This window comes from Wasmannia auropunctata, unplaced genomic scaffold (genome assembly GCF_000956235.1).
Source record: "Wasmannia auropunctata unplaced genomic scaffold, wasmannia.A_1.0 LD336106.1, whole genome shotgun sequence".
NCBI classification, from domain to species: domain Eukaryota; kingdom Metazoa; phylum Arthropoda; class Insecta; order Hymenoptera; family Formicidae; genus Wasmannia; species Wasmannia auropunctata.
In genome coordinates, this window is record NW_012026784.1 from 1,458,553 (window position 1) to 1,602,731 (window position 144,179).

The 144,179-nt window shown below is 38.9% G+C and overlaps 4 protein-coding genes across 6 annotated transcripts in view; 1 reads left to right on the top strand and 3 right to left on the bottom strand.

The window, feature by feature from the left end:
* The first annotated feature begins 9,476 nt into the window (after window positions 1-9,476).
* On the top strand, window positions 9,477-108,827 carry LOC105451840 (protein timeless homolog). 2 transcript variants are annotated; one of them, XM_011692529.1, is made up of 28 exons: window positions 9,477-9,761; window positions 10,085-10,261; window positions 10,386-10,539; window positions 10,686-10,866; window positions 10,938-11,069; window positions 11,169-11,264; window positions 11,436-11,599; window positions 13,312-13,429; window positions 13,567-13,829; window positions 14,450-14,582; window positions 14,668-14,822; window positions 15,835-15,971; window positions 16,070-16,220; window positions 16,336-16,416; window positions 22,307-22,404; window positions 98,508-98,585; window positions 98,655-98,745; window positions 99,078-99,276; window positions 99,640-99,877; window positions 100,193-100,293; window positions 102,596-102,695; window positions 103,939-104,073; window positions 106,360-106,587; window positions 107,172-107,456; window positions 107,518-107,616; window positions 107,935-108,090; window positions 108,281-108,367; window positions 108,460-108,827. In XM_011692529.1, the coding sequence occupies exons 2-28, from the start codon at window positions 10,168-10,170 to the stop codon at window positions 108,687-108,689; spliced, it is 3,984 nt and encodes a 1,327-aa protein (XP_011690831.1). In that variant the 5' UTR covers window positions 9,477-9,761; window positions 10,085-10,167; the 3' UTR covers window positions 108,690-108,827. The 2 variants fall into 2 exon arrangements, with proteins under 2 accessions (XP_011690831.1, XP_011690841.1); XM_011692539.1 differs by lacking the exon at window positions 11,169-11,264.
* Window positions 43,736-48,659, bottom strand: LOC105451830. Its single transcript, XM_011692523.1, has one exon. It carries the CDS (start codon window positions 48,362-48,364, stop codon window positions 45,599-45,601), a length of 2,766 nt encoding a protein of 921 aa, XP_011690825.1. The 5' UTR covers window positions 48,365-48,659; the 3' UTR covers window positions 43,736-45,598.
* A 10,040-nt stretch (window positions 108,828-118,867) lies between the features above and the next one.
* LOC105451852 (cadherin-86C) lies at window positions 118,868-134,644 on the bottom strand. 2 transcript variants are annotated; one of them, XM_011692557.1, is made up of 18 exons: window positions 134,257-134,644; window positions 131,543-131,748; window positions 131,194-131,435; window positions 130,914-130,997; window positions 130,716-130,841; window positions 130,504-130,644; window positions 130,199-130,322; window positions 128,380-128,572; window positions 127,865-128,108; window positions 127,482-127,640; window positions 127,026-127,352; window positions 126,523-126,907; window positions 126,157-126,385; window positions 125,733-125,979; window positions 125,073-125,298; window positions 124,556-124,907; window positions 120,654-124,395; window positions 120,450-120,570 (listed from the first exon to the last, which is right to left on the bottom strand). In XM_011692557.1, the coding sequence occupies exons 2-18, from the start codon at window positions 131,745-131,747 to the stop codon at window positions 120,541-120,543; spliced, it is 7,056 nt and encodes a 2,351-aa protein (XP_011690859.1). In that variant the 5' UTR covers window position 131,748; window positions 134,257-134,644; the 3' UTR covers window positions 120,450-120,540. The 2 variants fall into 2 exon arrangements, with proteins under 2 accessions (XP_011690851.1, XP_011690859.1); XM_011692549.1 differs by having other exon boundaries at window positions 118,868-124,395.
* Window positions 134,645-136,296: 1,652 nt separating this feature from the next.
* Window positions 136,297-144,179, bottom strand: part of LOC105451895 (cadherin-23) — a 16,581-nt gene continuing 8,698 nt past the window's right edge. Inside the window, exons 7-26 of the mRNA XM_011692619.1 lie at window positions 143,920-144,179; window positions 143,628-143,766; window positions 143,242-143,497; window positions 142,807-143,081; window positions 142,396-142,721; window positions 141,914-142,225; window positions 141,579-141,852; window positions 141,119-141,419; window positions 140,699-140,894; window positions 140,375-140,532; window positions 140,070-140,251; window positions 139,667-139,890; window positions 139,392-139,580; window positions 139,002-139,295; window positions 138,695-138,934; window positions 138,360-138,545; window positions 138,118-138,254; window positions 137,607-137,998; window positions 137,061-137,325; window positions 136,297-136,827 (exon numbers count right to left, since the gene is read on the bottom strand). The exon at window positions 143,920-144,179 is cut by the window's right edge and continues 108 nt beyond it. Of these exons, the coding sequence (XP_011690921.1) occupies window positions 136,716-136,827; window positions 137,061-137,325; window positions 137,607-137,998; window positions 138,118-138,254; window positions 138,360-138,545; window positions 138,695-138,934; window positions 139,002-139,295; window positions 139,392-139,580; window positions 139,667-139,890; window positions 140,070-140,251; window positions 140,375-140,532; window positions 140,699-140,894; window positions 141,119-141,419; window positions 141,579-141,852; window positions 141,914-142,225; window positions 142,396-142,721; window positions 142,807-143,081; window positions 143,242-143,497; window positions 143,628-143,766; window positions 143,920-144,179 (4,718 nt within the window). The 3' untranslated portion in view covers window positions 136,297-136,715. The remainder of the gene's footprint in view (window positions 136,828-137,060; window positions 137,326-137,606; window positions 137,999-138,117; window positions 138,255-138,359; window positions 138,546-138,694; window positions 138,935-139,001; window positions 139,296-139,391; window positions 139,581-139,666; window positions 139,891-140,069; window positions 140,252-140,374; window positions 140,533-140,698; window positions 140,895-141,118; window positions 141,420-141,578; window positions 141,853-141,913; window positions 142,226-142,395; window positions 142,722-142,806; window positions 143,082-143,241; window positions 143,498-143,627; window positions 143,767-143,919) is intronic.

The following is a 144,179-nucleotide window of genomic DNA, read 5'->3' on the forward strand; positions in this document are numbered from 1 at the left end:
TACCTTTGATACAATCAACTATCGATCAGAGCAACGATATATTAAGTAAACAAATAGCCGATGGCATAGTTATCGGCACGTAATATATATAGGTATATAAGCAATACATGTAATATATTATACATGTTCTACAGAGTTAATAAATTTTTTTAAATACGACACTCTTTTAATTTACATTATTATCCATTAAAAACGATTCGGTAAACGTTTTGTAAAGGTTACTTTTATAAAAGAGATATTATGGTGTCACGCGACAGCTTTTGAAATTTATGCTACTTTTGTACTGTTATTTATGTTACGAATATAATCCTATGCGCATCGCATAAAATAAAAACTTTATCTAGAGGAAAGACAATTAACACAGCAACAACAATTAATTATTTTCCATTTTTCTTGACATGGACATTGCAAATGACTCCGACTAAGGAACTCACTGTCTCTCTCTCTCCTTCTCTCTTTCTTTCTCTCGTAAAAACAAAGTAGAATTATGAGAAGTATTTTTTGTGGCTTACAGTAGTTCTTACCATCAGTAACCTGTGCTTCAAAATTTCTAAAAGAAGTTTCTCTGCAATTAAGCTTTCGTATTACTTATACTGTAACTTACGAATGAATTCTTACTAGGAAGAATTCTATATTAATTGAAAAAGTAAGCCACTGAATTTTTCAATTCTCTCTTTTCAATAATCTATGCATATTATTAATATTAAATTTATGATAATCAATAAATTCTAAATTATTTGATAATTTTATAATTTCTACCGATATCTTATCTCACGCTTAATTTTATTTTTCCAAACATAGTATCCCGTGTAACCTGTGGCGTTCATTATATTTGTATAATAGCGGCTGTAGTAACTACAACATAAACTCCTAATTTTCTCCATCTAAAGTTGTTAAGTAGAACACGCAAGCAAGTACAATTATCAACTTTAATTAAGATTACGTTTAGAATAGATTTATAATCGCTTATGAGTGTTTTCACGGAGCAAAAAAGCGCGCACATGTGTACAAAAGTGTATAGCAATGAGAACAAGAAAGAGAATTAGTATTAGCGTGTCGAGACAATATTGTGAAAATGTGGAAAAATACGTTTCCTTAAACGAATCGCGGTTTATTTGCACGTAAATAGAATTGCCTCGGAATTGCAATGGCATGTAAACAAGTGCTTAACGAAGGCTTTTATTATTCGCGAGTGACGTAACGGCATAAAAGTTTCTTGCAAGATACAGCATTTCTTGCAGGAAGATACCTACAAAGTGGTACCAGTGATTGCGTAACACGTTATATAAAATAAAATTTAATTTCTATCGCTTATCAGATTGTTAACATACGCGATACGATCAAGCGTCTCGGTATTAAAAGGAAATCGTAACGTTGGCAACTTAATTTTGTCAATTTCCGCTTTCACTATGATTGCAATTTTTAGAATAAACGTTGTCAAAAATGTAGAAACGCGTTTGTCATGCTCTCAAGAAAAACTTTTTATTATATCACTCGTAAAGCTTTCCCGATAATATATGACGAGTGAAATAAAAAGTTCGTGTACCGCGAAGTTAGATATTCCACCTGGAAATTACTGAACTTTGACTCGTGATGGTTTTCTCCCTTCCTGCGATATTACGGTTTTGTATCATAATGAAATTGCTCCTAAAACATGGATTTCCGCTCCACTGTGACGTTTACCATGGTCGATACTATTGTAATACGGGTCTACTATGCCGAGCTCAACAGCCACTGTTATTGTAATACCTTGTATGCTACCGTCCTTCCCTGGTTCCCTCACCCACCTCTCTCCAGAGTATTAGACATCGCCTGGGTGGTCTTACACGTTCAAGTCTGATACCAGCGACATGCCGTGCGAAAGTAGATTATACTTACACACCCGAAGGAGCGTACAAGTTTCGCAAACTTTAACCGACCGCGATTATAAATCGTCGCGGCCCCTCCCTTCCGACTGGCTAGGCTTCACGGAAAAAGACCGGGATTTTATCGAGTTTCGGGATTTTAATTATTTATGCATCCCACGTAGACAATAAATTATCCTGCGAAGCATTGATTCCTCCTCTTGCTCACCTTTTGCTAGGGCGTAAAACCTTTTACGCAGCTAGCGTAATATCATGTAACCTGATAGTACAGAATTTACAACGCGAAAGTAGTCACGCCGTTTTTAAAAATTCAATAAACCGTGATCGTGAATTATCGTTCTTTACGGAATCGAAGCGTGCGAGGCTTGGGAAGAGTGAGTACGCCCTGCGAATTAGGTCTGCCTGAACGAAACCTTTAAAGGAATACAATTTATAATCACGGGACGTGACATCGGGTAATAGCTACGCTTCATTTAACGGTTATAAAGCGGTTCCGAGGATTCCTCTATCGCCTTCGATACAAGAACGCTCTTAGGAATTTTTCTTTTCAAACGATTTTCCCGACTAATCTGACGAATGAGATGGCACATGAAGCTGACATATAGACTATCAGTGACAAATTCCGTAAGTTTATCCGTGACAAGCTATAATTGAGATAAAAATTCGAAATTATTTATAAATCAAAATAGGACTTGAAATATCATATGCTCAAATTTTTATTCGAATTATTTAAATATATTTTAGCTATTTAAATATTTGCTCTAATTTGTAATTTTGTGAAGTAAAAGAAATTAAAAGAAGTCAGACTATGACTTGGCACGTTGAAGCCGATATTATTTTCCCGTTTCTCGTTCGCGATATCGTTATTGACGATGTCGAACAGGCTCGTCTCTTTTTCTCTCCCCGTTGAAAGAAATCCGATTCGTGGTGAAAGAGGTACACGTATAAAAGCACGATTGGTGTCGGTACCCCGTTGCAGATTCCGCGGTTCGCTGTTTAACGTTCACGTTCCAGGCAACGAGAGTTCACGCATCGTTGAACCGGATCAAAAGATACCTTTAATGCAATTACATAGCGTTTGCGCGCTATCGTAATATTTGCGAACCATCCTTTCCGCCATTCCGTTCCGGTTTCGGTTTTCGGCGAGGCACGAGAACGTCGTCGTCGCCGTCATCGTGAGAAAGAGATTGTGAAGGGGGGGGGGGGATACGCAACGTAAGAAACGACGGGCGAAGTCATTCGACGCGCGGCTCCGACATGCTGAGACCGACAAGAAACCCAACGGTCTCGCAAAGACAGAATTCGTGGGAATCCGAGCGTAGCTGTGTCGTCAATAGGGGAAACCACCCGTTGCTCTCTCGTGCTTTAGCGCTCTTGTGCCAAATTAGCTTTCAGACCGAGCAATTAACATCACGCCATGCACGACGTCTGACAGACGAGGAGCTGAGATTTATCGAGCGACAATCTATTTCGCGGATCTCTTTCTGACATGCGCGCGACGCAAACGGGATCGTTTCGCCGGTGTTGCTGAAATTATTTCTTCGCGTAAATCGTGATATTTCAACTAGTCCCGAAGCGAAACGATAATGTCTACATTATTGTGCTAACGACAGATTCGCTCGTCGTAATTATACTTCACGTATCATTAAAAAAAAAAATACAATTTCATTTCGATAGATAAACAATTTTTTGTTCAGTAAAATCTGTAAACAGGATATGAATTTAACAATGGCATAAATTTACTGGCACATAGATGTGGCGAAGATAATTGAGAATCGTGAAACTGAGCGCGAATGAATAAGCGAATGGCTAATTCGAAAGGGTAAGAACCCCCTTTGTCGTCATCCATGCGCGGTATTTGTTTATCGTGTTTTGCTTCCGTCTGGCTTGGATCTGTTTTCACCCTGATATGAGCAAGCATAGTCGAGGGTTGCAAAATCCTATGGGGTGTATTCGCCACCCTCAAAGCGCTTTCGATGACGAATCGCTCGAAGCATTAACAGAAGTTTTTACCTAGGGTGTGTAGCTGCTTTCTGTTAATTACGAGTTTGAAAATTTCCGAAATTGCACTGTAAATTGTTTATGAATACGTACGTTCTTGAATGGTATTTGCGCGATCCGGAGAGAAATCCGCTTATGTCATACTGTATATATATGTATAAGCGAAGACTCGTGTATTTACATTGTTTCAATAACGCGGATAGAAAATATTTATTACAATAATAAATTAAGGCATAATAATAAGATATGTAATTTCATTTTAAATATAACAACTTATCGGTTTTAATCAAGTGGACATTTTTTCGACGAATTTAAATAAATCCTGTTGCCGTAAAATGATAGCGTTTATAATCGCATATATAAAATCACCCGTTCCTGTTGTAACAAAGGCTCGTTGTGTCTTAATGATTTAAGTTTTAATAAACCGGAAAGCGCGTAGATGTGCGCGTAATATTCGCCTTTCTTTGCGACTGCTCGAGAGAAGCCTCGAGTTTCGAGCGCAGTCGCACGTTTGACGACGTTTGAATTCAAGTTTAATGTAGAATTCGCTAAGAGAGCGAGCGCCGGTCATTCAGGCGGCTGCGAGCCATTGAAAATCAGTCACCTCATTCAAGCGGGAACATCGTGACGAAACTCGAGGAAAATCAATAGAGCCGGGCACCGACAAAATACAACGCCGACCGCGCGATGCAGTCCGCGGCGCGGCGGTGTCTCGCGCGGACGGGATATAGATGAGAACATAAATAAAAATGGCTTTCGATTCACGCGTACACCTCTGCGCTATAGTAATTCGGCGATTGCCGTAATTTTTTAATAAGCGCGCTGCTCGAAAAAGAGTAGGAGATTTTGCCGCCCGCGCGATTCTGCATGAAAATTAATACGTATACGGCTTTTTGCGGCCGGCCATCTCACGCCGACAATTTACGAGCCGAATCGCGCGTATCACGAACCTCACGAAGGACAAAACTATTTTGTCTCTCGTGTTTTTCTCTAGCGATGAACTAATAATACAAACGAAACTAGAAAAAATAGACTCCGGGGAAGAAAAAAAAAGAGAATAAATTTTTATATTGTAGTATATCCAAACTAACAAGATGGAATAAAAATAAATAAGAAGAGTTTAAAATTGGACACAGTTAAAATCTAAATGTAATATGGAACATCCTGTGCATACCGCAAATTAGAGATCCCGTACATTACCGCAAATTATACAGCAACTACCCTTGTCACATACCTTGCCAAAGAGCAACGTCGCACAAAGGTATTGCATGCATGCATTGGCATCGTATATCGCCTCTAACAAGCGGACATAATTATTGATGGATGATTCTTCCTGCTTCGCGTACGGAGTAGAAAAATCGAATAATCAAGAATTTAATTTCTGTCGCTTAATCCGGTTGTCCGCGACAATTTGATCCGCACACCCGGTTGCTTTTCCGGATAAGCCGATTTCCCGATAAATCCTTTTTAATTAAAAGTCTCATTAATAATTGGAAACGTTAATTGAAAGTCCTATTAGCATGATATAAGTGTCGAGTAGCACCAAAAATCGATTCGCGAGCAAATAAACTTTTCCGCCATTCGATCTCCAAATTATTCACTGCAATGAACGTAATGGACACGTATATGTATCTATTTTTCATCACAAATTTGTGGCACTCTATAAACATTTAAATAAAGACTGCTATTTATTTTTATATGTTAAATTGCTATGGTTAAAAACTGCATTTACAACAATTTAACATATTATTTAAAATGTAAAACGTGTTTTAATGTAAATATGTTTAATGTAATCTCTCTTTCTCTCTCTCTCTCTCTCTCTCTTTCTCCCTCTTTCGCTCTGTGTAAAGTGATAAAAACATAAGAGTAAGGTAATATTTCTGTTAAAATTTAAGGAGAAATAATTCGTACCTTGCATAAGAAGGCTGACGATGTAAATGCGCTTTCGCTGGAATTTCCGCGGAATATGACCTATTGTATCAGGGTTTTAAAGACGACCGGCGCAACAAACTCTTGAGTTTGCCTTCTATGAAATCGCAAGGGGTATTCGAGATCGTAATTTATAGCGCGGAACGCAATCGCTTTATTTCGACTTGACTAAATTTGCCGCTTCCAACTCGCCTCGTCCGCCAGTTATGTTTACGCGCGGCGGAACTTACAAAACTTAACTGAATTAACTAGTTAACAAGTAGATTATGCACACGACATTTAGCTGCCAACTTCGTGAGCCCGACAGACTTACAGTTTTCCGTATCAAAGTACGAAGTAACCCGTGGAATTCGCCAGTAAATTAGAAGCAAAACTACGTCCCGTTATGCTCGTCTAAAGAGCATAGGGATGTCTGATTAATTTTGCATTAACCTCTGCCGTTAGTACAGTCTAATTGAATTCATGGCGGAACAAGCTACATCCCCGTGTATGTCATGTAAGCATGCACGCCGAGGTATTCTTCCATCTCGGAGAAGATTGCGCGTATATTTCAATTTCACATCTCGTTTCGCTTTGGAAAGACTGAAAAATTGTACCTACTACACTTCCATCCCTCGTCATTCAGAGGAGACTAGTTTTTGTTTGAAAAACAATGTATCTTTTGTTTGAATTAAAATATTATTTATTAAATAAAAAAATATCGTGGAAATGTATGAAATATTTGTAACTATTGAACGAGAAATATTTTCGTCTCGCGGCTACCAATACGTATGCACTCCGCACACGATACGCGATTGCAGAAAATATAATTTATTTTACGATTTCATTTAATTATTACCATAGTCCGTACCGTGTTTTATAATATAGGCAGTAGTATAAATCACCAACAATTTCACAATTGCCAACACGCGACGAATTATTGGTACGCACGGCGGTGTGCCCGTGAAAAAGCCATCCCTTTATAATATTTTGGCGTTACATATTTTTCATGAAAAATCGACAATAATTTTCTGGAAATATTCGTAAAAGGAAAATTCTTGATCCCGGTGCGCTTTAGGTAAACAATTGTTATAATAGAGAAAGAGAAATTTTAATTAAATTTAGTCTCAAATTGATTATATTTCTCCATTGTTAACATACATTTTCTATTCGATTTTTTCGAGCATAATGGCTGAATAATGGCAGCAATATCGACAAAATATTATTTAAATTTTTAACGCGAGAAAAAAAAAGTGTATCAAATCTTTTCAGGAAAATCGATACGAATTACTTTGAGATCTCTTCAATGTATTGAGCGTTATTTCAACGCGTAATGTATTTAGATCGTACAATCGAAATAAACTATAATCCGACATCTGTTGTTTCCTCTAATGAGAAATCATTCGCTAGTACAGATAAAATAGCAATTGTATTTACAATCGAAACAATGCTCTGGACAAACAATAAATGGCTCGATTTTGTGTCTCATCCACAAACCACCGCGCCATCGCCGTTATTGCTCATTAGCGTGACGCATAAAAGCGGTTTGTCCGCTGGCGGCGTGCACGTAATTTCCACGATAAATATATCCGACTTGAAATTTTTGAATTAACCGTACGTTAATATAATTGCATCAAAAAATCGAACGGGTTTGCGACCAAACATCCCCCTTGTTTATCCGGCGAACCGCAAAACATGTTAGTTATTCCCGATTGTACTCTCCAACTTCAAAGGAACCTAATTACCTTTCCCGTAAAATCACGACACATTATATTTATTCTCTCGCTGTTTCAACATGTTTTGCTAATTTTTAGATTTTTTCAACTCACAAAAGAGATCGAAAGAGAGTGAGAAAGAAAATATATAAACAAATTATAATAACGAGCCTCAATATTATTTAATTCTCGGTTTAATTAATTATGATGTAATAACCGCAGGATATTACAAATCTAAATAAGGTGCACGTAATTGCAGTAGCGTTCGAGCGAAGTGATTGCGCGTCGATGTTTTTTTTTTCTTTTATGTCTGCGGTACGCAGACTGTGAAACTTCGATCAAAATTCAGTAAAATTCACATTGCGACGTGGAACATTTTACATTATAACTCGTACGGTTCTCGTGTCAGCTCTCGTATTAGGTATTACACGTGAATTAGGTATTGCTCTCGGCCGTGAAGTGGAGTAGTCTGTCGACGCGCGCAGAGAGTGGAAAAAAAAAGGAGTAAAAATATCAAATCGCGCAGAGCGTGTCGGGCTAGAGCGCGTGTACGCGAATCGATTCGAAAAGAGCAGCCCGGACTGCGCTCGGGCAATTTTCCGGGCGTCCCGAGCGCAAAAACCGCCGCGTGCGCGTCACAAAGCGTAAAATGTATAGAAGCGTGCTGTCATAGAACGCTGACACGACGCTGACGAAATAAGCGGACAGGTGCGGACGACTGGCCGATAACCCGATGACCCGGATACCTTCGATGATATCGATTAGCCGTCGAATGTCGGTGCAGTCCGCGACCATCAAACGCATCGGCACCTCGTCGTGTCACCCTCTTACCCTCCCGCCCCCTCCTCTATCCTCTCTAACCTGTCATTTTCTGACCGTCGTCCATCCCTCGATCTCTGAATTACTCGATCTCTTGTATCTCTTGTACTTACCCGACCTCGCCTGTCGACGCCCTCCACGCTCGACTGACCCTCGTCCTTCCGTCCCTCGCCGCGGTGTCCCTTCTCTTGTTCCCGTCGCGCGCGGCGAAATTGGATTTATGGCTTTATTTTCCTCCTTTGCGGACGTCTATCAGCAGATTGCTCACCAAAAGCGCTGCTTCGTATTACGACGACATAATGGACGTCCCAGGCTGTGGCGACCCTCCGCGTTGTGCAGAGAGCGGGGCGTAATCGAAAAACCTTAAACACAAACGTGATAACAGACGCGGTTCGCTTTTTCTCTTTTTACACGCGAGAGAGGAGGCGGCTGCATACGTTGCTCTCGTCGAAACGACGTCTTTTCGAAATTTGAACGCTACGTTACGTTTCGTGAGTTCTCACGTAATCGCAATTTAAATCAAAAAGCTCCGGTTAAAAAAACCCCGTGGGTTAAGGGACGCGGTCCTCGCTTTCCAGCCGCGCGCGCGTTCGCGAAACGCAATTTCGCAAAATCTTCATCGCGGTCACGAAAGAGCCCGAGATCGATTGATATATATCTCGACGCATTTCGGAATCGTTTCGACAAGAGATATTGCACGTCAAAACGCGCCGCGATTGAACAGGATAGAATTGTTTGGCGCGCCGCTCTGAAATATAATTGCGCAAAGTGATTGTGGCCGGCGCGCCATTTTGCGACATTGAGCAAAGTAATTGCTACGCACACTTTGCGTGCTTCGTGCGTTTTTACTTCTTCCGCTTCCCTCGCGCCAATCGTAAGTTATACCTGTGTCTTGCTTCGAGCACGAGAAGCAGCGAGGTAGGGCGTACCGACAACGAAAGAAATACGTAATAATTTACCTAGCGCTCCAATGCGTGCCGCACCGCCGCCGTTCGTCTGCGCGCCATCGCCGCCGTCGGCCGTACACATGCGCAATGAGCGCCACCACCGGCGTCGCCGTTCGGCGCCTGCGAGCCAGCCGGTCGGTCTGAAGTCCGCTGCGAGAGCCTGCGAGGCGTGAAGAGCCGAACGTGGCCGATCACGTGACTACGTGAGCCCGAACCCCGAACGAAGACTCGGCTGCTTGATTCGCGCGCTTTCCTCACCTGTTGCGTTCAGCGGTATATGCGCGTATTGTTTCGGTTTTCTCGTAGAAGCGCGAAAGTCAGTGATAGTTTAACACCTTGCGCGGCTGGCCTTGTACTTCGAGTGAGTGTACGTGCGCGTGTGTGTCTCATTTCGAAAAGTGCAGGACGCTTACTTTGCGTTAGCGCGCGCCTCACCTCGCCGCCGCTCGCGACATAACCTAAAATTCGACGCGCGGCGTCGTCGCCGGTGTTGAACATTCCGCGAGGTAAGTACAACAGGGTTATTCGTCGTCGTTAAGCTCGTCAGCGAATGTTCGGAATAGAAATTGTATCGTTAATTAATATTGAGAAAAGGAAATTTACGCTGTTGTCAGTGTTTTTTGTCAAGTAATATTCGTAAAGCAGTCATATGTTTAAAAACGGAGGAGGCGACTGTTTTTATTTTAGTTTTCAATTGAGGCAGCTTTCGAGAACGTAAATTTAAATAAACTTCTTATATTTCCGAATATTTACTGGACGTTATATAATTTTAAACGGTAGGCTAACGAAATTAGAAAGAGGAAATTAATGTGCAATGTTTGTTTTACAGTTACTGCAATCGTAGGAATCATTGATAGGCTGAGACATAAATATTACACATTGAAAATTTTGCAGTGAAAAATTGCTCAAGCCATGGCAGATTATCTTTCTGCTGAACTCACTGCCACTTGTGCTGTAATTGGATATTTCGATGGCACTACCTACCACTTAGACAAGAATTGCTTAGGTAAAGATCTTCGCCTTGATTTTATTCCATTTAATTATTAAATACAATTATTTAATTACAAATTGTGCGTTTAAGTGAGAATAACGTTTTAACGTTTAATAGTACATTATCAATTTCTTAATAGATGTCATAAAGGATCTTATCAGATATCTTAAAAGGGACAATGATACACATACCATTAGACGCTTTCTTGGACAAACGAGATTACTTCAGACGGATCTTGTAAAGATTCTTATACATCATGTTAAGAATATTGAGCTTTGGGATGTCTTGCTACGGTACGTGTTATTGTACAAGCAGAGTCGAATATATTGAATATGTGGTACATTACGGTCTCGTACTTGATATAAGGATGTAACATATACATATTATTCGATCTACATTGCTGCGATCTACATATTATTTTTACATTTCTCTTAAACAGGTTACTTATTAATTTGACAAGCTCCGCGTTTGTAATTTACAATGAGCAGATACCAACTGAGAAAACGATGTATAGCTTGTATCAACAAATCATTTCATATTTACAAGAGTATAAGGCAGCGTTATCTGATGAGAATGTGTGGTTAGCAATAGCTGGTCGTTTGGGAGATTTACTCAGTATTGTAAGTGAGAAAATTCTCTGTCTCTGTGATAGATAGCTTATATCATTTGTAAGATAATTTTTATTTTATAGACTACTATAGAAAGAGGAGAAGAAGATGAGTTAACAATTGAGAGAATTCTTGTTTTCATTAGAAATGTACTGCAAGTGCCACCTAATGACAATGATAAAAGAGCTGATAACGATGCCACTGTTCACGACGAGGTGAATAACTATGTTAACATTAGGACAAATTTTTTATTTTTTAAACGTATCATATCGAATATTGTTTGGAGTGAGTGACATACAGAATTTTTTTAATAGGTATTATTTGCATTTCATGCATCGGGCATGGTGGATATTTTATTGTTTATTGTCAGTAACAATCAGGAACAACACTATCACATGCAAGTTTTAGAGGTATATACTGCTCACTAGTTATATTTATTTTAATATTTTATATTTATTTACTATACTTTTTATATTTTTATATTTAAAATAATTCTTTGAAAATAATACCATAATATGGTTAAAAACTTATTTTTATCCGTTAACTTGTTACTCGTAAATAACAGTATTACACTCGACTAGATTATATCTTTAATGTTACGTGAGCAAAATGCGAGCCTGTTGGCTGCATCTGGGTTGCAACGTAGCACCGCTGAAAGGGAAAATGACGAGGCTAGTCTCGTAGCCTTGCGACAGAAAGAGCTACGCGAGAAAACGGACAAAGTAAAAAAATACGCTGGCTCAAGGTGAGTTTATACGTTTACATTATGTAGCAATAAAAAAAATTTATTAATTTATCAACAAGGTAATGCGAGTAAAAAATTAGATGTTCCAAAATTCGCGCATACAAAATGTACATTGCGATTCTTTGTGCCAGACATCGTACATAGTTATTATAACAATTCGTGTACGCGTATTTACTTTATGCCAGCTGATAAATTAAAAAGAACCGAGTGAGGGGAAAATAAATGTAAATTAAATTTTGTAACAAATTTTAAACAATTTGATATAAAATACTGTACTTGCAAATAATGCAGTTTAAAGTTAGCATTATGCGAAACGCGTGTTTGCTTGAAAATTCGCTTGCTCGAAAAGATTCGCTCGAGATCAATGATATCTGAATTAAAATCGCTCTGCAGATACGGGCTTAATTTGTCGATTTCTCTAATATGACGAAACGTGTCTTCGCAGCAATATATCTGCGAGGTTAATTCAGTTCTATTCATACGTCGTATTATCCGTACGTTTTTGCCGTGATACACGGGAGAATGCATTTAATGCGGGTAGCTACCGCGTAATTACCACTTTAATGAGCGGTCACAGCTAAAAGCCCGTGATCGTAAAAATGGGATGACTAAAAGGCGCCGATTGCTACTTGACGGATGCCTTTGGGAGTTACCGCGGTGTGTTCGCGATGCGATATGCGTATAATGAATATGACCTAGTTTTTAAGGTAGGACCACCCGAAGCATGAATAGAAGCTTTTATCCACTTGTTGGAGAGAAGCGAGCCGTATTCTTGTAACGAGCGCGTTCCAGATGCCCGTGGACGCGCGCATCCACGTCTTTGCGAAAGGCTTTTTACGAGTTGAAAGGGACTGGATGTGCGGTGAAAAGATCCCTCCGCCTTCCGCGTGTTCTCGATCGATCGATGGAAAGATAATTTGATCGGAAAACGATAAAGCAGCCGCCTAGCTGTGTCACGAACACAGATCTCTTTTTGATAGCAACAGTAAACATAGGAACAAAATTGGATAGCTGCGCGCCCGCGTACGTGGTGCTCGCCGCATCATTTTTATTATTTTATTTATTTCCATTTATTGTTTTCACATTACTCTCGTTCGAGGAATTATAGGAATTTTATTATTCGAGATCGTTCCCTTTAAAAATCATAATATTTTTATGTAGTTAAATGCAAATTTAAAATTATTGTACGTTCGAGTTTTATTTGTACCCGTACGTTTTGATTAAACTTTTCGAGAATTTGACTAATTGTTTAAAAATATTTCGTGGAGGATGATGAAAGTGAGTCTCTCTCGCTTCTCTGAAAGAAAGTAGGAGAAAGTGGTTAGGGGGAGGGAGGGATGCGCATCTTCGTCATTTAGAAAACTATCTGTCGTTGACAGCTGCCTTTCTATTCCATTGATTGAATCTTCGCTCATGGGCTCGCGGCTGAAATTGAATTCGAATGATCAGTTCTCTTTTTAGTAGCGAGGGAATCACGTTATGCTCGCTTCTCAATTCGTACGTAGAAACGCAAGGGAAGGGAGACGAGAAAACTAAACAGGAAATCCAATCTTTGCTCGAAACGTACATGCGCATATCGTTCCCTCGATATCGTGTTTTGTATTGTTATAGACACGTTACGTTTGCACCCTTGAAAAATTCAAGAGTACACATTTTCCGCTACGCGAATAAATTCAATCTTTGACGTTATGTTTTTTCATTCGATTAATTAGGCACTCGCGATTCGGCGGTACTTACGTCGTGGAAAATATGAAAGCTATCGGAGAAAATCAAATGATATGCCACCAACCGTATCAAAAGATCGAAGCACTGGAATTCGGTCACAATAAGGTAAATTTTGCAAATCGATCATTAATTCGTATCTTTTTTACTGTTTTCAAAAATGTCGAGGTAGCTCCGATTGTGCGTTACATTCGAATTATACGAACGAAACATGAAATAGAAGACACGTGTTTTTTTTGTAACAGAAAAGAGTGAAGCGACGCAAAGATAAAATGAGTCTGCAAGACCCCAAGGAGGAGCGCACGTCTGCCATCAGCGTGCGGCTCTTTCTAAAAGAATTTTGCGTAGAGTTTCTCAGCGGGGCGTACAACCCCGTGATGAGATTCACCAAATCTTGCTTTATCAGTGACACCCACGGCCACGCGGTGGAAACGGCCGTCTATCTGTGGGCCCTGCGTTTCTTCATGGAGTTCAATCGACATTACAAGTTCCAAGTGAAATATGTAAGGTAAATCTTCGCGCTTCAACTTTCTCATAGCTGTAGTCTACATTGTCGCATACCTCGGCTAAAGAGGCAGAAAGCGAGACAGTTTACGAACTCGTTTTACGCATCGTCGCTTTCTTTCGGATCCTGTCTGGAAAGAAAATTCCTCAGCGTCCGCGCGTACAGGAACCATCTAGCTTTACGTCATGGAATAATTTTTACGATGGCCGCGAAAGCGGAAATTATTAAATGGCAACAGGATGTCTGTATTAATATTATTTTTCCGAAATAATGAACAAGTATTTTTTTTTGCATCCGAAGGCTTTTTAAAATTTACTTCAGATAATAAAGGCTAGGTAACTGATCCTGTACATTTACACGGTTCTCGTTTACACAATGTATATTATGTAGTTTGAATTTTATTTACGATTCGTTAGCCGAGCTACGCGCCAATGTATACGATCCTCCATTTCTGTCGGATCAAATTTTATTGACACATTGTTTCAATGATACGGATTTTTTTTTTCACACTCGTGAACATATAAAATAAATTCTGTTTCTGTTGTTTACATCCTTTGTACGAATTTGAAATTTAAATATGATTAATAATTACAAGTGAAAACGTATTATTTTATTTTATTCAGCGAAACTATATCCACAGAAGTGTTTTATTTAGTCCAAAGACAAATGGAACAATACTACGAGATGATAATAGTCGATAAAAAAAAGACATCGCTTTGGTCTCGTAGATTGCATTTGGGATTAAAGGCGTATCAGGTAGGAAATTGCACGATTATCAGAATTGCATGTGAGTGTTTAGAAAATGTGAGAAAAGCCAACGAAAATATGTCTCGCGTTTTAGGAGCTTCTTAACACTCTTATGGTAATGGATAAGAGTACGGATAATGGTGTCAGAGAATCCAGCAAGATAATTAAAAGCAATATCTTTTACGTCCCGGAATATCGGGAAACGATACTCTCTCAGCTTTTGTGCTTCGATGAGGTTAAAATGTCACGGTGAGTGAGTAGAATTTCATCATTATTATTATCACCGTACGGAATAAATTGTGTAACTTGATCATCTTGATAATTTACGTATAAAAAATTGGCGGTTTTGAAAGTTTTGGAAAAGAATGGACTAATAAGAATTACGAAGGGAAATTATTAAAAGAAAATAGAAATGAATCTCACACGCGTAGTTACGTCTTATTGTTTCCATAATCACTAATCGTGCCCCTTTCAATTCGGCAGAATAAGTTGCTATTATTCGCAAATCCCTCGCGAATCTCTTGCAAATTTTAGCAGACTATATTAACGTAATGCAGGTATCGCGAAAAGTTATGCGACGCGTCGTCCTATGCCGAACAATTCACGTCTGTACTGGTAAATCCGCGTTGTGGAGAGAGGAGAGAAAGAGAGAGAGAGAGAGGGGGGGGGGAGGAAGGAGAGCGAAAGAGAGAGAGAGAGAGAACTCTTTACCGAAAGTTTTATCTACCGCAGACAGATTGATTCACTTTCGGATCAATCGGTTCGACCAGCCAGGAAGCCACTCCGGCTCCCGTCGATGCCTTTCCTTTTCGACTATTTCTCTTCTTCGGCGGCTGGTCTCGGTAGCTCGCACCCGCCCGGTTTCTTCCTCCCTTCTGCGATTCCTCGGCGGAATAAACAACTTTTATCGACCTTCCGGCCGGCGAAATGGGAAAAGGCGGTGGGCGTTCAACTTGCTACGAGTTTGACGGGTTTTGCGCGGATTTCCACGACGGAAATGTAAGGGCGGCGCGACGCGACGTACCGCAATGCCACGTTGCTGCTACTTTGACGTTACGGGGACGCTGACGAAAACAGGACGACGGTTCCGTCAAACTTTGGCTTTGACGGCGGTAGCGCGCGTTGCCGGAACTAAATTGACAAATTAATGCGCGAGTAGCGGGATTGAATTAATTTCTTGTCACAGTGAAGGAAGGAAGGCGGTTTAAGTTCCACTATCCGCTTAAAACAATGTAATTACATAAATACGCTCGTCTTTCAGGCAGTACTTAGTGGATCTTATAACGACTGTTCATATATTTCTAAAAATGCTTGAGCACTTCTGCCAAAAGGGCCAACGCAGTCTCGTAATTCAAAAAGTAAAGCCAAAGAGAAGAAAGGCTGAAAAAAGGAAAAAAAGTAAGAGCTTGTTTTTGTATTGATTGTTAAAGAGTTTTAAGTAATATGAAATTAAATTTTTTTATTGCGAAAATCGTTCGATTTTTTTTAATTATTAGAGTCTACTCAGGAAAATGCAATTACGGCTCCTACTTTGGAAGAACGTTGGGATACTGTCGGTCCTGAATTATCAGCTGTTATGCGCGATGCCGTTATACCTGTAGTGGTGCCGTTCGATGCAACCTTAGATACACCTATCGACGATCAAAAGTACGTGTAGCATTGTGACGGTTAAAATAATGTTTACTTTATTACTGATGTTTGTGGAAATGATTGAAAATACGCATCTATGTTTTACAATTTTTTTTTTCGTCCTGATTTGTAGAGCGGATGCCATGAAGAGAATCCAGAAATTAATGCGACAGAGGAACTTGGAGCAGGCAGTTGGTCTTCTACGTGCAGCAAGGTAAGGAATTGTTTATTTTGAGAAGCGATTTCCTGAAAGTAACTCGTTGCCACTCGTTCGTATTGGAATAAACAATGTTGTTTATTGTTGTTTATTTTGAGAATCAGTTTTGCATCTAAACCACATTGTCATGCAATGCGACGAGTGAGTGGTTTTAACTTCTTTGTTTAGGTACTTTGTTTAACTGAAATATACGAGAGGTTATTGATTGTAATAAAAACTTACGTATAATTTTTCGCTTGTAATGTCGTAACATTACTTACATGACTTATTCCACTGATTTTTGCGAATCGATCGGAGCAAAAAATCGGGATTAAGGCATTAGTTAGCTAATAAATAATGAGTTTTCAAATCGCATTTGATTGTGCTGAAGCGGCTGCACTGGGCATCAATCTTAAGTTAGCGCAAACAATTTTTACACTCGGCGGAAAAGTGTCGTGCTGATAATTTTCGACACTGCTAGCAAAAGTAAAAATTGTTTTAATAAATCAAACCAAATCCGAACTATCGCCAGAATCGAAATTTGTCAATAGGACATCTTTCCGTCGAATATCGTGCTGTCATGAATATTCAGAAGTTTCAGAATTGTGTAAAAATGAATAATTGTTGTCTTGAAACGCTGTATAATTATGAAATTAATTTAGAATTAACAGGAATACTTGACAGATGTAATATTTGATGGGATGTAGTACATTAGAGGGAGATGCCCATGTGCCGTGCTGGAACATTAAGTTAGCATGTTATTTTTTAATTCTTTTTTTTTTATATTGAAAATGTGGAACATTTTTTAATGATTATTAGGAACAGTAAAATTATGAAAAATGTTATTGAAACTATTATTTTTTAAAAATTAACAAAATGTGCTAATTTTACAGACACATTTCTGATTATATAAAAAAAAGTTATAATTTGATTCATCTTCTATTCTATTCATGCATTATTTATTTATTTATATATAATATTGTGATATACTTATTAGATAAAATTTATGACTTTATTATTCGCATTATTTAAAAAATTAATCTCTTAAAATAAATTCTAAAAAAAAAACGGTTCTTTTGCGAGTGAACGGTTGATGAAAAACTTATTATACTCTCTCACGATTTTGTTAGGCTTGATCGTAATTTCTATAATATATTAATTACGCTTATTGAGCTTTGAGATTTTTTCGGCTTTGTGCATCGACCAGTCACACGGCCAATTAACTGGCGAAAAGCCAAGCGTTTGCACTGCCGCAGATATTTACATTACATTAAATCTGAAAGGGATCTACCGCGCTCTTGTAACGCGTTGGTATACACCGGTTCACCGGGGTGAACCGGTATCCAACTAACTCTTTGAAGTGTTCCAGCTCTAAATGTGCCTATGAGTCATGTCCCTCCGTCAACTTGTTTCTGCGTTCCACCTCGCCAACCCTTCTCTCGCTCTAAGGCTTAATCGCCGCCTCGATGCTTTTCCGCGAGATTCGATATACCCCACGCTGATAAACTCTGTCGACGTGTAAATAGATTCTTTACGCGGCTTGTCTCAAAGCATTTTCGTCTTTACGCTAACCGCGTACAGAGATCACGAGCGTCTTGAGTCATTTTTCTCGTTCAGCAAATATCATCGAGAGAGAGAGAGAGAGAGAGAGAGAGAGAGAGAATGTCACCTGAATTTCATAATGTGAAACTGCCTTGTCGGTGACATTTAAAAATAACACTGTAACGCTAAGACGACTAGTTTCAACTGGGGATACCGGATACGAGACGTTGTACCATTAATCTTTAACTTTATTAGTTCTATCAGATTGGAGTGCCGTGATATAACCGTCGGGATAAAAGTCGGTTTTATCGTCGCCGCCTTCCTCTATCATAAAGCTATGAAATTATAGTCCCTTCCGCGATTTTTCTTTACGCGGTATCATCGCCGCGAACTACTTCGGGAGATTGTACGTAATATTCCGCCGTCCATTTTATGGGGAGGTAATGTTTACTATGGCCGGTACACAATGGGAGTCTGCAGGACCATACCGACCTTGTGCACACAAGGGGATAAAAGTAGCAGACTGTTGACTACGCCGTATATAGAGTACGCCTAGGCGCAGACAATATTGTTAATAAGGCATTTACGGTAATACGTAGGTACGTAAGACAAACAATGTAATACCCCCTATTCTCCTCGCGTACACGTCTTCGTTTCTCGGTTACGGGTAGTGCTTCTGGTAATCGTGTTTCGTTTGCCTAGCAAATACTCCGTCGTCTGGCTACCGGTTTTAGCCCTCTAATTTTCCATTTGCACCGTCTGCGACCCTCGTACCGGTACAGTGATTTTAACTTAAGAATTGCGTAAGATGATTACGGGAATAAAAAAGAATCTGCGCCCCGATTCATCATTTTCTTCTCTTCATCTCTAAATAATCTGCAGTGCAGTAATGATTTCATTGTTTGCAAAGCGCCAGTTGAAATTTCCTTTCGCTTCTCTATGTATTTTGGAACATTGTGATTAATATATAGAAGCAAAATCTAGTTTGTTCAAGTACATTGGAAGTACCTATTTCTAGGTACAACTTTATCTTCTTGGTATATAATTAGGAGAATAATAGAAAAAAAAATGAGAATATCTTGTACAGAGAAATAAAAAGAAATAAAAAGAAATTGCTACAAGTGTGACAGTGTAAATATATTTAAGAGCTTTTCTGTGACAATTTAATATCCAAGTCTAAAGGCTGATTCATCACTTTGAGTCTTTGCCAAGCATGAAAATGGACGTGTCGAAATTATCTATTTCATGTCTGGCAAAGCGGTATCGGCTTGTATGTCGGAACGCTGAGTCGGGGGACGACGACGACGACGACGATGACTACGACGACGACGACGACGACGACGGGCACGGCGCGTCTGAGAGATTCCATTGTCGCGGAACTTCAAATCGAGGGATAATGGGGATTGTATGCTGCTGAATTTCTATTCAGGCAGCCAGAGCAGCTAGCAGTAGCGCCGTACGAGCCACTTCTTCCGCTTCGGGGACAGCACCCTTCCTCTTCTTTTGCGTCCTCTTCCTTTGCGAATGCTTATTGGATTCATCTCCAGCGGAGAGAATTTCGGAAAGCTTTCGAAAGTGGACCGGGAACTCTCCCGATCCGCGAACTTAAAACACGCGAATCGTGATTAGCGTCCGAAACGACAAGACTGGATTTTTTATCCAAAATGGCAGTAATAAAAATATCAAAATTAAGAATGAATGAATCTTTTTATAAGCTTATTTTTATTAAGTTTTAATGATGCACGTCGATAAAAAAATTATTTTTCCAATTTCAAGTATTACTTTGCCAAAAGGATAGAAACTTTAATTATTACACGCACAGGCTTTTAATTTAATTTAATAATATATATTTAGTAGAACTACAGTGAAAAAGATCGTGGTTACATTTGACATTTCATAACGATTCTGGTTTTAGATTTTACCTTTTTAATGTTGTACATGCGCTAGCTGTGATTCATCTAACGTATATTGTATGGATTACGTGTCTGCTCGCGTGTAAACGTGGATGGACTCGTGTCCGGACTTGATTTCAACCCGAGTCGCATATTGTAGAGCGTATGGATGTGTGTCGCGTGTATACGCATAAAACGAAACACGTTCTGTGTGCATACGTATCCGCGTTAGAACCCGTTGTCCATACGCTTCGCTTTTATATATAGTACAATTGTAACTAAGTGCGATTTCATGTCAAGTGACCAAATTCAATTCTCTGGATTTTAATGCGACTCCGGCGCTATTAGGGCGGACTAAAGTAGGAACGATTTTCATTATCAATCGCGCGGTGCTGTGACAATGGAAGAAGAAAAGATTTTTATCGCCATTGTTATTTTTACAGCTAAAAGCTGTGATTACATTGCAGAAGTATTGATAAAGAAGTCCATCGTCGTAATATTATAATTTTTATTTTACTCTTTATACTTACTTCGCGATTTCTTGTTTTTCTTCTGTTTCAATATTATGTAAATTTATGCTCAATTGTCTATAAAATCAGAATTTGTCACGGTTGTAATCTTTTCTAATTGTAGACTTTCGTAGACTTTTGTTTACAGATTATAAAAATTATTCTCGCAAAGTATAATTTCAAAATAAGTAGCAAAATTTCAAAATTTAATTAAACGTGATTTAATGTATTATAAAATTGGAATTGAGTAATGATTGTGATAATCTGCCGCAAGAATTTTAATAATAATTTTTTTGTTTGTCATATACATATAATAAAATGTTTTGACAAATCTAAATTTTATAGATATTGAATTGCTTGCAAGAAAGCAATTCTCAATTATTAAAATAAAATTCTGAGTATAAAAATACATAAATTAGAAGGCAACGCAAGATTTCTTTTTCCATGAGAATATATTTTTTAAAGCTCTTTACCTTTTTATATATGGTTATAAAACTGTAAACAGATATCTGTAGTAAACATTCAAAACGAATGAAGTGATGTTTGAGAGCCATACCGTTATGTAATGTAAGGTTAAAAGTGTTCCACCATTAGCTACACCTTTCTTCGTTCCTGAAGAGACGTGACTTTACCTTTGTTTCCTAGTCACGTTCGCACACGACCATCTGTTCTCTTTTTTCTGAATTCTCATAAAGTATATAGGGTGTCTCTGATCCAACTAAGCCGGCTTTCATATATCTTGGATGTAATTTTTTTTTTTTTAACAAAAGCGTGTTGAGAGATCAATGGTTTGTAAATCAAAAAATGGGAAATAAGTACTCAGAGAGAGACAATATCAAATAGAGAGAGATAATATCAAAGAATAGAAGCATCTTTATACGAGTAATAAATTTTTTAAGTCTTGATGAATAAAATTTTTTAAATACATGAGATCGTATGTAACATGACCTCTGAAAATTTTAGTTCCTGAATTTTGCAGAAACGATTCTGAATCGCGAACGCTCATCGTGATAAATTTGAACGATAAATTTGACGGAATTTAAATATGTAGATTGAAGCTTGCTCTTTTTGTTATTTTCTTCGAAAGTTTTTCCTCTTTCTTACGCTGCCTCTTCCTTACTTCTTCGTCCGACGGTGGCAGTGGCACTTTACGCTTTGTGGCCCTAAGATACACAGATACTTTGTAAAGGAGATGCATGTGTGTCAGTATCAAGCGTAGCGTAGGTAGGTGGGTCGGCGAAGAATGAGGGTTGGGTGTGAGCACTTGACGCAAGGAGTCCGATGTTGGTGTAGATCGTGGTGAGGCTCTCATGCTCAAAGGAACCTTCTATGAGACTCATTGAGTTTGCCACTCGGACTTCTCATCGCGTCGCTGCACTGCACTCTACCGAATCTTCCTTAGTCGTATAACTTGAGATAATGAACTTGCTTTATTTAATCACATCGACCTTATTAACATGAACTCATTATTTATACGATTAGAAATCTTTTATATGATCCGTTGGGAATCTCAATAATCTCGCAATTTAGGAAAAGTGTTAACTTGAAATAATTTTTTACAAAAAATTCTTTCTGGTTAAAAAATTGCAATTTAGTTTTATAAAAATTAAAGGTTTTTTTTTTTAGTTTTTAATAGTTGGATATGATATTGCAACGTATCTAATTTTTCGTCTCTCGCGGTCCATAACAAAAAATTCAACTATCAATAATCTTTAATATGTGATCTCTCAAACTTTTTAGTCTTACGAAATTTGTAGTTTGTGCAGTAATAAGTTTACAATAAATTGTATATATGAGAATGTTACATTGTTGCATTAGAGCTGATAAACTGTTTGCTCGGCGTAACGTTATCATGTTATCAAGTTATTGTTTTGCTAGACTTCGCTCTTATATTATAGTTATTAACATTATTATATTTTACACACAGATATTAAACATAGATTTTCGGGTGAAATTATGTTACAGAGAAATCTGGCCCGAGAATGACTGCTTCGGAAAAGTGGACATACCTCCCGAGGAAGAATTCCTGGCTCTTCGCGAGATCTTCTTTGCTGATCTGGGCGGTAAGTCATTTTATTTTTAATTTTATATCCTTGGTAATGGAACATAAGCGCTTCTCAAGTGCTGTTCTTAAGGTCATTTAAATAAAATTCGCAACAATATGCGGATTAAGCGAATAGAAAACGAAACGTCAACGTATTGACAATTACTGGCAACTCATTCGAAATAGATTTAAAACTTGGTACTTTGAAAAGCACGGGTCGTTAGCACTTTTTGATCTCCCGAGGATTACTAGTACAACTTCAGTCTATCGAGAAACTTATATCCTCTCTGCATACATAACCCTGTGAGAAAAGAGTAGCTCCTGCTTTGCGTCCGCCTAATTATAAAGAGCAAAGTCTGTTATTAAGTTAAAGCATGGAAGTAATGAGCTGTTTTCCTTCCTTTACGAAGGAGAGTTCGTTACGACTGCTGATTTATTGAATTATAAAGTTTATTCAACATTTTGGAAGAAAAACGTGGACGTACAAAGTGCACGAATAATTGCACTCCCTCCCTCTTTATATTTTCCATTAAGAAAGCATCGTAAGAGAAACAAAGATATATTAAATACACGAATTCATTTGAGGCGCGTTATAATAATCGTCTCTAGCAGGGACGATTTGTAATAACTGGCGCATATATCACGACACAAATTTAATTAAACGCGCCGTTGGTATTCATTTCACGCGCCTAATTTATGTGTGAATAACTACGCTATTCAGTGCCGAGATTTCGCGACGATCCGAGCTCGCCATGTATTTATCTCTGTTCATTACCACCACAATAATAGCTGCCATAGACATTTAAAATCTTTTAATTTTAATGTTACGCTCTTTTACAAACAAGAGCTTATTTTAATGAAAGAAGATAATGGTTGAGTTTTAAAATTTCTCTAAGTTAATTTGAAATGCAAACAATTTTATTCTACAAAAATTGCTACTGTTTTGAGCATTGTACGGATTGAAGTACGTAAAGCGTGACAGATCGGAGTCTCTTTCATAATTTAAAAAAATTTTGGAAGGTAATTTAAAAATTAAAGTTTATAAAATTTCTAATGTAAAATTTATAATTGAGATAGAAACGGATATTTTAAAAAATTTTTCTTTTAAATTGTATTTCTGAGATTTTTCTGGCTTAAAAAAATTAGTGTAAAATTATCTATTAGACATTTATCCGTTATGAATATACTCTAGTAATGTTTCGTTACACACTATGCGTTCGACTTCCTTCCGTCATCGCTCGCCACGAATATCAGTATAATAAAGAACGTTTACGATCGCATGAATTACGATCCGTTGCACTGAATTCCACAACTTACGACATGACAATACTGTCATGTGGACCTTATTCTATAGATGGCAGCGGGCTGACATAGTCGTTAAATGTTAATCTCTCTCTTTATATTCTGCCAACCGTATACCGTAGTCGTCGTGCAGTATTCACCCAGAGGGTGTTTTATATAAAACATCAGCGCCGACATCCAGACTGTTTTATTTTACGACGTGAGTACGTCTGTGAAGCAGCTCCTCCATTATCTCCACCACGCGTCAGAATCTCGCGCGCAATCTTTACGCATTAACCGATTCCTCTTGCTCTTCCCTCTCTGCGAGAGAAATGATTTTCAAGGGGGACAAGACCTTATTTTTTATTTACCTTTGTCAAGCGCACTTTAGTGCACTCTGCGCGACAGAATCGCTCATATAAATATCTAATGTTACAAAATTGAGGATTTATGACGATGACTCGTTCTCGGAGTTATAATCTCGCCAAGGAATAATTTATTTTAAGATCGTTAAAGCACTCGCGGAGAGACAAAATCTAGCTTACTGTACTCCCGGAAGTACCTAAGTCTTACATTTTTACTTAATTGCTTTTAGCTTGCACAAAAATATTGCGTTTGATATTATAATCGCATCTACCGACAGGAGCGATTCAACAAAAAGAAGTTATCTGCTAATAAAAACAAATATATTCCGGTGTCTGGTGCACTGTATAGATTTTGTCGCGGGGAAGCGAAATCAGTCGATCCGAAGTACTGGCTTCGTCGATTGAAGTTGTTTTTCCGCTTCGGCTACCCCGGCGTACACTTTATGCGTTCGAATGATGGCCGATACCTCGCGACTCGGCCATATCCCGATGGTTTTGCATACGCTGTACATAATGGAGTATCTGTTTCATGTTGATAAAGCACCCCGCGAAAATTGACGGGTTATTCGCGAAACAAGCTCTTCGTAGCTTACATTTCGCAGGAAAATACGAGAGCCGCCAGAATACGCGATTAATCTGTATAATATACGCGCGAAACTGTTTATAGTTGTTACCCGTTATATCGATTTTGTAGTTTAAAATGACCGTTCGCGAAGTGTGAATAGAACTTATGAAGGTTCTATTCTTCGTCTTTCGAAATTCTGCGCGATATCGCGGACGAAAATAACGGTGACATCTTAAAATTTGAATTATAGTGTCTTTACATGTTCATGTGACAACTTGGACATCCTAGATGCTCTCCAAGTAAACTGTCCCCTTGGACTTATTAATGATTCGGGAAGAAAATAGCTTTACGATAACTTCGTAGAAAGGAGGTCACAGAGGTCAGATCGGGAGAGGAACAAACGATTATTTGTCATCCGTGACAGGGATACTTCATCAACAGCATTTATAAATAATCGCGATCAATATCGGATAGGTTTCGTAGCATACCGGAAGGCTTTATTTATTCATGTCTGTCTGCGAGTAGAACGGTACTGCTGCCATGTATAAAGTATACGTTTCATCGACTTGCACGAGTACAAAGTATGAGAATAGGGAGCGGAGGAAGATGTGCTGTACTTCGGCACGATTTTTCTCTCTTCTCCTCGCTCGATTCCAACTTGTTAGACCGAATGGGTGATGGATGCTCGCGTGTAGTCAGCCCATGTGTTCTTTTCTCCCCGAAGTCGAGGGTTTGATGAATGAAGCTCGAATTGAAAAGTCTTGGCGGAACGTCTGAAGCGCGGCGACGAAATTTGCATGCCGCGATCGTACGAACGACCCTTCCGGGTTTATTATTCCGTTTGTACACGTTTGGTTAACTAACGCATTTTATCAAGGGAATTTTTTTATTACATCAGTAATCCACGAATCCACAATGTTTATCGTAGCGAAATTAATTTTTAATGTAAAGTTATAAAATGAACTCAAGCACGGACACACATCGCCGTTTTATTTATATATCTCTGTGTGACGAAATATTATATTAATGTAAAATCTTTTTCCACTCGCAAGGATGTTCGCGATAATTTCCCATATTTTTCAAGTACTGGACATTTCAAGTAGTTCCATAGATCTTTTCACTGTCCCCACTCATCGAGTTTATACCATCATAATAACTTTCCTTATTTACCGTAATACGGCAGAAAGTCATCTCTGACATTTCCTGGAAAAAGTACCGTGTACCTAAAATACGTAGATTGGAGGCGCCGGATCTCGGCTGTATGTCGAGGAGAAGAGGAGAAGTGGCTTCGAGAGGTATGAAAGAACTTTTATCGGGGTGGAAACTTCGTCTTCCTTTCGAGCGGCGTGAAGCCATAGGAACGAACGAGAATTATTTAGTGCAAGACGCGGGGGTAAACAACAGATGTACTACCAACGTTTGTTCCGAGTTTTATTCTTTTTCGCGCAACTTCTGAAGCGACCCTCTGACGATTCTTCTCTTCTACGTTCGGTAGAATGAAGATGTTATCGAGGAAATATGCATTATTCGCAATCAGCTTGCACTTTGCGTTGCGTTGCGTGCCGGTTGAAGGAATTGAAGTTAACGAGCAATAGCGGGGATTGGCATTTAGAGCGCAAATCCCTACAGCTCCGTTGAATCCTTTACAGCACACTAAGCTCCATTGATTATTTCGCCTCTCTTTTTTTCCTGCGGTATTATCCTTCTTACTTCGCTATAGCGACACGGCAGAGCAGTAATCAGATCGAAACGACGTTCCGGCGGATTTGAAGCAAAGCGAGGGCTGAAATTTACATCCTGTGCTTGCTCGAGCGATCGCTACCATATGTTTGCACATTCTCGTAACGTCCCTCCTTCTTCCCGGACATTGGTCCTTGAGGTAATTCCGGCAGAATCGCCCGCCACGTCGCTTTCCTCGATCAAATTGCAACTTGCAATTGTACTGTATTACCTTACGCGATTTCGAGACAAGCCGGTATAATGTTGTTTGTTGAATTTACATACAAAGTTTTATGTTTCTAGCAAAAAATTATCGTTTTGGAAATCAGTGCAAGAATCTGCAACTTGTTTTTTCGAAGAAAGATTGGATATAAAAAAAGCCATTTTTAAAAATTGCTCCGTATAGCTGATGAATGATTCATGTGTTTAAATATATTTCTTTTCAAGGACAACTTTGTTTGCGGACAATATCGTTAAATATTTGTCACGTTTATGTTTTTATATCAAGCAGTCCCCATTTACGTCTTTTATTCACTTCATTTAATATAGATTTTCAAATGAATATTTTATACGCGAATTCAGGAATCCTTTGAATTACTTCTTATGAAGAACTACAAACGTTTGTGTACACGAGTGTCAGCTAGGTATCGAGTGGAACGTTCCGAGGGTGCTTCAGCCCGACATTTAGCGGTGTTTTAGTATCGAGGAGACAACCGCGACGCGTTAATGTTTCTTTTTTGCCGTTTTGCCCCGGCGCGGCGGTGTCGGCGATACGATAGCCTCTTCCCTAAACGATGTATAACCATTAATATGCAAAAGCGGTACTCAACGAGTTCATTCATTTCATCATGCCTTCCCCTGTCGCTCGTTCTCCCTTTCCCTTTCCTCATTGGCGGTAGATATTTTATCTTCGCCATTCTTGTTCAAGGGTATACCTTGGGAGATATTCATGTGAAATATATCCACTGGCTTTTCTCTTTCTTCCGGCCTCTAAACCCGTCGTGGGGGAAGAATCAGCAGTTAAAAAGAAAGAAAGATAACCAAGAGGGTGAATGTTACTCTCGACGCTATCTGAAGCGGTTATAGCTATACAAATGATATGCAGAGGGGGTACACCGAGGGCGCTTTAACTCCACGTAAGCTCCCACGGTGGCTTTCCCTTGGCGGCAGTTAATGAAGTTATGATTGAAGGTTAAATTCCATGAAATTGCCTCAGTTAACGACTACGCTTTCACCATGAATGCAAATCAATGTTAAAAATTCGACGCCGATAGTAATGAACGTCGTCAACGTAGTCGCGATTTTTGCGAAATTTTTTTGCGTTACGTTTGCGGCAACTATAGGAAATGTGTGTATATATCGAGACCGTGGCTTCGAAAATATTTGAATATTTGTATTAACACTAGCAGTGAAATTTAAACTTTGTTAGGCAAACATAGAGGCGCACGTAACAGATTGAAAAACGTAAAAGATTTAATAAACATAAAAACACCGAGCGAAAGAAACAATATCAGCTTCATCGTTTGGAATTAACGCGTAATTGTAAATAGAAATGAAAATAGCAAAATCTTGTTTCTACGAATCTTGAAATATAAAAAGTCATGACATGACTGTGAATCTTTAAATGCACTTGAAACTCGACGTTCCTTTATAACAACTGATACGCGGAAAGAATTGCGAATCGCGTTAATAATTGATAACACCGCAGACGGCGAATTACCGGAGATTGCATAGATTGCTGACTGACATTTCGTTTCCCCGTGCCTCGTTGTTCCCCGTCTCGCGCCCTTTGTTCGCAACGTACGCGAGGGCGACGCGTCACACGACGAGCCCTGCCCGGCGGCGTGCGACTCGATTAAATAATAATGCATTTACGAGTTGCGTAGAAATTGAATAACAGTCGTGCTTGAATAATACAGATATGTAAATGGGCCGGGATGGAGACTGGCCCGGGATCGTGGCTCTCGACGGGGGGAGTGGAAGGGGAGGTGGGGCGGCGGGCGAGGGTGCAGACGGGATCATTTATATTGTAACTCCGCTGCGCTCTGAATCTCTCTTTCTCCCTCTTTCGCTTCGCGACGCGCCAGGTGCGTCTCACTTTCTCCGCCGTTTCTTCTTTCGTATTCCATTTATCGGCTTTCACCTGCACCTATTCTTACGGCCAGCCCACCTCCCTCATCTTTGCTTTACCCACCACCTCCGCCTGCTCCTTGCACTGTTTGCCTTTCATGTTCGTCTACGACGGAGTTCCCGTTTTATGCGCTCGTTAAGTATTTTCCATGATTCTATGTTTTATTGTTTGTACGAATCCTTTTATCCGGCTTTTCTTCTTGCCAGAGACATTTCCTTGCGCTCCGTTACATTTTAGTAACGCATAGTATCTTTTATCACCGGGATTTCAGATTTTTCTACCGTATTCCCCTATCATTTCTTTTCTCTGTTTGTGTGTGGTGTGTGTGTCTATCTCTGTTTGTGTGTGAACGTCTTAGCACTTAACAAACAAACAAAAAAATAGATCGGATATTCGAGGGCGATGTGTACAGCGCTCTGCGTGAACTCGCGATACCAATGTCTCAAATAGCTGGGACAATACACAAAACTGGGAAATACACTTGAAGCTAAGAATCTTATATCAATGTTTATTCGACGTATACCTATTCGTATATGTATAGCGGTGATTCTCGTAGTATCCATAACTCCATTGCAAATCTCATAAATTACGTATATCCGGCAATCCTCGTGCGCCGTCTGTACCCACCCTCAATCAGCATGCTGCCTGCAACCACGGGCTGAATATGTTTCTTCGGGCTAATGCGTACGTAATGTTCCGCGAAACGGAGTTTCGTGCGGTCGTGCAACGACGAATCGGACGTTCCGTCGTGCAACACGCTTTTAACTTGGCGCGCCCGAAAAACGGTCATTCTAGGCGTTTCTAGCAGGAATATTCAAATCGGATTTGCGCCCTACCATAGAAATAACTGAAATTTCTGCAAGGCGCGGAAGCTACCGCGAGACGAGCAAGTTCTACGAGGCTTTAATAACTGCTTAACGGATTTCGCGGTTGGTTATTCGATTGCCGCGGAAATTCGAGAGACCGTGCCGGGTCACGACGGTTTCATCGCCGGTCCTCCAGTCGTGTGTGCCTCGTCCGCAATGGAGGTATACTAAAGCCCTTTGCGTTGAGTCTTCGTGGTCCAGGAAATATTGTGAAATTGGAAAATTGGAAAACGTCTGCACTCGACTGTGTAGACCGACGCGGCACGAGACAATGTTTGCCACGACACGGTATTTCGATTAACGTATATATTTACGCGTCTGGTCTGTCGCTGCAGGAATTTTATTATTTTTTTTTTAATTGATATTTATTCGTGACACACATATACATTTTTATTATTGCTTGTTTTGTTCGGGGAAAATCTATCTTAAAAATGATATTGACGTGTGAAAAATTGTTTAATTTAAAGTGCGGTATGAAATTTGCACAAGCACAAACTTCATACTGCGTATCCTTTCCTAGATGAATTTTTTGCGAGCATGTGTGCCCGCTCGGGACTGTAGGATAGAACTATCGCCGCTACCAAAACCATTCCTCTTAGCATTTTGCAGCACCCCCCTATGGGTACTCCTTCTCTCGCGAGATTTTGCCAGAAAATTGAATTTGGATTGACGCTATGTGCTGAATGCGCGTCGGATTTATTTATTTCATGATGAGATGTACGCACGGGGATGAAAAGAAAAACGTGAGCGGGGATGCGGGTGGCGCGTAGGTAGGCGATTTTGCATTCTCAAAAAATCAATGAACTCGATAACCAATTATCGTCCTTTTTTTTTACGGCTTGCAACTGAACCGTTTTATCGCGACGTTCTAAGTGATCGACTATATGTATGCAAATTGGCGCAAAGCTTAATCCTCCTTCGAATTGGCAAACCGTAAACTACGTCTGGGTATTTGGTGACGATTTTTCGTTATCGGCACTGTCCATTGATGCACTTCGACAGGCTATCGAGATTATTCCAGTTATTTCCGGAACACAGAGAAATTTTTGTTCAAAGAGATGGATTGGACGGTGTTGTGTGAAAATGAGTTAACCCAAAAAAAGAGGTAAAAATAGTTATGAATAAATCAAGTTTAAAGCCCAACAACTGTCAAAAATCAATAACATGTGGTTAGTTATTTTTTTATATGCTTTACTGTATTTTTGAAAAATATGTAGTCTGCAGCTCACGTGCATCTCTTTTTTAAGTGCAAGTACCATTTTATATTTCGTAATACTCAGAGTATTTCGCAATTATCGTATGTAATTTTAATATTTTGGAAATTAATTAAGGTAAACAAATTTTAATAAACGTTGAGATTACATCAGTTTTCAAGTTATAAGTAATAAAATTAATTATCGAATAACATTTATTTAATTATATCTGTAATTAGTAAAGGCAAAAAATATTTAGAAAGTAGTTTAATATATTATTTTTAATATTTAAATTAGAGTTTACTATCAAAATTTTATAATTGAAAATAATAATTACTTAATGCAAGTTATATAAAATTTAAAAATATGAGTTAAATAGGAAGGATAAAATTTCTCTGTGACGTATTGTGTATCATGTTCACATATATCTTAGTTTTTTAAGCAACGCGGATTTACTAAAATAAAACATTCGAGAACACGAGCGCTAGGTTTCATGCTCAGGTGATGCTAGTTAGAGTCGTTTGTTGGGTATATTACACTTTTAATTGAAGCCGTTAGAGTACCATGTGACATTATTTAAATCACGTCTATCATTAGCTGCCGCTTCCCTCAAAGGCAAGCGGTCGCGGCAAGCGCGTCTTAATGACTTCTCGGCGACACAATTATGTTCTCGTTCTCACGAAATGACACGAGATAAATTTAAATGCGTATCTGCTCAGCGCGATGCCACTCCGGTAAATGCGAGAAGAGAGTTGCCGACGAGAGAATGAAGTTCTGATACGAGAGCTGAAACAGCTTCGTACTTTTTTTATCACGATCCACCGTCTCGTAATAAAAGCAAAGTGTAGATAGGTAAACGGCGGTGTGGGCACCGCCGTTGATGATCTATATTGAAACGGAATTGCATCGCAAAAAGATAATACACTCCTTTCGAGCGTGGTTGCCACTAACATCACTTTCGAAAGACATTTGCGCAGTTAATGATATCCCGGAGGAATATCGTCCGAGTCGACACGAGATGTGAGTTTGATTCTTTTTTTTTATTATTATACTTTAAACAAACGCGCTCGATATTTTTGCTTCATATATTCTCGTCGTAAAATAAACTAATGTACAGACTACTAAATTAATCTGACATTTAAAAAAGATATACCGAATAAGCAGCCATATGAAAAATGGGATTTTTATCATGAAACTTGTATTTTTAATGCAGTTATTTGAATTTAATTAAAATTGCATTACATACATGTTATATTTACATCATTTTGTTCATACATGTATTCGACACGTGTGCGAGGCAGCATTATGGTGCTATCGATTTATATATCAACGTTAGATATATAAGCGCGATGCAGGAAGCTGACGTTGCACCGGAAAGCTTCATCATTAACTATCGGATAATGCGATCATATATTTTCATAAGCAAGGCAGTATCATTGCCTTATCTGCCGAGAATTTCTTCGAGAAGCACGATGCATCGCATGTAAGTGACCGCGGATGTTAATTTATGAGCTGAATAACGACTTTCCGATCTTGGATACTTGCCATCGCGCGGGACTTTAGCGAGGGCGGTTTTACTGCGTGGAATAAATTTCCTGGAAGTACGCGACCCGATCCATAAAGTAAGAAATCTCCGATAGGCGCATCCCTGGCACAGTAATTTCACTTTCTTTACGTGTTTCTCCTTCCCCCTCATTTCTCACGGGAATAATTTCATTATACCGGAAGATTTTAGGTCGACGCGCTTGTACGACCTTCTTCCTATTCCAATTCGACGATAATTAAAATCATGTATAATGATTCATACGACATTGAACAGGAAATATATTAGGGAAGATGATAGGATTTAATGGAACTGATTTTCTTTCCGCGAAAGAAAGCTTTCGGTCGCCTCTTTGACAGTATAATTTTGTTTTAGTTCATTTTTTTTCAAAAACTCGTCTTCTGCCTTGTAAAGGATCAAAATAATGGCGATTTTCGGTAAACGGCACTAAAAGAAGGAAAATGACGCTTTTGTGAACCGTGAAGAGAATGTCAGCGAAAGTCACCGGAGCAGCTCGTTAAGCCGACGAACGGTGATTCGTCCGATTTGGCAGAAAATCAATGACGACCTGTCAATAAGCAGACGTCTGCTTTCCGCTTCTATCCTCCATAATCTTCGTGCGGCGGGTCGAATAAAGCGTGGCTCCCTTTTTGTAGAATATAGAGAGAAAGAGAGAATCTGATGAAATCTGGCACAGACGCACGGTTGTCTCTCCTAAAATTTCATCCCGCGCTCCGTTTGCGACGGGATCGTGGGGTATTCTGATATTGCGTTTGGTGCATCGAAAATATTATTATTTACATAGTAAACGTATCGGTGTATCATTCGAAGATTTTTTTTTTCCATGAATTTTCTTCATATCCAAAATTCCGGCGATAAACGTATCCTTTTCCATTAAACGTTTATATAACTTACAAATACTCGAAAGCTACATCTTTTCCAAGATAGACTCTCAACCGTTCTGCTTCTGACAAGCTGTTAAATGTTAATATTTCTTTTACATAATGGATAAAAATCCTTTCATTCCTGAGAAAATACTTCCTATTATAATTTGACCGGTTTATTCAAGCAAACATTTAAGAAAGAACAACGAGGGGATATAAGAAAAGTATTAAATACAGCAGGAAACGTGTGGCGACTGTCTTATTACGTTTTCCTCTCCTTTTCGCTTCTATGAGAAAATCACCCTAGCGAACGTTAAACCCTAATACTCCTTTCGGCGTTACTTATCGGGATCCTTGATTACATCCGGAGGTTTGAAAGAAGTTGTACAAAGCACGACAAGTCCACTGCGAAATTGTATGTAAATTAAAAGGAAGAAGAGGGGAAAAGGCGGAGAGGGACGTAAAAAAATGTTATTGCGGTTTTTGGGGGACAGGCGGGTCGGATTGGCGCCGAGGTTCCTCGAGATTGAACGAGCGACTTAGGGAGTTCTGTTAGAAGTCAAGTCTGGCGGGATGGTAACTTCGGTGACGAGAGGGGATGAAAAGGAGAAAAAGAAACTCGTTTCGCGTAGATTTGGTTAGATAATCCCCTATCGGGCGCGAGAGTAAACGGCTTCCGCGCGATAGAAACGGTGAAATACGAAGAATATTAATTTTACGCTTGTAATTGCGTTTTAAATGGATTTCCTTGATCGCGTCACAAAAATCTTTATCCAAATTGGATTGGAAATAGAGTTTTTATCTTAGATAATTGTTCAGTATTGATCGGGTATATCACGCTAATTACGATTTGGACCTTTTTTACGTAGCCTACCAATCGATTTATTGAATATCCGTATTTTTTTTTTTTTTTCGAAGAGTTCGTATACTTCGTAGCTTCAATAGCTAAGGTAAAAAAGTTTAATTGATGACGTGGCTTCGAAAAAGAACTTGTGAGGGAAACTTCCGTTATCGACTTTCTCCATTTATTCGCTGAAAAGACGCGGTAATTAATACGATAATGCTCGAGTGATCGGAGAAATTGATTTTTGTCGTCGGTTATCCTTTGTAACCGCTCCGTCACTACTCGGAATCCAGCTGGATCAGATACTCGGCGTCAGTTAAGAGCAACATCCTATAAATAAACACACATACACGATACCGGCAGTTTCCAGAGCGAAATTTCTCCTTGGTGATTGCGTTTGTGGGCTGCACCTACGTAATCCCGCAATCTTCACCTGTCGCACCGTGCCGCTTTGGCAGAGCTCGAACCAATTATCTGTGTTGCCTTTGATGTCGCCCACCTTTCGCGGATGTTTGCGCCAAACAGTGCCGGGCTCTCCTTGACAAAGGATCTTTCTGAAAATTCTGCGAGTATATGCCATTCATCCGCCATTTTCTTCAATAGCTGTTTGTGCAGTCCGCGTACCCCGGCTTCGTTCTCTAAAGGTTTTCCGTAATCGAATGCAGAATCAAAGAGCCGCTTTTAAATTGAAATTTGTCACTCTACAGCGCGCAAAATATTAATTAAATTTTTACGGCCGCGTCACCTGTCCGTTCGTACGCGTCAAAAAAATCGAATCGTCTCAACGGGATAAATGTTGGCAGCAGCGAGATCTACTAAAAAAAAAATTGACGGAACTTCGACCCGATCTTATGATTTGCGTAATCCGTTTACACGACCGGATCGAATAAGTGCAAAATCGAAGGCAAAATCGCGCGACAGAGGAAGAAACGGCTAGGGATAAAGAAGAAGCTGCAAAACTGTTGCAGAGCTTTACTTTCATCTGATCCGTGGTTCAGGAAATCGTAAAGACCGTCCGCCACGGAGATGGCTTAAAATAGAGACGTGAGAGAGTTACGAAGTCTCGGATGAAGGTTCGCGGCTTTCCGTTAGCGCGACCGTTACAGAAAATTTTTCTTGACAAGATTCTATCCCGTATTTCTTCATTGCCACTGCTATTCTTCGTGGCTTGGAAACTATAAACTTTCATGGTGCATGTGGACGTACGTGGAGCCAATCCGGATAATTGCGACACGGAAATAAATGTGGAATATCATTCAATGGACAAACATAAATGAAGTTAGAAAAAAGAATTCTAGATTTATGATTACTTCTATCAAGTGGAAGTGAAATATTATTGATATTTTTCTGTATTACATTTGCCACTGATATAAATTATTATTTTACTTCAATAAATTGAAATAGGCATTTCATTTATATTTATCTATCTAGTTTAAAAATTGTGAGTTAAAAGTTTTGATGCAGGGCAAACAAAAGGAACAGTGTTAGACACAGTTTGAAGAGAATTTGTTAAAAAAATGAACATAAAAGATACAACGTGATTTTTGTACCTAAAAAAAAACGAATAAACGTTTCTTCACGATTCTGTAGATAAAGTATAATTTAACAAAACAAAGGACTATATAGAAAGAAGAGATGGGGATATTGTATATATATTTGAAATAAATAAAAACCGCATATTGCATATAAATTTAATAAATTTTTACAAAAATAAATATTTTATTTTCAAATTTTAATTAAGTGAATGAGAGATATGTTAATATTTAATATTAATTTAACGTTTGCTATTCTCTACGATATTCTTCTGCGAATATCAAATCATCTACCAAAAATATTACTGTGTTGTTCAGTTTTCCTCTCGAAATGATATTTTTATTAAAATTACTTCCCGTAGGCGGGTCACAAAGCCGTTGAGTTGCAAAGAACCTCTCATCATTCGACATTCCCACGCTTTATTTTTCCACGGTGATTTATAGGAAATACGTTTGTATCTCCCGGAGCTTATATCTAATGTACCGTGGATGTCGTATTTATAACGTATATACGAATATTTTACTTACTTCGTGGCCCGTTTTCGCAACGTCTGCATCGAATTTATACTCGTCCTCGGCAGACTCGTTTTTGTCGCGTGAGGAATGCGCGAGCGGGTAATATCTTCACGCAATATAGATTCTAGTAACAAATAACATTTCCTACTTCTTTAGTTCAAAAACGAACGCAAATCCTTCCACGTCAAAGAATGATCAGATAAGAAGATTTAATATTGCATTTCTCTTATCTTCATAATACCGTACCCTTCGTCAAAGAAGGGCGAATCGTTTTCATCTGCTAAACCTTTTCTTTTTTTTTTTAATTATTAAATACGTTGGAAATTCTTTATAAATTTTACTTTCCTCGGTAGCAGCTTCATAATAATAATGAAAATATACTGGGAACAAGAGTCTATCGTATATATATTATGTATAAATATAATAAAAAATATGTGAATATTATACATTTTCCATATAAATGTGGTAAACGTGTTATACTTATGACAGAACGATTATCTAGATATATGATATTTCATAAACGTTTGTTCCTGTGATTTTTCCCCGCTGCCTTTTTTATACGGATATAACCAATTAATTTTCAGCACGTCCAATTTTTTTCTTCTTTCGCGCCATTACGCGGAAACCGTTTGCTGACGAAAATTAGTATCCTTCACCAGCTCCGCCCCTCCATCCTCCGATAATTTTTATTTTATTTTGCCGCTCTGCAAATGGCGCGGCAGAGTAATTAATAATCAGCTCCAATCGTGCGGCAGGGCCAACGTCAATTAAATTCGCGCTAAAAGCGCTCTGTGAAATTTGCGAAACGTGTGACCAATCTTGAGTTTTTAATATTCTGTTTACGGAACATTTGTCATTTTCATTTAGCAACTGTTAAAAAAAAAAGGAAACGTAACTGCTAATTCTATTCAATAGAAACGGGTATGAAACGAGATATGCATGTGGATATTAAGCTTGAAAATATCTGAAGACTGAGGATTCGACGAATGAGTGAACTTTATCTGTTATATTTCTTTAATTGAATTATGGAATAATCAGTTAAGAGTTAATATATCAATATGAATTGATATATTTATCTCTTAACTGATTATTCCATAATTGATATATCAATTATCTCTGCAAACATCTTTCGGCGTAAATGCGTTTATGGCTATTCCAAATTTTCTTTCTTGATCTTCACCATGCACGTTCTGGTCCGAAATGTAGGGTTATAGCCGCAGTAAAACCATTCACATAATCCTGGGTACTTAAATCGGGAAATCTCGTACTTTGGACATACGAGAATAGTCATTTCAAGAACTCCGCGATTAAGGCAATAATCACAAGTTCTCTGCAAATATTATAAGCCCGAAATTCGGTGATCATCATGTTATTACGTGTTTTCATTTCTCTCTTTCCGCGAAATAATGCATGTTTGCTACAAAACAACGCATATTCCTTTATGATCTCTTTCATGAAAAGAATTAAATTTTACACAAGCGTTATATATTAATTAATAAATTCTTATACATTTCTATTATGCTCAGCATAATAACAATTGAAGCATCAATAGAAATGCATATTGAAATGTGCCTTAATCTGAATTTTTTACGTACAATTTTGTATGTATATAATACATTCTTCAAATGTAAAAAATACAATTAAATATATAACATATATATTTTTTTATAGTTGATTTCGCTTTATACATGCAAGTACGTATGTCACGTGGATCATTCCGGGATTTGGTGCAATCTTTATTTGTGTTACTCTTCGGTGCTCGATATTAAAAAAAAAGTCGATTCGCTTGGTTTTATCACTTGATGTATCGTTGGGCAGGTCAGGTCGTAAATATTCCTGGAGATTCCGACCTCGGACTTTCGTAATCCTGAAATATATGAGGGAATAAATCGATTGACCGTGCGTATTTTTCGTGGCTCGCCGCAATTTAACAGACGGCAGCAGTTGCATTTGCTGCAGAAAAAACCCCGGATCAAATCTCAGCTTGGAGGCGCGAAATTATCCTGATAGCGCTGGCAACGTTTATTTATACCGAGAAATTCTTCTTACCCTTCCGTAATTCAAATCTGGATATACATATATATTTCAACAAAAATGATTTAACGCGCGCGTATATTTGTTTCACGTGCACTAGCACGTGCAATCATTAATATTTAGAAATTGTCCAGTTTGAATTGTATAGTTTGTAACGTACGTGACGTTTTATCATTTTGCATAACGATATCTATTCAGATCGAACGATAGTGATTATCTTATTCTGAATTTCCAGCGTTATTTGCCTTAATAATATGTGCGCGCAGTTATTTAATATTCCGAACTAGCGGTATCTAATCCGTAGCAATAATTTACGCTGTGTTTTAAAAATGCAATAAAAAAGCATAAATGTACCGGTGTGCATATTACAACAAAGGTCAAAAGCATAAAGTGTATCGACCACTCTATCCGATAAAACCATGTACGTGACAGTAAATCTGTGGTTAGCGGGATCACCGTTGTAAACGTGGTCGCCATTTGAATTACTGGCATGTGTGGAATTGTTGAAACGGTCGTTACGACGTACTCTCTTTTACAGTAATGGTAATCCATTAATAGAGTGCGGGAAAATCGTGCTACTTGTTCAGACGTAATGAATGTTCTTGCAGAAAAGCGCGAATCATTATTTTATTTTAACTGAAGCGTTTAATCGGACACGTCGTGTACGCGTCCCTTTCGTCCGTTTTGTTAATATTTAAAGAGCTTTATTACGATTATCGTATCGTAACGATGATATACACATACTGACGATACTAACTGCGGTAACGTTAAAGTAAATGAAAGACGACAGAAAAGTTTTCCTGAGATAAATAAATATTTTAACAGCACTATTAGTTCGAGGTCCGCGCGCATTAATCACAAAGCTTTAAAACCCTTTTAAAAATTAGCGGAGCGCTATTTATATACCTATAGTTCTCGGACGTGCTAGTTAAAAGGACTGCGGAGAACGGGCGAAACGGAAGGATATAGAAGAGGCATTTCCACAACGATCAATTTCAATTATTCCAGCAGTCGAGCAACCTTAGCAACCACCGCCGCGTGCGAATGTGTGCGCGAACGTCTACGCGTGCTTACGGGATATTCCCGCTTTCGAGGCCGTCATTGTAATTCGAATTTTTACGTCGGGGGCGGCTACGTTATTTCCGCGTAAATAATGGAGTCAATTAGAGCAGCTAATTATTTTTCAGAGTCCCGCCGCTTAAACTCGTCAATCATTCCCAAAAAGTATGGTAGAAAATAACTGTTGGCTGTTGGCGTGAGCGAGCTTTTGAAACATTGCATATTCAAGAAGGAAGAATTTACATTTATCTGCCGCACGCAAGTCCGATATATACCAATATAATTAAAATGTGCATATAAAAAGTTATTCACTATTAAATGTACATTCGCACACGTTTAATTAATAGGATATCCTGCTGAGTGCTTTAATGCAAAAATCCGATACACGCGGCGCAAAAATCAGACATTTGATTTTTTTTGCCCTCTGAATAATTTTACCGTGATAAGACGTCGCGATTATTTATAACTTATATTCATTAAAATTTCCACAATTCTATTTCACATTAATAAAAACGTATCGTTATCGCTGGCGCGGATATTTCCATCTTTAAATTTATTAGCGCGACTTTAATCGCGTATATTTCTTTTCGCGGCGAGCTCCCTAGAGGGGGACGAAAGTTATTTCAATAATTCCCCAAGGTATACCATTGGTTCGCAACCAGGCTTGCAAATTTTTGTAATATTTTATAAAGTACTAGCGGAGCCGTAAAAAAAACTTTTACGTCTGTGAAGCTGGTAAAACTGCCGTGAACTTCCAGTGTATCGCGGCAGAAATTTCTTATACACGGCCGGCAGAAAAATCCGCGTTGCTCTTTTCTTCCCCGATTGTCTCACTCGTACTTTATTTGAAACCACGTATCCATAAGTTCTTGGAAACACTCGCGGAGGTATTGTCCCGTAAAGTATACTCCGTTTGTTATAAAAATTTTTTCTAATCCACTTCAAGAAACTCTTCTCCTGCATTGTCGTTCTCTCTTTAATTCCGTTTATTTGATATAGAAATTTCATAAATATTTATAACGTTTCTTCTTTTATGAGTGAAAATAAAAAAAAGTATTTACATAAAATAAAGCATTTAAGCGTAGAAATTGCTTATATGAATTAGACTCATACGAGCTAGTTAGATTAGAATTGCATTTTTTTTAATTGAGTGATTTGAAATAATCTTGATTGCTTGGATAGTCGACGTCAGGTACGCTGATATTAAATCGCCGCTAGAATCCTATGGTGAGTAACATGATGATGGGGAAACCGGAGGTAAATAAAAAGACTGCAAAGCTTGCGGAGCTTGCGATCGGAAAGAGCGCAACGAGTAGGGCGGCGGTTTGCGGCTATCGCAGACGCGATGAAGAGGATCTCTTGCTTCTCCTACCATGAAGACCTAGTTTACCTTGGCGTCGCCGGTGCTCTCCCCTTTGTACAGAAAGTGTCATAGCGGCTCTCGATCAATGCTACTGTGTTCGGAGAGTTACGTTTCTCTTACTATCTAGCTGAAACAGCAAACATCCGTGCTTCTGTGTCTGCTGTAGAGATTAGTTCAGCTAACTCTATCTCTAATAACGGGTAATTGGCTCGAGTCAAGTACTTTTTATTGTATCTATGTAGGTACAGAATGTTTCACTACTAACAGATTTAATTGTCATTGACCTGAAATGAAAATCTCAAAAGTTTTCATATAAATTCAATTAAAATTATTGACGTTATGAAATATATGAAAGTGTGTTTTATTAGTAATGCGAATAGCACTAAAAAATACAATATTTTGAATAGATAACTTTTGAGATTTCTTTTATTTGACACTAAAACCTTGTATTTTTGTAAGTTTTTGATTTAATTTGGTTTCATTTATTAGTAGACTTAAAATTGCGAGATGCGAATCTCGTTTTGCTCGTAAAATCTCAGATTTAGGAGAATTAGTGCATTAAACATTAGTTTACAGCTTGTTCAGTTAATTTTGATGCTTTATGGTTTATGGTCAATTTTGTCAGTCAATGAAATTGCCAATTTATTTGCTAGACAGAAATAGCTGTGCGAATATTTGAGGGACGTTACACAGAAGCGTTGCGAACCTAGCGACATTGCGCGCATAAATTTAGAAAATACGAATTTAGGTAGTTTCGTTGACTTTATGAATAATAAATTCGGTATGACGTTAGAACGGTAAGTAGGTTGATTGAATTCGCCGTTTGCCAAACAATTCCACTAGTGAATTCGTAGGCCAATTTGCGTAACAAAATGTCTCTTATTTGTGTGACGCGCCGCCGCGTCACCACAGCGACTATAACTACGTACATTTTATCAGGAGCACTTGTGTGCAAAGTGCATTGCGCCCTATTAATACATGAATTATATGATGAATAGATACCCCATATATACTTAAGAATATCAATCAAAAAAACAATTTAAGTTATTAAGCAAAATTTAGACAGTCTTTATTTCTTTGAATAACTTAAGAGATCATGATTGAAATAATGCGAATAATTTTCTGCAAAGTTCTTCACGCTAAGACATATACGATTCCAAATCCCGTCTGAATAATTAAGACTTTTATTTGCCTGCGAAATGGTTACCTACCCTCATTATGTATTTCATGCAGTGTGATTGCTCTTATAAAATATGAACAGCAGCCTTTTCAGGCACGCTTCCGTTCTGTAATGATTGGCGTGTATCGTACTGTAACAACTCAGCTTGCAATCTCCCATTGGGAAAAGAGTAATTGTGTTGGGATCGATGTGCAATTGAGTTTGAAATTGCAATACGCTTTTTATTGCATGTGTCAATACAAATTGGTACAAATATAATTGTAACTTTCTAATCAAATTTAAAATTTTAAATCTGGAGTTTTGTAAAAATATAAAGGAATAACATTCGTATCAACTTCCTACGTACATTAAATGATACATCCTAATCATATCATCGAGTCTTTTTCATTGATTTTTAATCCATTTTTTTTTAATATCTTGTATTTTTATACATTTTTTTCTCTCGCTTGTATATTTAATTTAATTAACTCTTTTAATAAGAAACTGTTGCATGTTTATGTTGTTAGCATTCTCCATTCATACGCGATATATTGAAAATTCCTCGTCGCTTTTTATTTTCGATGATTTTCCTGGCGGACCATTCGCCATGCTGTTTGAGTGCAATAACACACACTATACAATATCCGCGCGTGAAGAGAGTAATTGCGCTGGGATCGGTATGCAGATGAGTTCCAAACTGGATTCTGTTTTTCATCGATGAAGTCAATATTACGAAATAGTACGGGCGTCTCGGTAAACCGACGGTGGTACAAGGGAGAGTAGGGATAACGAACTTCTGCAAGATGTTACTGAATTCGCCAATTCCGTAGCCCTGGGGTGAGCCGGGGGAGCCGCTACACGGTGATTAAATTTTCCTAGTTGCACTCCTTACGACGAGTTATTTTGTAGAAAATTTAAACTGCAGCACGAGGCTGCCCGTCCTCCACAGAATCGCTGTATTGAATATGCTTCGTAGATATCGTTTTTCCTTACTGCCGTCCCGACTCATTATTATCGTTGTTCAGAAACTCCCCGGCAGGCATGTAGTAAAGCGGCAACGCTTCGAATTATCTATAAAATTACATTTGCGTCATTTCGAGATCCTGTGATTTAACAACGAAGCTTTAGTGTCCTTACATAATCTTGTAGTCTTGTAGAGTCCATTAATATTTCCAAGTGCTTGGTACTTATTCACTCATTTTCTATTCTACTAAGAATTATTAGTTATTACAATAAAAATGTTATTTATATTTAATTAATTAATCATTCTATGTTTAATGCATTTGAATTATAATCTTGTGGAATATACAGCAAGGGTATTTTTGTGGTTATTGCTAGAGTTAATGAGATTATAATTAATGCGGTAAATATTTGTCTTGCTCCGCATTGCCTTAATTAATGTGTGGCAAATTATGGGGATGTTGACATGAATCTGATTGTAATTGAAATCTAAAAGATAAATACGCAGTTTGTAGACGAGTTATTTTATCTTGGCAGGAAAATAATTTTTACGTGGAATATTTGTTCATCTAATTAACTTTATTTAATTAATAATTGAGAGAATCCAGTATTATTGAAGCAGAAAGGAAGCTTGTAAACGATATTTATTTTTTGACACGGGAATTAATATCCTTGTTATCAGTCTTTTTTTTATTGATTTACTTCAATGTGAATAGTTAGCAGTTTATTTTTAATAATTACTTTAATGGTAACAAAACAGTTTAATTTAAAAAATGTCAGGCACGATAATAATATCTCTGACATTTGACAAGCATTGTTGATAACACTAGTTAAAATAAAACGCAGTGTATTACATAATAATATGTACATATGCACGTATAAAAAAAACAACATTAATATATATACTTACCTATTCAATATATTGATACTTACTGCCAAATATAAATGTTTTTGATTATTCTATCTAAGTTATAACTAAACTGATATAAAAATATGAATTTAACACACATAAATTTGTATAATATAATTGTATTTTTAAAATTTTGATGTGATTTTTTTTAAGATTATTATATTTATTTTACTTAAAATACAAATTATATATATGTAAATATTAAAATGTAGATTATATATATGTTTTTTAATATATACGTATAGACATATTAACTTATAAAGTGAAATGTATATTTTTTAGAAATAATTTTGTTAAAATATTTACGTATATGAATATTCTGTTACTGTTTGTTATGAAACATTGTACAGATATTCAGGATATTTATACACAAAGAATAAAGGAAACAATATGATGTAGGCAAAGAGAAAAAAAGTTCGACGAACATGCATCTTTGTACATCGGTTTATTATTATAGCGGTACTTTGACACTGGTTATTTTAAGAAAGATAATATTTAGCCTCTTCGCTATTTTTGTCTATTTGCTCTCTCGCTCTCTCTCTCGCTCTCTCTCTCTCTCTCTCTCTCTCTCTCTCTCTCTCTCTCTCGTTCGCAAGCATCCTTTCTTTCATTTTTGTATTTGTTGAGAAGTCTTGACGCCTCATAAAGCTTAAAGGAATTAAGTACGGAAGCAATATTTCTGTACATCCCGTTTTGCTGCATTCGAGAACGATTTCTCGCGAATTAATATCCCTTCTTTCTTTTTCCTCTTACGCTCGATTCTCTCGATCTCTCTCACACACGCACACGCGGTTCGATAAAAATTCCTCCGTCTAGCACTCTCTCTCTGGCTTCCCGTCGGGTTTTATCATTCAAGCATACTATTTGCCACCGCGAATTTTTCATCTCCTACATTCTGCATTTTGGCATTGCCCTACCTGCTTCTCTACCACGTCCACGTTTTTCTATCTTTCGCTAGCCTTACGCTCTCTTCCTACTTTTATTACACTCGCACTTCATTTCAGTCACAATATAGTCTCTCCTCAGGAATTGAGCGTACCGCAAAGAGTCAAGCTCTCGAGATGCGGCGTGTAACCATTATTATTGTCACTGTGTCCAATTTATCGGTCTGATTCCAAGTCAATCAGCTAAATCGCTAAACCCGCTCGCTTGTGGTCATTGCCACTCGATTATGACACGCTGCGATGACTGCATACGCGCGATACCGAAATCAGAAGACATCAAACACCAATGTCGAAGGTTTTGACGGGTTTATAGGTCTCTCACGCGAATAACTCCATATTTAATTTTCATTCGTATCTCTCCTCCTACAATTGGCGTTTATTACGAAGGAAATAGAGGTTTTGCGCGATGCCGATCCACCGCGATGCATGTTGAAATAGTGCCGAATTTTTTTTTTGCACGCAGTTTTTTCCCCGAGTTTTTTGTCCGTAGTAGTACGGGCGTCCAGTATTTCCCGACGGACGGCATGTGCAGCACCGGATGTGTTTGTATACGTCAGAATTTATATGAAATAACGCGGTGATTCTCGCTCGTGCTTTTAACGTCTTGGTTACAGTACTTGACGTCTGCATCTCCGCCGTTGATGGAGTTTGAACAGTGTCGTCGTCGAGTATTCTTTCCATCGAGTAGATACCATAGCGTTATCGACATCTGGATGACTTTACATACTGAGCCACACGCGATTTTCAAAGAACTCGATAAGCCAGATACGCGATTACAGAGATTGATTTTATAAGTAACACTTGTTTAGAGCTGTTAGAATTTTTATTAACATCTGTCCCTAATTACTGCACTGCAAATTTTCAGCAGTCACGATGGTTTTACGACACTTATCCGCCTTCCTTTTCTTCTCTTCAGGTTGCAGAGGTTTTAAGTCACGTCCGAATAATTTCTTATTTCTTCCGATATTGTCCCCCATAATCCGCGGCGTATTGGCGGTTTCCGAAGCGATACGGATTAGGTCGGAGTATCTCGTTCCCAACTTCGACGTTTAGTCGCTCGTCCTTTCCGTCCGTGGCTTCCGCAGTCAGGACAATCCTTCCAACTTTCTGATTAACACTTCAGTTATCGTACCTCTCTCCGGCAGATCCACTTAGATCTCGTCGCAATAATGGGATGCACACCTTCGATCGCCGATACTGTCGGTTACTTGAGGATCTTCCTCAAACACATGTCGATCAGCCGTGAATTCGCCGATTGTTGAGGCAACGTCGACGCTTCTCGGTCACGATTCTCGATGTCCGGTCGCCTGTCCCTCTCGAACAGGCAGACGTGTTCCGATTCTGGTCACCAAAGCTCCGCAGTAGGCGTGAGAGTGTGCACTTCGATGTTCTCGTGACGATGATACCTGTCCGTCCGGTGCACCGTTGCTCTTCGCGAGAGTACGACGGTTAGCGCCGCGACGGCGCCGAGGGCTGCGCCGACTAACACCAACATGCCGGGATGGGCACCGGCGGACAAAGCTTCGGACACCCTGGCCCCGGAATCGGTCGCACGGCTGTTCAATTCTTCCGCTATCGTCTTCGAGTCGCGTTCGTCCAACACCGCGTTTGCTCTCGTCGCATTACCCATGCTGCCCGAGTGCTTCTCGATCGTTTTCCTTCCCACGTTCGAAGACCCCGACGAGAAGATCTCGCCGACGGCTGATGCGGCAACTTTGCTCATCCTGCCGTTTTTTCGCGTCCCACCGTCGGCCCGGTTATCGAAAGTTTGCGAACGCGACTCCCCGTCTTCTATTCTCATAATGGATGGCTTCGGGTCGCCCGGTGCTCGAGAGGCCGAGACGACGATGTGCTTGATTAAATTCTGATCCATCGAGATACGATTTGTTTTATCGCTCTTTCGATCCGGTTCCCCGCTCATCCGCGTCGTGATTGACGACGTTACGTTACGGAAGGACGTCGGCGCCTGGTAGACTCGTGGTGTTTTTTTCGGCGTTGCCGTTGCGGCGACGGTTTTCGCGACGGAGAGAAAATCCGAGTCAGCTACCATTTTCGATTCGGTTTTCGCGTTTACGGAGGATAGCGTGAGAAGATCCGTGACGTTACCGTCGGAATTCGCATCTTCGATATTGGAAGACACCGTGACGTTTGGCTGATCAGTATTCGATGTATGTTCGAGCGTGAAGACGACAGATAGGGTAACCGAGGTGCTTGTCGCCGCTGTCGTGACGATTCCCGCGGTTGTGGAAACGAAATTCGGCGGCGGTGGCAGCTCGTGCAAAAATAATCCCGCCAGTTTTCGTGGATTGGTACATCGCGCTGTTTGATACTGTTGATTCGATTCGCGATGCTGCCTGATCCACTCGCCCAACCAGTAGAGATCTTCCGTGCAGTTCCAGTTGTTTTTCTCAAGCCCAAGAACGCGCAGCTGCGGCAACATGTACGCGACGTCAGATCTGATGGTGCTGATGTTGGTCGCCGAGAGGTTCAGCTCTATCAGACTCTTACAGGCGGATAGTGCGGCGTCATCCGCCAGTAACTGTCCCGCAAGAACTGGACTGCGCGACACATCCAGCATTATCAAATGTTCCGGAGTCGGTACCGGAAACGCCATGTCGCTTTGTTCTTCCTGATGTCGTTGGAGCGACGTTAGACCTGACATTCGAAGCTTCGTCAGATTACTCGGTCCACTTAGAGTATTAGTTGATAACACTTTGATAGGATTATTGGATAGATCCAGCTCGGCGAGCAGAGGCAGTTGACCGAGCGCGCCCACGTCGATCTCGCTGATGGCATTATCGTTCAACATTAACGATCGCAGATTGTACAGACCATTGAGATCATCGAGTTTCAATGCGGTTATCGCATTTCGCTGCAGTTTGAGCATCACGAGACTGCTTGGTAAACTACCCGGTACCTTTGAAAGCACATTTCCGGATAGATCGAGCTCTTCCAAAACCTCCAGCCGCCCCAAAGCGTCGTTCTCAATATCCGCCAAACGGTTGTCGGCGATATCCAACATGCGCAGCAGAGGATAGCTATCCAAGTCACCGCTGCGAATCGTAGTCAGCCTGTTACCAGCGAGTCTGAGTGCTCTGACCGATCTCGTCAAAGCGGCTGGTACTCGCGCCAATCCGGTACGGGACGCATCTACCGTCTCCAATCTTCTTCCGGTGCCCAATAATAGAGATACGTCTCTCTCTCTTAGCGGATTTTCCGCTAACCTTAGAATAGATAGCCCCGATAACGGTTGCAGCGTACCCGAGGCCGCTCTGGCCAATCCATTTCGCGAAACATCGAGCTCCCTCAATCTGTCGAGGCTCTCGAACCACCTGACGCCCAGGACTTGCAGCTGGTTACCGCTGAGATCGAGTTTCTGCAAGGAGTATAACGGCGTGAGCGCGCTATCTGGCAAGTCCGCCAACCTGTTGTCCGATAGATCGAGAAATTCCAGTCGATCGAGACCGCGAAACGCGCCCTCGTCCACCGTGCCGATCGCGTTCTTACGTAAACTCAGTCGCACGAGTCCGACGAGCGTCCTGAAAGAATCGACACTGATGTCCGACAACGAGTTGTCCGACAGATCGAGGCACGCCAGCTCGCTTAGATTCATCGCGCGGATCACCAACACGTCCCTTACTCGCAGCAGGTTGTTGCACGACAGATTTAACGACCTCAAGCGCTCGAGACCGTGCCACGACACGTTCAACGTCACCAACGAACAATTTGTCACCGTGAACTCGACCAGATACGGTAGAACCTCTGTTGCGCCCGTCGGCTCATCCGACGACGACGACGACGTGTCGTTCGTCTTCGACGTGTCGTTCGTTTTGAGATTATCCGAAGCGACGTTCATCCCGAGATCATTCACCAAGTCGGCGGCATCCAGCTCGTCCAGGAGGACATCAACGTCCGATCCCACGGCGCTCTCCACCGACAAACTTTTCACTACCGCGGGTAACTCCGATAGACCGGGTACACGTCCGCGACAGGTCACGTCCAGCAAAGCCGACGCGTTATTTTTCTCAGCGTCATTCTGATGACACTCGCAGAGATCCGGACAGGCGGAACCGCTCGCCATCAAGGCGAGCAGCACTAACGGAAGCCACATCGCTTCCAAGGCGACGTCTTCACATCTCGTCCACTGTCCGTAAGGATCTCGCCGCGCCGTTCGTCCGCTCGTGGATAGAGTGACGAGACGCGCGCGACGACGATATCGGGGAACGCGGGGGCGCGTGCCGCAGCCGCGGGTTCATCTACGGGGCGAAATTGACGCGCGATCGACGTCGGTGACTATCGACGATGATGGATGCCGTCAAAAACGGTTATACGGCTTATATACGGATGCCAATACCGGCGGGTACTATCAGTCTCGTCGAACGTGATGTCCATACGAAGGACTGACAAACACTGCGGCGCCCGACTCGTAGCTGTACCCGCCACCCTCCGCGTCGCTTCTCTTCTCTTTTCTCCTCCACCCCGCGTTTCGTCTTCCTACCCTTCCGTCGGCTTCTCTCCCTCTCGCGCTCTCACCCTCGCCGCCGATCCTCCCCCTCTGTCTCTCCGGACTCGACTGTGTGCCGCCACCTACAACCATTCCACCCTTCCGCCGTATCTTCCCCCCTATATATATACCGGTCCATATACAGCACCAACACCACTACTACAACCACCGCCATCGCCACCACTACCGGCAGCCGCGTCGCTTTTGCTCTCGAACTCGATAAGGGGCGCGAGCGCGCTTGCGTCCTCTGACAGCGTAGTGACGCGTAGAGCCGGTATCCTACGATTTCACCAACTACCCTTGCTACCGGCCTACTAGCTGCTGCGAACTTTCCTCGTCTTCCTTTACACTACTCCATTCCATTCGGCTCCATTTTGGCTTATTATCGCTTTTTAAATTGCAACAATTTTACAAGTATCGCTTTTAACACCGTTAATGAAGTCATGAATACAGAGCTAACACACACTAATGCTCTTATTAAGAAGCAGTTCTTTCTTCATTTTATAAATTTCTTGAATGGTAAAATATTTATGAACCGTAAATATTAATGTCTGTTGACATTTTATTTTCGTTAGCTATATGACATATTAATAGTGTGTCGAGAATCACTATACATAATAAATTAGTTGTTGCATTGTAGCATCTTTCTGTTTGCTTGAATATTTAATGCAACACAATTAGCCAAGTGGCTAGCGTATGTAGTTTACCCTCATATTTGGAACAACCGCGAAGATCACGTTCCCGGAAATATTATAGATACTCGTTAAGACAATAAGCACGCACTAAGTTACTAATCCAACTAAAACTTCGCCGGCAGTTTCATGAGTTTCAGCCGCTAGTGGGCTTTCTTAGATTCGATTCGCGTGCCGAGGTTACGGAGGTGCAAAGATGCAGTTCTCACGGAATAAGGTGAAAGGTCAGATAATATCTCTTCGCACGTATCCCATATACGCTTTACCGCCCTTATTATTATATTATATGATATGATATCTATATTTTGTTTTTTTCTACTTGAATTTTCATCCATCAAATTATTTTATCATTATTCTAAAGGATAGAAGAGAGTTCAAATTTTTTTCGCTGGCATTGTTGCATAATGCATAGTCGTCGCGTTACATCATAATGCACGTAACGCGGACGTATTATTTTTTGCTGAGACAAGATCAACTTTAATTACTAGCGCATTTTTCATGAATATTTTTTACATTCTCCGGGTATTGATACGGCCGCAGCGACTTGATTATATATCAGATATTCCTAATGAAAGAGGGTGAATATATAATATATATACGTACGTACGTATATATGTATATATATATATATATATATATATATATACCTATATGTGAGGATATGTATATATTATACATATATATGTATGGGTATACATTTGATGTGCAACATGCGTGCAAGCATCCAGCGTCTAGTTCGCTGAGAACACGAACGTTTTCGGGTTCCATAAATTCGTATCTCTCTCTGTTCGTAATCCCTGCGGCACTACCGTATTACTTGCTGGACCTAGCCGAGCAATCGAACCGCAATGATCTCGGTGTAGCCTCGGCGTTTTCGATATACTATATAGGTATCGATTCGCCGATCACTGACGCCGTTACCATTACCGCGAGGTTAAATGCCTGAGCCGCCGGACTTAAAGAGAGATTTCCACCGTGTCCGATGAAACGGCGACCGTGACTATCGTGGGATATCGGCGCGAAAGAAGCACAAAAGCTAAAGCGGTTATCTGCTTGACCTCGCGAGAACCCATAGATAAATCATCGATTAAAGGAGATCTTCTGGGACGGAATAATCGTCGCCCTGTCCCTGGAAAAATCTCGTGGTCCGTCTTATAGATTGGATTTGGAATAAACGTGTTCGGCATACAGAAATACGACGCAGGTTTCCGTCCGCGGCATTTCGTATCAAAGATATAAATATTGTATTCTGCAAGAATAGAATCTATTACACACAGATTCTATACGGTTGCACTACAGTGATAAAGAATATAAGAAATAGATCGTGCTATTTTAATGGTATTGTGAGAGTAATACATGAAATAAAATATTGGAATGATGTAATTAAAAGTAAAACATTTTGTTGATTAATTATTAGTAAGCGTATATAGCGTTAATAACAACGTTCTCCGTTGGAGAGTTTTGCGTTTGGCAAATTATTTTCCATAGATTTATCTTACGAGTGCATCTCTAAATTACCTCGGATGTGAAAAACTGCCTGGCGAAAGAAGTTTACTTGTGTAAAAACACGTTGTTTCTCATTCGCGCATGTAAACGATTCATTACGCCAACATTGACTCTACACGTGCTCATCTCCGATTAAGTGCTCTGTAAATTGACCTGAAAAATCCACGTCACTTCGGTGCCGGCAGTTGCACGCGATGATTTAATCGCTCTAAGCGGCCATAGAATATCGATGGTCCGACATTTGCGATGCGACAATTTCATCGAATACCAGAAATTTCCGACTTTCCAGAGTGGTTGATACGTCGCATTCGAGAGGTACCGAGTAAACATTGCGATCATGCAGCCATTCCAATACTTTTTGAACGATTTCACGAAGCACTCTATCTGATGCGCGCTGGGACGTTCAAACTTCTTCGTTCATTTAAGTATTACCGTATTTCTGCAATTTTTTTATTTCAAGCTCCCAATATTTCAAAATATTCAATGTACAGCATTTCAAGCATATCGAGAACCGATATGATCGTTCTAGTTAAAGATCTCAGTCAACAATCTAAATAACACGTTGTATAATGGAACGTAACTTTGCAACAAATGAATTCGCGAATTTTCAACAATTTATATTTAGTTAAATTATAGATATTATGTATGGGTATATATAAAAATATCGATAATTAAAAATAAAACTATAAATTAACTACAACTGTAGCTAATTAAAAGCGTGTACAAAGTTATTTGGTATATTTTTTGCATTATTATAGATCTAACTGTTAATTTTTTTTTAATTTTTGAGAAATAAATTCACAAGTACGAGGTATAATCTTGCTATCAGCAAAGTCGTATAAACATATATACATTACGTTTCATTGTAGCGTTACTGGAATTTTTCGTATCAAACGCATTTTCGTTCGCAGCAGTCTCATAAAGGGTATTAGCTACGTGAAACATAGAATTAACAATACGTCTCTAATACGTTGGTGTTCCTCGTGTGCGTGTCATTTTACGCGGAAGGGGTTGATTGCTGGGTGTAAGTGGACATCCAGTATGCGGTGGAGGACGGTTGGGGATGGTAGAAGGAAGCGGCGCGCTTGATAAGGGAAATCTTCTTTCGAGCCTGCGGTGCCGACCGACATGTAATTTCCCCGGAATAGAGGACGGAATCCTGGCTCGGATACTGCCCGCACGGGTTACAAAGTTACTTTTACGAGAGTAGCGGGCAAATGTAAATGGGGCCGGTGAGCGGCGACGTGGCACAGGCGAGCGAACGAGAGAGATACGAATGAGGGACCGAAAAGGGAAAATGAGAGAAAGAGTGGAAGGAACGCGGGGGCGATGTGGGAACGAGCGGTGAAAGGAGGACGAAGGAGCGCGAGATGGAATAAAGGGGATGAGACTGTCGGAGTTTGTAATTGCAGCGGCTTTAACGCGCTGCTGATGGCCGATGGCACCCGGGACTGGGGTAATGGTCTGCACCAAATGTCTCTTCTTGTGAGAGAGAGAGAGAGAGAGAGAGAGAGAAACGAGATACGCGGGAAAGAGTATTCGAAGAGACACCGAGGGTGCCGGAGACACATGAAATCGCATCGTTTTCTCTGTCACCGATTTTCTATGCTCGTTCCTTTCCTATTGACATTTTTTTTTCTCACAAAATATTGCAAAATCTCGAAGATTAATCAATCCATTTTTTAAATATGCATACAAAGATTAAAAGAACTCGAGATCTTATTTTACAATGAGAAGCATTAATGATAGACGATTCGAAAGTGATAACAATTTAGTATCATTGAAAATTGATGTACATTTTCTTTTAAAAAGATTTATTTCATTTTATTTAAATTGTATTGATAATTGAATTCACATATTATATTTTTATGAATATCTGTTTTAATTTGTTTTACGGCTTTGTTAAGCTATACACCATTTTTATTGATATGTGCATCACATATCGATTGAAATTTGGTTATACAGCCGCGTTGGTCATACAGTTCGATTATGCTGTGGTTGTTATTTTTCCAAAAATATTGTTTGTTGTCGATCGCTAAATTTTTTTTTTCTCTCATTCAGTTGATATTACGTCGTAATAAAGCAGTGAAGTTTTATTTATTTTTCGAGTTATTTACAAAACTTTTTAATGAAGAGGGGATGTTACTTTTAGTTGTTAATCTAAAACATGATTCTTTATTCTATTAAGATGATCTTTACTAGTCAATTGCATAATTGGATTACTTTAAATAAATTTTTAAAGAAAAAATTGATGATTTTTTTTATAAATCTTGAAAGCTTGAAAGAAAAAAGCAAATTCATATCACGCTATTAACAACCGAAATAATAATCGAATTATATAATGCATCTGTCTTGTCGTAATTTTTCAAAAAACTTTATCAGGCTACTTTTATTTCTGTGATAAAATTTAGTAAAGTGCAAAATTTTGTTTGCGTAGATCTTTCTCGTGTCTGTAAAGGGAGAAAATTTAGTGTGCTTTCTCAGGGTGATCGCAAATAGATTCAATCTTTCTGTGTATATTCACAGATAGATTCTTAACCGAAGCCACTTTTCTATAAATATTTAAAGCGCTCGACGGCGTTTAAAGAAAAAAAAGTTTCCAAGTTGTGTCTCCGGGATATTTACGTACAATTCATTACCCGAGAGAAAGTCTTTCTCTTTTCTTTCGCGCGAGCACTTAATCCGCCATTAGTTCAAAGAAGCACTTGTACTGTAAGCACCTAATTGTGCCGGGTAGTGTATGTACACTCAAGAAGTTGAAAATAAGAATAATTCTCAGACGTGTTTCAATTCAATGCACGTTTTCGCGCGACGCCGTTGGAGTTGTTGTTTCGATATCAATTTCTCACACGCCTCACCTGCTGAAGGATTGATAAAGACAATTTAAAAGTCGGGGGGGAGGACACCCTTTCCCGGCATCAATTCCAAGAATTCGCGTTGATCTTGCCGCTACCCAAGGAAATAGAAAATTCCTTGGTCTCAAAGTAGGACGCGGTTGGTCGGGGAACGAAAGGAACGAAGTGGTGGCGAACACGTCGAAGTCTCCTTTTTTTTTTTGGACGGAGAGGTTTACGTGGCGGCAGGAAGTCACGGGCGGAGGACGATAACGGGTGGACTCGTAAACGTTGACTCGCGGCGCAACGTACTCTTTATACTCTGCTATCGTAGTTATTCGCTCGTACAATTTCTGACGTCCTCGTTCGAAACGAATTGCTCGGCCATTGTTAAGGACCGAATGCGAATGACTACTACATCCTGCTATCGTAAAGGTAGATACATTCGTGTATCCTTCTTTAGAGCGGCCTCGATCTCGCTCAAATGAGATACGGCGCGCGCAGATCTCTTCCGTCGTGACCGAGATGGAGTTTTAATGTGTACATTCTACGGGGCAAGAAGTCCGCTATCGCGCTGCACGAAGTCAGGCAGCAAAGAACGCGAAGCGCTAAGCGACGAATAGCAAGTCGCAGTTTTGCGAGTGCAAGCTAGCCTCACAAAGTCGTAAACTGCAGTGTGTAACGGTATTGGTGCAATGAACGTTGTTTCGTGCAACTCGCATAAAATTCCGGCGCTCGCCGGATCCCTTATTAAATTGTTAAAAGAGCGTTAACAGGCTCCTTACGACGTGAATAACGAAAAAAAGGAGCCCTGCGTCAGCGGGCTCACATGTTCGCGTGGTAATATTTCATTATCTGAAAATCTAGTTACCGATCTAATGCTTCATTATATCCCACTAGCGTGAAAACTCGATTAAAAAAAAAAATTAATCGAGTCTGAAGTATCAGGAACTGGTGCAGGATGGTACCTTGGGGAGTTTATAAGATCTTGAATCTCTAATCAGTGTTGCGACGCTCTTCCATCCCGGCGAGCTAGTAGCTAGATCGCAACGTTAATAAATGTAACGCTATTACGCGAGCGAGCGCAGATTTTAGCACGTGTAATACGGACGATCCGGAGCAGCCGGAACGCGCGAGACAGATATAAATGTGCCCTGAGATGAGTAAGAGAGAGAACAAAGGTGTCTGGGGGGTCATTTGATATCTCTAGATAAAATAGGAGCGGCGGAATGGCTCGGAGATAAAGGCAAAGGTAGAAGGAAAACTGCGGGTCGCGTAGAGAGATGTGTGTCAGGAGGTATAGGGCTGTTCTTGCAGCTAAACGTGTACGCGCGTACGAGTTGAATCTTCCTTCTCTATGTACCACAGGGACGCGCCAAGCAGAAGATTGCAGAGGGTGCATACGGTTGCGGAGAATTCGAAAAAAAATTAAAAAAATCTTAAGTTACATATTTAAAGTAACATGAGTACATACGGTTGCAAAGAGAAAAAAGTAATAAAGAGTTATATGTTATTTAAAATAACAAGAATAGAGAATAAAGAAAATTTTAAATTAGGTCATGTGAAACAGCTTCCTTACATTTCTTAGAGATAAATGATGTAAGAGATCTATTCGTGCTTTGATCATACTAAAACAATGTTAATATTAATACCGCAATTTCAAATTATGAAATTATCTTTTGCATCATATCCTTATTTACAATTTTTTGAGCTGAGTTTGTACATGTCGCGCTTATCTTATTATTTCTTACACTTTTATATAAAGACGAGAAGTTTTATATTCGCGTACAATTTTACTCGTGTCCATATAATAACCATTCTTAGCGCGTTCGCGTTGTTTCTGTACCGAGTTTCGTGACCTCCTCCCTTTTCATTCATTCCCAAACGCGTTCGCTGTTTCCGGTATTTTACATTTTTGCGGCTCGCGCAATCGCGGCAGAATCTGCAGAATTGAGAGCACCGGGTGAATCATGCTATTGAATGCAGCGCTGCCGCTGGCATCGAATTCTCACGACGGGGTATTATTCCCGTTTCGTATTGCCATGCCCATTTGCCGCGCCGAGGCATTTTCTTTTAGCTCTTTACATGGGCGAATATTACGTCCAGTAAATCCTGCAATGGATTTTGATAGAACTATTTTTTTTTGTTCTTTATATAAAATGCACTTAACTGCTTTCGTCTGTGTACTTTTCAATATTTCCGTGTTTCTGACGCAAAAGTACATTTTTATTTAATATAAATTCCACTCTTCTCTTATTTACTTATGATTTATCGATGTTTTGAAATTGACATATAATTTGATAAAAATGATAGAAGTTGTAACGGTCGTAATTGTTATAGGTTCTTTACTATAAATTATAAGCAAGCAAAGAACAGTAAAGAAAAGAGGAAGAAAATTCTTAACGTTTGAGGAAAATTCAACTCGAGAAATAATTGCTGTATACTGCATTTTAGATAGCAGAACTTTTTTGTGGCGCAAATCGAGCATATATGTGATCTTTTTTTTGCAATATGAGAGCATAGCTCAATTTTCTCTGAAAAAGAAACCAGTTTTTGGTTTTTACTAGTAAATCCTGCACTGTTGCGTTAGGAATGTTAGGATATATCGCATTTCGGTGTTATTTTTAAATTTCATATTTTTACAAAAAATAGTTTATACGACATTTTAAAAAATACTTTGCATTATTATAGCATTGCTAAAAAGATATTGCGTGTAATGTATTGCACGGAAAAGATCTGGAAAAATGAATTTCTTCGTAATGCTACTCCGGGAAATTGTAGACATGCTTGAGGTATTTCATTTTTGGAAATATGAATTATATTTCATTATTTTCAGAAAAATATTCGGAATAAATTTCTTCGTATCGCCGTATTATTGCGTACTTTTATTTCTGCAGTACAATCAACGTGGTTCTACGGAGGAAAAGACAGATTTTACAAATTGCCTTTCGCTTGTTGTTTCCTCGTTCAGGCATTTCCTGATCTCGGCGGTAGATTGGTCGAGAGCCATTTCGCGGTCGTCGGTTACTTGATGGATCTTTTGGGACGCGTTTCTGGCGGTTTGAGTTTGCACATAGAGCGGTACAATCTCGATTGGTCTCTTAAGTTTCGTGATACCGTGCTATGATGTCGTCATTTTTCAACGATGCCTTATTACATGACGATTTTATTAAAAAGTTATGTTTACAGGAACATCTGTTAAAATTACTGCCTGATTTATGCTACACGCTGAGAAGAATTAAGCATTTTTGAACGTGAAATTTAATTAAAAAATGGTTTTATTTAAATTCAAACGTGTGTATGTGTGTGTGCGTCTACCGCAAGTGTTGCATGCACAGGAGGGAAATTACAACGTAAACATGATGTTTGGCGCTACGTAATTGCTACGTCGAGAACAATTTGGAGAAAGCGTCATTGGTGGTTACCTGGCAGTGCGCAAATACTGCAGCACGTGGAAATACGCGTAACATTGTTCTCACGCATTTACATAGATTGCGCTATATTTGCATTGCCTTGTATTTCAGTAGTTGTGGGCATCAATTTTTGAAAACGAGAAACAAATTATCAATGAGTGAGCTGCACGTCGTCGGTCGTTTACGTTCGCTATGAAAACCTCGTTCTCCCACGTTCAAAGAATTTCCACATTGATTTCCGTAATTATTACTTGCGCCATTTTTCTTCAAATATTAGCTCTCGAATTGCAGGAAATGCAAGAGAGAAAGAACAATGTTTTTCCACCAATTTTTCACGCGAATGTGATTTTTACATGTAATACCTACATGAACTTTTTTTTTCACCTGCGACGTTTCCGCGTTGAGGAAACGGTTAACTGATTTCGTCTTAACGGCGGTTCTCGATCGAGGATTGTTGTTGAGATATAATGCGGTTGAAATGGAACATGTCGTGTAATGTAATGTAGGAAGTGTGCATTTGCCAAATACAGTGCGCACTACGTCTAATACATCCCGAGGAAACATTATCGGTAGTCGTTGGGAAATACGCAGATAGCGAAACCGACTCACGTCGGAATGTTGTAACTAGATGTCGTTGTAACATGCAATTCGCTCGGTAACATTTCTGCATTGTTAGTCCCCGAATAGGCGAACACGGACACGGGTGTGGGAGGATTGTTCGAGTGTCAGATAAATCTTAGGTCTAAGTGACTCGAATGCTTCGAGGTGAGATACAGGCGAAACTAATATTCGCGAAAACGCGCGGAAAATGATCGATATGAATCAATTTACGAGAATTTATCGTCATCGAGCAATCCGTCTCCTTTTTTTTTTCTGTTTCCCATCAGTTTTTATTTTTCTTGCCACATCTTTCTTATCTTTAATATTGTTGTCATGACTTTCCGGAAATCTGAATTCACGCAAGTTATCATCTTTCCGCAATATCATTGGATTTGCCAAGCGCAAGTTGTGCAAAACAACCGCATAACAGTTGGATAATAACTTCGAATAGTCGCATTTCTTTTTCACGAGAGAGAGAGAGAAATGAGTGTTTTATTGCAATGTCTCGAGAAAATTTGTGATAACGTGTATAACGGCTGCGCGATATTTCCTATGCATAAATTTATGGCGAAATCGGTCGGTGATGTTTTTTTTAAATGTGGGCCGACAGATGCGGAGCGACAGTGAAATCGAATTGGGACACGATTTTCAACGTTTTAGATTACCGCTTTTATTCTACGTTTCGTAGCAATAAAACGTTCGCCCCGTTAACTCGGCGCGACGGCGTCGGAGATTTCTTGGGCAATATCGCGCCGTGCGAGATAAAATATATCTTCAGAATTACAATTTAATAAATTGCACGGTATTAACGTATAAGCTGGCTTCATGCGACGATGAGCAGGATGCAGCCGCGCTCACGGTTTTGTTACGCATATTTTCCGACAAGTCAGAGGATGAAGTTTCGCCGACCATTAATTTTAACGTACTTAGTTCTGCATCCTCCTTGTTAGACTGCAGCCATCTTTGCGATACATTATCCTTTTTTTTTGGATGAGCGACATGCTGACGAACTATCTGATGCATAAGTTTTTTTTTTGTTTTTCGTTAGCTTGTCGGTGTCTGTAATTAATTGACGAAGACGTTTTGTTCATCCATAATCCATCCAAGCGGGTCAAATTTTTAATTAAAATTTTTTTAATATAACGTACCGTCCGTATATAACGGGATCGTAGAGATCGTGGTGCGCGCAAAAGAGAGGAAAGAAACGTTAAGCTTTTTTAATTATCTGGCCGATCATTGAAAGAACATTGGTGAGTTTAAATTAAAGCGCGTTAAACGCGATACCGATATTTTTCACGCCATGCTTCGGAAACTCCAACGCGATTAATTGTACGAATATTAGATAACCTGGAACAAAACCGCAAAAAAGATTACTAAAATATGGAAATAATACAAATTTAAGCATAATTTTGAGAGAAATTATATTTAGTCAAGTTTGATATTCAAAAGAAAGTTTTTTTAAAGAAACACATCTGGATTAATATAATCTTAATTAAATCTTTATTTAATATATTAATTTATTTTTCTCGTTTTAGTTATTTTAGTACATGTAATGTCTTAAAAAATTATTTGAGCTTATTCAGTTTATTTAATTAATTCTAAAATAATCTGATGATTAATATTATTTTCAAAATTTGCATCTTTACGTTAATCCAAATGTAAATTATTAAATGCATAAGTATGCACATTTCTTCGATAAACTCGTGTTATATCAGATGTAGTATTCGCTTAATATAGCATGCCATTGGCTTTCGTCCATTGTTGTCGCATTGTCTAAGTTATAACAAGCATTTTCCCTCGACAATAATAACAATTTCATATGGTCAGATAGTCGGTGGTGCAGTTTACACAGGTAGACGGCCGTTTATTACCTAGCCCGGATGCCAACCTAGTTTCCAGTGCTTTCAGTAAGTATATTCAAACTTACTCGATCAACATACGTATCCGATATGCTGGCAGGTATTGGAAATCCTACGCGTAATGGAATTGGATACTTGTCTGTTCGTTAGTAGAACGCCAGTCGATACGCTGCGACATACAAACGTGGCTCTTAGAATAATTATACATATATATACACGGGATTACGTTACATAAGATTGAAAGGCAGTCTAAGTACATTACAATGCGGATTACATGATCTTGATATAAAGTTTAATTGCTCAGCAATATCATGACAATTCTGCCGACAAGTTAGATGAAACTTTTATATATACCATTGCTTTTTGCAATTTCTAATGCAATCGTGCAATTTTTAAACCGTTCTTTATAGGAATAATCCTATACATCTATAGAGCGAAAAACTTGAGCTTGAAAATATTATACACTGCTCAGATGTACGTACTTAAGAGAATTAAGTTATTTGAGGAAATTAAAAATCCCTGTCTTTTCTGACAGAGAGAGAATCAAATATGTTTAACGCTCGCCTGTATATGAATATTTATACGGAATACTGCTAGTGAATCCAGGCCTGTAGCTGATCATAATTTCACACGGAGGAAGTTTCTAGGCGAAGTTATAGAATACGTAAACACCCACGATGAAACGAAAATTGTACGGCGCTACATCCACCCTCGCCCTTATGCAAATCCCACCGCCAAACCTCAGGACTCGGCTTAAAGCAAAGACGCGCACCCTCGCAATAGGATTTCGTTGCAACGTTATAGCAATTTCCTGTTTCTCAGCGTAACCATTTATAATATAACCCTATCTGTGGATACGAATGCAGAAACGAAAATTTGCGTAAGGCACTAAACGTTACGCGTTTGCCATGTGGCATACTTCAAAACATCTCATTTATTATTTACTATTTCTTTTGATGGACATTTTAATATTTCTCCTAATTTTAAAACTTTATAATAATTTGTGATTAGTTTATTAATAATTATAATTATTAATAAACTAATAATTACTATTTCTCTTGATGAACAATATTTTAATACTTCTCTTAATTAAAACTTTAGACTAATTCATGCTTAGTTTATTATCTTCCCTTACGTGTAAAAATAAATAACAATGAAAAAAACTAGTTTATTAATAATTATAATTATTAATGTTTTAATTAATAATTTATCAAGGTTCTAACAATTAGATATATTACGTGATACATGGCGAGAGAATTTCATAAACCTCTATGATCTCTCGGGCTTGAGAGATGACCATCCACGTAAATGATCGTAAGGAGTATCCGGTGCTCGACACGGTAATATGCATAAATAATAAATGCACTTAGATGCGTAAATTTCCCACGGCAGCGTGTAGCGGACGACATCGACCTCCTCCAAGCTTTTCTGGACGCGGAGCGTAAAGTTGAAATTAATTCATTCTGCGCCCTAGTTGCGGCTTTATGATACAGATGATAGTTTTCATTTTCATCATGCGATCCACATATTCGTTCTATTGCGTTATCGCCTCGCGACATTGCGCAACTTTAGATAAAGTGTGTTACTCTATTTAAATTGCGTTAGGATACGTAACGTCGAATTGGATTACGTAACAACGTGATAATGGGACAAATTTACTACTTAAGATTATAACAATACATTAAGATACTGTTAAAAAGAAACGGTTAAAAAGAAATTTTTTTAATGATAAAATGTTAGATATAGAGATGTGTGTGTTACTGAGATTTTCGGAGTTACTGACCGATTTCTTGATTCAGCTTTGACTCGATTCTTTTTCTCAAAGTCTACAAACTTTTATTTTTACGTTTACACGAAGAGTTGACGAAATCGATGCAGACTCTGGGTGTGGAGACCAACGGGTCGCACATTCGTTCTGTTGCATTCGGCACACGTACATGCCCTGGGCTTGATTGCGGTCGCGTCGAAGTTCGTCGGAGTATGCCACAGAACCGCCAATTGGTTCTTCAGGGAGAACGCGTCAATTGTTAACGAGGTGCCAGCGTTGCGAGATACTATTACGAAGTCATGCTCGCTTGATTTGCACCTCAAAGTATTTCGCGCGCATCTCGTGTGCGCGGCGACGGCGATGTTTTTGCGCTGTTATGACGCGATGCATTTATTATTGCATTACCGGTCTGCGATCCTTGAGTCAAGGCAAGGTCCGCGAAATTAAATTGGAAATATCTCGAGTTCAGTTCTCTTTTCAAAGCAAATCATGCTGCAGACGCTAATTTATTACTTATTTACATATGACATTTCGGATTTCGAAAAATCTCATATCTTTATGAAGCTGAAATCTATTTTAAATCGATTGTTATAACAATGCGATGGCTGTAATCCATCGGCTTATTCTAATTTTTTGACTGTCCATAAATTTATTGAAACTATTTATTTGACCATTTTAGCAAGTGATTTTTTACAGGCTCGCAAAATCAATTATACGTTAAGTTTAGAAGCGAGAAGTCATCGCTTCTTTACACGTTTGTCTCGTATTTCTGTGATTCCGTGAAAAGGTACGAGGCGTATACTTCTTGGTCTGCTTTGTAAAATTTAATTTATATTTCCCGACGAGGCTTTTGACGCACGGGAGGCATCTCGCGTACTACGAGTTCAATTCCCTTTTCTAAAGAAGTATTTAATAGATGGTATTCTTACGTAATATCGCAGATATCGTTTTTATCGTTGTTTCCAGTAACAATGTGCAGCTCCGACGAGGAGAGGACTACAAATTGAAACCCGGAAACTTTATAACGCGACAATAATTTTTCTTTCCGAGACATATGTTCGCGGAGAAACTTCCTTCGCTTACTCGCGTGCGTCGGTACCATAGATATTTTGATCGCATGTTTTATGAACAGTTTTGTGCGCAGCTTCGAGCTCTGCTGTATCGCATTTTTATCCGGTATATACGTCGATGTGGATTGTTACTCGCGTAACAAGATTGCGTAGGGAATGTAAAACAGGCCGACTGTCCACCACCAGCGTGTGCGTGTGCGCACGTGTGTTTTTTTCTTTTTTTCCCTTTTTTTATTTTTATTTTGTTCAGTGCGGACAACAGCGGACAAACGGCGCGCGATACCGAGTTTACACCAGTTTACACGCAGTCGCTCGCTGTGTCATGCTGATCGACCTGATCTGCATACGAGAACTGCCCCTGGCACGCTACAATTAAATCTTGTGACAAATGAAAACCACCGACGTCCGCCCTTCAGGCGCCCACTTCGTCGCGGGTGTCGCGTTACCGTTTCGCGGTGCGCTTTAATTAACGAATTGGGAATTCCATTATGACCGTCTCCGGTGGGGAGATTACGCGCGCGGTCGCAGGTGGACAAAACGCGTCCTCGCTGTCTCGTCGGGTAAATCTGTCCATGGGCTCATCTACGACCGATCCGTAGCTCAGGGTCACATCTGTCCGTGGATTCATCAACGTTTCGAATATATCTACGTGGATTTAACGACGCCAGTTGGAGCCAACTGGCACTGCAGGCTTTTAAGCGTCTTTCTGCCGGACGCTCGTTCGAGAGGACACTGCAAGTGTTTTGTGGCAGGACGCGAAATTATTGGGAGACAGTTTAATCCGCTTACTTCATTTATATAATTTATGATAGCAGCAATCGAAATCGACTATTTTTTGAAAGACGAAAGTCCATTTAATTTTACCGATCGGTCTTGTTAACCACGTAATAAATTTATCGGACCGTCGCAGTTGGATTTTCTTTCTAAATCTAGCCTGAGAATTCTCAGTAAGTGTGTGGACTTTAGTTTGTCGCACGACAAAGGCTTGAAGTTAAGTAGTTGGAGTCGACAATGAGGTTTCGAGTGTTTTACGCGACATCGTGACATTTCCCAAGAGTGGGTTTCTTTCCTTCAGAATTTTTTTGCCGGCCCTACGGAGTCGCCGTTTTAAAACGCCGTAACTTCAGAAAGAGTCACGCGCGCTTTTTGTTGGTATAGTAGATTTTCGTGTACCGTGTTCCCCTCTGCCTTCCCTCCTCCCCCGTCGACATCTCCCATTTTCTCCTTTTACGCCGGCCTCATCCCTATCCGCCTTCCTTCTCTTCCCCCCTGGTCTTTTCCTGGCACAATGAAGCTGTAGGTAGAGCTTAACTTAAAAGGTCCACTGTATCCGAAACGAGCCCATTCGGCCAGGTGTATCCACTTAGTCGGGCGAAAAGGAGATCAGGAGCTTAACAGCTTCCTCGAGGTTTTCACCGGCGGTTTACCAATACACTCTATGTACGTATGCACATATGTATGTGCGGTTGTTCATACAGGGTGATTCCAAAGTAGGTCGCCAAACTTTGAGAGAGAGAGAGAGAGAGAGAGAGAGAGAGAGAGAGAAAGAGAGAGAGAGCGCTGAACTCGCTGACCACTTTGAAGTTGATTTCGCCCCGAACAAGAATGCCGGAGACGTTAGTGCTTTAAGTTCTAAGCACAATGCATCGGGAATGCAAGTGATTTTCATGAACTAAACGTACCTTAGAGAGGAATTAATATCTGGACCAAATATCTGATCCAGATATTTGCTTCCATGTAATTTCAAGCGGATTCTTACTAAAATAGAATTGCAATTCAGCTATCAGAATATCTAATGTTGCCAAAGGAACTAACTGGCTTCCAGGTCACACTGGTACGCTAAGGAAAAATCAGTTCGAAATTTGATTCGAGAACGTGAAATTCGGTAACACCATGTATATGCGTGAGGCCGTTTATCCGTCGGTCCGTAACTACGTCCGCAAGCAAGCGTCGTTATTTGTTCGACCACGTATCCTCGAAATACTTCCACCTTCGATAACGCTATTTCATTCCCGTGGAAGTCTCTTCCTCTCCCACGCCAGGAAAACGGCGGCCCCGTCTAAAATCTAATTCTGACGGTGCCGCTTTTCCACCTTCCGCCTGCCGATTTCCACGTCCCCAGACCCTCCTTAAGCGAAACTTTTTAAGTGAAAAGCTCACGCTCCCTTTTTGTACTCTCACTGCACTATTTCTTTCGAATACGGCGAAATAGTCTGGCCGTTTTTACGCCCGGTCCGAGGACCGGTCTTTTTGTCGGTAAAGAAATGTCTGCGCGAGAAACTTGAAAATGCAAACTTATCTGAATGGAATCATTTTGCGCGCGATTCTTTTTTTTTCGTTACTCCCAATAGAACTATAGATGCCGGGAAAGTGTTTAAAAAAATATTTAAAACTATAATTATTTGCAGTTTGCACAGAATTATACCATGATGTAAAAAAATTTTTTTTTTTTTAATTTTTTTCCACGATCTGATTTGCCTTCTGTCGAGCGTGCACGTTAAACAATGCTAAATAATATGTTACATTTAAATCAAATGCCGTGAATATTTGTGCGCCATTTTAATAATTTATGACGAATTATATTCGCTGCCGCGCACGCGGTACCACGCTCGACACCCCGGACGAACGCCACACTGAGGCGGCATCCATGCGAGATAATTGAATGACAGGGCTGAGAGAGCGAGGAATATCGCGCAAAACGCGTATCGCTTTTCTCGCGACGCGGAGCGTTACCTATGAACGAATATACTGGGTATTACTAAAACGCTTGAGATAAACCTCGCGAGATGAGTCGCCTCGAAACGAAGATGGAAAAATTGTGTCGATGCATATATGTATAAGCACTTATTTTTCCAAAGCAATTATCTTTTTCCATAACGCGTTGCTCCATTTGATTCACGATATCAGCCGGTCAGAAATAAAGAAACTTTATTAACCTATAAAATGTGCATATATCTCTCTTTGTGTATATGTGTATCTTTGGTGTCTGCAGCGCAACCAGTTGTCTACTAGCATTTGAGTTAAAAATGAGAAATGTTTTCCTTTTCTTCTCTTAATCCGCGCAACTTACTTTTCAACTTACTTTTCAAGTTCGTTGAAGTATTTTAGCAACACCCTGTACAGAGCGGTTTTACCAAATGTATAAGAGAGCATGAAGTCGATGGTGCGAAATAATTTAGTGTCGTAACGCTCCGGCGTCGGAGTATTATTGGTATCGTTGCGATAACGTTTGCGTATATTTCCAAGGTTTACGTGTCTCGCAAATAAGAAACGAAAATGTTATTCAACGTGGTTTACGGTATGTTACGGCATGTTACCTGGCAGACTCAGGGAAAGCGCATTACCTTCGCAACTTTACGATGTCGCTGAAAAGTGTCGCGTAACTGTCCTATAAAAGTTACGCGAAACACTTGTCATACATCGAAATTGGTAGAGAAAGTTTGTTACGATATCGACATTATCGTTGAAAACACACTGCGTAGTAGAAAATTAAACGTAACGATGAGCCTTCTTGCCTAAATTAATCAAAACGCGCATAAAAACGTTTCCCAGCTTTTCCACCGGGGCGCGGATATTCCGTGTAGGAATTACATAAAAATGCGGGAAATAAAAGAAAAGTTAATTAACCCCCAGAAAAAAGCTCCCCCTACCCTCCTTTTATTTTCCTTACTAAAAGCTGTAATAAAAGAAAGCCTTGCTAGCTTTATTGTGACAAGAATTAAGAAAGTTTTTAGCTGAGAGCGGATCTATATGCTTCACGTTAGAATTTAAGCTGTAATGATTAAAGTCGAAAGAATGCAAACGTATGTTTAATTATTAATTATGCTATAGAATTTATCTCACAAATTTTATCACCGCAATACAAATCAAGAATCTAACTTTACGTTTAGAATTAAATTAATAGGATAAAATTTGTACAACAAAAGAAATTGATTATTTCTCAGAATTTCTCTGACAGAATTAAATTCTTTCTGCAAGTCGTGACGTCGACTTTATAACGTTCGAGAGAGAAGTCGATTGCTGCATATATTATATATAAATCAATAAGCCCGCGCTCACATATATCGTCTAAATTTAGCCTGGATGTTTTTGCGTATATTCTATACGTGACGGGGACAGATGCTTTAACTTTCCGAGCTTAACAAAATCTTGCTTGTACCTTTCGAAGCACTCACTCGGTAACTGTCGTGTTTGATTAGTGCGAAAGCAGATTGCGCGTCAGCCATGTACGTTTCGATGTGCTGACCGTTTCGAATATTTAGGTGAATGTGCTTCCGCGAGCGCTACGGAAAATCTGCGCTGTCAGGTTAGTCTCTTCCCTGTCGAATTTACAAGCGCAGCGTATAGCGGAAGGATTACAGGGACGCACTTATCCGGTCGCGTGTAAGAGCAAGTACACCATCTTGTCTGCCAACATCGGCGAGGATACACGTTGGGAAGTTGGAAATTTACGAGAGAAACACGTCCCTGCGATAAAATACACTAACTCATAAACGAAAGATAACTCGAGGACACTATGTGGGGCAACGGCGAAAGTACGATAGCGAGATGACGCGTAAGGACGAAGGAAGAGAGCACGGATAAGTATGATCTCTCTCTCTCTCTCTCTCTCTCTCTCTCTCTCTCTCTCTCTCTCTCGACTCCTAGGGTACGCTTCGTTCTACGAACATCGGTGTATGATCGCGCAATCGAGGAGGCACCGGCGTTATTACGGGGATCATGAAGCTCACCTATTGAAACGCGTTCCCGTAACAATGGACGATCTACGATCCATTCCTGAAAAACGGCCTGCCGCGCTTTTATTGCGGAGGGAAAAGCTTTTCGATTTATGATCCCCACGGTACTTTCTTTTTAAAGTTGCCCGCTTTTCTATTCCATCACTGAGACCAGTCGATTTGCCACCGTGCTCGAAATCCGCGGACGTATATTGTGACGTGAAAGCTATTTTTAGTAGCCAGGATATAGACACAAGTAGTTTATCTACATATATCTTCAAACGAGGACACGTATGTTCGCTAAAATATTTAGGTAGAGATATAAGTAGAAAAGAGAAAAAAGCATATTTAATTTAGATAATTTACATATATATCACTGATCTGCTTTTAATAAAAATCTAAAGAAAAATACGAATTTTTCACGAATAATTACTGACGCTAGTTTATTTTTTGAATTCAGATTTCCGCAGTACTTAAAAATCGTTAAATCTTTCCTTTCCATCTCGGGCGCACGTTTTTTGCGCGACGTTTCTTATCCTTCAACCGACGAAAAAGTGCCGCGACTATGATGGGGGGAAAATGAGTTGCTCCAAGTAAAAGGGAGTCGGACGTAACCATTTTTCACAATTAGGTCTGCTTTTTTCAATTAAAGCTTACGGGGCGTCTTAAAGCCCTGGTTTTGAGCATATAAATATGTATGCGTTAAAGCGCGGCATCCGGATTCCGCCGGGCGGTAATTATCTTAAATTTAATTACAAACCGCCGTGTTTTGACCACAAAATGTAACTGTGAGTCTAATTACGACAAACGACGCAGCGTCTTAATAATTAAAATTACGATTTATTCAGCTGACGATTGCTTATGTGCCTAGCGTTTTGCATCCTTGAACCAACTAATTTAAGTACGTGCTCATGGCACGCGATTTGCTACCGATTACTCGCCAGATCGACACCGATAATACGATCCGTCAAAAGTTTTCGATTATTGACACTCGTAGGTAGAACTCTACGAAACTTGCGTCTTCGTGAAGTAAGATTTCGCGAGACGGTACGCGTTACAGCATCCACCGTTTCTGCATACGACAGGTTTTTGATAACGTCTGCGAGTGTGTTGTATTGTCCGTGTTGATAAAATTGCGATCGCTGATAGACGGAAATTGATTAGGGCTTTTCTAACGAAATATGACATCATACTTCATATATTACTTGAGAAAATAGATTCTAAATTTTCGCTGAACCGCGAACTATCTTAAAATATTGGTCATGATTCCATTTTAATTCACATATTTCACAGTTTTTAAATAAATAATTTTAAGGCATTAATACATTCTATGAAAGAAACTCAAATATATCTCACGTAAATGTGCATTCTCCTTGTTGATTGTTTAACATTGTCATTCGTGATTGGTGCCAGATTTTTTTAGTGGCAGCCTGATTCGTGGTCACTGGCGTTATCAAAATTTTTTTTGAAAAATTCGTAAAAAAGAACATGATATAATGTAAAAGTAATATCCTGTTAATTTAGTTATTGCTTTTCGTAGAACGATTTTTTGTACAACGTGACCAAGATTTATGGAATACGATTATTTCCTTTGTTTTAATTCATAAGCGTTTCCGTTTCAAGCATTTTTTAGAATCCTCGTTCAAGAAGATACGGCCTCTCGGTGGTCCCGCAAGAGGGTATAAATTGCCGAGAATGTGGCACGCCAGAAATGGCGACCGTGGCCATTCGGTGCGGGCAGACAATCGCGGTTTCCACCGTATAGTACATGTGGTGCCAGTGCTTAAGGGTCAATCCAGAAGGAAAGGGAGATAAGATCGAGCCCGATTCCGTAACTGTTTCTATCCGACGTCATTTCTCGATGACGCGTAATCCCCCGCATTCCCGTCGTCCCGATTGAATTATAACCCGTCGGATCCTCCGGGCGCCGCGCCGTCCCGTATCCCCCCGTCAAGTTTTTGATCGAAAAATGTCAAAACATGAAAGAATAAGTGCTCCACCGCTGCAAAATAGAGGTACCTCCGTTCCTATAAATCAAACGAGATTTCCTTCCTGTTTCCCGTACCTGTGTATACCAGCAATTTCGGTTGCGCGAGGGAGATGTTCGAATGAATTAACAGTAGCTTATACAAATAGAAAGCTTACCGAAACGTGCTACATGATCTTTAATTTGTTTTCGCGTAATAGTTATTTATATTTGCCATGAAAGTTGTATGTTATCCTGGGCGAGTCAAGAGAGATATATAGTTGATTTACGAAGACAAACTAGCCGGAGCTAGACCGTTTACCAAGTATCGATATCGAGCATCTACCAATGAGGAAATGGACGGCTCTTTCCTGCTGATAAATAACACAGCGGGGAGCGAGAGAAAATCGCAGAAAATGTGAACATTGTGTCGGGGCTGCCATCAGACTTGATGGGAAAGTAAAGCCTTCTGCTCAGAACGAAATCCCGCCGAGATCTTTGTCTTTTACGTTCTGCACTTACGGCTAAGTGTCTTCTAAACTAAACTGGATCGTGCGGAAAATAAAGCAAAACATCTAAAAAAGAACAAATTCGGATATTCAAAATAACGTGTATGTCGCGAATGTTGCGAAAAATTGATATGCTGTAGGAAAATGAGTTGTGAATGCGCGCAAGGATGGGAAGAAGGATCGAATCACATTAACACTAGAACTACCAAATCAAAATGACCGATTTGTTTTATTAACTACAATTGTGCGTTTTCTGAGATTGTCCGTGATTTTCATTACGAATGATTATGTAAGTGATTAAATTACTTTCCTGTTTCATCCCTTTTGTCAAAGATTAAATCTTTAAAAGTGGAGGAGTTTTATAACTTGAAGAGGGACTTCTGAAAGTTTTATAAATTTGCAGCCTGAAAGATATAAATGTCGATTTTGCGGGACAACACGGCGTCTCGCGCAATCTGCAGCGAGGTACATAGTGAGTTCTCATTGTACAACACTCTAAGGTGCTCGTTGTTCCCCTTTAGTTTCCAGCACGCGAGGCATTCAAACGAAGATAAATTACTTCTTGACTCTTGGAGCTGCCTATATAAAACGGTGCCCGCCTAATCTTGAAAAACACTTAAAGCCCGGAGAAACGGATTATTCAAATCCGGCCGATGCCCCGCCGGCTGGAAACACGCCGGATGGCAAACTCGTTCGAGAGGCGTCGTCGCCACGGATGGACGGCGGCGATGAACGCGAGCAGAAGGAAAAGAGAGAGGCTCGAGTGAAATCACACCGGCTGGGGTGTGTGCGATAGCTCGATACCGTGCTCATTTCTGCGCCGATTTAAATTCACCTTAAGCCGCGATTGATCGCGCCTCGGATACGGAACATCCCCTTATAAACAGCTTTATACGTTTTCTAATTTACTCTATTGATTTCCCCAAAAATATAAATCTCTACACGAATCCACATTTAAAAGTACAAATATTTCCTGTCTGCCCGCGGAATTATTCATACAATTCGCCGACCCGGCATTTTGCATCCTCGCAGATATTTCGCACAGTTTTATGTGATTACGAAACTGTTTTTTTTTTTTAAATACGTTTTACGAGAGATTTTTTTTTTGTAAATTAAAAAAATGTTTTGCGGACACTTTTGATTAAACGTGATTTCAGGTGTGCGTGCGTTTAGCATTTCTTTCTATCTTAAAGGGACAGATCGGTTTGAGCACCTGCCACAATTGTGTACTTGATGGGATGGCGAGAACCCATTTCCGCGCGTATTTAATCATGACGATGGCCGCGGCCTCATCTCGGCGACGCTATATAAGCGACAGCGCGAATGAAATGCGGGTGACTAAATGCGGTGAAAACTGCCAGACGTTGAATTCATTGTGACAGCCGGGGCTGACTAGCGGCGCCTCGGCTCAGCCCCGGCAATTTCGCACGTACGAAACGAAATTGATGCGCTTTGAATCCTTCTGCGACTTCGCACGGGCACGGGGACCAAAAGGGCTGTTAATTATCGGGAGCCCCTCTTTTCCGCCTGTACGCGCGGCCGCGCGGCAAACGAGTTCTCGTGACAAATAAATTTGCGACAACAGAAAAATTATCACCGCACTCTCGGCGCGGATACGATCGCCGCCGTCGGGCGTTGACGAATATCCCAAGTTGAAAACCGTTTCGGCTGTGTCGGCATTATGAGCTTATTTTTGATAAATCGGTCCCATTCGGCCTAAAGATATAACAGGATTTTCTTCAGGACGAATAATATCATGACGTCATACTTTTCGCGCTATTCGTTAGGTTTAATTTAAATCTATCTTTTAAAATAGGTTGCATATTTAAATTTTGTAAGCCGATATATTATAGTTTTCTTTCAGTTGATATTTTGTTTCTCTTGTTGCTTCCTCTCTCTTTTTCATAATATCTTGTTTATTTTATGACATTACCGACGTGCTGTGATATTGTGATATCTCAATTGTATACGAGGATGGTGTGCGCATAAAGATATCGCGATACGAGGAAGCGAAATAACTTTTCTGGTGTACATATTATGTCTGGCATATTGAAACGAATAAGAGATTCTATTCAGACACGAAGAGACGCGTATAAAAATACACGAGCTATATAGAATACGATATTCACCGATGAAAACGCAATTTTATCAAGCTATTTTTGAAGTCTCATATTGGTACGCATTTAATATAATAGAAAAACAAATTTTTATTACGTTAAATTTTTATTAATAAATAACAAAATATAATTTTTATTAATTAATATTTTCTATATATACCTATATAAATGTACATACATATAAATATTTTAGAGTTATTATTACAAAGTTTACTTGATGCTAATTATCATTAAACATAAATGATAGAAGAGTTCGCTCTGAAAATCTGCGAGAATCTGAGAGAAGTTTGCATGAAATAAAAAATCGATAAACTGAGTTTCAATTCTCTCACATCTCTGTATGTAAGTCATCGTATATAGTTATTTAAATTTATTGAGGCACTCGCGCGATATGGAGGGTAATCTAGCATAATCAAATTAAGTCCGTCAAACGACACGAGAACATCATTTACTCGACTTTTATAAAATTTAAAATGCAAGTATTTTTCAATTTTCCGTGCGAGCCCTTCGATCTGTCGATCGTCAAATAAGATGATTTCATCCAAATTGATGTACAGAGTGGTTCGTAACTATTGCATAATAGATGCCACAGTCAGGATAAACGCCTTATTCAAATCTGAAATGGGAATTTCTATTTCGTTGCAAATATTTAGTTGCATTAAAAATATCTCGATATAAATTTAAATTGTACTAAAGTAAAACGTATTATATTTTACTTTAAATGATGGATATAAATCATATAAGGCTCTTTCAGATTTTTGAAGATAAATTTGTGAAAAGACTTATTCTTCATTTTTATTCATTATTTATTTTTCGCTTGTAATTCATGAAACTATTTGTATTTTTTATATTCTCTCGCAGTGGTTTTCGCGCTTGAAAGTTAAGAAACATTAGTTGTGAATCACCCTGTATAGGTATGTGTTGCGGGTACCTCGATGAATTTGCATTTGAAAGCGACGACACCCTTTCGAGCCATCGACCTACGGGGGAATAAAAGAACGAGCGTGGGGTGCCTTCTTTTAGTATTTACCCGCCGTAAATACCTGGTTAGTGCGGGGTTGCTGACTTTTATATTGATTCCCCTCCCTCTTGACCGTATCTTGTCGTGCCGCGTCTCTCACCATCCCGATGGAGATCTTCCGACGGATGCTCTTTCAGAAAAGAGCCGATCCCGACGGTTTTTCGGGGACGTAGGGAGCCAGAACTTTCAGATTTATCGTCCGATTTACGGGGCGGTTCTCGAGCAGCCCTCATTGCCTCAGAAAAGTTCGGACCGCGCGATGTCGCTTCTCGTTTTCTCCTCCCGATTCTCAAGCCCGTGCCTGCCGCCGCCACCGCGCCGCCGCCGCTGCTGCTGCTGCTGCTTGCCGGGGGGAGTCATAGACTTAAAGTACGGATTGTAGTTCGACTTGACTTCGCGAGTAAAATATCCCTTCCTTCTGCTTTTTTTCTTCTTCTCCTCTCGCTTTCCCGTTTCCCTTCGCGTCTCTCGTGTCGCGCGCGCGGGATAATGGAAAAGTTGGATAGTAAACTGGCGGGAAAACGGTTGAAGGAAATTTGATAACGGTTAATGGCGCTTGTTTTCGTTCGGCTCCATTAAAAGTGGTATGATGAAATTCCCCGCTTTATTTCTAGGCGGTGCTCCTTAGCGCGAATATACCGAACTATCTGGATCAATTTCAGAAGCGCTGCTGGGCGCAGGATCGGGACGGGCCACTTTGGAATCCCTCATAGCGCGCTTTAAACTTATTCCACAAGATATAAAGCCGCGTGTGAAGCCAATCGTGCCATATTTCACCATCGCCTGTTCAACATTATGAAGGTTTTCAAACTTGACAAAAACCATTGTTTTTCTACGATCCTTTTTTTTACTTAATTTATCATCGATTGTTTTTTTATAATCAGAACATTTTTATACGAATTTCATTAGACGAAATGCTTTTAGTAATCACGAAATATCGAAACTGATCGGAAAACAGCACGAATCGCACGAATTATGAGTTTAAAATAAAGCCGTCTGCTCAAAATTTTATGTGCGAGGGGACACATTCGCAGCTATCAAATGAACGCCAGAGCTTCTCCTGCATGCCCGGGCTCCATTATTTGTGAATTTTGCTCTATTTTCAGGCGCCTAGCTTGCTGAGTAATCAATAACGCGACACGATATTAAAATAAATATCCGGAAGTACTTCTGAGCATGCTTGGAAACTATTTTATCATTATAGAATCCGTGAACGCGCGCAGGCAAGAACTGCATTACAATTAAATCAAATGATAAAGTTTCTTCTTATCGCACATCCTCCAGTTTCAGTTGACTCTACATTTCCAGTTGACTCAAGACTGCTTTTTCCCTCCTTAATCTCCCCCCGTTCTGCACGACGCTCGCGTAACGTCTCATCCGACAATTTCGTCAAGTATTTATTACACGTCGTAAAGACGCTGCGCGACTGTTATACTCGTGTTCGGAAGAGAGACAAATGTCCGTCACATATCACGAGGATTAGCTGTTAAGCTCGGAGAATGTACAGATAACATTCTGAGGATCGATAGCCTCACACAAGGAAAGCCACCGGCACGTTGATCATCGCGTTATAACTCACACTGTGGCGATTGTGTTTCAGTCTATAGCAGCGTCCCATCGAATAATTCATAAAGGAATAAATATATTTGATTTGTGTATTACGTGCTGTACAATTAAATGTGGGTGTATATTGGGTGGACACATATTTTTGTTACTTTAAAATTGAGTTTTTTTCAAATAGAAATTTTATTTTATTTTTTTATTCTTTTTATCTTTTTAATTCTTAACATTGAATATCTATATAATTAAGCGTCATTTATAAAATCTATTAAAATTCGAGAATTTGGCCTAAATTGTTACATTTACTTTAACCGGAATTCGTTATTTCACATTGTACAGAGATTCCTGCAACGCAAAATTGCGTTCACAGAGATCCAAGAATTTGAATTTCAAATTTGCCGATTTTCTAGCTAGTTGCTGCTCACTATCGGAGAATACGCAGTCATAAGCCGTACAAATGTGTCTGCAACAATTTCGAAATGAATGGCCTCGATAAATGTTGAAAAAAAATCAAGTCATTGTGACGCTACATAGCAATTCGATACACAATTTTCAAATGAGAAAAATTAAATGCGCTTGTTGATCATTTTAAAAATGCAACAGATGTATAACTTTGTTTGCAGATCAACTGTCGCGTAATATTTTTTTCCGTATGTTTTCCTGCGAGATTTATATTTTTCTTGAAAAATATTAATAATCTGTCGAAATATCGAAGATATAGATTTATTCTTTATTTAGAATATATATATTTATTTTTATTTAGAGGAAAGAAATACAGTTCGCATCTCGGTTAATTATTATCATCATATTTTCTAAACGATCGGGAGTTCCATTACAAATGCCTTCAGCGATGGTATCGAGGCGGTAATGTCAGTGTCCTTGCGTCGTCACGGCACTGATAGTAACTTAGCGAACATGCATCACCCGACGGTCCTTATAATTAAAACGTCACTCTCTCTTCCTCCTGTCTATTTATTTTATCAGGCGGATCCTGATAAATGTCCCTGTTTTGCCGGAATCGAGGAGCGGACAGAATCTGCTCTATACCAACGCCCTCATCCCTCTTCCATTTCTATTCGCCTCCTCGTCACGGATCGTCTTGTCCTCGGGGATGAAAGAAAATCTAATAACGTTAGCGGGTTTTTTTTGTTTTCCTCTTTGGATAGCTGTAATCCGGTTTTATAAAGTACCATGCGAATATATTATATACGAGACGTGCAATACACATGGGTATGTACGTGAATGCGTATTTTTGCGTATTGCCGAGACTCATGAAGAAGAAAGACAATGCAATACGTAGCTTCAGTTTCCTTCTTAAAAACCTGCCTGAGACATTATATCGGGTAGAGTGCGCACCAGATTCTTTTTCTAACGAGTTTACGAAATCTGATTCTTTCTGCGAGCTAGGAATAAATCGATAATATCGTGCACAAACTATTTTATACGTGTAATCGCCGATACTGTTACAATTTGTTAAATTTTTTTTTTTTTGAAAAACGAAAGTAATTGTACAAATTTTAATCTCACGAGTAACTAAACTTGAAGAACTCGAGAACAACGCGGAAATCAGGGTGAAAATTTTCGTAGATGTCTATCGATGTCTGCGTATCAAAGTAATTACATCTATTATCTCCCTATAACGCAGTTCGCCTCCCCGCGGTCTGGTGTTCGCAGTATCCTGTTAAAATTCTTCAGCTGCATGCATGCGCGGTCCGTAGTATTTTGCGGTAACGGCCGCCTGTCGTATAACGTTGCCGCGCTATCGTGGTATTACGGCGCTCTATTTCCTTCATTCCGGAATCCCGAATGCAAAGGATGGTCAAAGGGCTTCTGTGCGACGCGAAGGGCGCGCGCTTGCCGGTGTTACCGTGCTCGCACCGCACTGAAATCCGCCTATCCTAGGTGAACAATGAAAACCATCAATCCGCTCCCGAAACGGAGAGGAGAATTTCGCCCCAGCCCGGGGTAAAGGTACAATCCCTGCGTCACTATACGACGAGGTCGCCCCGGCGCGAACATTCTGCAACTAATAGTTCGCTCGTGCATGTACAGTGCTTTCCATTGATAACGATGGAGTGGAGTGTAATAATGGCGTTGAGCCGAGAAACAATACCTCCAGCTAAAAAGCAAGAGAGAAGTTTAGAAGTAGATTTACCGAGGTCTCGAAATTGCAATTATCGAAGTTACAATTTTTTACATCCATTTATTGTTAGATTATCTTTTATATTTTTCGCAAATATTCTGATAGGGAAGTCACAAAATGCAATCCCAACATCTAATACGATAATAATTTTTTATAAACATTTTTTTTATTTTAATTTAAAGAATGTTTGGTCAATTACATAAAACATATTTTGTGAGGGAGGGAGAACGACATAATTTCCATTTAATTTCTAATTGTTAACCATGAGTATATCATATGCTTGTAGAACGTATGTATGTAGGTATAGTCATATAGTCGTTGCTGTGCGTTCAATTTTATGATTTGTCACGCTGTCTTGCAGTCGCTAGAAATTCTTGATTTTCAGTCTATCAGCAACAGTTTAAATTTTCAATCCAGGAAACTGTCATTCTCCTTAACTCGATATTGCATCGAAATCAGACTTCAGATGAGTTTTGTCGAAAAGTTTGTACCTCAAGATACGCTTCGCAATCGTTTGCGAAAGCGTTTTGTCAGGAAGAAGATTTATATTCGAAATATGATCGGATATTCGTCTTTTTCTTAAACCGTTATGAGATTCTCGTGCAAGATAATACTTTCCGTACGCGTATCACAGTTTTTATCGCGCGCGTTCTCTCGCGATCATGATATCATGTAACCTGAGAGTATATTTTTTGGAAGCTTTTAGCACACGTGGAAATGTCTCTGCGGAGATGTCGAGTTTTTGCCAAAGCGTTTTCGAATTCCTTCTGCACTTGACGCGCCCGTAGATTTTCTTCGTTGATCTCATATTTATTTTCTTTGTATAATTAATTGCATATCGTCCGCGTGACCCGAGTGGCCCGCCATGTACGCGAATGCAGTGACCTATTTTCCACGGCTATTCAGTGAATCTTGCCAAGGTAAAGGAGCGCCTCTGTCGGAAGAGTATATAGCGCGCTGCGAATTCTTGCCATATTCCACGCAAAATGACTACTGCCATTTCAACTGTCCCTCTTTAATTATTTAATGCTTCGCCGAGATCTTGCTTTAAGTTCTAGATGTTTTCCTCTCTGCTCTACGTTTGATATTCCGTGGAAGTTTGGCGACGTAAAGTCGCAACGGGGGGGGGGGGACGCTAAGAGCACACGGATGCACACGGATGTACAAGGTGCGACCGAAATAAGATGAGAGCATTTAGCTTAACAGTTTGACGTTACACATGTCGACATTTGTTCCTTACTGTACAGAGATTTCCGTTTCGTTGCACTTTGATTGAACTTTTGAAGTGAAACGATATTTTATACGGCTGCAGCGGAGAAATGAATGATCGCGCACTTTGCGGCAAGGATACATTATTGAACTTTTTTAATAAAAATTGTGAAGTATTGTAGCGTAGTAATTGATGGACGTGAATTTTCCACTTTTCCATAAGCTGAAATTATTTTAATCAACATGAAAATATTTCACAAAATAACGAAATTTTCTCTTTCTTGTTAGATTCCGTGTATCATAATGGAAAATTTGTTGCATTCAATGAAATAGATGATTTAAAAAACGTTTCTCGTTTTCTTAACCGTATTTTTTTTATAACTAATTTATATTTATACTATTTTACAAAGAAAAGCGCCTTTTGTATAATATAGCAGTTATACGAGAAATATCCAATTTTGTTTTAAATAAAGATTCATTTAGTTTCAATGGTTCCTCTCTCTCTTTGTGAAACGGATCGTAAAGTTTTTGTTCTATTGCGTTGGGAATAGGCAAAAATGCACTAGCAATCTTCGGATATGAAACTCGAACAACGCGCATGTTCCAATATAGGAACGGTAACCAACATACCGTGCATGTATTCCCGATAGATAAGCAAGAGCAATTTTCCATTGCTGCTTTACTATTCACGTAAGAGCCCCCATTTTTCGTTAGTATATTGCACGGGTAGAGCGTATATTTTCACGTCAGCTAAACTGTACACAAAAAAATGGTCACGCTATATCCTGTGCGAATCGTGCACTTATCTCTGTCGAGATTGGGGATTCGTACTAGTCATCGCACATAAAATCCAGGTATATCGAGTACACGAACTGTGGAAAGAGAAAATCGTCACAATTGAAAAACGTTATTTTTAAAAAAAAAAAGGAAAATTACGAAATTAAATTAAAGTCGCAATTGGCGGACAAGGCCAATTTTGTTCCATGATGATACAGTTTAGTCGTATAACAATTATGAAATAATAAAATTCTAAATATAATTTTTGAATGTATTATTACAACTTTCACACAAGTCCTTTTTTCGCCTCTCGCTTATAATTTGAACTATAACGCTGCTCTTTCCACGGCACGGCGTCACGTGAAACTGCCGAGGTTGCGATTTTGAAACGCGAAAATATCTTAGGGATACCATAGATTCTCAGAGTATTCCCGATAGACCGTGTGGATCCCCCGGAAGAGACTCCTTGTCGATACCTTGCAGAGGGAAGGATTCGGTAAATCGGGCGGATACCTACTCCCTTCGAGGAAGAGCTTGGCGGTGCTTCTCTCTTAACCGAGCGATTATATTCCACGCGGGCGATAAAGCGATTAAGATGCTTCAGTATACGCGCAGCTTAAGGAGCAGCCGGGGTGAAGGGTGAAGGGATAGGAGCTACTCTAGGAGGTAGATTACCCTAGAGGGATAGAAAGAAAGGAAATGCAACGTGGCAGCGAGAGAATCGCTTCTTATAATAAACGGAGCTGCGCCGATTATTCTGGATGCGCCGTTAATACGTTATTTTGCTTGTATTTTTACTCTCGTACGTTTCTCATTGTTTTCACGTTTAACGTTACTTTTGCGCATATCTGCATGACTTCCAGAAAGATCGTCGTAACTCGGAAAGTAAAATTTATCCATAGAAAGTCTTAAAGATCCGAGGCAATAAGAAAAATAAGCGGTAGAAGTAGAACTCACATTCTTCTCACTTACCAGGATTTGTGACAAAGTTGGAAAAATCTATATGTTCGATCTATCAGTGATTCGATATGTGTAAGAGCACATTAATTTTCGTCGACACAGCGTCTCAAATTTACTACAATTCTGTCTTCTTTTTTTTACGTTTTTTTTTGTTGATGCATGCAAGCTTGAAATTTATTAATAAAACAACCACTTTTCCTGTCATCGTATCTGCTGATAGTAAATTACAATTTTAGAGTAAGAACCACCTGTTTAATATTACTCGAAGATCGTCGGAACGATAGTATCTTTTCTACTTTGCATGCTATTAAAGTTAGACTCTATAACGGCTCTCGAACGGCTATAAATTTGTTTTCTTTTCTTTGGAATTGCACGTGATTTTTCTCATGAAAAAATTCATGGCAATCATTTCGGCGCTTTTGCATGATCGAGCATCGCTAAAAATAAGAAACTTTAATCAGGTTCACATCGAACGAGCCATTAAGCTTTGGGGAAACTCACAAATAATTGAAGAATGAAATTATAAAGGACGGTTTTATGGAAAACGTTTGCCGGCAACAAAGCTTTTTAAGATCTTACCCTTTGAGACGCGATGCCTTTGGAATTTGCTATAAGCGTGTAATTGGTTGCACTTTGTTTTAATGCCTTCGATAAGGAGAGATGCCTCTTAAAATATTATGTAATTTATAAGAGTCGGGATGCTTTGTCTGCCAGCAGTCAGTGCTTCATTTCTATACGAGACAAAGAAAAAGTGAAGACTTTCTTAAGTATCATAATTTGACTATTGGTTATTCCGAAACAATTAAGACATTGCAATAGGAAATGAATATGAATCGTTAATTTAATTATTTAAAAATATTAATGCTATAAAGAAAAATATTAATGATGTATATAAAGTCATTGTTAAATAAATGTAATGTTTTTTTCGTGCTACTATAATATTGAATAAATTTTTAATATGTTTTTCATGTTTTCGCGATAAACTTTAGATCTATTAAGAACCGTATTTGCAAACTCGTAAACTACCTTGCGCTACCCTATTGCGGTGGCCAGCCTTCATCAATATTTCTCTCACCTCGCTTCTTGCGGCGCAAGGCTGCATCTCTGGAAGTCTATCGAATTTTCGCGATATTGCTTTTCATTAAACTCTATTCAGGCGCACGCACCAGTAATTACAGCAACTTTTCGCCATGATCATAACCGATTGCGTTCTCATTAAAAGCTCATTATCGCGGCCGAGTGCGTGAACTATTTTGAACGTTCGATGGCGATGGAGGAATGTTCTCTTTTACCTTGAGCTTTTATTAAAGCCGGATGGTGTTTGACTGTGAAGGTGAAAATTCTACAAATTCTTTTTGCTGTCGCTTTCGTTTTAATAGTAATCGTCAATATGCTTGAACTTTTTTACCGATGTAATTTCTTTTTAATGTATTAATGGTTCGAAAAAAAATTATAGATTTAGTATAAAATTCAATGACTTTTTTACAACTGAAATAGTTTTTCTGAGGATAAAGTATCTTTCGTGAAAATTTTTAATTTTTCAACAACCATTCTCCATTCATATGAAAGTTTTATATGGCTAAAGAGAACCGTTGTTATTTTCTTGACACGTTTACCTTGTAGCCTATTTTTTGATGTATGCACACATGCCCGGGAACATGAATAGTTACATCATCGTGCGCTACAAATTGTGATCGCTCGAGCGTGTGTTTCTTCACGGTTCTCGTATCTTTTTCAAACCCTTTCCGTGCGCCGTTGACGGACCATAAGAATTCATGCGGAGGTCGTGCCAGTTGTATCTTGAAATATTCAAGAACTTGATACGGTACTCGGCGCCGTCGCACCAAGAACACCCAGGACCATCCACACCTGGTGGGAAACTGACGGTGTATTGCAATTATTTATTTATATCGGGAGAACGTTCATACACGCGACGCGAGAAGACGTGCTGCACGATCGTCCGCATACGCGTAGAAAGCATCGCGAATTTTGTATTATACATGGCGTTCCTTCACCGTATTTGCACACGCAGTGCGTATCCTTATTTCACGTCGAATATAAATTTACTACGCACACGATGTCGGAATGAACGAGATAGCTGTTTATAGAGCGAGCGTCGCAGTCCCTATTTTCACTTTCGGTTTTCGGCAATTCTGACTGAAGATGAAATATATTACACATGAAGGTAAAATACGTATATTACATGCGCGACTCCACACTCATCAATAATTCTCTTTATCGCTTACTATAATATATGCACTTGTTATACTTATTAATCATTATACATTGTATTTATTTGCTATTTAAACATCACCCTTTCTTTATATAAGTTTTTATAACAACTTGTCGAACTAAATTGACTAAGAACGTTTCTCGAGCAAAAGATTACGCGCTGCACGCTCTGCCTTTAAATGAGTCTTCCGGTCGAAGGAGCCGTTGGAAGGTGCATTCTCGTGTCCTTCCAATCTTACATCCTTTCGCTTTTTCTTGGGTGCCAATGAACAGCTCACGTTTCCGAACATCGAGTTTCTTAATCGCAAATCAAATCGCGTTCACTTTGCTACGTAATCTTTCTCCTCCCTGCGAAAATCGATGCGAGAAAATCGTCGAATGGCAAATAAAGGAGACTTTAATTTTAACACGAAATAAATTCTGAAAATTTTATGTAACTATTTTCTTTTACGGTATACCTCGTTCCTCATTAAATTTTTTTCTGTTAAATAATCTTTGAACGAACTTAAAATTCTTTTTTTTTCGTGATATTTTATGATAATTTTTCAAAATTATTAATTTATTATTTTACTTTTCACAAATCTCCATTATGGGTCTGTGCAGAGACAAAAGTGTCATTGCGAATGCAAAACACAGACGAGTTACACCAAGATTCGTAATTTTGCGGCAAAATCACTTTCCCGTTAATGCATTAACTACATTGATAATATCCAACAATATTAATAAACAGGGCACATTAGCTATCAACATTCGATTGACGTTTCAAAATAAACGATTATCGCATCGAATTTATTAATTACGATAATGCTATCGGTCCCTCTGTGCGCCTCCGCTTGCACGCGTTTAAATTTTCAGTTGTTTCACACACACACACACACACACACACACATACGTGTCCGTGCTACAAATTGTCATTGCAACATCAGGAAGCAGCTCACACGCGCGGGCGCTGGTACGAGTTTGTATGGTAGCTGGCTGCCACTGAAGAGAGACAGAGAGAGAGAGTACGGAATAGAATGGTTCATCGTGGTCTGTGGAATAAATGGTCCGATTCACCAGCCGCCATTCTGTTTCGCCTGCACGATAAAGCATTTAAATGAATTAAACCGAGGCGATCTCGCGGAGTCGATGTTATTTGGTTGGCAACTTGATTTTATAAAATTCGACGCGCGTTGCGCTCGTACAGTGCTTTTTGCTCGTAAATTAATATTACTAATTAGCTTTTTGGTTGCAAAGCATATTATCATTTATTATTTGTTTGTTGGCATATTGGAAATCAAGCTTATTAGATAACTTCGAGTAAATTAAGTTTCAAATTTGACAAACCTTCAGATATTATTAATGTGTCCAGATATGATCACGTTGATTCGATTTCATATAATATGTATACGTATATCATGCAATATATGTATACTCTTTTAAAGCATAAAAGAGATTTATTGTCTGCAATTGAAAAGCATATAGGTATGCTTTTATTTATATGGAATTTAATTTTTTTCTGACAATTTTCCCGATTTTGTTGTCACAATTGTTATAATTTTTTAAACATTTTGAATAAAAAACTGAATGGAATTGTATTAATGAAACTTAATGTCCGCAATATGTCAAAGATTATATTGGCAGTTAAAGATCGGAGTTAAAAATATACGTTTCAACGTTCTCTGCAGATTCCATTATATGCATTCGAAACTTATTTACTTTTCCCTCTTTTTTTCTTTTACTTTTGTTTTATCTATTTATACTTCATATCTAATCTATATGAAGATACATAAAGAGCATTTTATTTTTGTTTCCCTGTCGCTACGTGGTCATGCGGTCTACCAGTACATCTGTAGAACGGCGAGATCAGAGAATTGAGTTATAAAATAGAATTCTCGAGGTCCTGGCAGTGTCAAAAAGCAGTTTAGGGGCATTGAATACTGATAAGGGATGGAGAGCGTAGTCCTCCTGGGATTAGCCGGATGGGTTTGACTGCCGTTCTCGTTTGAGAGGAAAAGGGGAAAGACAGAGACGAACGGGAGAGTAGCAAAGTTAGAGGAACGGAAGAGTGAGAAGCGAAATGTGATGGCTTGAGTGTGAACTAGAGAATGAGAGAGAGAAAGGAGAGAGAGCGCAGAGAGAGAGAGAGAGAGAGAGAGAGAGAGAGAGAGAGAGAGAGAGAGAGAGAGGAACACGGGAACGTTAGATTGAGCCAGGAGTGGCCCGACAATCATACTATCATAGAGGCGATGATGTCCCGCATACTGAGCAGAATCTCTGTACCACTCCACGCATATTAATCGCACACACTCGCACGCATACGCGTGAACACGGACAAGAGGATGGGCTGCGACGGAACATGTACATACCAGGATCTCGACTTCGCACTGGACACTTTGCATCACAATATCGTGCAAAGGCTGCTACGTAATCTTCAACGCAAATAGCTACCCGTTGATGGTCACTGTTGTTAGATCGTCGATTATCTGATCTCTGACCTCGGCCACTGATTCGAATTCTATTTCGGAACATTATCAACGTACAAATATAAAAAATTGCGCAACAATCTTGTGGTCTCCAGTAAATTTTTCAGCATTCAATTTCGAATAGAAATTTTTAATTGGCAATCGTACAAGATGATTTCCCCTGAATCAGGAATTTAAAAATGAATTGTGCTAGTAATGTTCCTTTAATAACTGAGCAAACTCTGTTTGGTTATTCATGATATTTAATTAAAAAGCAATTATTTTAGTTTTAATATTTTAAACGGGCGATTTTAATTAACTGAATAGTGAATAGATTTATTGGCAACGATAAATTGCATTTAGTTATTTACATCATTTCTCTGCATATGCATGGTAATAATTAATTATTTACTCAAATTATATATTAATAAGAATGTGTATTATTCTGTATTATAAAAAATTAATTTTATAATGGTCCATAGGAAACTAATTTTAGACATAATTATAGAAAGAAAACTAATGAAGAGGATGTGCAAAAAAGCGCTTGTAAGAAATTACTATTTTTAAGAAATTATCCAATTTGATTGAAATTAGCGGCCAGTCCTTTAATGGAATCGAGCTACAAAATGGAGCCATCGCCGTGAAAATGGCATTCAATTCAACGCTTCGAGCTAACGTAATGAACATTTGCAGAAAGAGAAATGCCGCGCTGCGTCGCGAAATCGATCGAAAATATTATGAGCCACGATAAATAAAGCAGGGTTAGCATATATGATCGTGCGTACCTACTCTATCCAGAGCTTTCGTTTACCTCAACGAGCGGTCAATTCACTCGTGCTGCTTAAACGCGAATGTATTCGCTGGGGGAGGAAAAAAAAGGAAAACTGATTAAGCGCAGCTGTATAAACCTGCGGCGGATTAAATTCAACGTCCGGCAATGATAGCCGTAATCCGATTTAACGAGAATCAGTACGAAAAAAAAACCAAACTGCGCGCTGCGCAAAAATAACGTAATATGGCGGCATTTTGCCAATAAATAAAATTTTACACAATCGAAAAAAAAATCCCGTCGGCCTGGTAATCAAAGTCGCGAGACGATATCGCAAATAAAGTGTGTTTTTAAAACGACCGGCCGAGTGTACGCTTTACCGCCCGTGATTACGAACGTCGAAGCAGCTGGCTCAAAATGGCGATATCGCGCGTTGGGGAGTTAAATTGCTGCATATGGGATGGTTTCGAAATAAAATTCGTCCCGGATAGCTATTCCCCGTGACGGGTTTAACTTTATCACGAAATGCATCCCGATGCTTCGTTATTGTAAACTTCCAACAGCATCGGGCTGGAAATGATTCATAATCAAGATGCTGTCATACGCGCGCGAGTACACGCTCTTTTATTTTAATTGCGCTTCAGTTTGGTGGATCATAAAATAAAATAATGACGGACGTAATAAATTATTTAACAACAAATAAAATATGCATCTCATGTACATTTAATATCAAGGATTAAAATGTACATGACATACTTTATAATTCAAGATTCATTAAAAACTTAAAACCCCTCTGTAAGAGAAACTTTTCTCGTACTTCTTTAATGATCTTGTTTCCTACCATTTCTACTCTTTGCAGATTGAGCATGAGTTATTGTTCTTTCTGCAAAAACTGAGAACTTTGAAGCTGTATAGAAGTCTTATTTTACTCCAACTTAAAGTCTTCCTGTGTGAATTAATGAGTTTGTCCTAATGACACAGTTTCAACGACAGAACTCATTTTCAGGGAAAAAAAGGAAAAGTAAAATAAAAGAAAAGGTGGAACTGTGAAACAGTCGATTTAGTAATATTCAATTGCAATGTGTAACGTTTCGAAATAACACCTCAGTCCTATTGCAGAGGTAACAATCTGATTTATCAAACGCGCTATAAACTCTCTGTAGATATAGACACAATGGATAATTAGGTTGAAATTGACGATATGTCATTCTAGACAAAAATCCATCAGCGTGATATTGGCAATTACATTGAGGGCAGCAGCACACGATACTGTCTGGTTATCGCGAAATGTGATTTATGACACCATTATACTAAAACGGATCGGTTCACCAAGATCCGCGCGATGTTATCATAAAATAGCAATAAAAATTTATTGGCACGTTTTCGCACCCTGGCGAATTGAGTTGGGATACAAGGTAGAAAAATGCAAAATTATTTCGACGTATACGTGGCGTGAAATATAAATTGATTTGCTGTCATCTGTGTTTACTGAAATGAGAAGAATCAGCGTTCTCTGCATTATAAAGGGAAATAAGAGACATCGAGCTTAGCGAAAAATACTTCCATATTTTAACTACTCGCATATTTTTGTTAACAAATAATTGTCTAGCATTTTTACGATTCGCGTTTAAATGCAACCGCATACCACGAAAACAATGTAACCCAAAACTCCGGTGTTCATTAGCGGAAATCGATATTTTGTTACCGTAGCATAACGTGCCGGTTGTTGCGGTATTTCGCCGATCAGTCGCAACAATTAATAACGATTCGTTTGCAACGTAACTCTCCCCACGAAGGGCAAAGCTCGAACTGACGCAGCTGGAAGTCATGGTCGACTGAATTCCCGGCGTACTTATCGTTTCATTAGTCATGCCGCGTATTCGCTAAAAGCGTCAATAATTAAATGTGTACATCGCGTGCGAAACGTCGCGTGCGCGAAACGGTGCAACCGCGGGGACGAACGTGGCATACGAAACGGCGTGGCGGTATTGTGTGCCATCGACGGTTCGTTAACTCAGCAAAACGATAAATCATTTCATCGATCCATTACCGAATCCGCGTTGTAATCATTTCGTGAAACAAACATAATCGTCAAACCTTGCCAGCTAATGTAAAGCCGGAGAGTTACTATACGGCCAACGGTTCCGAAGAACCGTTATTACCTCGCTTTCGATCAATCTGCATTACTCACCAGTGACAATATATTGTGTTCAACATGTGAAAAACTGTCGTCGCGCTAGACGCGATCGCGACATCTGCAAACATTCTAAGCGGAGCCGGATGTTCATAAAAGATGCATGAATGTAAGTCGCGAAGGTTTAGGAGCGATGGGAAGTCGTTGAAATCGCTTTCCCTGAGTATCTCTTCCCCTCCCTCCTCCTTGCCACGCGTTTTCTTTTACCGGTCGCGTTTTCTTTTACGGGATAACCGTGTCCTTAACGGCCTGTTAGGAACCTTTTATCCAAATCTTTCTCCACTCCGAAACGTCTCCTTGATCTACGACGGAGGCCTCTCAGCAGTCTTATCCATCAGCCATTTACTGGCATGGTAAACCCCGTCCGACTTGGATTCACCGCGATGGGATCGACGTTATTTGTTCTTGTCTGAGAAACCCAACGAAAACCCTACGTCGCTCATGATTCGGACTTTCCTCGCATCCTTCACTCCAGCCGTGATGTGTAACAATTTCGCTCGTGTGTGACCGACCGATTTCGCTGATTTCTTTATTTACTTCGCATAACGATCAGTTGAGAATATTAAGCGTTCGTTATTATCCTGCCCGTAATGTTAATAACGTAATTGATAATTGTAACTTTTTAACATTCCGAAATCGTTCACTGTTATCCGTTCATGTAGAGCAAATAATTTAAACGGCCGGCAGATAACGACTGTTATTAAAGCGGCGTAATTAACAGTATCACGCGGTCCAATGTTGCGAATGCATCGGTTACCATAGAAACACCGCTATCGTTTAAAGTAATGAGCGGAATAAAACGGGGCGTGGATATTTCATAAGCGACAATTATGCTTACGATTGTTTTGTATATGCGTTGGTCGGCATACGTTCCCGTCAATCGTACGGGCGTAATAATATATAGAATTTAAACGTCATTATCAAGATTTATTGCTACGAACGCGTATCGAAATTTTGTAATTAGCGCATGTAGCGTACGATTTTCATCTCTATATACGCGCGGCGGCACACTCGGGGAGTAGCGCCCTCGTAAAATTTATCTAACATTCGAGTACATTACAATTCCCGATTTAGCTCGAGTTTGCCAACCGTTGCACGCTGTTTAGGGTGAATTTGGCTGGTGTAAGTATATGGGGTACTTGGAGATCTATGTCGTGCTGGTTAGTAGCTGCCGGAAGCTGGGTACGGATAAGCAGGTAATCTCATTGCAGTATGTCTTGTATGCGAGTGTGTTCTTTGTCTACCACGGCCCGTATATCGTGCGCGACGCGATTCCCCTATAAAAGCTAGCCTTCTACCTTCCGCGCGATATTACGTTGCTTTATATATGTATATATATATATATATATATAAAGAAGAATGATATTTACGATATCGTAAAGTCTTATTATTAAAGTCATTATGTTGAACATTATTATACATGTCCCTTGAACCTCGGCCCCTGAAAAATATTAGGGTATACGTTAGGGTAGAATTTTTTCGGGATAGAATACGTGTTGATAGGTCTTATTGTTCGATCTTTACAGAAGGCTATTTTTCTTAGCGCCAGGAGCATCACTTTACCGCTACGGAGATTGTACGATTAAAATTAAACTAAAAATGTATATAAAGTTAATTTAACAATAATTTTTAAAGATTACATTAAAGCAGTAATGCTTTTAAGTTGAAAATTCTTCTACTGAAAAATTTATGAAATGTGTCTTATCAAATTCCTCCCTCTGCATATCCCTTTGTATATCTTAAGCGAAGCAATTTGTAGATTGAATCGCTCGTCGCGTCGCCTCGTGAAATAGTTGAAACGATAAAAGCACGCAATTTTTGGTGATGACGCAACCGTGCTGCCGGATAGCCGTCCGCGCGGGTTGGCATTCTCGGCTGAACAATCTGGGAGGGCGGGGATTCGCGCGCGGCGCAATGAAAATTTTCCATTTATGCGGGCGCAGATAAAGCAGGTCCGAAGATAATAAGCAGACGAACGAGCACGAGCGCGGTGTCGCTGAGCGCATTGTTAGTTAAGCCAAGAGATAGCCGTGATTTAGAACGTTGAACGTAGGACACATGGGATAGCGAGAAAGGGAGGGAGAAAGATCATCGCGGAGCAGAGGGAGAAAGACGGAGGGAGGGAGAGAGAGAGAGAGAGAGAGAGAGAGTGTGTGTGAGTGAGTGAGCATCAGGCCGAGAGGGTAGCAACTGCAGGAACAATGCTGAGGTATGTATATCCATGAGCAGACAACCGGGCAACCAACCAGCGACGCCAACCTACAGCCAGCAATAGCAATGGGCCGTAGGGATAGCTCGTAATTGCCGGACGGTCCTCAAGTGGCAACGACGCCGGTCAATTTCACCCCTTGCCCGGTATCCCGGAACCGCGACACCGCAGAGACCCCTTTTACGTTCGGCATACAGTATCAGGATTTGGCGGGGATTATGCCGGACACGAGGAACGCCGCCGTAACTCGATAGTCTCTCGAAGCGATCGGGGTTACGCGGCAAATACTTGCTTATTCTGCGTTCCAGTGGTTTCGGAAAGAAAACTGCCTCTTCCTGTCTCTAGTCGTGGCCAGCCGGAATTTTGCTTTTATTTCATCGTGCCTGTGCAAAACTATCTTTAAATCGGGAAAAATAAAAAGATCTTATATGTATTTGGAGCAACGATTACTTTAAATTGTTACGCTAAATTTAAACGTATCGCATGTCACATTTAACGATAAAAAATTCCATTTCAATCTCAATTAATGCAAAATAGGATGTAATAAATTGTCATGTGTTGCGATAAATAACTGACGTGTACAAAAAAAAAGAAAAAAAATTTGTACGATGCACCGAGTTCATGATTTACTTCATACGTCGACCTATGGGCGCGAAAAAAAAAATAGTCCTTGCCAAGCTTCCGCTCTTTATTATAGCACTTGGATTTGGTCTGGAGTTCATTTCCGCGTGCTCACTATAATGGGTGGCTATTTTATGTTACTAAAATGATATTATCGGACTCCCGTTCTCTGGATCGATTCCAAAAACTAGCTGGGACGACGGGTGTCGCCCCAACAAAATTACCTCCGTCAACATGAAATGCCGTTGCGGAAGGGTAATCAATTCTTACTTCCATTCTTTCCCCTCTTGTACGCGAGCGAATGCGCCGAACTCGATATCGATTTATCACAGACTTTGCATATCCGGTTTCTTGCTCGCGATAGAAATGCATATGCTGCAAGAAGTTGAGCGGGCAACTTTTTTTTTTTACATAACATACACAATTTTTTTGCGAACATTTGTACCGTTCTTAATTGTATGTCAGTTGCTCGTGCCATATGTTAAAAGGGAAGCAACGTTACTGTTTGCTACGTGTACCATAACGTGGTGCTATATAACGCCTAAAAGACCGGGAGGCATTGTTACGGTGTAATGATTTTGTTGAATATGCGAGAGATGAGAAACGTAAAGGAAGAATTAAATAACCGTCGACGTTCTCTCGTAACAAAAGAATAACGCGTTTTTGCCATTTCTGACAATACAGTGTTGGGCAGACATTCGGGCTTCCGCGAAGTTTTTAATTAACGCGAAATTGCACGTTTCATTAGCGATCTCACTGTGTTTTTCAGCACGTAATAGTCTATGAAAGAAATATGCTCGAATTGACAGAGAAATAAGTTATATATTTTTTTTCGCGTGGAATTTTTGACTATTTTCCCGGGCTCTGTATATTCGAGACAATACGTTCTATTAATTACTACCGATCGACAAGCGAAAGCGACAAAACAACTCGAAAAATGTAAAATTTCGAGTGCAAACATTCAGGATGATCAACGTATACATTCCGCTCGTGTTACTTTTGCAGATCAAATGTATGTCAAGTTTTGCAACTGAACGGAATAAACATGCGCAATCTCGACTCGTATCACTTTTGAAGCAAGGAATGCAATATACGCGACGTCATCGCGAAGTGTGTTGTAATGTAACATAAAATGGACAAGCCAAGTGTACATACTGCAGGCACTTCATTGATGCTGCGTAAGAACTCTCGTGAATCTCTTTCTAATAGAGAAAAATGATGCATTACGAAAAGTTAATCCGCTGTTGCTGCGCAACGACCGCGAATCGCTGTCGTTAATATAGCAGTAAACACGCCGAAAGTCGTAAAGAGGCTTTCAGGAAATTCCTACGGCGGACAGCACGACACGCCACACGGTCATTATCGGGATACGAGGTGCGGCACTACTCGCCATCGACTATTTCCCCGAGTACTTCTCTCTCTTTCTCTTTCGCGAGCGTATTTTCCGTTTAGTTTAGTTCACGTCTCTGCGCCAGGCCGCTTAACTATCTCAATTAATGGGTGAAAAGTGTCGCGCAAATTGTGAATACGTGCCGTAATCTGGGTCATTCTAATTTCGGCGTCCCTTATTTAGAAAATAGTAAAATGCCCGTAATCTCTTCAAACTACGTACTAACTGAAGTTTGGCTTGTCACTTGGAGGATTTAGGACAGAGAAGCTAGTATATTTAACTTCGTGTATGAATTTGAGGGTGTAGGCATATAGAGGAGGAGATACAAATAGAAATTTTCTAAATTCCGTGTTAAACATTTTTTCGCGTTAAAAATTATTTTATTAAGCATCTCAAGAATTTTGTCAAAAGATATTATGACACAAATAGATCTACCAGATTACAATGGAGGAGATATTACCAAGTTTTTTAAATCGGAAAACGATGTTACATATAAAAGCAAGATAATTGAAAACTGAATATTTTACAATATTTTTATATATTATTTCTGATGTATTATTTCAAAGATTATATTAAGATAAAATATTCGAAACGTTTTGTATTCGTTTTTTAATCATTTTTTGATACATTTTTGTACATATAGATTATTCAGATATAATCAATTACAGGAAGAATCGATTTACGGTTCGGAATTCCGCGAAAATTACTTCGTTTAAAAACAAACTAGGAAATTGTCCCTTTGCTCTTTCGGAGGGTCCCGCAGCGGTATCCCATTTGTCCCGTAAAAGCCTCCAACTGTAAAAGAATTTTGTCGCTATTCCAACAATGTGGCCCTAATTCTTAAGGCCATATTTCCTGACGCTTTACATTGATTGTTATATCTGTATGAAACATGTAAAAATAGTAATATTAATAACAATTTCAGTGGAAGAACTGTCATATTTCCTATTTTGCGCACTGTATTAATATACGTCAACGACTCATATATACGAAGCAAGAGAAATGCTCGAACAAATTTGCACAATTTTTAAAAACCGTGGTGCTGCCGTTAGAGTTTGAAAAAAAAAAAGATATGACTTATAACCGTAGAGAAAATATAGTTTCTAGGACGAGCGACAACATTGACGTATCAGTTTGGCGTGCCGTCTGAAGCGAAGTTTTAATTTGAGATAAAAGCGAAAGGGGCCTTCGCAGCGGCGCGTGATTACTTAGCGGCTATGTATAGTAGCAGAGAAACGTCCTCGTTAAAATCACTTGCCGTAATCCCGGCTGCTCTTACTAACGCTTTTCATGTAAAAACATTTGGCGATAAAACGGCACCTGAAACAACAGAAATGAAAGTCACGGATTCGAAATGCGCGGAAGCGAATGTGTCGCGTGGGAAAATCGACTTTAGATCGGTCAAAGAATACAACTGCAAAGTTCAGCGATCTATTTTAGAATTACCGTCCCGTATAGCTACTCGAGCTTGAATTCTATTTACCTAACGTAATGAACGTATTCAGCGCTAACGAAAAACGAAAATGGAATAGCCAGATTACAGATAACACCAACTTCCAACTTTGGAGAGTTAAAAACTTTGTTATCAACTAAGGTAAATATTCCGGAATATTGATACTTGAAAGCAAATTTCAAGTTTCTATTTTCCCTTGATAATGGAGTCACGAATTTCTTAATCTCGTTTTTGATGACGCGATTATAATTATTTGCAATGAAAAGAGCAATCGAGGAACCGCGTTTTGTTTAAGTTTGTGTTGAGTTTTCTAAAATTCATGTCTTTAGGACCCCGTATGTTGCTTTCCCTGTCCCAACCCTCCTAGCTTTTGAGATTGTTATGCTAAATGATCGATAAACCGGGTGTTTACCCAAACAGTTAAGTCGATTTAATAATGGATAACCGTACGCACACCATCAAAGTACTAATATTACTGGTATATACATTTCGGAGATGCTGGAATAGTACATATGGGGCTTTAGCAGCGGTCAATCCGGTGGAAGGTAGCCAGACGGATCAATATCACATTACTATAAATAATTAATAGGCGGCTCTGTTTCTATGCGTGCCGCGTGCCTTCTGGCTATCCCAATTTTCTGCCGGGTTTACGTTAGAATAAAAGCTTAAACTAGTTAACGTAATGTTTCACGGGAAAAATTTTATTTCCGTGACGAACCCTATCTCTTTTTTTTTTTACATTTACCATAATGCATGCATAAGCACTTCTTGCTTGTAATGTACGTTTTCCTTGACAAAATATTCTGTCTTGAATTCAGTAAATCAGTACTTTGAAAGATACCGCAACGATGCTTTCGACAGCATCTAAAATTGTCTAAGTTCACAAATCTATAAATTCTAAAGCATCTCTTTATTATCATCTATGTTACTTGTGATTAATTAAGTGATGATTGAAAATTGACACTAACAAGGTGCCGTTGCATTACAGTGAATGATGAGATGTCGAACGATGACGGATTATGAAATCAACAGGCTTCCACCTCTCATGTGCGGTACCTCCTCCCTCTCTTTCCCTCTTTTACTTCTCGTTACGAGACGAATGAGTCTCTCGGAAATGCGGTACGCATTAAGTAGAGATACGTCGTCCAAAGCTTGTATATTTGCGATCTCGTCCGCTATTTCCCCGATCCAGGAATTGCTCGGCGTACGTCATGCTTCCGGGAGCGCGGCAACGAACCCTAGGGGCACAATAAAACTGCATCTAAACAACGTCAGCGGGCGGGGCAGGATGAGATGCGAGAAGCGAGGGGGTGGAAGAAAAGAAAAGGGCGAAAGGCACGGAAGAGAGGAGAGATCTCTCCGAGCTGCATCGTTACGGAAAAAGGCTAGGTCAGAATGGGTAGCGGCGAGGAGATTGAGGCGAGGGGACTTTGCCGGTGAGGACGTGATCGCGTTAACAACAACCGTTCGGAGAAAGGTGGGCGTTTCGAGCGATCCGGTTTGAATAAGTAGTTACCGGCCTAATAGTAGCGCCGGACTTGTGACGATCGTTGAATACCGAAATTTCCGACCGGGCGCGCCGAGCCACGAGCAGATTGGTTAAAGAAGGGACGAATTCGGGGAGAGGAGGGGGGGGGTTACCGAAGGGTGGTCCGCACAGGTTGCGGACTTAGTTTAGGTCTACAACGTCAAACCGCTGTAAACGTCTCGATCGACCCCACTGACTCTTTGCTCGCTATCTCGTATGCCGCCATTGAACATAAAGCCGTTTTTCCCCCCTTGACCGGTCATCGCCCTCTTCAATTGTCAGTTTTTTCTCCCGTTCGACATGTATAAAGAAATAACTTTCGAAATGTACACCGCAGGTGACCTCAATTCGTATAAAAACTACTAGGTAAATCTACCTTGCGACTGAATTTCATTCGCGAGAGACGATATTTTATTTGCGGAATTGTATTGTATGTAATTATTGCAATTTTTTGTTTAACTAACTTAATCGGGATCTATGGATAACGAATTCTATTTTTCAATGAAATATTCTGCGCGGGATTGTTGCGGAAAGAGCATACGTGCAAAAATTGTATTTTAAAAGTATCTCTGAAATTTTTTCTTTTCTTACAGAATACTAGAAGAAGCAATCCGTTTGTGCTTATTGAATAAAGTAATGTAATTTCAAATACATTTTTTCTTGTAAAGAAATTTTCTTTCCTCTTGCATGCTCTTTTTCCAACCATCGTTTTGAATTTTTTCTGCTTCATCGATCTAAGCAAAGCGCATAGGAAACAAGTGAACACGATGCGGGATAAGACCGAGGAAATGTCAGCATCTTTTCTTTTTTTCTTGTCTCGAAATTACAGAAAGATGAACGCCGTCCGTGGACGTTTTCACGTTTCAAAAATATCAGTGGATTTTCACGCGACAGAGAAACGCAGACGCAGGTTATCAAGGTTACAATTTTCGCAATTTTCACGGCGTCGTAAATTCCAGGGACGTGAAATCTCCTTGCAATAATGAATTCGTCGTGAACTAGTAAAACATCGGAATAGCTCTTCTTCGATTTCAAGGAGCAAGTTACTCCTCCACTGGTTGATTCATCCAGTGGGTTACGAGTCTTATCAAACTGCAAGTAAGCAGTGGTTTACGAGACTGCTTTGCACTCGTTTTAAATTTGAAACTTCCTGCTATCGTGAAAGTCGGTTTATGTGCCCGTCGTTGGGAATTTTATCTTTTCATTTTCTGTTTTCTAGTCCTCTGTTAACTTTTCATTCTTCATGAAAAAGATTATACGTTTTGGTAAATGCATGTATAATAATTATCGCAATTTTTTGTTTAACTAACTTAATCGTAATCTATGGATAACGAATTCTATTTTTTAATGAAATATTCTGCGCAATGTTGTTGCGTTCATGCGTAAAATATCATTTTTTATTTGCGTTTGAAAATTATGCAAAAGCTGTGATACTGTGAGGATTAAAAGAGAGAATTATAATTGTAATATGGAATGTTATCAAAATGGATAAGAGATTTCTGAAGCGCTTGTAAGTATCGACAGTCTGTAACTTCGACCAGAAGTCACTCATAAAATTTTTATATATCGTCGAAGACTTTTTTTTTTAAATGCGTAAACGATATTATTAACACGATATAATATCACTAAAGCGGGAAAGATTTTCTCTCTCTCTAGAGTATTCAATTTTCAACCGCTTCGCGCTTGTAGGTATCGAATGTGCGAGCTCGGCGAAAATCGCCGAGCAGAGACCTTAATTCCATCGGAGACTGCCTTTTTTAAATGCAATACGTAATACAAATAAAAAAAAATTCCTCAACACTACCGTGACGGTAGTCTCGTGGACGACGGTTATTATCTCTTCACAAATTACATCGAGGTAGCGCACCGAGGGCTTTTGGTCTCAGCCGTGATAAACCCATCCACTTCTATCCTCTGCCACCTTCCTCCCCCTTTTACCTCCCCTCTCTTGTCTTCCCCAGTCCCTGTCTCTATTATTTTCAACCGCCCAACTTCTGATATACCACCTGCAACCTCATTTACCTAGCTACTCTATGTACGTTAGACAACACTTATTACCCAGGTAATACAATCGCATAATGCGCCCCCTCGTCTTCGCACCCACGATAATGCCTAATTTAATGGCAAGGAGGAGCGTCTCGCAATCTCGAGTCTAACGAGAGATTACTGTCCGGATGTTACGCGCCGTCGATCAAATTAATTTACAATTATGATTATAGCGATATCGCTTGTCCGAACCGTGTCCTCGCCTTTGAGGCACGAATTTATATACGTCGCTATATAATCTATATCTGTACGCTTCAAAAAATTGGACGGAGCTTGCGTCGAAATTCGAGTTAGGCAACTTGCAACTACACACTTACTGCCAACACCTACTTTAGACTTTCGTCAAGTTAAAGTGGAAAGTATAACGCGCCATTTCGAGCTACATGTATTTCGCTACATACATTCGAGTTACATGTATTCATAAAAACTTGGGTCAACTAAGGTATTTTTCTGGAAATTGGATTTTTCCGAAATTTCGTTTAAATTGAAGGTTTCGTTCGCTCGCGCATTTTATCGGACTTGTTATTTTAATAATTTGATATCAGCTGCGTGCGCTTATTTACGTGCGCTTTAACATGACAAAAATGTTCAACGTGCTTATTTGTGCGGTGTTTATTTACTTTAACATTGACAAAAAAAAAAGGTTCAGGGTAAAAAAGTTGATGACAGAGTGACTAACGAGGAAAGTTCGGTAACCAGCAAATTCGAAAATAAGAGAACTGTGTACAAATGTAGAATAGTTCGGCACGGTAGTGCCGAACTATTTTTCGTTGCGGATAAAAAACGGATTTAGAGCGTGAAAAAAAATCGACTCCAAATTGGTCGGGGAGTACAGTCGTGGAATTTAACGATATTGTACAATCATTCACAGGTATATTTGAAAACAAGGCCGAAGCGCAACTTTTTTTTTCCTTACGTTTCCGCGTGATCACTAAGTATGTGGCTAATTAATTCAGGAAACATTGCATGCTTGAAGAGTGTTGAAACATGAGTATTAACCGCTTAACGAGCTCGTGCGACCGTACCACGTGTTGCCGATCTTTGTACATACGCGCGTGTACGTGCGCGCACGTACACATACACAGTAGCCTGTATATACATGTGCACTCTCGCATACATCGTGCGTGGGTATATATCGCGGAGAAATTGCGGAGGACGATCGATAGTTGAGCGCAACGAGCTGCTGCAAGCTCTTCTCCACGTCGGTCGTGCTTGAATCGATAATTCTCGCGTTCAGCGCACAATCCTTTGGGTATATTCGATGATTTGGCCAATCTAATATAATCACGGAAGAAGTTACCTCTCCCTTCTGGCCCGAAAACCCAGATTACACTTAAGATGCATAAGCTTGAGATTATTCTCTTCTTCCTAATACAAAACAATACTTAAAGCGAGCGATGCATATTTTTTTTAAATCAGATTTGAAATCAGATAGGTGTTATTACTTTGTCGAAAGTCTACGACATTTTTTGATGTGCAAAAGAAGGAAAAAAAAATTTCTGACAAAAATCAACATTAGAATAAAATATTAGTCTCTCCTAATATTTTTCCATGAAAATTTTTATCTTATTGCAGAGTCCATTCTGTATTTAGTAACGAAAAAATTTCTCTAAGAATGAAAGAAAAGTTCCTTAGAAAGGTATCTATCAAAGAACTGGATTTGTACTAGATACTCCACGCTGGGAGACCAAAAGTTTCCTTTAACACTTTTAATACATCAACGGGGATGAAACATTTAAAAATCCGAGATAAAAACACGGCAGGTCGGACGAGTGCTTTATTTTATCTCGAATTACTGTTTCAAGTTGAGCAGACCGCGGAGAAGAGACAATTAAAACTTTAAGCTGAAATAGCACCACCGTCACCGTCACTTGGACAAACTGAATTCTTCGGACGGTGGAAAGCTTTCTTTAGGGCAACAACTTGCCCGGGGGAAAACTTTTCGCGATGATTTAAAACGCTTCACCGATGTATTTTTAAAGGATTCTTATATATTCCCATCTACATATCGAAATCACTATTATTATCTCCAGAATTTTTGGAATATAATAAGGATAAAGATTCTAAACTGAAATAAATAATAGGTTATTAGCAATTTAGTAAGAGAGTTTAATATATTTTTTAATATAAGTATCTTATTTTTAGTGATAGAAGATCAGATGGCCATTCAAGAAACGATAAACGCGGATGAAGATACTGAAAATTCTGTAAATCGCGAAGAAAGTAAATATATAAATATCTATTAATCTTTTAATAATTATATACACATACACATATGCATACTTTTCATAGATGAGGAAGAAGAGGATGAAGATGAAGAAGAAGAAGAAGCGGAAACTGTTTTCCAAGAAGCTGATTTTAAATTGGGTGAATTTCTTCAAAGGTGCGATAATATAGCATAGTAGTGGAATGCCCTATATGTCTATTGCTCCTTTACTCATAATAAATTGTTTAATCAGTTTTTTTTATATTGATAATCTGTTCTTAAACATGAATTATTTTGGTTAAATCAAGGAAAATTTTGATCCAAATTTAGTTTTTAAAGTTTTGTTCTTTGTTTAAAGTTGTACAAAAGTAATATTTTATTATCTGTTCTTCGAACTCTTTTCCCGTATGATCTCTTAAAAGGAAATTCTGACTTAGTTACACAAGATATTTCTGTATGCGATATAACATAAGACAGTATTTATGTAAAAAGTGATATATCATTCAAAGGTTCGCCAACGTGAAGATCGTCAAGGCTTTAGCCCTACTAATGCAACAATTCGAAAACAACACAGTCGAAGTAAATCACTATGTAACGAAAATGCTACATCGGATTGCTTGGAATTGTAAAATGCCGGGTATGATATTTCAAGCGTCCATATTTCGGATCTTTCAAAGAATTCTCGAGTCAAAGGATCCTGCACATAAGGTAATGAGACACATAGAATAAGTCACATAGCTAACTGCAATAATTACGTAAATGCAATAATTGCATCTTATATGTTATATAGGTTTGCAAAATCGTTAACGTTGCCCTTATGATATTATTCAGTCCGATATTTTTCTCAACAGATTTCCTGTTCTTCGCGACGTTACGCTTTATCGCCCTTTGCACATAATAAGAACATAGATAAGACTTTGCTGTTTCTTTAGTTAGTGATAAAAATTCTTTTCCTTTCTTGTATCGCGCGATAAATTTCACCAGCGAGCTTTTATTGCGTCCTCGTATCGAGCTTAATGGTCCACAGAAGTGGACTCGTCGAGCAGTAGAAAAATCGATTCCTTGCTTTAGGAGCTCCAAAAGTTCGCGGTCTTCATAATCCGCCGTTTCATCGAAGTCGCCCAGAAGAACCGGAAGTCGTACATGGAGCTGCTCTTCTGGAAGACTACTCGCGACGCGACAGAAATCGTGGATGGCTACAACGCGGAAACGACTAACAAGAAAGTTTCACGAGCGACCTGGACGGAGGCGGAAGAGGACGAGCTGCGTACCCTCTTCATGGAGCATCAGACTAACAAATATCCTCAAGGTAAACTCTTTATATCGTCCATTTCTCACGGAGGAGTCTCCTGCACACATCGTTGAACTCGATAAATTAGTGCCTTTTACGAGAACGTGCCCAAAATATAGAGCTTTTTATTACGTAACGTAAGACGAAGATTCAAGGAATATGAGTGATTCGGTGCGATGTTAAATCTGCAATTTCTAACATTTAATTTAATATTGTCTAAATTGATAAAAAATATTTTCATTTACTCTTCAATATCCAGAACAAGAAACAATGAAAATACAAGCTGGATCGAATCACTCATGCGATAATTGTAACGTTGTTATAAATTTATAGATTTAATCGATTGGATATTGGAGCATGTCATCAATGAAAATAGAACGCGACGTATCATCATCAAGAAGCTCAAGGAAATGTGTTTGATCGTCAATTCTAAGGTTAGTTTCACTTTTTTTTTTACATTTATATGTAATCGTTTAGGCACTAAAGGAAACAAACGATCTTGAATCTTTTCCAATAATAATTCATTTATTTTAATCTAATATTTCTTTCGCGGAGAAACAGCCTTAAAAGATTTAGTAAACAAATTTCTGTACCTCCGTTAAAAAAGTAACGGTCCATCCGTATGCCCCCGCGGCACTTCCCCGTTGTGCTCCGCCTGACAAGATCAATGATTTACGAGAATCTTAAGGGAAGGAAGGGCGGAGTGGGGCCGTTCACCCGGCCTCGAAAAATAAGTTTCTAGACTACCACCGCTGACGGGGTGAACATATGCAAAAAATGGAGCCGGGAATTGCTACAGGAACTGTAAATTCTCCGGAGACAATACGTCTCTACGGGGTGAGAGACTTTCCACCCTCGTTTCTTCGCTTCTCTTCCTTTCCACCGTTGCGTGAGGTTTCCGACGCGAGCTGCGTGTTCCTTTCATCCAGCCGGTAGTCCCTTTCTCCGCGCGAGCATAGGAAATGTCTGTGTGCGACCCTCTCGTCAACCCTGGCGATCCTAAAACCGGCGGTTCCTTGAGAAAAGCTATCGTTTTGTTTGCCTTCTGCCTTACGACATACGTATAAACATTTGCATCACCCCTCGGGCTTATACGAAAACGCGGAGGGAACGTGACCCGGGCGCTTTGTTGTGTTTGTTGAACTGTAAATGCGCGTGTTATGAACGGGTATTCTATAACTTTTGACAGCGAAAGTTGAATTGAAATACTTGATTTAATTCATAAATAGTTTAGCACAAACTTACTACAGTAGGATCATACAATCTCGGGAATATTTGATGTTTAATAAACCTTAGAAACGTAATACTGTTATTTTTTTTTCGAATCATTAACATTTTCTAAAGAAACGTTCCGAGAAGTATATTAATCTTGCCAAGCTTGAAAGCGTTCCTTTTTTTTTCTTCGTTATAACTCTTTTCTTCTGAAAATACACGCTGCAATACGGTGATAAAGCATGGGAATGCGTTAATCAAGCTTCTTATTGCGGCAGAGGAGTTACTAACTAGTTACCGGCTTATTTAAAACTTGAAATTAATTGAGTTTGTAGGGGAGCTCCTAACAAGGGAAAAAAGCGTGGCGGATAAGCGATGCAATGCGCAATACCGGATCTTATTCCGCTGCGCTTTTTGTAGATGAAACATACCATAAGAAGAGATTCAGCAAAAAATTTTCTTCGCTCGAAAGACGTCAGCGCTTTTGGCGTCAGCAATTCACAATTATTATTTTAAAACAAAACGCTGTTTAATTAATGCTGTCGACCGTTTGCGATCTCTCCTCAAACTACAGTCGTTTACTGAAAATTTGATTAAGCGAAACATATTTGTAAGTAATTGTTTTGTCGAAAAAAAAAAAGATCGAACATGACGTATGATTAATTTTTCGATAATATTTCACGACATTAACCAGCCGCTATCGGGGTGAGAAAAAAAAATATTTGTTTCCCCCTCTGGTCTTAATTCGCTATTAATCACAAGCGTGCAGTCACCGGCGAAACCGAGGGGTGGCTACGCTGGCGGAAACGTTTCCTCCGAAGTATTATCGATTCCTTCGCGGGGCCTTCCGGTGGAAAGGCTTAGCCGCGGAAGCGTTTCATTTAAATAATTTCATGCGTGAGTACGTTCCGTCTCTTTGAACGAAGAGAGTGCGGCCGAGGCCAGAGACTACCGGCCGAGTATTCATTTGACATTCATTTAGTCCGTGGAAGTCGCGCGATATTGCCCCGACGGCCATTTAGGGGCCTCGTTTCGCCGAGGGTGGAGCGTAATCGCTGGAAAACGAGCGACCCAGAGAAGCTTCTTCTTTTTAAATATATACGCCTACTGACTTAGAAGCTTCTCTCCAGAGATTATACACGGAACGCTTTGTCTCATCAAGCTTGGAGATTATGCGCACGCAAAGTACTTTCCGAGAAGATTATAGAGGTTGAATAGCTGGGTGCTAATTTATATATACCTACGTATATATAATATTTATAAAGATATCGATATTCATCGAGCCCCTGTACCGCGTGATTATTTGACTATATTCGGTGTTATCGCCGAATCAATATTAAATGCAAAATTTATTTTACTACATTTCGTAACTTGCTCATTATTTTATAATTTTGTTTAACAATGATCGTAACCGTGTTTGATATTACGAAAATTTTTAGTGGACTAAAAATATTTTAATCTCTTTCCATCACGAACGATGTACGTGGTCTTTAACCTATTTTCTTAAATCTCGTAATTAATTAGGGCGTGCGAGCTGAGGTACAAAAGAGATTACCTAAGGAGTGGTCTGAGGAAGAAATCGCCCAGCTTACGGAACTTTGGACACAGTTGAAAGACGATGATGGTAATTTTTTAAATTTATTTTTTTCTTCAAGCTAATTTCTGATCATATGTCCTAATTTCTTTCCTATTGTCTGAAAGTACAAATTTAATCGGACAATTTTTGGAATCTTTGGAATTTTCCTTCATTTATTGATATTTCTGTCCGTTAGTTTTTAATGTCGTTAAATTGTTATCAAAATTAAATGCAATTATTAATCACGGGTAAATGGAACGAAGAATGAAGTTTACGACAGTATAAATTTCTGTGAGAATCCGGCAGCATATTGTAGTAATTGCCGTTTATTGTAATTTGTAATTTATCTGCGAATCATACGGGCTAAAAATGGCCTTAACCCAATTCCCGATATAAATTTTCACGATAGAAATTCGCCGTAAATTTCCACGTTAATTCTAGCCCCGTTATTCGCGTTCCGAAACTGTTGAAATATTTCGCGAATGCGAAATTCGTGCGAGAATTCGTTAACACCGGAACGATTCCTAGGATTTAATTAAGCTCCGAACATCGGACACGCTTGGCTGCTTGTAGTAATAATTTCGAATCCGCCGGGACGAACGAAGAATAATATCCTTCCTGACAGAGACATTTTCAGAGAAGTCTTGTAAAACTTGTTTCATTTTCATACGAATCCGCCGCTCTCTATAACTTTTAATCTCCGAAGTCGCTTCCACGCCAAACGTAATTCTCAGATGTCCACGAAATGTCAAGGGCATTTTTCTTCGCCTCCCCCTTCAAAAATTTCCGCAAAGTGTTTTATTCTGCCGTGTTCTTACTCCGCGGGTTGTTAACCTTAGAACTCCCAACGGGCAGACGAAAGTATTCACGAAAAATGTCACGTCGCAAGGGAGATAATTCTTTTCCAAATTAAATTTGTTTCACAACAAATCTCGGAAACGCGAGTGCGTTTTACGCTTAATAATCGGAATCGCGTTTATATATACGTAAAGTACCTTATAATCTTTCGAGAAGTTAAATTATAAGTACGTAAAGAGAGAGCTATGTCGAATTGACTTATAAATACATTTCGTCGACGTGAAATAAAGTCCGTCCCCTTTAGATAAAGTCCGCCCGTGTCTCTCTTCGTAAGCTCTAATTGATTTAACTTTAAATCCCTTCAAAATCTCCGACAGTCGTCTCTCGACCTTCCCTCGCGCGCGATTCTCCCACGATCGGAGCCTCCCTATCGTTCGCGCCGCGCAGCTTCCTGACGACGCTATAAAAATCGAAACTGCTATGTCCCCGACAGATCCTGTGGATTTGATTTTCACCGGTCTTAGAATAAAGCGGCCGAAGCCGAAGATCAAGGAGAAGCTTCTGGAATTAGGATTGGCGCAGGATCGCAGGGAGCTGCGCAAAAAGCGGTCCAGAAAAAGCAACCATGGTGAGTATACCTATTCGTTCTTATTCCTCCCTCATCACGATCCGGTCTGGAGCATCCCTTGTTCCGGCCAATCCCATCCCATTCCATTCGCATCTGTCTTTCTTACTATCCTCCGATTCCGCGACTATTCCCATTCGATCAGTCTTCTAGTAACGCGATTGCCGGCGACTGCATAGAGTGACTCGCTTTCAACGGGGAAAGCGAAACGACATGGAGGTATGTGAGAGAGAGAGAGAGAGAGAGAGAGAGAGAGAGAGAGAGAACGCTTGGGAGGAAGCGAGAAGGAGTAAAGATCAATTTGTACAGGATTCTTCTCGCTCTCCTATCCCGATTTCTTACGAACCTGGGGGAGAGAGGAAAAAAACCTTTCGTCGATATTACCAGCGAGGACAAGTCCGCTCGTATGTTTGCAAGATCGTTTCCGTTTTCCTCTTTTAATACTGGCGAGTGAAGCGCGAGTGTGATTGCACGAGAAGTGTACCTGCGTGTGTGAATTGTTTTTAATTCTGATATATATTATATATATATATTATATATATATATATATATATATATATTATAGAGATAATATATTATAGAGATGAAGGAAACTGCGCAGATTTAATTAATATTTCCTAAAACATTGATTTTAATACACAAAATGCTTCAACTATGAACAAGGAATGTTAATTTACGAATTCAGGTATTCAATTATGCTACAGATATTATGAAATTTCTAAATTCTTGATATGCATTGTTGTGTATTTTTATTTGAATTATTAAGATATTTAAATCCCTGTTAATGGATTGCGGCAGCAATTTGCGCGATAGAAGCTAGGTATAGAATCGGAATGCGCGCTGCTAACCGAACTATTCCGGTGATCTAAACTTATCGAACTGCTAAACATTTATACCATGTGGTATGCCGCAACCATGTATAACAAATAATACAATCTATCTTCAAAACATTCGCGCGTAGATTTATTTACAGATATTATTTGAAATAACAATAAACGCCACTCTTTTTCACAGTTACTAATATTTCAAAATTAATAAATAATCTCTCGAATAATTTTTTATTGAATTCAGAATATATTTTTTTTGTCACAAAACAGAGAAAATGTTTAAAATACAAAGTTACAAGTAACAGATCATAGTAAACATTCAATATGTTACAACGTTATTCAATTTTGATAAAAAAATACGGTTAGTTAATAAAGATCGAATATATTTCTATATATCTCTTTTTTTACATGATAAACGTAGTACTCTGTCAATTTTCTTTAAGCAAATTTGTGTTCCAATCCAATTTTTTCAAATAGTCGAAATAATATTTACGGTCGCTTTTTATTTCCGTTGCTCATATTTGAAATCTATAACGATATCATCGCGGAATATCAATCTTGCTATTTAATATCGACTGCGAATTCCAGCCGCACTTTCGCCGCTCTTGGACCAATATCACTCGCCTTAGCTTCCTATTATGGTGCCGGAAGGAATTTCATATTTATCATGGATATTGTTTTCCTCTCTCATGCCCCTTATTTGTATTCAATGCATTGAGATAGCTCACATCATAGATATACAGCTTGCAGGATGAAACATTGCCGAGAAGTTTGGTTCACCTTGTGTGTCTTTGAAATAGCATTTTCCCTCCATGTCGTGTTTTGATGCAATCTCGCTATCCCATATGGGACTATCCCGTAGAAAATGTGATTGTTCTTTGTAATAGATAGAGTGGGTATACGGTAAAATTAATATTCCGAGTGTACACAGATTTATGCCCCAAATCCAATAGTATTTTCTGAAAAGAAATACCAAGCGAGATATATCTGCGCAAACAATAGAATGTCAAGAGAATGACAAGAGATATATATATTCACGCTACAACATGTGAAACACACGAAAATATACGTTTCTTTTTTAATCTATTAAAATTCTCAGATTATTTTATTATTTTAAAATTAACATTTTTTTTTGTAAAAGAAAATCTGTGCAGCGTGATATATAAACGCGATTCAAGACAAACAAGTTTAGCTCGTGCGGGATTTTATTTCAGATTCGTACACATTCGTATACGAGAACTGGGAAAAAAAGGAAAGTTTAAATTCAGTGTTATATATTTTATATATAACACTTCTTTAATATATATCATGTTCGAGATTTATTTGATGTTACGTGAAATATCTCGCATATATACACGAATACACGCGGGCGCGCGCGCGACATTGCACGGCGCGCTTTACACACGCTGATGAACGCTCGCTCGAGAAAGGTTCACATCGTTTCCATGCATTGTGCGCAAAGGTAAATCGTCGTGGGAAACGCAGGCTGCCAGTAATTCTGACGGGAACGAAAGTTCAGCCACCGACGACGAAGACGGCGAAGAAACTCGAAAATCCTCGAAGCGCGGCGGCGCGCCTCGGCGGAGCGAGGAGCCGACGAAAAAGAAGCAACAGAACAGGCGGAAGCTACCAACGATCGTTTACACGGATGCACAATTATCCGGTCTCTTGAAGGACGTCATCGACAGGAGTAAGTATCGCTGCCCTCTCACGGATACTTCCTCTCCCTGCCGAACGTTGCATCCCGCACGTTTTTGTGATTAATGAAAGCGCACTTGTCGCGCGAGAGAGCGAAAGCGCGCGTGCAACGTATCCCCCCCGTTTCCTTCACGCAGGATAAATGTTTCTCCCTTGCCGGAGAAAAGGGAGAACGGCGATGATTTGCAGAAGCCATTACGCGGAAAAAAAGAGATGACTTGTCGGAAAAACGGCTTCTCAAGTCACTGTTTGGAGTATGTCACGTTGCGGGTTTCGCGAAACCTACAAAAAAAAAGTTGTTTTCAGGAAAAATTTGTCAATTTAATCTAGTTGTGCGAATTCATCCGCTCTGAAAATAATATGCAAGTAAAATATAGTAATTTACAAAATCCATTTTATAAAATCTAAAAGAATTGTAGAATATTTTGCCCTCTCTCGAGATATTATTTGCGATTACCATCCAAGTAGACTAATAAATAACGCGTAATTGACCCTAATCGGCTAGCAAAATTGACTCATTAACGGAAAGAAAATTAATTAATTTATCTCACGGGAAAAAATCTCACGTTTAATCAGACATGAGAGAGGCGTTAGAATGGATCAAGGAATCCCTGCAAGACATTCTGGACGATCGTGACGAGGAGAGCTCCGAGGGCATACCCCTGGTGCCGCTGACAGATTACTCGTCGGCCGCGATGGATTCACCGAGTTTTCAGAAGCTCCTTCGCGCCATGGGATTTGTGCCACCGGCTGATGCCCAGGAATCTTATTGGCGTATCCCGGCGAATATGCTTACGGCCACGCTGCAGAAACGCTGCAAACTCATCGGGGATGCATTAGCCGGCGAATTTATTGTCGAAGGTAAGTAAATTAGCGAGTGATGATGTTCAAATGACGATCATTTACGAAAGTGTATTTGCAGAAACGCGTAAAAGTCAATCCGATACCGATGAAAGAGGAGACGACAGTGAAGACGATGTCGACGTGTTTGAAAGCGTTAAAAAGTTCTTTGCGCCCAGAGGTCAGTTATATTTTTGCGCAATTATACTATTTTTTTTTATCGGTAACTTTATCGGAGGAAAATATGAATCATTATATTCAGAAATACCTTTGCGCGAAATATTTGCAGAGCTGTAGGAAAGACAAATAGTTTATTATTGACATTATTGAGTAAAATTTAAATTTATGAGTTACTTCTTTAGATATCAATTAATTCCGAAAGTCTTTTTAAATTGAGATTTATTATGCAGCGAATATTAAAATGTACGATTTTTCATTCTCATACAAATAATGTAGAAATCGTGTAAAAAAAAATATATATATATTGAATCATTTTCAGAATCGGAACCGTCGACCTCCAAACAATCAGAATCATCTACTAAAATTCAGTTTTCGAAGAAATCCAAAACGTTATTGACGTTAGACGAAGAAAGCGATGAAGCAGAAGTTATAGAAAATAACGATGAAGTGAAAATCGCAGTAAAACCGGATAAAGGTACATCGCTATCAATTAATTTAACTATTCTAAACGAACAAGGGACACGGAATAACATTTTCTCGCCCTCTGTTATTCGAGCCAGCAAACCACTCTGTTTCTTTATCACAAATTTACCGATCAATAAATTTATCGGGATTAAATTTTTAGACATTTTAATAATAGCGTTCGTAATAATATCAAATTTTAGAGAGCATAGTGAGAAATCGAGTGCGGGTGCTCGACGATTCCTCCGAATCGGAAATGGAAATTGAAAGGGACATCGATGATAAGAACGGTCAGTAACGTATGCTGATAAAAAATAGGAATCGATCGACCCTTTTTTACTACTGGTCGCGCGTTAACCGTAAATTTTCGGACATTTTACAGACGACATAAAGAGAGATAGATCCGATTCTTCATCCGATACGGATAAACCGTCCACCAAGAAACGTCGGCTGATCGATAGCGACGAGGAGATAGTGGAGCCGCTAAGGAGTGATTATACCGAGGCAAATGGCGCTCCTGTTATAATTAGCGATGATGAAGAATCATTGCCCAACGTGCGATCTGAGCGACCCACCTTATCTCGCGTAATAATCAGCGACGAAGAAGATTAGGAGAGAATGGGTTTATGTATTCGTTACTCTAGATATTTAAGATATTCTTATGCATTCAAAACGGTTATACTTTCATAATATATTATTCTTTTACTCGAATATGTCCTTAATTGAAATAATAATTAAAGGACGAATTAAATTAAAATATGTTTTATCGAGATTATTCTATTGATTATTAATAAATACTTTGTTGAGATGAGAAACTACTGCGATAAAAAAAATCGTGATAAATATTCAATTTTGACAGTGAAAGTCATAATTAATATAATTATACCATGTTTTAGGAACAAATTTATTTTTAACTCAATTTTGATAAAAGAATGTCACCGCTTTAACATTGTTAGCTTCAGCTGGGAAGGCGAGGTTCGTGAAACTACAGGCATCGGCTTTATCCGCGAACGCTTGTACCGGGAGCATACGTCCTAGACGTTGTGAGCTTCGTCAAGGTTCCACGTGTTCCTCATCGCGGTACGCCCTTATACGTGGCACCCAGCATGCACTTCAGGATGCCAAGAAAAACAGTTCCCGAAAGGCGTCCACATTTCGCCAAGTAACGACGAAGAGAACATGCGAGGACGGCGGTGCCGGCTGGCGAACGCTGTCTCCGCTTCGCTGTCGCCGCCGCCGTCGCCGGCTCTGGGTTATCGACCCTGGTCACATGACCATCCGGGCACTTCCGCGCCGGGCTCGCGCGCAGTCCCGGGCGGCAAGCGGCCGCCCGCCGCGTCGCGCGATCAACCTCCTCGATCACGTGCTCCCCGGTTCGGCGGTTGGTCAATGCGGCTGACTTTACGTCTTTTGATGGGCAGGTGAGGAGTCTTGGCGAGTGTTAACGATATGTACGTGTGCATCGAGACGTAATCGCGCGACGAAAGACCAGCTCTCACCTTTTTCGATGCCCACCTTCGACGGCTAACGACGACGTCACGCACCGCGAAACGACGCGTAATGTCGCCGCAAGGACTTCGCGACTCGCGGATATACGATCAGGGGATCATGCCGGGCCAAGAATCGTGAAAAACGCCTAGCCGCGAATCTAGCCGCGAATGTATTGTTACGTGTGACAGAACGCGGAAGCCCTGTATAAAGTTACATATACAATTAATCGGCAATTCAATAATAAAAGATGTCGAATTGTCTCTCGGTTCCCTCATATTTCTAATTCTTATATTACTTTATTATTTCCTCATATCATTTTTATATTTTATATTTTTAATTATTTTATCACTTATCATTTTATTATATTTAGATCATTAAATGTATGTGTTTAATATTTAAAAAATTACTACCGTTCCTTGGTTTTCTTCCATATTTCTGATTCTTATTTTATCTTATCTTATATTGTATGTGGTATTTTAGCTTATAATACTATGATATCTTTATTATCTATAGTAATATTATACATACACTTAATGTTATTTTATCATTTATCATCTTATTCTTTTGTCTTCTTTATTTGTGTACAAATCTTATATAAAGTATACGATTACATTTCTTTTCCTACTTTTGTTGATTCTCTTAGTATCACTATTGTTATAAAATCGAACCTCAACGTAAATATTGGCGCTACCTGCCAGGAGCTGGCGAACGGCAAGCAGCAGAGTCTGACTGCGTCTGACTACGGGAGGCCGTATCCACCTGCGCTCGAGAACGGCGCGTCTACGGCGATAACTACGAGGCGTCGATCGTCGTGTCCCGTCATCTTCGTCACTATAGAACGGCCAGATTCCAGAAGGGTGACCACGTGCATTCTAATCTCAACTTTCAGATGCCAGGCGCGCATGACGCGGCAGGAGCTGAGCCGCCGCGGCGAGTCCACTCGCGGAATCCAAGCTGCCTCGTCAGGACACGTAGCTGCCGTGATAAGATAGCATGCGAAAGAGTTAGTAGACCGCAGCCTACGCGCTTCTCATGATCTCCGGGTAGAAGCGCGGGCTTCTTATACGGTTGTAGGTGGATGGCATCTCCTCTCTCTTTGTGGACGGTACATCCCCACTATATATCGCGAATCCCTTCTGTTCGTATCCTCTCTCTCTCTCTCTCCGCGCACATTCCATACCTTCAACCAGACACAGTGGGAGGTGATATTTTTAAGAGCGAAGAGGAATCTGGCGTACGCTGGAGATATTATTAGTTTAAAAAAGCGGATATAATATATTCCAGTATTGAACAATCTCTTTTAACATCTAAATAATCAAAGATTGCTAAAATTAATTTTCTTCTTAATTATGATATGATTCATAAAATAATAAAAAAATCAGCCACTCGACATTCAAGCAATTGATCGTTAACATTTATTAATATTAATATGAATATTTTTATAGTTTTGTGTTTAAGAAAGATCGCAGAGATATTTAAACCTTAATTAACTGTACTTAATATCTGAGAATTATTTTACAATATTGCTATAATAGATAATAAATTTGAAATACTGAAATGTTAAAAATAAATAACTAATTAAATAAAACATTTTTCTAAAATATTTTTCAAGACATAGTTAAAGTAAAAAAATGATAATTATAAATTAGCTTATCTTTTATATCTTACTCAAAAAAATTACATTCTTTTCAGATTATTCGGATAGTGGACATTCTGTATTTGTATTCACATTAATTCACGTGAATCATCTGTCACTTGTGTATCGCCGTCTTATTAGGAAAGTATAAATATAAACAAGCTTTACAGTTACTAAATCTTATATGAGCATCGTTCAATCATAGGCTCACATTGTATGACATTTAAATATTTAGATGAAAGAGAATTATTCGTGTGAAAATATAACTATTTTTTACGTGAGAGAATTTTTTTGATATTGTAAAAGTATGTAGAGGATTACAGGGAAATATATCGGTCTTAATCAATTATGATATACACTTTTCAACTGGTATTATCAGATAATATTTACAAGGCTATGTATTAAAAACAATAAAATATTGACGGTTTTTCATTTAAATTCATTCACCTATATCAGAAAGTGCGCAACGTTACAGAATTTGATATTGCCATACCCATTATCTGTAACATAAATTTAATATTTTCGTTTAAATATAAAGCCCGCAACAAATTTTCATGTTATATGAATGAAAGCGCAGATAACAATTGTAATTTATATTAATATTTAATTTTCATATTTTCGTAAAAATATGTAGTTTGTGCGAAAATTATGTATATATAACTTAATAAAAATATATAATAATGTTCATTAATAACACATTTTATTAAAAGTGTGAGCTTCGAGATGTGCAAACTTTGTAGTTCAATAATTCAAATGACAGCATTGAATGTACAGAGTGCTCGGGTGCGTCAAATATACGTCTCATCGAACACTTTGTAGAACAGTACCGCAATTTTAATCACTGATGCTTCGAAGGAGACTAAACAGAGGAGGATAATTAATGTTTCGATGCATTGCATAAACATTGTTGGACCGCTAAAGATTTGTAGTATTTTTAGAAATCTAAAAAAATTTGTATATATATATATATTTCTTTTTTAAATGCTATTAACAACAGATTATTTTATAATTGAGATATGCAAACATTAACGGTTCGGTTGAGAGAGATACTATACACAATTATTAATGAAATTAATCATATTAATAGATATTGGAGATATTAATACATTATTACGTAATGTATAGATATAGATATAACAATTACGTTATATTTTGCTAAACATAATGATTTAGTAAAAATGTCTTTATAAAAATGTACTTTATAATCTCCGAATGACAATCCACATAATTCTTCAATTTATCCTTGAGAACGAATATGGCACGCTGTAATTGTCCAAAATATTTTATTTCCTTTTATTTACTGAAAGAGTTTATTTTAAAATAATCGACGTAACATACTTGTCAAAATCGATTTTTATTAATATGATGTTGATATATTGAAATTGCAGATAACCATCAGCATGATGACATAAAACGCACGTCGTAGCAAACAATTCCAAGCGCAGAAGATATTCCGCCTATTATCTGCATGAAATACAGGCAAACGTAATTGTAAATATCGTCGGTGTTTAACGGATACCATCCGACAAACGGTAAATTTGTCTTTTTAAATGTATGATTAATCGAGTTTTGATCAGGTGCCCGTTCTAGGAGTGGAACACCAATATAGAACGCCGTAAATACCAGCAAACGTTCACCATCGCACGAAAAAATTAGAATAATTACGCGTGTGTTCTATTTCATTCCTGTACATTTGACATCCTAATAAAAAGATCGTTAGCAATCTTAATACATTGAATCGCGAAAAAAACTATATGTAATATTGAAGAACGCAGATTGCATTTCTGAAGTCAATATACACAGCGTGGAAAATGATCTCGTAAATATTCATTAATTTGTAATTTTAAAGCATCAAAAGTCGGGCGATGCAACGTAATTGATAGCACAATCTTTAACTCTTGTTTATTGAAAAATGATTTAATATATCTTTCGTGATATTTTAATTCACATATTTAATTCGCGTCTTCATTATGAAAAACACGAACACGTTACCCTGGCAATTATTATTAAATAGATAATTAACATACCTTCTCCGCTGTTATCGATCCGTTGGCAAAGTACGTGAGATTTCTCTAATTTCCCCACGATATCGACGATTTCTTTATTTCTCCGTATTCAGTAATTTTATCAAGCCCACAAAATGCACATTTATTACTCCAATAATTAGCAAATAATTTCAGATCATTGTTTATCGTAAGCGCCAATTTTTCCGAGAACAGGAGCAGGGGTGTTCGCCGATATGAAGACAATCGTCGCTCGCCACGGGAGCAATATTTTAAGTAGCGAAAACGACCGGTGGGCCAAATACGAGCGTATCCGAGTACCGAGAGCAAATACGCGATGTAATACCCTAAGGATATCGCGTCTTCTCTGCCGTTCTCGACCTTGCGATTCATAAGCTGAAAATTGAAGAGGGGTGGGCGGAGGCGCGTATCCGAAAAATCGAAACGGACGCTGTCCTTTGCGTGAGAACGCGTGTCCGGCTGCGGTTCATTCGCGCGAAAAGATACGGCGGTTTCTCGCGCAAGTACGCGAGGGACATAATACGACTCTTGTTTCGCATATTCCCCGGATACATGTACACCGGACAATTACGTACGTTACGTCAGACGACCTGAGACTCGCGTATGTACGTACACGGTACCCGGCTCACGAAGCGGTGCAGTTTTATTGGTGGATTGTACATGCGGCGAAGATACGTTCGTGTTGATCGGCAAACAGAAGATAAAGGCTTATGTTTCTGCTTATATAAGTAAAAGTATTTCGTCGCGAGAAAATTATCACTGCTGACGCGTCGCGCGAAATGATAAGATTTATTTTTTTTATAGATTTTTTTTTTCGAGTTTCTGACGAATAGATATCTTACGATGCACTCGGTATCTGGTTTTGTGACGTCTACGTATAACTGCTATCGATATAATTAAAAATTCGATTGTTATATCTGCATTACGATGACATAGTTAATATAATTTTTCCTTGTATTATTGAACGAATGTATTATGGAAAAATATTCCACTGTGCGTCGTTATATTAAATTAGTATTTTAACTTATAATGTAATGAGAGAGTATAAGAGATGATTCTAACGCTTTAAGGTGAATCGACTCGTGCAGCAATCCTTCGTTCACACGCGAACGGATACGATGCATTCGCGCTGTTCGCACGAGTCAGAGGGGCAAATTTCGTTCTGCAAGGCGATCAGTTGTACTTAGGGGCAACTTAACCGGTAGTTTCCGGGAATCGGTGGGACGTGGACGGTAACTGCAACGCGCGCGTCTCGGTCTCGTTCGGGTCTCGGGCATGATTTATGCAAGCAAATAAATGTCGCCGTCGTCGTGTCATTAGACCGGTTCGTTTGAAATGCAAATAGCATTTGCAGCGCGCATCGGATACACTCTCCAATTAAGTGTCCGCGCAAACTTTTCCCGTGGCCCGGGCGGCCGCGCGGGAAGTTCGCGGGTGCTTTGAAGTCAGATTATAGATATTCGCCGGGTAGGACCGAGCGTGAAACTCGATATCTAATTACACGCTCTCCCGAGTCACTCACCGGAAGCAAGATCCCGTCTCGGTTCCCCGTCGGTGCACGCGTGTTTGCAAGTGGGTGGGCAGGAGGCACGCGTGCGACTCCCTCGGTTAATCTTCGGGTTCTAGCCCGCCTCGCTTCCGCTCGCCGGGCAGTATCGCGTGATCTGCATCGGCCTTTACATATCCGACGAAAGGCGGAATTCGCGTATAATCGCATTTCGCTCTCAATCTAATTGAAATCTGCCGCGCTCCGCGAGGACTTTTTGCAGTTATCGACGCGCTTTCGATTTGTTTCTCATCGTCAGCGAGCGTCCATCGGGGAAACGTCGGAGCCCGTTATTCAATCCTCGAGCGCACAGACGCGATCTGTAACGAAGATTAGAGCAATGTAATTAGTGCTCTCAGACTACCGAAATGTAATTTCGAGAGACGTCGGGTATAGAAAGATGGCTTGTATCTATATAGTTTTTAAGGTCTACGTGGAAAGAATTATCGATCGTTATCATTCTCTTGTTCAATGAATCTAAAAAATTATGCATTCAAGGACGAAAGTTTTAATTACGAAAATTGCAGATTTCTTTTGCCGTTATTTATAAAATACATCGTAAATTTTTTTTAATCCGCTTGAAATCAATAAGTCTCCACGATGTCACACCGATTCCATTCACTTTCCTTTCTACTCGGCTATCTTACTCGTGTTGGTGCTTGAACGCGGCGTTCGTGTGCTGGTAACACGTGGATTTGTGTGAACGCAAGCGGAGCGTAGAGCGGTCGGGCCGAGTTTTCGGAAGTATCGAACGGGTTCCGTGTCTCACTCCGGTCCCTTCCCCTGTCCCCGTGCTCTCCTTGCGCTCCCGTTGGGTCCCGGAGAACTCTACTTTGGTGATAGTATCCTGCCGCCCGTGTTGTCCGACGCGTTGCCGAATTTTGGCAATGATTGATGGCTATTAAGGACCGGGCCAAACCCGCTCCGCTTATAACGCGCGCCGTGCCCCTCAACGGCGCGTATCGCGCTCGCGCACCGCTATATTTGCGAGATCGCAATTAAAGCAAAAATAGCGCACCGCGCGAAATCCACCCAGGGCTGGACCAACGTTTCGTCAGCACCCGCGGGGAATACTCGCTTTAGGAGTCAGCTACGAAGAAGCAACGCATTTTTTTAGACGCTACTTGGTATCTGGAAAACGTCGCGCGCGAGAGAGAAAAGATACGCGAGTCAAGCACGTAAAAATTATATTGAAATTGTACCGATTTTTTGAAAGACGGTATGACATAAAGCAAAAATATATTTATATATTACAGATTATTTATCACAAATTGTGATACAAGTTGTGTCAAAACAGTTTCAATTATTTTTCTCTATTCTCGTTTCAGCATTTCGATTCGGGATTCGACGTCTCCTTTTTCCTGTTTATTTCCGCGCATTTGGACTCAAAGCTCGAAAGCCGCGAGTTACCAAATATGATCGTACATTCGTCCTCGTGCAATCAAATCAAATGCACCGATCGCGATCTCGCTTTCAGGGACGCAGCCGTCGTATCCGGTGCCGCACAACGAGACGCTTGATGGGGATGGGATTGCAGTTTGACGAAGGGCTCGAAGGGGCGGACGAGGGGAAAAGATCGATGGTCGCCGAGGCAGGAGAGGCGAGCGTCGATGAAAAGGTCAAAGGTTTCAGGTGTGTTTGCGCTTCGCGCACGGCTGGTACAGGTGCAGCCTCTTCCGCGGCTCTGCTTGCCGTTGCAACAGCAACATACATGACTCTTTATTAACAACAATTAACATTTGGCCCATTGTTCATACAAGGATATCTCGTGTTGACAACGCGCGACAATGCCTGGCTGCCGCCAGTTGAAATAACATGAGCCTAATCTCTGGCCTGTGACGCAATTGTGAAATGCCATCGACGGGATCGAGCGAATCAACCGTGATCTTGATGCAAATTTGCAACATTATTGCAATATGTAAAGTACGGTACGTGTTTTCGTTGTAAAATAAGCAGTGACGCTGGCTACTTCTATAGCTTTGCGTGTCAATGAATATTCCTGTAGCCTCTAATGTGCAGTAATACCACGTCGCAAATGAATGATGAAATTGATAAATAGCAAGATAATGAAACGAGAATAAGATATAATTAATGATAAGGATATATAATTAATTTATTTAGTATATTGATGCATTATTCTTTCCTCTGTATACGTCCACTAAAACTCTCATTAAAACATTAATATTTAAATGCAACAACTAAAATTACATTTAAATTACAGATGCGTCTTTACTAAGTTATAACGGACAGTAAGCAATTACAGGTCTGCAATTATGTAACAATGCATTCGCGCTCATTATGTTTTCAATTGGCAATCATTGACGATTTCTCTTTTCTCTTTTTGGTCAAATTCGTTTTTTCATCATGTGATCGTCGGACGGGTCCCTCGGGTCCGTTCGGGCTCAGCCTGTATTTACCATAAACGACCCAATTGCCAATCCAACAGTTAATAGCTAACCAGAATCGATTGCAAACGGCCGACTGATAAGGTTCCCGGGTATCAGGCGGGTATATGCGCGAGCAAGGTATTGGCGCCGGTAATCTTGTGCGAGCTAGCTGGCGACCTCGAAGTTGCGCTCGGCCGGTGCGAACCAGCTTGCCCGTCGTGCTACCCCATTCCAAAGATTTACCAGTCTCCGGTTATGTTTGATGCACCATTATGTTTTCGATTACGGTAGGTTAGTTGCATCGGTAACGTCATCTCTGTCGTCAGCAACACGCCACCGACACGTCAAAGCTGGGGAGACACGTAATTGTTCGCCACGCGTTCGCCGACGCACGCGACGATGCGGTGGAGAACGCTCGATGGACACTTGTCATCGTATCACGAAGAGACACCTTTTTTTCTCTCTTCGGTTACACGTTTCTAGCACGAATAGTAATTAATAATTGCTGAATATTATGCGCGAAGTGTTGGAACTGATGCTCAAGATAAGCTTGAATATTTCGAAATTGTTTTTTCCCTAGATTTCCAATCGTTCTGTATAATGTAAAATAATATATCGATATCAATAATAAATATTGAATACAATGTATTTAATGTACTAAAGATAATCTTTAATTTTCGGATCTCTTAAATCTCATTATTCTTTTTTTTTAATATACTACATTCTAACATAGATATAAAAATAGTATTCTTATTATTTCCAATATTAATACTAATATTTGATGATAATATGATGGTATAATTTAATGCGATATACATCAGTATTAAATTATTAATAATAATAGATAATGAAGGATGTTCTTACGTCGACAATATCGTCATTCGACTGGTAATAATCGGTCGAATATACGTTATTCATACAGACGGTACACCGAGCGCAGATAAATTGTGGTTGGTAAAAGATAAGAAGCTGGTAAAGTCGACGTGGAGGATATTTTTGTAGCAGCAAAGCAGAAATGGCAGAAGCTAGTTCTCACTATACTTCTATGCATATGATTATTGTAACGTCGGTTGCGTACACAGACACAAATAATAAATTCCGATTAAACAATGTAACTCTAAGTGAATTATACGTACATATTTGCCTAAAGCAGTTTTTAAGGATATTGAAGTATACTAAATAAAAATTATTAAACTTAAAATAAAATATTTCTTATAATTTATACTTCATATATGTATATAATCAAGAAATAGAAAATGGAATTAATGAAGGGAAAACGAAATTAATTATGTACAATGTAGATTTTGATACATATATTTATTTACAAGTATTAATATAAACATTAGTATATACTCGAATAATAAAATTTAATATAAAATTGATCAATTCACCTACGTTTCCTTAAAGATAAATCTATATAATATTTTATCGGCAGTAAAGGAAACGAGAGTGGTTAAAAAAATTAATACTATGCAATAATTAATACTAATCAATAAGAAACTATAAAATATATGTACAAGATTTCATTTTTCTATTTTTATTGTAAATAAGTATATATAAAATTGTTATTTTTTATGCTAAGGATATAACGATAATTACATAATTGGAAATGCATAATTGAAATAATTTTATATAATATTTGCAAAATAGATAATTTTATTCAATATCGTATTATATATATTTTTTATAGAAACATATATAAATAATACTAAGAATATCAATGTCTATGAGTTAGGACGGCGGAGTTGTGCTATCAGATCGAAGTTGCGATGGTGCAGCTTCACTGTACGCGATGTCGAAGACGCTTTTTTTCTCGAGAAGCTGCTGATGGCGTAGACGACTGCCGCTTTGAAACGGCAATGCATTCTCAGAATGCAGATCATCCTCGGATTGTTCGTATTGCGACCGACACGGTTGTATCTCGAGGGATCTTTCTGGGGATAACTGCGGCGACGGATGCGGCGCCGGGGGTGGATGAAGATAGAATGGCGGTGGTATTCTCTCGTATTTGTATTCCGAGTGCTGCTGCAGACGATGCTGCGTGTCCAAAGTGGAGACCGGTGGTGTTCTGGCGAATATCTGAATCGTCGGGTCCTCCTTGAGGTTGCCCTCGGCCTTTCTTAATTCTCGCCCTTGACGCACGATAGCCTTCAACTGCTCGGATTCGACGTTCACCAGAGGTTTGACCTTGCGTCTAGTACGCGGCGTTATCTCTGGCGTTTTGCGCTCCATAGTTAACTTTTCTCTTTGCTTCGTCGTTTGCTTCAAACCCCTACTTACCCAGCGCGGTAACTGTTCCTCGTCATCCGCCGCTTTCCTCTCCAATCTCTTCTTCTCCGCCTCCTCGCGTTTCTTATTGTACCAAGCCATGTACTTCGATTGCGTTTTACTCACATCGATTTCGCCAGTTTTTGGGAAAATTGTAGATTTCTTGTCTGTCTTAAATTTTGATTTGGGTATCTGCTGTTTCTGGCGATGCTCTTCATCTCTTTGTGATGATTGCTTCTGCGATTCTCTTGTCTGCTCTTCTAAATTACCCTCGGTAAATTTGCGAGATCGACGCTGAGAATAACTCGGCGTCGTTTTTTCTTCTGATTTATCAGGAACACGTTTTCTCTCTCCGGGAGAAGGCTTTGGTCGCTCAGGTTTCTTTCCCTTCTTTGCGACACGTTCGGAAGATATAGTTTTCGCAATATATTTTTCCGGAGTTAATAATATGTCACTTTTCTTACTTTTTATTTTGTCTATTTCAATGTTTTCAGTTATTGTTTTATTTTCTTTTAGACCTACTTGCTCAGACTTTCTTGAAGGCAATCTAGTTTTACTTTTATTATCTTGTTTCACAGATTCGGAAACTTTTTCGATCTTTTTACGAGGTGTAGCAATCTCGCTTTTAGATTCCACATTTTCCTTTGTTACCAAAATGTCATTGTTAATATTTTCTTTTGACATGCCATTTAATTCTTTAATATTTAGAGTCATGGGAATTATATCTTGAATTGTCGTCAATAAATTTTTTATTTCTGATTTTATATCATTTTCTTCAATTTCAATTTCAGTTTTTGATTCGAAATCTTTGTCTGCTATATCTTTATCACTTCCGTCTGTTAAAAGAGATATGGTCGAAATGCTTTTATCATCGGAGAAAATATTTTCAGATATAGCAGCGATGTCTGTATTTTCTTTTAATTCACTCGTCGCTTCGCTTGTGATCGAATCTTCTGTCTTTTCAATTTCATCGAGCGACAAGTTGCTGTCGGTATCTTCTTCTGGTTCGATTCCTGTTCTCGCATCTCCATCCTTGAACGTTCTTACCCCAGATATTCCCGCTATTTCAATGCTTTCTTGCTGCTGCCACTTTTGCCGATGGCGCGGGGTATCATAGGGTCTCGTGGTCAGCGTTGTTTTCCTGGAAACATCACTGGATGAGTCGCTCTCCTCCGAAACATCGATTGTATCATCAATAAAGTTGCTAAAAATTGGAACGCTTACGTCTGCTTGCTGCTCTCCTTTGTCTCGCGGTTCTACGACTGCTGCGCTCTCAGAGATTATCACAAAACTCTCCGTTCTGTCTGGCTCACTGACAATTGGCTCTTGCAGATCCGAATCTTTCGACAAGTGTTTCTGTTCGATAGAAGGTTCCTTATCAATTATTTGTTTTAATTCTTCATCAGATCTTTCTTTTAATGCAGATATTTCTTCTGTTGTTTTCTCAGATTCTTCGAGAAATGATTCTTCTTTCTCTTGTTCATGCTCGACTTGTAATTGTTTTTCAATAGTTTTTATTTTAGAAGTAGTATCCATTAAAGACGTAAGAAGCTCGTCTTCATCAAGTTTTTCCTTTTTTGTCTCGTGAAGATCAGGTATTTTTTGAGGGGATACGTGGGATTCTTTCTCAGTTTTATGACTTTCAATTTCTGTCTTCGTGATTAGATCGTCGCTTAAATGCTCCAATTCGTCTTTATCAGAAGTTTTTTTTATAACATCTGATAGTTCGGTGGGCTCAGATTGAGTCAGATCGCGATCTGATTTTGACGCTTCGTCACTATTTTCGTCAATGTACAATATATCATCATCGATTGAAAATGCTCTCTGAGAACCATTTAAATTTCGAGTATCGTCTGTAAAAGATTGACTGACATCAAATGGTTCTTCAGACGCTTCAGTTGTCGATTCTTCCCTTTTCTCGGCGTCAAATTCCTGAGTTATATGTTCTTTTGATTTTTCTACGTCATGTGAATCCTCTTTTTCTTTTTGCATGAATTCTTCTATCATCTTTTGTCCGACATCTATTGCAACTTTCGTCAAAGAAATTTCCTCTTCAATACGTTTCTTTGATTCAGGACTTAACTCTTCTCTCTGATCACTTTCAGTTTTATGTAATTCTACAATTTCGTCTTTTTCGCTTGAATATAATACCTGCTTGGCATCTTTAATATCTTTTGAATCTTTTTCTATTTCTGATTTTAATGAAATAATATCATATAATTCATTGCGCGTATGTTCTTTTTCTTCTATACGTTTCTCTAATGCATTCGCTTCTTCGCTCGCAGTCTCTTCGGCATCTTTTAATCTTTGTATTTCATGTAATTCTTTTTCCAGTATAACTTCCTTCTTTTCTGTAATTTCCTTTTCAGTTTTATAGAAAGATTCTTCTGCTGCTTCCTTGTGCTTTCCGGACATATAAGCTGTTCGTTTTTCAACGGCGCTTTTTCCATTAGGCAGTTTTTCTCTTTGATGTTCTTCTAATGTTTCTAGAGCAAGAGAATCCGTAGGTATTGTTTTTTTGCTGCTATCTTCCTCTTTATTAGAGGCTTCAAATAATTCAGATTGCTTTTCGCTTGCGATGTCTAATATTTTCTCACTTTTGCGTTGCATATCTTCCAAATTTTGAAGAATTGTGAGATCTTCAACAGTTTCCTTTAACGTCAAATGTTCTTTGTCAAAATCATGAGATATACCTTGTTCATTTTCAATTACAGTAGCGGCTTCCTTCAAACTCATGTGCTCTTTGTCAAAATCGTGGTACGCATTTTGTCTACTACCATTTATCTCATTATCAACGGCAGTTTGCATTTGATACTCCAGTTTCTTTATCTGTGGTTCCACTGTGAAATCATCAGAAAATTGTTGTATTATTTCGATATCTCCGTTCGCAATGTCTTTCCTTTCCAGGTTTCTGCCCATCGTTGAATGAAGCGCGCATGGCTGATCGATGTCTCTTGTCTCCGGTTTTGTCACAAAGTCATCAGAGAATCTCTCGCTCACGTGATCTAGCCTCTGTTTCGATTTTCGTTGAAACGCGTGATTTGATGCGACCTCTGAAGACTCCGTGCTCTTCTTGTCGAAGTCCCGACTGAACGAGTCCTTTTTGCCATTCATACGATCGGAACTTGTACTCGTACTCAGTTCCTCCGACACATGAACATGCTCCTTACGACCAATCGCTGCTAATTTTTGCGTACGCGACGTTACTTTGGCAGTTTTCTCAATCTTCGACCTGGTTTCTTTACTCGCGGCACTTCTGCGCTTCTCGAACTCTTGATCCTGTTGTATGATTTGCTTCTTGCGTTCCTTACGTTCAATCGGCGTTTGCCTCTTCACCTTTGCATGGCTACTTGGCTGTTTGTGCTTCGCGGTTTCTTGACGAGGAGCCAACTTCGATTTCTCCTGTTTTTCAAACGCGTCCTCGTACTCGGAACTGCCGGCACTCATCCTCTGCGGCTGCTGATACTTAAATTTTTCTTTCTTCGTCTCTTTCGATATACTCGGAGAAGTCTCAAATCGTTTGTGCTTCTTTACGTCTTCCGCTTTCTTCGATATACTCTGATCCGAATCTTTCTTGAAGTCCTTCGACGTTCTCGATTTCTCCTGACTCGTACTTTCAGATCCGGTTTGCGGTACCTTTTTATCAGCGAGTTTACTCAGCTTCTTCGTTAGCATCGTGATTTCTCTCTCTAAAACTCGAAAGCTAGGTTTTATCACTGATTCTACCTTCTTTTGCTTTTTTATTCTACTTTCTTTCCTGGAACTCTTCTTCTCCGTCGTTTCGCGAAAATATTTTCCGTTATCGATACTTATTTCCGGAGACTCCGGAGAGGACAAGCTCTTCGCTCTTTTCTCGTCGGAAAATTTCTCATGTTGCTTATCTATTTCCGTCGACGAGGAGGAACCGTTTTTCTCGTCGCCCAATACTTTATATCCAATACTGCTCTCTTCGCTGTATTGTTGACAAGTTTTCGCTGACTTTCTTGCTTCCTCGTGATAAGTGCTTCCATTCTCGTCGAGAGAATCCGAGATCTCTCGCAGCACTTCAGGCTGCAAGGATATCTTTCGTCCCTCCTTCACGTCTTGCACTTTCTTTCTTAAGATGTTCAGTCGTTTATCAAAGCACGGGCCTTCCTCTTCCTCGATGGGTGTTTTCATCCATAAAGTCCGCGTTCTCAAATCGCCCTCGCCGTGGCGTTTCTTCATCTTTTTTCGATTTCGAATATCCTCATCGGATTCGTCGTTGTCACTTCTGCTTCGGACATGCCGTTCCGTTTGTGTCGTAGCGACTCTGTCAGTCTGCGTCGCAATTGCCACTTGCCCGGGAAGACTTTGAGTCTCTAAGTAACTTGCAGTATCTATCATTACGCCACCAGCGTGCCTAGATTCCCTCTCTAATAGTAACCTCGTCAAGAGAACGTTCTGCCTCGCCAGCTCGAGATCGTGAACCGTGTACGTTTGCTCTGTCATGGTTTGCGCTTGATCTTTGACGATCGACGGTCTGTCTTTGGGCGATACTCTGGGCACGCCTGTCGAGATCTCTTGACGACGACCCTGCCGTATCTGCGACTCCGCGTCTGCGTTTTGCATCGCGTATTCGTCGTCCATCGCCAGCTTTTGCATACCGGACTCCAATTCTTCCGCGCGTCGACGTCTAACGTCCAGTTCTTCCGGCAGAAGGAGAATCTCCTGTTTGTGCTGATATAAATTTCTCGAGCGTTGATGAGAGTCGATGGTGCGCACCACCTCGGCTTCCTGCATCGGCAGCTCGTGCCGCGCCTTCTGGTCCTGTATGAATCGCTGCAGAAGTACATCCTTGCCGTCCACTATAAAAGTAGGATAATGACGACGTTGACTTCTGTCCTCCACTTGTCCCCGCGTTACTAATTGCAGCACCTCTGCGTTACCCTCGCGATAAAAATGTTGCTCTCTTATCGCCATCTCATTTAACTCAGGATCGACAAATCTGTAACAGGATAACATGCGATGTATTATTAATCTTTTGTTCTAATTGGGAGAAATTATTGCTTATTGCAATTATATCTTTTAAAAATTTTGATTTTAAAAGAGGAAATAATTATAAAATAGACATTATAGGGAAATTTATGAAAATAAACGCGTTCTACCTTTGTCTGTAAGTTTGACGCTGAATATCCGAGCCACGCTCGATTTCGTGTCGTTGCAAGGAATCTGCATCCGTGGCATCGTAATCTCTAGCCTTTCTCTCCTCGACATCCTCCACATACATTCTCTCTTGTTCTTCAAATCTCCTCCTCCTCGAAGGATCGTAAGCCGGTCCGTCACGTAGTCTTAATGACTCGATATTCGCTTGGTCGATTGGAGGACGTTCCGAAATGTACACAACGTCACCAGGAAGTGACGCTAAGCCACCGTTCTTTGTGTTTCGACGATTGAATTGCCAGTTTCTTCGAGTTGGATCCGCGCTCCAAGCTTGCTTCCTTCCATTCGGTGCAATTACTGTTTCATATATCGCTCTTGTCAATAAATCACATTTTTTTTGTATATAGAGGTAATTTTTTAAATTATAAAACACGTGAAACTAGATGTGATTATAATATTTAAAGAAATTATTTTAAAGAGAATGTATTTGAACGTTTGAAAATGAAATAGTTGACAAATTACTGTTGATCGCAGCCATTGGTTTCCGATAAAGATGCCGTTTCGGTCGACCATCGGATCGAGCAATAAGCGTTTCCGACGAATAAACTCTGCGCTTTCTGGGTGCCATGTAAAATGGGCAGCCTGGGCAGATACAGCAGATGATGAGCGCCGCGATAGCCAGCAACATTAGCAGGCCCAGAATAATCAGTAACCAAAAGAGTAGTTTATTCTCCGCTTTGTACACAGTCTGAAAAAGAACCCTGATTTCTCATTCTTCTAAAATAGAAAATTACCAACTGAGATAAAAGAAAAATTATGATTTATAGCAAGACTACTCAATAAAATTTAAGACGAGGCAATCTAAACCTTGAAATAAATAAAATAATGATAAAACATTGTATTCTGCTTTAAAATTTGCATATCCATATGCTTCGTTTTACCAAATTATTTTCCAAATTTTTCTATTCCACAATAAACGATTTATTACACGTATAGAAAGGAAAATATTTTCTAATATATCTAAGATTGTCTAAAAAAATAAATTAATAATTAATTTAATTAAAAGATAAGTTAATAAGTAATACAATTTTTACGAAACGTGAATCAAGTAATATAATTCTGAATAAAAGTGATGTGTCACGCGATAAAATTAACGAATGTGGGCAATTAGCGTCTACTCACTACTTCCTCGTGAACATTGCTGATCGTTTTGTTTACATAGGTCCCCGCGCTATCTCCCCCATCGTGAATTACTCCATCGATTGGAACTTTCGTGGTAGTCCCGTAATACGTCATAGACCCATTGGGCGCAGTACCTGCGCCGCCGATGATGCCCACCCCATTCGCGGCTAATGTGTTGCGAATTTTTTCCACGTCTACCAGAGGGGTACCGATTTCGGTTTGTTCAACGCGGGCTATCACGATCGTTCTAAAGAAAAGCAATATGAAAGATTAACAATTTGTTAGTGTTAATTTTAATTTTCTTAATTTTTATTAGTCGATTTGAAAGGAATAACTCTTAAATAATTATAAACGTTTTCTTGACATTTAAATTTACTTTTCTTGAAATGCGAAAACGATAAATTTTACTATAGTTTCTATCAACCTTTTCCCTGCCGCTGGAACAGTATTGCTTGTTACGCCGGTTTTATTATCCGATTCGTAAGGACGTGTATCCAGTACGGTAACTCGTCCACCAGTGATAGTGGCTAATGTCTCCGAGGTTTTCGTTAAATTTGGACGTTCTCCCGGTATCACAAACATCATTATGCGAGCTTCCATAGCAGTACCTCTGACGATGGAGATCTCAGTCTCACTTGCGAGATGAGGTACACCTAGAACATCGCGTGAATGAAAAAAAGAACAGAGTATAGTAAAGAATATCTTTTTATTTTATCAAAATTTCTACGAAATTCCTAATCTTTGTCTACGATTTATTTTGCTGAACTACATTTATCATATGACTATTCACCAAGATCATAGGCCCTGGCAGTTAAAGAGTATAAGATATCGGGTTCCGCTCGTTTTCTTCGATGTCTTTTTATCTCGCCGACTTGGCGTTTTAATTCGGTTTCGTCCGAAACACTTTCCGTTAAATTTGTCATATCCGGGGATACTGTTGTTCTTCTCACAATCTCTCGTATTATGTGTTCTGCTTGAAGATTTTGTATCCCTTTGTGTAATTTCTTCGGAAAATTATCATAGACACTTTGTTTCTTTCGCCTGAATTTCGTGATAGGCGATCGCAACGTCAGTTCTCCGGTAATCTCATTCAAATAAAATTTATTTTCATAATTTCCGTGAATCAGTTCATAACGAATCTCGTTGTTTGGTGATTCGGCATCAGCATCGGTAGCCTACACGCATTAATTAAAACAGTTTTTTTTTCACAGAAATATTAAGTATATATTTTATAATTGAAAATCTTACAAATAAAATTTTTAAAACGAAAATATAAAAAATATCGAAATTTACCTTTATAATGGCAGCTGTGGAAAAATTCGTCAAATCGGAATTTAACGTAAATTCGTAGGCACTTTTTTCGAAAACCGGCGCGTTATCATTTACGTCCAGCAAATTCACTATCAAAGGTACTATACCCGTGTTACCTTTACCGTTTTCGTCGCGCGCATTTACAGTTAATTGCAGCTGCGCTGCCATTTCACGGTCCAAAGACGATCCCATTGCGACCGTGATTAATCCCGTATCGGCGTCTATCGCGAAAGCGTCGCTTCCTCGTCCTGTTATGCCTGTATATCGAATACTGCCAAAAAGCCCGGTATCTTTGTCGGTTGCATGCACCTGTCAGTAAAATCGTTTTTTCCCCGAATTAATATATAACGCGTCAAATTGTTAACTATATCGAATATACTATCGATTGTTTATTCTTATTATATTTATTTAAAAGAAGCATTATATTATATATATTACTTGAATCACCCGTGTTCCAGCGGTAATATTTTCGGATAATGTAACTTCATAAAATTCTTCTTCAAAGACTGGTGGATTATCATTAACATCTTGTATAAATATTGTGACCGTTGCTGATGCTGATAAATTTGTCGCTGGACCAACTTCTTGAGCAATAATCTATAATCAGCAATAATTAAATATTTATTTAAAAATTTGAACAGTATTTGATTATTAATGCTTATTGATAAAATTAATTTTACTTATTTTAAATGTTTTTAAATAATAGAAACATAAAAATAATATAATACAATCGAAACGATAAAATGTAATCATTTTATCTATTATTTTTGCATTAAGAATACCTTAAAAGTATTTAATAAATTTCATTTATTTAGGTATACCTTAAAAGATAAACTCTCGTACATCTCGTAATCTATGAGAGCGTTGTCTCGCACCGTGAGAATAAAATCCGTCGTTCGTTCAGCAACAGGAGGATTTATTTCGAAAGTACCATTGTTATTCTGTAGCTTTAATGCGAAAACACCAGCCTTACCGATGTCTTCATCGCGGATTTTAGTCAAATATTGCTCGGGGAACATTATCACGGAACCTGGTTCCAAATTCTCTGGTATCGATGCAACGTAGCTACAAATAGTATAAATCAAAGTATAAGTAAATATTATAAACATTTAACGAGACAATACGATAAAAAATTGTGCTCTTAGTTACGAATTACGAATAATGTAATACGATCGAGTATTGGAAAATTAAAGAAAGCGTAATGATGCCACATAATTTGTAAAATATATGAAGGCATAATGATATTAAAGTCACGATTTTATTAGTCAGAGGTTAATCATGAAAAGACATTGCCCTGACTCTTACGTGCTCGTTACTAAAATCATCGGGTACCAACTTATCATTCTCAAAATATGGCGGGTTGTTGCCTGGTTCTCCAAGGAGGAAACCGACATCAACGACCGTCGCCTGAGCCGGCGGCTCGTCTCTAGATCTTCGTATTTCCTCAGCGACAACGGTGAGCACAACCGGAGCGCCAACGTGAGTAATTTTCGTGAGCTCCTCTAAAGGCTTAGCGAGAATAATCTCACCTAAACACACCATTGATCAATATTTTATTCAACTTAATTACCTTTCATACTGATAACATATATTAATAATTATTAAAAATATTTATTAAAAATGGTTGCTGTTGCATGACTCGATATATAATATCATAAATTAAGCAGCTATAACAAAAACCGTTGTGATTATTAGACCTATTCGTTAAAACTTTATACATTTTTACTTAAAATATTGTTTTCTCCAAAATTATCTTTAGGTATCTTTCGCAACATTAATTTATTACATTACGCATGTCTCGCATCGTACAACATGTCTCTCATGTCCGTTACTTCTGTGTTAGGCGATTCGTTATTTCTAGGAGAACCACTGTAGTGATGCTATATAGACTATTTTTAATATGAATAAAACATTGCGGAGATAATAGACGCGAATTCCCTTATCCTTGTTACTTCTCCGTCTCGGCTCGTACCGTACACGCACGCTGACCGGCAATAATTTTACATAATGTACCCGCGGAATCGACTTAAGAAATCGTTCGCAGCGACGGATGAATGTGTACACCACTGGATGTAGGTGGAACCCCCACACGCAAGGAGTCGTAGTACGTATCGCATGCTCCTTGCTGTGGAATGATAAGCATCGCAGGTTGAAAAGCAGAGAGTGACCCCTGAGAACGATCGATACTTGGCCGTAGACTGTCCAGACTTATTCCAGACCACCTTCGGCTCCTTCTGTTTACTCCGCGCCAATTTTTCGCGCTCTTACCTGACTTACTTGGGCTTCTATGAAAAATCTGATATTCCGCGAACACGATGATAGATAACAAGAGTTTCGTTGGCATTATTTTTCATTCGTGTTTAAAGTTGTCTTTACTTTAAAAAAAAATTATTAGGTAATTTTACGAAATTAATCTTATTTATTAATCAAATTCTATTTACTTATGTTAAAACTATTCTGTTTTATTCTATCTGTAGATTCTTAATGAAATTATTCGCATACTTTTTGCTTTCTTACGTCATTATTTAGTCATCATATTAGAGTACATTTTTAAATATGAAATTTTTATGAGCATCAAGATTTTACGTTTGCTGTGATTTTGTCTGAGACTTTTGTAAAAAAAAAAAAAAATAAAGAATGCGCGCGTGAATCAGTGAAGACAAGCATACACGTGATTTCTTCCGCGGACTTTACGTGAAAGGTGGAATAAATTGCTTCGCTATCAAGAAATGGAAGATCGACATCAGCGAAACGGTAGCGAACAAATTTCCCTGCTTAATCATTGTCGAGCGCTTTTCGCGGAATGAGGTCAGCCTTGTGTATCAAAGGAGAATATGAATCAACGCCGTTACTTTTTCCCTCCGTCGAGATTGTCAAGTGGAAACGACGCGTGACGCGCGATAGATCGGAGAATTAGCGATGACTCAACTCGTCGAGTAAATTAATTACACGTTAGAAGTCTGGTTTGCATCTGCGCGATAGGAGAAGTCCTTTAAACCTTGAGCGCGTTCAACTCGCGTAGCATAATTGGAACGCACGCAACCAAGGATTCGGAATAAAATGTAGCACAGTCGACGACGAAACTACTTTCTCCTCATTTTCTTGACTTTCCGTCGAGCTGCGCGAGACGTTGAAAGTACAACAGTTTTTCTCACCGGTTGTTTCTGAAATGTTGAAAAAAGGTATGAAAGGGTTGCCCTCGGACACCAGGCCGTACGTGATTTCACGCGGGTTTCCCTTATCTCCATCTTCCGCGCGGACTCGTAATATTACGTCCCCCTACAAATGACACAAATGATTTAGAGCAGTTACTGTGACTGAATAATAATAATAGAAAGCCAGCATATCACGTTTTTGCCGATAGTTATATAGAATGTAAAATAGAGCACTTGAAATATTTTTTTTTTTTTATGCGGACAACTAAATTAAAGCAAATTGAACAGCGATATATTTAACTTACGATTTGCACAGAATTATTAAGTCTGGTTAAAGGGGGTGCTTGGGTAAATATTGGCGGCACGTCCTGTACATCTTGCACGATGACGACGATATTCAGTCCTGCGATATTCCTGGTGTCCTTTCCGGGTTCCGTGTAAGGATCCTACTTGGAAATATATTGTATCAGTGACGCGCTCACGTACGTATTTTATGTTTATTGACAATTATGCGTACCGTCGCGTAAATGGTGAGGGTGTACATCGATTGCGTCTCGAAGTCCAACTCCCCGATCAGCGTAATGATCCCGCGCGTTTGCGTGGCTGTTTGTCGTTGCCGAATAGTGAAAAGTTCTTTCGGTTGCTAAAACAACGTCACACCTTTATATTAAACACCTAATTTGCGCGAATTACAAAGTAACCGTTAAACGCGTACCCATAATTCGATGTAAACTGGTTTGCCGCTCCAAGAGTTCGCTTGTACGAGAATGTAATCTAATTCCCTGCCTGGTTTAGCATCCTGTTAATACGTTTTTGCGATTAATTCTCAATGTTACGCGTTGCGTAATAATTGAATTTGCGCTTATGCTGATGTATTACACCGGGATAATTAATGACGTGCCAAAGTAGCTTGTAGAGCATTACACCTCTAAGGTCGGAATAATTACGTCACGCGCTAATTAACGTTGTTAGAAGCGCCATTGATAATTACATACCTCAGGTATCATTATCAGGGAAGGAATGTGAGGGAATATTTTATCACGCGAGGTCGTGGCGTTCGTTGCGGAAATGGTAGCCTGCATCGAATTTGAGTCTCCCTTAGTGTCCCGAACCCTGACGGCGAAATCGTGAAGGCGTCCCGGCATAAGGCGTTTCGTTAAAATTACATTAGCCTGGCAGACTTTGTTGTACAACGTGCACGGCAAGTTGTCGATTCTTACGACGGGTGTAATTGTTGCTGCGAACGAAATGTAGAATTAATTATTTCGATTCCTGACTATTGGTCGTATTTTAGAATAACTAATCGATATTTATAGCTATATTTCTTTTTTCCTTTTTAATTACCGGTTATTTCAAACACGAGAGGAAAATCCGCATCCTGATCGGTGGCGCGTAATCGAAAGATCACGGAATCGATTTCGGCATCCGCTGGAACTAATACCAATCCCATATCCGTGGATGTATCGAAACGTGGTCGTGCACCTTTGCTCCAACCGCAAACGAGCCCCAAATAAACCCACGCTTTTAACCATGCTCCTACGAGGGGCATTCTAAAAGAAGAAAGAGGCCTTTCTTATGCCTGTAAGGCAATGAGCATAAGGTATAAGACATTTAGAAGGAGAGGGCGTCGAACCTATACTTTGTAAAGTCCAAAGTTAAATATAAAGTAACAGCAAATCGACAAATACTATATCGCTATAATCTACATATAATCGACATTAATAATAAGCGAAAAGATGGCGAGTTTTGATACAATGGTATAGATATCGATTTTATGATCATGAAATGAGGCCGTGAGTACTCATTGTCGCGTCTCAAAACAATAGAATAATCGTATAAGTGGAATCTGTTCTAATTTCCTAATAATATAATAATAATTATGTATCAAGTCATAATTTAATACATGCAATCTAATACAGTTTATCAAATTAAATTTTGATAAATTTTTTTACTTGAATTGAATAAGAGATATATACAATACGATTTAAATAAAAAGATTTATTAATATGTATTTAAAAAAATATATATATATTTAAATATTTTAAAAACATATTAATTAAAAATGTAAAAATATATGTCAATTCAAATTTAATAAATAATTATTTTACTATAATTTGTTTATACGTAATATGTAACATTCCCTATAAATAAATTATAATAATATTTTTATATTAATTTACATAAACATATTTTTATTTATATTCTACAACGTTATATTAATTTTCTATCATTTTTGGAACACTCTATAACATATATGACTTTATTATTATCGTGGATAAGATTATTTCGTTAGAAATTTTTGTTTATGTATGTCAGTATAACATACGATTGTTAAAGTGAATGTGGAAATGTGGGTCATCAAATAGTCGTATATAACAGAACTAGATTATATTGTTGTATCCGGTACATCTGTGTTTCTGTAGACACAGAAACTTTATGATGACACATTTTACTTATCAGATGTATTCTTTTCTCCAACAAATGCGCAAAATATATAACCGTGATATAAAGTTCTTTATATGCAGGTTATATTAAAGACAGTAAATTTTTTGAAAACGCTTTCTTTGAATAATTCTTTCCCCCAAAAAATTTTAGTTTTCTACATATAATTTTCTACCACCTTAATTATATTTTCGTTTCAAGATAAGAAAAATAAAATGGGGAAATTAATTAAAAATGAAAAGATCTAAAACGTGTCTAAAGAATTATCAATGCGTGACTACTAAATAAGTATCCAACGTACAGATAAACGGGTCAAATTGTTCGATGGTCGCTGATCGATCGTTTTGTCTGTTCCCTTTTGAGCGTTTAATTCGATAAAAACGTGTGTCTATATTCGAGTATCTCCAATACTGACAGTCACGTGTTTTTCTTTTCAAAACTTTTCTTCTTTAAATGTATCACGTTTTAATTATTGAAGCATTGCCGTTTAAAAGTGATACGTTAAACGCACGATATAGAGTTTATTTATTATTTAACTGTAGAGTCACTTATATTATTCTATATATACATGTATATAATTTTATTAGACTTTTTTTCCTATCGAGAATATTCATTTCTACCCATACAATGTGCACTCTATTCCTATCTGCAACGGATATGCTCTGTCAATGTCTCATGCCTTGACATTGCATAAATATTCTATGGTGTAGCGAACGTAAGACATTCAATGGAATATTCAGTATCGACTCTGTACGTAGATCTGTAGTAAGTCTCGTTTGTATAACGATGAAGTGGGCTTTAACCTGTCCACGCGCACATTGTCTTACTATATTTTCGCCGGTCAGTGTCCACGCCAAGACGATCGATAGGCTTTTCCTTTTTCACAACCTGTGTCGGCATTGTTGGATACTTAGAATCGATACTTATCCGTGGACGCGATTGAAAATCCACGTGAACCTTTGTCAGTCTTATAAATATATAATAAATAAATTCATGCTCGATTTATATTGTGTACCGCGAAATTTCAGTGCACGTGAGGAATGTCGATATATCTTGTCGATTCAGCATCGACATTTCCGTCATACATATACAATACCGATATCTCATTGCAAATTAATAGAAAAGTCATTAACCTTCTATTACTTTCTAATGATATTTTCCGCGAAATTGTATTAGGAAAACAATTACTTGTCGGCTTTAAAATTTTTATTATAAAATAGTACTACATCAAAAGAGAGTGGTAGAGAAAAAAGTTATTAATGTAATAATATTGCATTCAATGTTTAATATATGATATATTTCTTTTAAATGTGGAGTCTACAAACAATTTTTCATTTTATAACAAAGATTAAAAAGTGTTCTGCATTGATGATTTATTTTTTCTGTGACTGAGAAATAAACAATGTCATTGTATTTCATATCGCATTGAGACTCAACAATATAATTGTAAAATCTACACTATGAAAATGGCATTGCTATTAAAAGTTTGCGAACTATTGTAAAAATAATTTGTGGAAGAAAATTTATATTAGAACTTATAAATATTATTGTTATTGTGTAATTTAAAACCGTAATTTAATATAAATCAAAAACTATCTAAAAGACATTAAATTTACCTGAGAACACAGATAATCACGAGATCGTTGAATAGTTCATGATTCTGCGAATACCCATTGATCACAGATCGAACGATTTTTCTGGCAGTGACACACTTATTTCCGAAACAAAAATATTTGTGATTCTTGCTTTCTTCGCGAACAATTCTCGAGAAGCTAACTCTCCTTTCGACATTTTTAACATTATATTCTCCGTCGTTCGCTTCGCTGTCACATAAGTATTTTCGCGCGTAGGTTTCGACGTTTGAGTTTGCATTATCATACGTTCATTATTCTTTTTCGGTAATCACACTTGTGAGAAGTCACTGAAGTACATGGCGAACAATTACGATTCAGAAGCAGCATTCTCGAGGATCGCGTGGAAGCACACTTCACGCGGCCGCGTACTCCGCGCGTGTGAAAGGGGTTGTACTGTTCAACCCCCCACGTTGATGCGGTTCTACAGAGTCACGTGTACGACGACCATCCCCTCCATCATAATATCGAAGCACTTAACTATCTGTAACTGATAACAGGCTCTCGAGTGTTTGCAATTGCTCAAAGCAATCAAGTAAAATAATCGTAATGCACAAATGATAATTACTTTCTTCTACTTTTTATATAAAATAATACGAATGTATATTTTTCGAAAGAGTCATGTTAGCGGTTTATAAATTTCGTAAAACTCTAAATTGAAGCAAATATTTTTAATAAAATAAATGAAATTTTCTTGTTGTAATACATAGAGTTGTAATACACACCTTAAGCAAAGTACTATAAAGTACATTATGTTTGATTATTCTGCTCTGTTAAAACTTAATTTCTCCAAATTTTTAAAACGTGAGTTGGATTCACATTTAATTCTTTAATTATTAATGAGGTATTATGTAAAATAATATTATGAGTTTGTCAACAATTTGTTTCCATAAATATAAAAAAAAAAATGTAGTTGACTCCGTGTCTCGATGCATCAGATAGTAGAAGCTAATCGCGATCCCCCAAATACGAAAGGCTTCTTTGCGTGTTTATTGGAAAAGGAATACTGATAAACATCAGACGGCTAATCTCTAAGGGCCACAGTCGTGAATTTAGTGCGCACTCTTTCACTAATTTAAACAGTAATGACAAAAAGTTACAATACAATATTAAGTTTCTTATATTGAAATACTTCTAATAAAATGTAAAAAAATTATTTATGTCTTATTACTGCAAATATTATTTATTATCTGTTATTTACGCTTTTAACGTTTATAAACGAACATGATCTGAACGAGTGTATTAGATTCATACGCGTGAAAAGATTTTCAAACGTTTTTGCATTTTAATAGTTCTATTGCCGGACGATAACTCTTGACCGGTGGAACGTGTACGCCATCATAATTGTGGATGTATATGGAAAGGCCAAAGGACGCCATAACGCTTTAAAGAGGCTTGTACCCGGCTTGAAGTCGACCGCTGACCGGTCGGTTATATAGCCGCTTTGGATTAGCATGAGGTTGCACGCAACCCTGACGTTCAGGAAGACGATAAGAGAATAGGTAACCGTTTCCTCGGCTACCTAACTTTTCAACCCGTGACCTGCTACGTATAATACAACCTCGATCATTGTTCGTACTTTTTAATTTTCTGTCATACATGTGTATTAGGTGTGTCGACTACTGTCAGATGTTGCAAGAATAATTAGTGCGATTAATTGTACCTGTTAGCGCGATTTTACTTTTTTCGCTCTAAGCAGAAAGAAATTAAGAATCGAAAAACGCTCCAATACGGTCCAAGCGGATCTTGATGTTCGATAATATTATACTATGTGAATCTTACAATTTATCGATTCAAATAAATCACGCGCCGCATAATCGTCGGACTTTCAACGCAGCTAAAACTCAAAAGTACGTAATATCACAATTAACTTGCCAACGGCAATCTAATAAATTGATGCTCTTAAAGCATCTATTAAATCCTGTGAAAATAACTTAACGGCGTTTTTCGTTTCTTAATTTGTATTTAACATTAACGGTCTATCCGGAAAAGAATTGTTTGTTTAGGAAATAGGAAGACAGAATCTACTGAAAAAAATCATTTATTTGTCTATAAAAAATACAAAGGTGTACAAAAATTTATTGTACGATAAGTCGTTGTGCAAGTAGATGTTGACTAATATTAAAGTATAAATTAAATCATTCAAAAAGTTCAGCACTCATAATAATAATAAAAAATATCTCTTGCGTTACATACATATCAAATTCATTCATTGAAATACATATCAATTATGAATTAAATATACATTATTTTTTATATGCTAAATTTGTTACAATAAATAATTTGTAGGAGTCTTGTGTAGTTACAACAGCCGATGAGGAATCATTCTATCTTCTTTATGCAACATAATTATTTACAAAATAATTCCCGGGCTTTATTCTGCATCTAAGGAATATTCAGTGGCATAGCGTGAATCACACGTGACCTCAATACTTATTGATTTGCTATAATTCCGTCGTTTCGATCTTTTTTCCCAGGGGATTGACGATTGTATTTTGTCCTGAGTAAATTGGTGAATTTCTGTTAAAATTATTTTGAATATCGATACTCTCCACACTGTAATAGTAAAAAAAAAAAAATATATATATATATATAGATTACATATAGATATATAAGATATATAGATATACATGAAATAAAATTGAAAAAAATTCAATTGTAATCGTCACTAATAATATATATATATATATATATATATATATATACAGTGATCATTTTCGACTTATTAAAATTATATCGGTTTCAATCAGGAATAAACGGTATAACATAATAGAAAAGTAGTTTCATACCTAGAAATAGTGGAAATTCTTGGCTCTATGTAATATGGTTTATCCTCAGCTCTTTGGTTTGTGTTAGCTTCATTCATCATCTCTTCGTTATTAAGCGCATTCTCGTCGAGAGAATCTCTTTCGGACGTATGGCTAAACGACTCGTCGTTCTTGAACCACTCGTTTTCGTAAGCGTGCATCCATATGGGATTCGATCCTTCGACGCTGTGTTTGTTCGTGTTCGGAACGCGACCAGGACTTCTGATAAATTCCGAGTCTGACGCACCTTTGACAATATGACAATAGAACAAATGAAATTTATTGTAACATTGGAAGTAATATTGTGATAAAAATTACACGAAAAATATTTCCTCACAGATATTTAATTGGCAAATCGCTTCATAAATTCTAAAACTTTCGACGTGGAAAAGTCAGAACTTTGTCAATTACATTGAAATTCTAAAAGTAGGGCACATTAACTCGATAGAGGTTCTAACAAGTGGCGGACAATAGGCAAAATGAGAAGAACCGGAGAGAACTGGTAGAGTTATTTGCATTTCAAGTTACCGAACGGTGATGCGTTCGCCGCTTTCAGTTGTCGACGGAAAGACGCCCTTTGGGACAAACATAAAGCGACACACAGAATCAGTAGAGCTCCTAGAAATAGGGTCAATGTGAGAAGCCAGAAAGTCGTTCCAGCTTGTTCGTATTGTATAATCGGTTCAGGCTTCGCTGGCTGCGTATCGAGGACGTTGAACTCCTTGAATAGGTTGTCGAGTTTTTCGATGTTTCGGTCGACCAATTCGAGGACCTCGGATACCTCGAGGATCGAATTGTCCCGACGATTTACGAGGTGCAAATATAAATCCGTTTTCGTTCTGTCTACAGAACCGTCTTGGTTTTCATGCACTTTGTATTCGTCAACGTTAATTATAGCACTAGTGACGTTACCCAGAACTCTGTAAATGGAAAATTTAGATGATCAGCTAAAATATCTTTATCTTTTAATTTTAATGAAAATTCATAATTTCTAGTTTGATATTATACAATAATACATTGCGAAATGTGTTGCACTTACTCTCGGAAATTCTCAATTCGACTTCTGACTTCTGGCGGATGTTGACGGAGAACAAAACGAACCCTTTGATCCTCCCGTAACAAATAGATAAAAACTCTCGCAGTGTCTTGCAAGCCATATGTATCGTTAACAAGTACCTGTATTTATACAATATTCTTGTATAGACAATATGTCACTTTATCTTATTATTTTATATTAAATAAAATAGATCAAAATGATATATATCGCTAACATAAATATACCATGAAATCAAAGTAGCCTTTCATCCCTCGTTGAGGATCAAAATTTAAACTCACTGCTCCATCATCTTTATTTACTAAAAAAGGTTGCAGTTGCATATTTTCGAAGCCTTCAGTTAACGTCATATGAATTTTGCCCACTTGATAATAACTGAGTACAGCGTTCTCGCCAGCATCCGCATCAATTGCCTACAGCATACTTTTACGTATTAAACACATTTAAAAATATTAAGCACTTAAAATTAAATACTAATTAATGCTGTTAATTAATATTAAATAATGTAGCGATAAAAAATAAAGAAAGATCAGATGCTTTTTAGAGCGTTATACAAAGTTACCTTTATGTGCATAAATTGCGTGCCAAAGTCGGCTTCAGTAGTAACGCCACCCGTAAAAACGTTTTTAATAAATTGAGGTGCGTTGTCATTAATGTCGTCAACTTTTATGATGACTTGTAATAGAGTGGCATCAGCCTTGTCGAACGTTGTTTGATTTTCTGGCACGGTCTTGCAATCCTCCGTTGCTTTAATAAGCAATGTATGTTCTTCTTGCTGTTCTCTGTCCAGTAACTTAGCAGTCTAAATGATAAATAATATTGAAGTCATCAAGAAAAAAATATAAAAAATAATTTATTCAGCGACTTACGCCAAGTTCATGTTTATAAATGTCCAAAACGAACAGTCCATCGTCGTTTCCGCCAATTATGAAATAACAGACTTGAGTGGGAGGATCGTCCAAATCGTCAACATCGTCATTGTCGAACGTTTCTGGGAGTATTACCCTCTCCGATCCTGGCGGATGTTCCTCCGTGAAATTAATGTTAAAAACGCTCACTGAAAATTGCGGCTCGAAATCGTTGATGTTCCGCACATAAATAATTAGATCGAGATCTGAGCTTAAAGGCGTCGGGATACCCAAATCGTATGCTTCGACGCGTATCTATGTCGGAAATACTTTGTCAGTTTTATTTACGAGAAAAAATGTATAAAATAATTAATAGAAGATAAAATTAAAATTTCACGATTATATGCCTACCTCGTATAATTTTTGAGTCTCTCTGTCGAGCGGTAACTTTAAGGATATCATGCCTGTTTTTTCATCAATGCTAAAGGTCTTCCAATGGCCCGCGAGATCCTGCTTTAAACGATAATGCACATCGCCGTTTAATCCCGTATCGGCATCTCTCGCTTCGATCTGAATAATCGGACTTCCTATTGTTACATTCTGAAAATCGATTTTGTTACAACATTAATGCCGTTTCGTGCGCGTTAGAAATACAGCATTATGCAAATTGGCCACGAAACACGAACCTCCGGAACACGGATGGTGGTGTTGTGTTGGGGACTTATAAACAAAGGAGGATTATCATTGTAATCGGTGACGCAAATTTTCAAAATTCCATTATTCTTATTCGACGGTGTTCCCAGATCACGTACTTCGACATTTAACGTGTAATTTCCAAATTTTCCTCTCAGTGGTTGAGCAGCTTTTATCTTTGCCGTCCAATAATCCGTTTGTTCCAATATAAATAAACCTGTTAATCAAAATTTCATCGATATCATTCGAAACCAATTATATTTAATATGTTTGAGAAGATACGCTGGTTGTTTTACAGAATTTCATAAATTTCTGAATATATACATATTTGCGTTACGCATTGCTGATATCAAACATTACATTTGCTTGAGCAATATTCAAAAATTAATTGCGCACCTAATTCATTGCCAGAAGTGATCCTAATTATAACGCGTCCGTTTGGCGTGGTCGGGTCATCAGCGTCCTTCGCTTTTATAATGTATATTAAGTCCCGTATATCATGAAATTCAGATATTGAGATGCAATTTTGAGGTATATCCATTTTCGGAGCATTGTCATTTACATCGATGACTGTAACTCTAAAACAATATATTTTGTTTTACAATAATGCTGTTTAAGCGATTTACAGTTTAAAATTAAATTAGAAAAATCATATTTATCATTAGATCGAGAAACTGTATTTTGAAATTTTGCGGACATACTGGATTTGCTTAAATGCATTTCGAGACTCTCCCGCGGTATAACCAAATTGATAATTATCCCACGCTTCTATGACCAAAACATAAGTGTGTCTGGTCTCCCAGTCCAGAACGTCAGCCACTGTCAGCGATCCTGTTTCTGGATGAATAGCGAAAGTCCCCTGTTTGAAATAACAAGCTGTATTAGTTAATATATGTACAATTATTACATTACTTTGCTCTGAGCGAACAATAAAAGCTAAAATGCGCTGCAAAATAACAGATAAATGTAGACTTATTATAAAAAATTTCTTTGCGTATTATTATGAAAATGCAAGCTTCGCATACCTGAGATGACATTCTGTCTAAAAGATAAGTGATTTTCCCATAATCTCCGCTATCAGAATCTGCTGCCTGTATTACAGTGATTTCTGTGCCAATTTTTGAATTCTCCATAACAGTCACGTTACTGATGTTCGAAACAAAATACGGATTATTGTCATTTTCGTCCAAGACTTGAACATATACTTCTGATACACCTGATCTACAAAATTAAACACAATGTACTTTGATGTAGTTTGTAACAAAAAATAATGCTAGAATTTTATCACTTATTTAATGTTAAAAAAATATAATTTAATTACTCATAAATTTCTGATATCTCTAAAATTAAATATAACAATGCAATAAAGTGAAAAGAGATTTATGTGCTATTTACATAACGTATATAATAACCTAATAATTATTATATTGCAGCATAATTCTTACCGAGGTGGAATTCCAGAATCTGTGGCCTTAACAGTTAAATTCAACCATGAATATATTTCTCTGTCGATTTTGTTAGCGACAACCATTTCTCCGGTCTCAGGATCTAAATGCACGAGGTCAGTGATCTCTTTCGGGCCTTGTAAGGAATACGTAATGCTACGATTTTTATCGGCGTCATCGGCAACAATATTCGCGATATTAACGCCATTTTTACTGTTTTCCGTAACAGAACGTCTGTAAAATGGTCTTCGGAATTTAGGATTATTATCGTTCTCATCATCGATAATTATACTCAGCGTAGCTGCAAATATTTTTATATTATTGAATTTTAATGAAATACTTGCGACAAAAAAAGTTCTGTAAACATTTCAAAAACTTTTGTCTTGATTAGGTTTTATATTAACTCTTGCGGGAAAAGATCTCGCCGTTTACAAATGTAAAAACTACTTTTAAAACTAACCGGATGCAGTTTGCAAGCCTCTCACTGCGGCCAAGTCTTCGACTACAAGCCCCAGTCTAATAGTTTCCACTCTCTCCCTGTCTAATAATTTTACTATACGTAGTAAGCCATCCAGTGCATTTAACTCCAGCGCTGCTAGGTAGTCATACTCTTGCACTTTGATCAAAGTACCCTCCTCATTTCGTGCCTCCGATGAGTTGGGATCAACGCGAAAACGCAGAATCGGAGCTGCATCCAGATCCTGCGCCACTATGCGATGAACGTAAGCACCGACCTGAAGTCATTTGTTTATCGATAAAATTGAGAAATCAGCGGACAAGCGTTTGATAACGTACCTGAGTGTTTTCCCTGATAATAACAGTCCCGGGGTCGATGAAAAACGGCGGTTTATTATTGACATCCAGAATCGTGATGTTCACGAGAACCTCGGCCGTCAGTTGAATTTCCGTACCGCTGTCGATGGCGATAACGTTCAAGTTATATCTCGTGGTTTTCGGCGACGTAAGATCCGGATCTAAGTTCGAGCCCGGCGCCACTCGGATCACGCCTGTCTCGGGGCTAATTACAAACTTGTCTCCGGCCCCGCTCTGAATTCGGTAAACCAACTTGTTATTCGGCGAGGACAGGTCTTTGTCCCAAGCTTTCACCTGTGCAAATAAATATTTATTCATGATTTATCCTCGATAACTTGTGTCTAAAGTCAGTTTCTGCTAAACTTTTTCTTATTTCTTACTTTTAAGCAATTAAGAAATTTGTATTTACAATTTTGCGACAGCCTCTTATATAACGTATCTAATATTATATGATAATTACATACTTGTACAATACTCGTGCCACCTGGCAAATCCTCAGGAATATTTCTCTTATACAAAGCTCTTTCAAAAACTGGAGCATTATCGTTAACGTCTCTCAGATAAATGATCAGAGGAACGTCAGAAGTCAGACTCGGCGTGCCCAAATCTCTGGCTCTCACTGTCAATCTCAATTGACGAATGATCGTTTCTTTGTGTCCCTGATTGATAGGCAGAGCCTCATAATCCAGAGGACGAGCGGGTGTAACAACTCCGCGTTTCGGATCGATGGTAAAGTTTCGGGAGAACTCGCTTGACACCAGGGCATAGACTATTTCACTGTTTCGCGTTCCTGTACAGACATATAAGCATGACACACCATAGTTACTAGGTAGTGATATACATTTTATTCATTTCTTTATTTATTAAATGCTGACCATTCAGATCGTTGTCGGACGCTTCGACAATTAGAGGCGATTCAAAGTGATCTTCATTCTCCAACAGCACCGCCTCGTATTTATTTTGCAGAAATATAGGAGCGTTGTCGTTAACGTCATCAATATTAACTATCAATTGCGCGGAGTTGCGATTCCCTTTTCCGAGATGGTCTCGCGCCTCGACGGTGAGATAATGCCGAGCGACTAATTCCCGATCGAAACTGGGTCCAGGATGCTTGACCGTGATTACGCCAGAGAGAGAATCCATCGTCAATCTACGAAAATAAATTTGCTATAGTCTACTTTCATTATTTTATTTACTACCGACGTTAGACCTTCTGTAATTATACTGGGCAAAAAGTAAATATATGAAATTATGATAGAATTACATGGAATATAATTCTAAGAATTATTTTGATAATTTATTTATCTTACGCATGCGCAATGCTACCGCCTAAAGTTGTATATCGTATTCCGTGCGTTCCAAAGTTACCGCTGTCTCCGTCCAAAGCCTGTACCCAAGCCACGGTCGTTCCCTCGACACAATTCTCAGGTATCGAGACCTCGTAGATATCTTTCGTAAATTCGGGATAATTGTCATTTTGATCCTTTATAAAGACCGTAACTGGTACCGCGCTATATTTCGGCAAAACCGGCGAGATTTCTCTCGCGACGAGAGTGAAATTTACCACTGGAAAAATCAAATAATCCGTAAGTTTTGCACGTGACACAGTACAAGACGAATACGTAACGTTAATATTTCAACAGTCTAATTTAATTGTAATGTCTTATAAAGAAGACGAATGTGTGTACGCCTTTACCGGATATCTTTTCAAAATCGAGTTTACTCGAATCCTTAACGCGTATTAAAAACGGTGCCTCATTGATTCCGCGAAACGGTGTTACATCAAACATCCCACCATCGCCTTCGATAAATATTCGAAATGTGCCGTTGGTACCCTGAAAAAACATTTATTATAATTGTAAAGAACGTTTCCACAAAAGTTAATAGAAGAAAATTATTTTCTAAGCAAGCAGCTTTTTTTAAACATTAATTTCTTTTTGAATGTCAAATTTTTTAAGAAATAATTTTTCTCACTATTCTCAACTTACCAAGTCATGATCAAAAACTTCTGGCACAGCATCGCCAATGAAATTAACTGGCGTATTTTCCGGCGCGTTCTCGTTTATTTCGGCATGGTACAGCATGCTTCGAAATGTCGGCGTTTCGTCATTTTCGTCGGTAAGAATAATGGTCACCTCGGTACTGACAGACGGCGGTGGATTAATCTTCGATACTTCCTTCACCGTAATTTCTAGAATGAAAGTGCCATCGCTATTCTCCTCAGCCTCTCTATCCAATTGCGCTCTGG

Bases quoted from the DNA above. Each gene is read 5' to 3' on its own strand.
- LOC105451840 (XM_011692529.1), top strand. From the start codon at position 10,168: ATGGCAGATTATCTTTCTGCTGAACTCACTGCCACTTGTGCTGTAATT. The intron at 100,294-102,595 runs GTTAGTTTCACT...GTAATTAATTAG, and splicing joins GTTTGATCGTCAATTCTAAG to GGCGTGCGAGCTGAGGTACA. The intron at 107,617-107,934 runs GTCAGTTATATT...AATCATTTTCAG, and splicing joins AAAGTTCTTTGCGCCCAGAG to AATCGGAACCGTCGACCTCC.
- LOC105451830 (XM_011692523.1), bottom strand. From the start codon at position 48,364: ATGTGGCTTCCGTTAGTGCTGCTCGCCTTGATGGCGAGCGGTTCCGCC.
- LOC105451852 (XM_011692549.1), bottom strand. From the start codon at position 131,747: ATGCCCCTCGTAGGAGCATGGTTAAAAGCGTGGGTTTATTTGGGGCTC. The intron at 130,842-130,913 runs GTACGCGTTTAA...ACGTTGTTTTAG, and splicing joins CAGTTTACATCGAATTATGG to CAACCGAAAGAACTTTTCAC. The intron at 130,645-130,715 runs GTACGCATAATT...ATTTCCAAGTAG, and splicing joins CCCTCACCATTTACGCGACG to GATCCTTACACGGAACCCGG.